This window comes from Cupressus sempervirens, chromosome 3 (assembly GCF_028749045.1).
Source record: "Cupressus sempervirens isolate cs-2001-9-10 chromosome 3, ASM2874904v1, whole genome shotgun sequence".
Classification (NCBI taxonomy): Eukaryota; Viridiplantae; Streptophyta; class Pinopsida; order Cupressales; family Cupressaceae; genus Cupressus; species Cupressus sempervirens.
Window position 1 is genome coordinate 618,779,380 of NC_143120.1, and position 131,630 is coordinate 618,911,009.

General features: G+C 35.4%; 1 protein-coding gene across 4 annotated transcripts; it reads left to right on the plus strand.

Annotated features, from left to right (window-relative positions):
- The first annotated feature begins 28,174 nt into the window (after positions 1 to 28,174).
- On the plus strand, positions 28,175 to 121,093 carry LOC149568190 (mitotic checkpoint protein BUB3.1-like). Of its 4 annotated transcripts, XR_016362519.1 has the most exons (10): positions 28,231 to 28,569; positions 28,655 to 28,785; positions 62,463 to 62,545; positions 62,852 to 63,109; positions 89,555 to 89,630; positions 105,635 to 105,715; positions 105,822 to 105,900; positions 106,724 to 106,824; positions 119,351 to 119,479; positions 120,962 to 121,093. XR_016362519.1 is itself a non-coding variant. In XM_089821194.1 (9 exons), the coding sequence occupies exons 1-9, from the start codon at positions 28,363 to 28,365 to the stop codon at positions 119,412 to 119,414; spliced, it is 1,080 nt and encodes a 359-aa protein (XP_089677320.1). In that variant the 5' UTR covers positions 28,175 to 28,362; the 3' UTR covers positions 119,415 to 119,823. The 4 variants fall into 4 exon arrangements, 2 of the variants coding, with proteins under 2 accessions (XP_089677320.1, XP_089677321.1); XM_089821194.1 differs by lacking the exon at positions 120,962 to 121,093 and having other exon boundaries at positions 28,175 to 28,569; positions 119,351 to 119,823; XR_016362520.1 differs by lacking the exon at positions 89,555 to 89,630.
- Positions 121,094 to 131,630: the final 10,537 nt, after the last annotated feature.

The window sequence follows — 131,630 nt, forward strand, 5'->3', positions numbered from 1 at the left end:
CTTTGTTTCTGGATACCTTACCATCTTCAGTCAACTTGTTTCTAAATACCCACTTGGTTCCAATTACATTCTTATTTTTAGGCCTAGGTACAAGAGTCCATGTCTTGTTCTTCTTTATCTGTTCTATTTCCTCGTTCATTACCTCAATCCAACTATCATTTGCCAATGCATCTTTAATGCTTCTAGGTTCAAAATCAGCAAGTAAACAAGTATTTTTCAGCTTGCTTCTTGTCAAGGTTCCTTCAGATTTGTCTCCAATGATCTGATCTGATGCATGATGTCTTCTGACATGTTTAGCTAATATAGGTTCTTTGCCTCTTGAATGAGTTTCATTGCTATCTCCTTGTGCTTCAATTTCATGTTCAGGTTGTTCTAGCTCGGTAAGAATTGGTTCGGGCGCTTCAAACTCGATAGACACTTGCTCGGTAATGTCTGAATGTTGCTGTGGCTCGGTTTGAACTTTTTGCAACTCGGTTACTGATGATTCGAGAGTTGAGGATTCTTGAGTGAACAGTATGCTTGGTATAGTATCTGTTTCAATGTAAACAAATCTTCTGTAATCTTCAGGTACCTTTTTGCTTTCTTCTTCAGATTTGTCTACAAACTCATCAACTTTCACATGTGCACTTTCTATGACTTTGTGAGTGGATAGATTTAAACATCTATATGCTTTGCTTTTGCAAGAATATCCTAAAAATATTCCTTCATCACCTTTTACATCAAATTTTTCTTTTCTAGATTGTTTCAAAATATAACTTTGCTTCCAAATACTTTCAGATAACTTACATTGGGTTTGTAGCCATACCATAATTCATAGGGAGTTTTGAATGAGTCCTTCTTCAACTGTACTCGGTTTAAGGTATGAACTGCAGTGCTGATGGCTTCCTTCCAATATTTGATAGCAATGTTCTTTTCTATCATCAGGGTTCTTGCATAATCCATGATGGATATGTTTCTTCTTTCAGCTATTCCATTTTGTTTAGGAGTTCCTAGTGCTGAGACCTGTCTTTTAATACCTTTTTCAATGCAGAAGTTGTTGAATTCATGTGAGATGAATTCACCACCTCTATCTGACCTTAAGCATTTTAGTCTTTTTCCTTTTTTTTTTTTCTACTCTTGCCAAATACAATTTGAATTTCTCAAATGCTTCTGATTTATTCCTTAGATACATGACAGTCATCATTCTTGAGTAGTCATCATCAAAAAGAATGAAAAACTTTTCTCTAGTATAGCTTTCTATTCCAATGGGTCCACATAAATCAGTATGCACAATTTCTAATATATCTTCTGACTGATAGTTTTTACTTTTAAAACTAGTCTTTCCCATTTTACCAATCTGACAATTCTTGCATAGACCAACCTCAGATTTCTTGATGTTAGGAATGCCTCTTACTTTCTTGAATTTTCTTATTTGTACCAGGTTATCAAAATCGACATGACACAACCTTTTATGCCATAACCAACTTTCTTCAATTTGAGCAATAAAACATGAGCATTCACCAAGTTCTAGATAAAACAAGTTACCTTTAGTTTGGGTGCTAGATCCTATTAGCTTTCCTTGCTCATTCAACAGTCTTGCCTTTCCATGCATGAATTCCACCTTGAATTTAGTATTGAGTAATTGTGCCACACTTAGCAAATTATGTTTAAGACCTTCAACCCAATAGGCATTATTACATACAATTTCTTTAGTTAGACAGATTCTTCCTCTTCCTTTTATGAAACGAGGTTCATTATTACCAAACCTTACACTGCCACAATCATAGTCTTCAAACTGATCAAACTTAGTTTTATCACCAGTCATATGATGTGAGCAACCACTGTCTATAATCCATGTATCATTCTTACTTATATGAGAAACAAGTCTTATTTTATCTTCCTCATCACTGTCAGAATCATCTTTAACGACAATATAAACAATTTCATCCTCACTATTATCAGAATCTTTAGAATTTTCAGCCATGAAGCATGATTTCTTACCTTTGTTCTTGGATGATTTAAAGTCTTTCTTGCCATTCCATTTGTAATCTTTCTTTTCATCATTGTTTTGCTTGTTTGGACATCTTGCTGCAATATGACCAATTTCTTCACAAGAAAAACATATTAGAGAAACTTTACCTTTGTATTTTCCTCTGCCTCTAGAATATTTCTTTGCTAGTAGAGCTTCAATCACTTCGAGGTCACTATCTGAACTTTCGCTTGATTCATCTTCACTTTCTGACTGAGATTCCTTCTCCTTTTTTTTTTCCTCCTTGAGTGAGAGCTTGGCTTGAAATGCTGATTCAATGTTCTTGGAGGCTGGAACATAGTTGTCAAAGTTATCTAGTTCCAATGCAGTTAGTCTTCCAACCATGGCTTCAAGATTTATCTGATGATTTGCTTCACACTTTCTTTCCTAAATTGCAGAAACTCGGATTGCATAAATGGGAAGCAAGGTTCTGAGAACTTTGCTTATAACTGTTTCTCCTTTGATATCACCTCCAGATGCTCTGATTGCACTCACACATGCTTTAACTCTTTCAACATACTTTGTAATATTTTCATCCTCTCTCATCCTCATTTGATCAAATTGTCCTCTTAGACTTTTTGCTTTTTCTCTTCTCACATTATCATCTCCTCCATAGATTTCTTTTAGCTTGTTCCACATCTCAAAGGCAGTTTTGCAGTCCTTAATGTCATCGAATTCTTCATAACTGAGAGCGGATGCTATGTCTATCATCATATTGTTGTGAGTCTTCTTTTCAGCAATGTCATTGACAAACAATGTGCCAGGAGGTTCTTCATATTTTTCTTCAAGGTATTTTAGTCCAGTATCACCAACAGTAGCCAGATGAAGTCTCATCAATCCTTGCCATGAGGAGAAGTTATCTCTGTTGAGTTTTGGAATTTCTCTTTTGTAAGACATCTTGATCTTTGGCTTAGATCCTTGAAATCTCTTCTTGCAAGCACCAAAAGCTCTGATACCAATTGTTGGAAATGAGAATAAAGTAACTGAGAGGGGGAGGGGGTGAATCAGTTACTACAAAACTTTCCACAGTCCCTAAGATGTCTGAATATACCCTTGATCTGATTAATATAAAATGTTGAAACTTGATAAAGCAGTAAATGATAAATATTAAGAACTGATATGTTATCATGCACAAAGTAATTCAGCAATTAAGAACACAAGAGACACCAGTTTTAATGTGGAAACCCAATATGGGAAAAACCACCAATGTAACTAGATACTATTTTTTGCTCTTCTGAATTGAGCCCTGTTAGGAGCCAACCCTGTTAAAGGTTACAAAAACACACTGTTAGGTGTGACCCTGTTAAAAGATTTAATCACCCTATTAGGAGTGGCCTTGCTAGAGGTCTTTAGAACAATTCAACCGAACTATCACCTTGTTAAAGGATTTATTCAATGACTGTTAAACCAACTCTGTTAAGAGATTTTGTGTTCACTGTTACAGTGGTTAGAAAGAAACAATGAAGTGACCTGATATAAAGTACAACTTATCTTTGTTGATTACAGATCTCTGTTATGCTTGGTTGGATCCTCACTGATCAAATGCAACTTTACAGCTCCTTCAACACATCTGATCCTTCATCAGACTTTTCTCAACATTTGCCTTATCATTTCATACTATAATTCGCATTCATAACTTCTTTTTCACAATCTCACACTTTTAATTCATAACTGGAATGACCATATATACCTTTCAGATTATCTAAGTCGGCTCGAATCACTGACTAAACAAACAATTACAACAGTCGGCTAGAAGTAATTAATTTGCAAATCCCTATAATGGTCGACCCTGCACGGTAAACTTTGTTCATAAAATAATTTCTGTGTTAACCGACTGAGCTCGGTTAATACAGCGAACTTCGTGACAATCTTTCAATCACCAAGAGAACTCGGTAAGTACTGAGTTTCTTGAGATAACCGAGTGAGCTCGATGAAAACTATCATTTGGAGACCAAGTGCAGCTCGATTAATACTGACTTCTTCATGATTTCTTTGATGAACGAGTGAGCTCGGTGGAAACTGCCCTTTGGAGACCGAGTGAAGCTCGGTTAACACTGACTTCCAATTTTTTTTCGTTGATCAAGTGAGCTTGGTGAACACTGTCTTTCACCTTTCCTTTGTTGATCGAGTTAGCTCGGTTAACACTATCTTCCAAATTTCCTTCGATGACCGAGTGAGATCGGTGAACTTGAGACTAAAGACTGATATGACATTTGTGTGACATCAAGGACAACATTATCCAACAAAGGCATTAAATTCCCTCCAACATCAAAGGTCATTTACATTTAGACCTAAAGTCATCATTCCATCAGCCACCGCATTTCCCTCTCAAAAAATATGATGGAATTCAAATATTTTTAAAATAATTAATAAGTTTCTAATGTCTTCTACAATATGTTTAATTGCCCACCCTTCTTTCATGATGCCTTTTATAGTCTCAATAATAATTTTTGAGTCACCTTCAATCTCCACATTTTCCCATCTAACACTGATCCCCATTTTCAAACCCCAAAATAGAGCCATAGCTTCTGCAATATTGTTGGACACTTTCCCCAGATGTCTAGTATAGGCCAAAAGCATCTTGTCCTCACTGTCTCTAACTATACCTCCACCAACCAATCCCTCCTTTCTAGCCGCACCATCAAAATTAAGCTTAACCCAGTGCTCTCTCAGGGGTTCCCATCGTGTCCTTTTCCATGCCATCAAATTGGAATTATCAGTCTCCATAATCCCCTCTTCCAAACTCCAACACTTGGCAATCCTAATTTTCAGTTGATTAGGGGGGATCACTATTTCCTCTACCTGCAACACTTCATATTTTTTACTAGAAGTTTACAGATCTTGTCCACAACAACTTCTTCACTTCTCTCTTCATTCCTAAATGCCCAGTTATTTCTCTCCTTCCAGATACCCCAACAGACATTGCAGGGTGGGGGAATACCTTCCACATATAGACAAGGAGGGGTGGGTAGAAGGGCCTTTCCAACTCTCAACAAATTTCTTAATTCCCCTATTAAACACCCAAAACAAGTCCAGTTTCTATAATAGCCTCTCCCACACATTAGAAGCATAACTACAATCAAAGAATGTAATGCCCTACCAAGGGATCCAAAGAATTTTACCAAGTTTGCCAAACAATTTTTTTTTTTTTAAACATGAAAGATAAAATCATTCATAACATTTTCGGAAGCAATAGTAACAATTCAAATGAAAATAAACATAACATATATACATAACAGGCTACATTTTTTAAAGATCCCTTAACGTTGTATCACATCTAAATTAACTATTCATCTAACATCCCATTCTTATGAAATAACAATGAAACATTCAATGTACTTAAACAATATACAAGTGTCCTTTTGTAATTATATTTTAGTTTAGCTCAATCATCCACTGTACATATCACAGGGTATGAAAAGCTTAAAAGAATAAACATCCAAGTAAATAAAGTACATCATCATCATCTAATATTAATCCATGATGAAATAACATAAATGAAACCACATATCATACATGATACATCATCACAAAAGATATAAACATCCATCACAAAAGATAATCATATATCACAAACATAAATAACTAAGTGCACGGTTCTTCCAAACCGTAAATAGTATCATTAGACCATCGTGGATCCTAGTCATCCCTTCGTGCGTAACATTCCAAAGCACCGAAGAGATCATCAGTATTAACATAGTAGGAATGTCACTCCTAAAACATCCTACTAACATGCAAAGTAAAGCATAATAAATCATCAACTAACATATGCAAAGTAAAGAAAATCATCAATATAAGGAACATACTAGTAAATACATCCATCATAAGGTATATTATCTATCATAATGGTCCAAGAACATAATGAATAATAAATACCAACCAAGGATACTCCAGCCACGGTGTCTCGGACGGATCTCAATGATAAGAGTGAAAATACACTACCACCCTACCGCGTGGAACCTAAGTGGTCCACTCCCACCGTGCTGAGGAGATAATCTCAAGTCCCAAACAAGATATCAATTTACGAAGCACAAATCTCTATAAGTCCAGGAATCCTAAAAGTATACTAACTCAAAGGTTCCATCACACAAAACCGACATCTAATTCCCAGAGGCACACAAAGACATGTAAGAAACTTACTATGCAAGTGGGAAAGTGTCATCGCATTTATCACATACAAGTTACCCTAGCAGTTAGCTAAACTCCACGGGTTCATACTGATCTCATGCAGCCACTAGTATCCTCTCATATTGATAAGGCATACTACGGAATGCACGGTCGCAACCATGCGTTCTCACTACTCCCATCCTAGCCTGTACAAGCACTCAAGGCATGGGCGAGAACATCAAAACAATTATCTTTTTAAGTTCATTTAATCTCCATTTAGCGTGTAAATGTTATCACTTATTAACCAAACTTACAATGAGTTACCCTGGCAGCCACTTAGTGCCCCGACCCCCATTGCAAGCCGCTTCTCGACACTACAAGTAGATTACCTACCCTAAGCTCATGGAATCATAAATCTCAAAATTATAAAAGATAATCCATAATAAAATCATCAAATATGCATAAAAGCATCAAATATCCATAATAAGAATCATCAAATCTCCAAGATAAGAATCATCAAATCTTCATGAGCATCTGAAAAAGCATCCATAGAAAATCATGACCACAACAGTTCTCTATTGGCAACTCAAGGCATCACTGATAATCATAAGTATCAATTGGTTCTCAATAACCAAAATATATCTCAAGATAAATGGTTCTCAACAAGCAACCAAGAATATCTCAAAATCATAATGACCGAAGACTCCAAAATGGTAGAGTCAAACATGTCACAACATGACATCATCAAAAAATAAATCCACATTTCAGTCCCATCATGGTGAATAGAAAGTAATCCAAGGATAACTGATCGATGACTCAAAAATGATTAGCTCAAGCATCTCAAATATATATACATCTCAGCTTCACACATGAAGGCTGAAGAACAAATACAAACATTTCATAGAGCATACGATCACATTACCATGGTTGGGCTTATAAAGATCAAGACCAAATAAGATCAACATGTCATCACATCTCATAACCCCTGAGCCTCTGGTAACAACCTAAGACTGGTCAACACTAGTCAACCCAAAACTCAAAACAAAAAGCATATAGAATAGATGATGCAAACACATGTTTTGGTTTACTAAATTCACATAGTTGAATAATGTGTAGAGGTTTCCAGTTTTCTATTTGCAAGTATACTTCAAGTGTATAAAGTTATCATTTGACCTACAAGTCAACCCATTTGTTCCCTGATAGCATTACCCTTCCATTGTTAAGAATTACATTCTAAGAATAACTTAAAGATAAATATTCACTAAATTGATCATCATTGACCTTAATTAAATTGTCTTTTATATTTAACCATGATCCATATTTTAATTGATTAACCTTTCAACTTTATTAGGATCATTATTTGTTATATTATAAGAGAACTAATTATCATTTTTCGAATAAGTGATTATAACTTAATTAAAATGATCAATTTAATTTACCAATTAACATAGGTACATGATTCCATGACTTTTGTCATTTAATAATTTTCAATTCAATATTACTACGTCTCACCTTTAAAACATTTAAAGTTATTATTCAAGTCATGAGAATAAGGCCTATCAACTTTGATATCAATATTTTACAACCTCGTTAAAAGAATTATATCAATTAAATCTTTATTACATAACATAATTATTGATTAAATCTAATTAACTTTAGTTAATTGATTTAATTAGTAATTTCACAACCAAACCATCAACCCAATGAATATTTAGTTGACTAATAGCTAAAAGTCAACCATACACAAATGTTCATATTCATAGTTCAATAATAATAACTTGCTAATATTTAATGACAAACTATATTAAAAATCTTATTAATAAATCTATAATGACCACATTCGTCATGTTCCTATTTTTATTTTAATAATAACAAGTTATAATAAATCTCCAATACCAAGTATTATTATCTCAAATAAATTTCCCTTATGTACGATAATTCAATTAATTAATACTCCAAATTATTAACCAATTCAATTTGATTAATATCTTTTACAGTACTTCAATCATTAACTAATCTCTTCTAAATTAACTCTGATCGTATTAATTGATAACTATTTACACTATTATTTATTAATAGTTTGTTAGTCCCAACAAACATTAATAAATAATAAACTCATCAAAACTATTATTAATCGATTTAGAGAACTTTACATAAGCTTCATTAGTTAACTCTTAATACCATTAAGGTATATCAATAATTTAGTTAATAATATATAACGTATTAATAATACCATAGTAATTCAAATTATAACAATGTTATAATAGTGACTTCATGTCAATTAAATCTTAATCCATTATCATTAAAGTCTCTTCATTTAAAAACGTAATATAAAATTACCATCTCTAAATTATTTAATATATATTAAATAGTATTTAATATACATTACAAAAAGTCCACTATATAAACTATATTAAAAATCTCTTTTCTTTTAATTTTCTCTCATTTAAAAATTCATTTACTTAGATTGACTAATAATTAATTACACTTCTTTTACTATTAATTAATCTTAATTAAATTTGATTTAATTAGATTAAATAATAAACCATATAAAACTAAAACATATTAATAAGATTCTAATAAGGGAAGATTTCAATAATATCTTTAATTCATTCCATACTTTGATATATTATTTTTGTGAAGTTTAAGGATAAATAACTCTTGGTTATGGGAAATGGAAAAATATCTGTCTTTGAATAAAACAGTCCCAGTACGACGGCCATATCTTCCTAATAAACCGTTGGATCGGGCTGAAATTTAAATATGTTAGAGAGGGCCAAGTTGCTCCATTTCTGACCGGAGCGATCAAATAAATTCAATCTCGATAAAAAGTTATGAATGATTGAGTTCAGGTCTATCCAAGGGGCAGCGACAGGTCAATTTGTGATGAATTAAGAATTTCCTCTTAAAATGTAATTGTTCTCTAAATTTAACCATAAAAGGGTTTGTTCATATGCATCTAAAAATATAATTGATAGAAAGATTACATCTAATCATTCGAATTTTCACCATAAAATTTTTATTTTTATTTCAAATCTTGTCTTTCTAATTTAATATAAATTCGAACCCAAACCCGATTAAAATCTAATTTTTTTTTCATTTGAAACTAGGGTTTTTCTATTGTTTTCTTCTCATCCAAATAAAATATCTAGATTTCAATTTCAAATACAGAGAGTATTCAGACACATAAAACAGATATGATGAAGACAGGAAGAGAAAGAGTGTAAAGGGAATATGAGAATATCACAAGTGCACTTAGACACTGATTCTAATTTTCCATGCCTCAGAAGTTCATAGAAATTCCCTTCATTTTTCATCATTCACAATTCTTCCAAGAATCCAAGCCAATCGAATCCTTCGAGTGATTAGAAGAGCTAGAAGGAGCATAGAAGCAAGTACAAAATATACGAGCATATGAATCTTCTCCCATGCATGTAAGCTTTGAAGTTTCTTTCTTTTTTAACTTGTAGCTCGAGGCTTCCATTAAACTTTTCATTTAAGCTTCTATGAATGCCTAAATATCAAGAGCTCTCAAGAAACCTTTGAAATGCTTCTTGAAACCGCTGAAAGGTGTCACCAACTAAGCATGGGTCTTTTCCAATTTTTTTTTGATGAGTCATAGAATTGTAGACACCTTGTGCTTAATTGATGCACTAACTCCTGTGTTGTTGACATATGTTAATTCCCATGCAAGCTTATAACTCCAATTTACTTTTTAAACAATCTCTATTTAAATTTTATAACTTTCATTTTAATTTTTATAACTTTTATTATTATTATTTTATAATTATTATTAATTTTAATTTCTAGTTTTCTTTTATTTAATTCTTTTTTCCCAATAATTCACATTTAATTAATTACAATCAAAATATCAAAGATCATGATATTTTATTAATTTTCTCAAATAAATAATTTATTAATTAAATCTATTTATTAAGACTTAATTAATGAAAAATTTACCATAGACCTCCAAGATAAAATATGAAAACCCATCATAAAACAAATCATACAAAATAAATCTAAAGGGTTGAAAATCACGAAATATGTCATCCGACACATTCGGTGGATATTCAACTCAAATACTTGTCCTAATTGAAAGGGTTGGGATTTGGACTTGAGAATTTATCTCCCCTCTCTTATCATTGAGATAATGTGATAGGGTACACTCATCCTGGCAATTCAGAGAAGTCGATACCCGGTACCTGTAACCTACATAAAAACCATGCATGTACAAACACAATATATACTAAACTAAACAGACAATGGTAAGAAGTGGTGCATCGTGTAGATCTCGACTAGCAGGTGACTACGACTCCCTTCCTTAACCACATCAGACACGCCATACAAAAGCACATATGATAATAAATCATCTTACTAATCATCATTAATAATTGAAAGCAGTGTAATAATCATCATCAATAATTGTGAACACTAAAAATAATCATCATACATACATGAAATGTAGAGTCTAAGTAATCTCATCACATAATAAACTGAATCCATAGCACAATATCTGATAATCTCAAAAGAATGTTGCTAACCAACAACATAAAACTAGTTTAAAAAGAGTTCAACAACGATAACAAAATGTGAACCAGGGGCAGACACTACATAGAACATATGGGTAATATTCTCCTCGGCTTTCTTACACATATAACATCTGTTGGATAATTGGAATCCCCTTTTCATGAGATTATCAATAGTGAAGTTTTTCCCATGAATGGTGGTCCACCAAAAAATATTAATCTTTGGGATTAAATGATTAAACCAAATATTCCTCCAGTAATTAGGCTCTAAGGGCTCATCAAAAATTAATTTGTAAGCAAATTTGATAGAGAACTCCCCTGTTGAGGTAGCCTTCCAAATAAAAATATCATTTTGGGTCACTCCCAGGATTCTATACCCTTTAAGTAGGCCATTTAGCTCTTCAATCAGCTCCCCTTATTGAAGGTATTCTATTGCAATTCAACCTTTTTCCACTTCCTCTCTGGGTCAATAAAATTGACAACCTTATTCCCCCTGCTCTTGTAGGTGCTCCCAAAGGGACCCATACTTCATTCTAGTAAGAGGTTTTTCAACAAGCCACATATCCTCCCAACAATTAATCTGATTGTCATCACCCACAAACCACCTCACAGCTTCTTTCAAAAGACTTATGTTTCTTAGTATGTTACCCCAAACCTTAGATCCCATAGGAAGATCATTTCTCCAAATACAGTGAGAGAAATTCAAATTCCCCATATACTTGGCTTTCAAAAATTTACACCATCAAATTCCACCCCACCTTCGTGAGGAGTGTATTATTCAAATTAGATATCTTTCTAACTCCCGAGCCTCCTCTACTCTTAGGTTTACAAACTGTGTCCTAGTTAACCAAGCTCAACCTATTGTTCTCACTTCCTCCCAACCAAAGGAAATTTTGTTGGATTTTCTCCAATTTATTTGCCATACTATGAATAATTTTGAATAGTGATAGAAAATACATAGGAAGGCCATGAAGGGATGAAATCAAAGCTGAAGCTTACTCGCACTACTCAAGGTTTTACCTTTCCACCCGATCAACTTCTTTTCCATTTTTTCCAGGATGGTATTTCCAAAAGTTATTACTTACATCTTTCACAGTCAAAGGAAGGCCCAAATACGTATCAAGAAGTGAGGCAGTATTACACCCCAAAATGTTTAAGATTCTAAATATCAGGAAGAGTATTGAAGAAGAACACCTTACTTTTATCCAAATTAATTTTTTGTCCTACATAAACCTCTAGGACAAATTTTCAGGCCCTAGCTTCACCCATAGAGGATTCCCTGCTTAGGAAAGTGTCATCCACAAACTGTTGTATCACCTCTGGAGGGAGCATGGAAGCAGGCTTAATACCTTTGATCTCCCCCCTTCCATCTTCCTTAGGAAAGCCCTTCCCATTACTTCTGCCACCATAATAAACAAGGAGAGATGGGGTCATCCTGTCCTAGCCCCTCTCCCCTCCAAAGTTCCCCCAAGATGAACCATTCACCAAAACTAAATAATTAATAGTCTCTATCATTGATTTAACCATCGTCAAGACCTTTTGACTAAAATCAATTTTAACCATAACTTCATACAAGAAGGTCCAATTGATCCTATCATAAACTTTAGAGATATCAAATTTCAAAGCCATACCTAGATTACCATTGTTCTCCATAGAGTGAAGCACCTCATGAGTGGTTATGGCCACATCAAGGATTAGACACTTTGGAACAAACCCATTATGGGTTTTTCCAATAAATTTATGTAGCAGTGGTTTTAACCTGTTCACCATAATTTTAGAAAAGATCTTATAAGTGGTGTTACAAAGGCTAATTGGTCTAAAATCAGAGAGGGCCCTAGGGTCTTTGACCTTAGGAATCAGGGCAATAAACATTTTGTTGAGTTGCTTGAGAAGCTTCCAAGTTCTAAAAAAGCCATGGGTAGCCTAGAGAAGATCTAGTTTAACCATTTCTCAGAAGTGTTCGAAGAAAGTTGAGGGGAAAGTATCAGGGCCTGAGGATTTATAGGCTTTCATAGAGAAGATAGCTCTATGAACTTCCTCCTCAGTGACCAACTGTGTTAATTCCTCATTCTCCTCCACTAAGATCACTATGGGAATGGAATTAATCAGCCATCATCTATCCTCCTCCTTGATATTTTTATGCTCCTCTTTATAAGAGTTCTTGAATTAAGTAGTAGCCTAGCTACCTATCTCTTCAGTGTTAGTGAGCTTCACATTATTATCATCTTTCACAGCATCAATAGTGTTTCTTCTACTATGGATGGATGTCAACCTATGAAAAAAAGCAATATTCCTATCCCCCGGCTTGAGCCATAAAACCCTTGATCTTTGCTTCCAGAAGGTCTCCTCTCTAATCATCATATCTTTCCAAACCTTCCTATAGCTATCCTCTTCCAGAATAATATCTTTAGAGGCTAAGCCCCCCCACATGGCTTTTTGGAGCTTCTCTAACTTCCTTTCCACCTCCGCCTTAGTCTTAAAGATATCCCCAATGAATCTTTTCTACCAAGGTTAAACATTCCTTCTAATATTGTCCAACTTAGCAGAGAGTTTGCACATTGCATTCCCTTCCACATTAACCCCCTACCACTTTGCCACCCAGGCACTAAATTTAGGATGATATTGCCACACTATTTTATATTTAAAAGGTCTTGGGTCCCCCTGAGACACCTCTTTCCAATTAAAAAGGTTGGAGCATGATCCAAGACCATCTTGGGTAATCCCGTAAGAGAGGAGGAAGTCAGACCCTCCTAGCTAGTTGAGACCAAAAGTCTATCAAGTTTGACTTGGATAAGGTCAACTCCCTTCCTATTGTTTGACCAAGTGAACTTTACTCCACACATCTCCATATCTAATAAATCATTTCTATTCATGAATTCAACCAACTCCTTCATACTTTCATTAAAATCCACCATTCCTCAAACCTTCTCCAAGGGGTAAAGGGGGGAGTTAAAATCTCCCATACAAAAGGTATTTTTATTATGAGAGAGGAAAATAGATAGCTCCTCCCAGTGACAACTTCTTCCTTGTCTTAAAGTTTGGGACATACACATTAATAATGTTCCAAATCATGTCATCTTTCCTATGTTCAGCAATAAGATAGTTTTTAGAACAATGTATGAAACTTCCTTTACCTACACGCGGGTTCCAGAAGTTTACCTACACATGGGTTCCAGAAAGTGGCCACACCTCCTAAAGCTCCCTTCACTTCACTATAACAAAAATTGGCACTTGGCGAATTATAGTTAGCAATACATTCAAGGTTAAACTTAGTCATTTTAACTTCCTAGATTAGAAGGATATCAAATTTCATGTTAGATAATTGTTGCTTGAGGGAAAAGTATTTTTGAGGTCTATTCAACCCCCTCATATTCCATGATAGAATGATCATTTTATACCTTTTTTCAAAGACTCCAAAGTAGGCTGCCTGCCACTAGCCACCTCCCTTGTTATCTGCTTCATTCTTCTGCTATGTTTCCCAGATTTCCTCACATCCATCTTCAGCTCTATCTCCACCTCATTTTTTTTGATACTCTTGTCTACCTTCTCTAGGTTTTCCATTTCCTTTCAACATCCTCAAGTGTGGCCAATGGTTCCACCCTCTTAGAATATGGGAAAAGATTTTCACTCCAACAAAGTACTCTAACTACCTTCACACCTTTTGAGTCTTTCCCTTTTCCTTTCTTCAAAACTTTACTTGTATCCTTCATAGCCCCAAATACCTCCTCAATCTCCATGTTTCTTGAAGGGGTACTAAGGAGGTCCTCTATGATTTGTAGAAAGGGGAAATTATCCTCTCCATTAAACTCTTGTATCTCACCTTCCTCTAGCCCCCCAGAAGGCCCCCCTAATTCACAAGACTTCTCAGAAGCCTCTATCATATTAATCTCCACCACTCCTTGGTGAGTAGTAACCTCTTGTTCTAGCCCCTTCCTGAGTAAAGGGACTATCTTCACCACCCCCTCCAACTCTCCTTCTCCTTTATCCAAAGATACAACTTCCTCCTCTCCAAGTTCTGAAGGAACAAGGACAACTTCCTTCTCCCTTGCTGACATCTCCTTCTCAGCCACCTTATTGTTCTTATTGCAATCAATAAACAACTGTCCAAATGATGAGCATTTATGGTAGAAAAGCCCCACATTTTCATAGATAATGGGTTGCACCTTATTACCCCACTTTGAGCTCAGAATAATAGACTCAAGTAGAGAAGTACCAACCACAACATTCACACTAAATCTTACAAACACTAGCCTAGACTTCTATAGGGTAATCGTGTCTATCACAACATAATGTCCGAAGGAGTTCCCAATAGATTTTAGGATCCTCTCATCCGAAAACTCCAGGGGGAGTCCTAGGAGCCTAACCTTGATCAGAGCCATCCTATTCAACTCTTTCATTGGGTCCAACATAGGGTTCCATTTGGCCATCGTGAGATTGTGCTACCCATAGGACCAAGACCCCATCAACACCATTGTCATGTCTTCAGCTACCATGAATTTAAAGCAAAAAACACCACCCAACATCACTAAAACATTCACACTCCCCTTTAACTTTCATCTCTGACTTACCCATTTCCTAACCATCTCAATCGATGGTCGAAAGGCCACAAAACTTCTAATCAGGCAAAGTTTCAGGTTGGTAGAAACACTATCAACCAAGTTGTCTAGGAAAATAATTTCCACTCCCTTATCACCACTGATCACCTTGGGTGCTTCGAGTGGGACATAAGTCTTCTTCTCGCCAAGGACCATGTCTTTCCATCCTCGAGCGACTGTAGGACTCGTTTTATCCTCTTGACACTCCACAAAAGCCATCGTTGACCCCACCAGAACCCCACAAGCAGGATGATCAGATTCTACACTCCCCTGGGCAACCCAAACGAGGTCATAATGAGTTCCAGGTCCAGGCAAGATTTTGGGACCTGGCCTAGCCCCTAGGGGCCATTCTCACTCATCAAAATTCAAAAACCAAAGGAGCGGAAAATGACAAAAAAGTTGTAGAGCAATTTCAAAAAAAATTACTAGAGCAATCTGTTATAGTTAAGGTAATTTTGAAGTATGGAACAATTTTATACAGTGTTTATTTTTAATATTAAACAATTACTAAGCTTACCTACTAGTTCACATTGTATACAATGATAGGAGAATAAATATGATAAACTGTAGGATCTCTTTTATCATGTTCATCTTATTGGTTGAATTGGAATACTTAAAAGCATATCATATACATTTATTTTTAATGACCAATGTCATATTATCCTATTCAACTTCCAGTGAATTTAATTTCTAGTTAAAAATATTCCCCAACTTTAATGCATTAATAATGATATGAGAGTCTCCTTCTAAATATAAATTTTTTATGCTAACTCTATTTCAATTTTTACTCCTTCAATCAAAGCACTTAATTTTGTCTCATTAATAGACATCTACATATTATAAATAATTGCCTTGCCATATACAAATCATAAACAATTGAATTTTCATTGTTAATGTGGAGGATGGTTGACGCAAAAAACACAAACGACCTTTGTATTTATTTTGGCCTATAATCCAAATGGCAGAATTCCTTTCCAATAATCCTTAGTATGACCCAAATTATCAAACTATGTCTATCCTACATCATTTTCTTAAACATTCTTTCCCTAATTTCCCCCAAAAATGCCATCTCACATTTCCCTACTTTCATTCTAATGAAAATATTTATTTTTGCAAATCCATTCAATAAATGGAGGCATAATCCATAGTATATGGTAAATGAAACATTCACTAATCATATGTTCGCAAATACAAAAATAAAAATCATTGTCGTCTATCTAATCTAAAAAGTGAGATACCTTCTTAGAGTAGGAGTTTCTTGTCCTACAAGCGAGGTCTAATTCAATTTATTTTTTCTTGTTTTAATGCAACTCATTTATCATATCAATGGTAGAACTCCATGATTGCCCTTCTTTCTACTTAAGTTGTGGAGAAAATGGAATGGATAAGCTTACGTAAATTGAAGTCAGATTGATTTTTTTACAAATGCATATAAAGACTGAATTTTAGAAGGAAAGTAGAATATCATTTTTCTTTTATATTTTTAATTAATGGTGGGGGATTTCATAAATATGATTTAAAACATAATTTAATTAAATTTAATATACAAATAGATCTTTTTAAAGGTGCTTATTACATCTTAGCACAATTGAAAAATTGATCTAGTTGCATACATATTCTAAAATCCAAATAATAAAACAATAAAACTCACTCAACCCATGCTAAGTGGCTTACCTCAAGATCCTACACAAAATTAATGCAGACTAGGAAAAATAATCATCGATAGCTTTCATTTTAGTATTCAAGTTTTCAAGATTGGTCAACACCCTCACTTGTGGACCTCTCATGTCAAGCACTTTCTATATTGTTTCAACACCATGTTCTTGCTTCTGAGCTAACAATTCTTCGGGTACAATTTCTTGTAAAACATTACTTTTGTTGAACAATTCACTGAGAGGCATATATGTTGTCACAAATATAGTGGCTATGATCTTCTCTGGGAATTTCTCCATTATTGTGCTCAAAGTCGTGCCTCCAACACTATGACCCACCAATCTTACCTGCACCCAACACATTAATGTTGAAGTTGATGAAAGATCAATCTCATAGCTCCCGAGAATCACTTGGATGCAAACACATGTTACAAAATAGAGAAGCAAAATGCTATGGAGACAAAAATTTCTAGATCCATAGATGAGACATTCTTGATGAGTAAAAAAGTAAATTGTTGTTATCAACAATGAATTAATCTCAATGAATGTTTACAATGAGATATCATCCTTATAAAGGGGATTAAAACCCTAAAAAGATCTAACCTAGGTTACATCATAATAATTATCAAAAGAATTAATTATTAAATGCCTAAAGTTTAGCTTAAGAAAACTAGAGTTAATTAGGAAATATCTAATTACTCTAACAAGTAAAACTAGATGGAAGTAAAATATATTATTTATTGAGAGGAAAAAGAAGAAGTGGTGTAGAGATCATAATTTTTGGTGGGGTGGAAGATAGTTGAACAACTCAATAAGTGGTTGATTTATGTCATACCATGTTTAAATCTGATGGGCATCCATTGGGTGAAATCTATAGGGGGCAAGATCTATTGCAGTGGCATCATGGCTTGCCTTTCTCAGGAGAGGTAAAAGTTTGTACCAACACCAACCTTCATGACATCCTCCATGAACCAACACGAAATGTGTATTTTCCCCTGTTATTGGCTTTGCCTCCATCATTGATTTTCGTTAATGAATTGACTCTATCACAAGAGTTGATCATAAGCAAAGGGAGAACAAATACAATAGATATATGACATCATGTCATGTCAATAGAAGAAAAAGATGAAACACATCCATTTCACAAGTAAGTCAAAGAAAGTAGAAAGTAAAGGTTATTTGCATCACAACTTGATTGAAAATAATGACCATTAATATGTGTCATCATTTTTGAAAAGAGAGACCATTAAAGGGAAAGGGAACAAATACAATGAATATATTACAACATTTTATATGAATTGAAGAAAAAGTCTTGAATGATGAGATATATCCATATCACATGATCAAGTAAATCAAGAAATCAAAGATCATTTTCATTAAAAATAATGACTACCAACATGACTTATTATGGATACATCACATCATCTCATATTTCTTCATATTGAACATGGAAATTACATTCAAAACTAACAACTTCAATGTTGTTTGAAATAACCATCTACTACCAACATGTGTCGTCAATAGTTGATTATAAGAAAAGATGAACACATATAATAGATATATCATATCATGTGACATGAATTAAAGGAAAAAAATTGAATGAAGAAACATATCTATATGACATGATCAAGTGAATCAAACAAGTCAAAGATTACTAGTGTTAAAATTTGATTCCAAAATCATTGTGCTAGCTATATCAATCAAATTGATAGGGAATCTTTAATTATAATTATCTATTTTCTTTTGAAGATCACAATTATATTGATAAGGAATTATTCTAATATGAATTTGATTAGTATTGCATAATGCTGAATTTTATATCACAAATAGTTAACACTTACATCATGTTGATGCTCATCACCAAGAGAAGCCTCAAAATAACCATAATAGGTGTGATTCCCACCAGTGGCATTCAATATCTCTTCCTGGACAACTTCTTTCATCCAAGATAACATCACCTCAGGAAAAGACCTTATTGGTAAGTTTTATGATTCTCCTTTGATAATTTTGGAGATGTTGGATTGGGATATTAAAGTATAGCCAGGAATCGAGGACATGTTATATATTGATTTACAATATAAATATTACATTACAATCTTTGATTCGAAAAGTAATTGGGACTGTGCATAAGAATAAAGGTTGGTTATGTAAAGGTTATGGTATGTTTACAATTCCTTGTATTTGAAACTTCAAATTTGGGTTAGCAACTTCTGCTTTCATATCTTTTTGCATCTCCTTCCCCTCACTTCCTTTAGAATACTAAGATTTGGGGCTTCTTGAAATATTTACAAACAAAATGGGAATTTTCCTAAGGCATGATCTATCTTCGATTAGATGTCCCACTTTAATGGTAAGAGTCTACTTGTTGTTGAACCTTTAAAATCTATTTCTCTATGAGATATCAATTAATTCCCAGTGGGGGTTATGGGAACATAAAATACAAGTACAAGATTCTTCATCTGTAGAGAAGCATGTTAATTATTTGGGTCACTATACTACCCAATTCCAAGGTCCTATTATTTCAAGCTCATCGATTTGTTAGGATCCTGCTACTTATCCTTTACAATGTGCTTTTGCAAACAACTCAGAGTTCAAGACATGTTATGAATCCTTCGATGAACCTGTCAATTTCTCAAATCACATAATCAAATACTTACTTTCAAGATTTCAATCAAGACTACCACAAAGTGACTCTTTTCTTGCAATCCATATTTCACTCTTTTATTTCTTTTAAATATCTTAAAGGGATTTATCCCCACGTTTTTTGTTGTATCTAAACATATTCTAGAGCCTTCTTGTTCTATCCCAACTAAGGATTTTATGCATAGTGGCCCTCCTTTGAATTTGGAGTATTTTCCTAATCATAAATATGATAATATAAGTTTTTCATGAACATAATCCCTCTTCAAAGATTATGTTATAAACCAATATGTTTAACATAAAAATGTCTTTTCAAGTTTGTTTAAAGAAATTTTGTCTTGTTACTTCACATGGAATTTGTTTATGATTGAATACTATTATGAGAGGGTGTGTTTCAAGATAACAATTTTCTTCTACTTTGCCTTCTTAGGCATTTATGATTCAGATTTACACAACAGAGCTTCTTCCCAATCCAAAGTTCAAATGTGGATCAAAGTGTTGATGCACTATCAACTCAAACTTCTACTCTTCCTTCTTCAAGATTCCTAATTCACTTCTTGATTCCTACTTCCCTCCAAGGCACTATGAGTCTCAATATGCTGAACCAAGACTTGAGGTATCCTGTACTGGTTTAAAAGAAGGATTTTACACTTGTTTCAATCACCCAACCTTCCATCTAAAGGCTGTCTGCCTACATATAAGATTTGTGGCCTTTAGCCTACTTGTAGACCAAGTCTCTCTTAGTGACTTCTCTTCAAACAAGGATGAGATTGTAGTTTCAAGGCCTCTTAGGATGGAATTGGAAAGTTTAGATACAATCCTTACTTTTCCCCAAACAACAATAATTAGTTTCACTCTAGCAATACAAGCAACTACAAACAACACTCTAACCTAAGTGATCAAATTAGGCCAGGGCTTGATAGAATTGCCTCCATAGGGTGCATAAAACTGATCTTTTGGTTTGATGACCTCCTACAGACCAAGAATGAACTATTCCATCCAGAAAATCTGACCTGCAATCTTCCCTTGCTGATTATTTGCTCAAATAATGCATTCTAAGGCTAAATACATAGTCATATTTAGCCTAGGGCATCATTTTGAAGTGGCTAATGGGATTTTCCTGTCTTGAGCCTTTGAAGTCTCAAAATGCATCCCACCTACTTGCATTTCAATGAAGGGAATCAATTTACAATGGTGAAATTGCAAGTTATGGCCATTTCTTGGCTTCAAACCCTTGAAATGAGTGTTTTAGATTTGCAGTAAGAAAATTTGCTATAACTACCTCCAAACCCAATCAAATTCAACCAAATAAATTGAAAATGAAAGGTAACATAGGAATCCAACTTCATATGTGCGTCATCTATCCGTAACAATCTGTATAGAGCCGTACAAAACAAATTTGCCCCATAAACCAAGTTTTTCCCTTCATAAAATGTTGATTCTTTTGTACAACGTGATGATCAGTCATGAAATGGACATATGAATCTTAAATACCTTCATCCAATTGGTTCAAACCAATTTTTGATGGTTATGAACATTAGGAGGCCAAAAAGACATTTTTGACAACTTTTCCAAAATAGCATTTTTTCATATTTGCAATTTCTTGTCAAATATGACTACTTCTTGCATTTTTGAGCGAGGTGACCAATTTTATTTTTCAAAACCATATGTGTAGATATAAACAATAAGTATGTAACATATCCAATATTTTTGTAGATATAAACATTAATTAGACCAAATTTTTCTTTCAAAACCATATCTACAGATATAAACATTAACCAGAACATGTCCAATATTTTTGCAAATATACACATTAATTACACCAATTTTTTCTTTTGAAACCATATGTGCAAATATAAACATTAAGTACAACATGTCCATTATTTTTGTTGATATATTTTCCTATGAAGAAAGACCGTGCTTGGAAATATGAACCTAGAACAAAATAACAAGACAATTGCTAGATAGTGGTCTTAGTTTTGAAGAGTTGATAAATGTAATTGTCCTTGCAAAAAGTGTAAGGGCTTAAAGAATCAAATAATTCTAATTGCAACAACCCATAGTCATTGTAGGCAACATGGTAACATTGAAGGAGCCATGATTTTTGTCAATTGGTGAATGTGGATCTCCAACTAGAGGAACATGGAGGTGTGAATATCCAAACTGAGGATAACACTCCCATGGAAGAAGATGATAATGTGCTAGAGGACATGATTGAAGAAGATGGTATTAGCATAGCTAATCAAGATGATTACGATGATGGTACTAGCACATTTGATAATGATGATGATGATGGTCTTGATATACCTATACTTGAGAAGGCACATGAGACCCTATACGAAGGCTCCCAAACAACTCTTCTCTCTACTACAGTGTTGTTGGTGAACTTGAAGGTTATGAATGGTTTATCCAATGTAGCAATGTCATGTGTACTAAAGTACTCCATTTTTTTCATCTTGAATGTTAGCATACCATTACTATTCATTATATTAACAATTCAAGGTATGGGGTTTTTGACTATTTCAATCTAATCCCTTGTTTGAGATCCCAGTCCTTATAGGGGACCCACTGATGAATATTTCGAAAGGGGAACCTTCTCTGGGTGTGTATAAGAATTCTGAAGGAGTACGTATTGAGGAGTAGAAGGAGGAGGACAATGAAGTAGGTCAAAGAAAATGGTCTTCTTTGTTTGGAAAAAGGCCAAGAGGCAAGTCTTCTATTCCTCCTTGTTACTTCTAAATCCCGTTGGGAAAAAAGTGAGTTTCAGATTTTCATCCCAGATTCAATAGTAGATTATTCTATCTCTACTATAGACTTAACCCTAGTTGGGAAATTCTTGGGAGCCTGACTAGATATTTAAACTTTAAGAAAAATGATTAAAAGTAAATGGGCTCTCTGTAGTGATGTGGATATTGATCTTATGATGAAAGGGTTTTTTTCCTTTTCATTTACTTGTAACGAAGATTTGAATATGGTCTAATGTGGTAGACCTTGGTTATTTGGGAATAGTACCTTAACAATAAAAATTTGGGAACCAAATATGGATCTATGAGATGCTTTTTTCCTAACTACTCCAGTGTGGGTAAGACTCATGGGTCTCCCTCTCGAGTTCTAGCATGAAGAAATTTTTAAGGGGATAACTGGATCTTTTGGAGAACTTATAGCTATTGATAATATTACTACCTCTAGATCTAAACTTCATTATGCTAGAATATATGTGAAACTTGTGCATTTGAAGGACCTTCCTCATAAGGTGGAAATTAACTCAAAATTAGGAAATTGAATCAAGAGGTCTCTTTTGAAGATCTTTCTAATGCTTTTTTTGTTTGTAAAAAAGAGGGCCATTGGGCAAAAAATTTTCCATTGAAACTTAAAAACAAACAAAAGATAATGAATGTGGAAAAGAAGGTATTGAAAAGGGTTTGGAAACCTAAAGTCGTACCTGAATCATAAGGCTAGGAAGGGGAAGATAGTATTAGATCCAAGGCTGATCAAAGGAAGGAGATGTTAAGGATGAAGATAAGAAGATCCAAAATAATGAGGATTATCAACTAGCCATTAAGGATGTTGAGAACTTTGAATCATTATTGAACTAGTTGGTTATCTATCAAGATAATGAAGAGGATGTGGAAGATGTCGAGGAGTTAGAGGATATTAAGGAAGGAGAAATCCTAGAGGAAAGGAGTGGACAACTAGATGAGATCGATATTTTAAAGGACTTACATAATGAAGAAATTCCTATTTTGTTGAAACCACTATGTCAAGAAATCCCTTTGAATGAAAGTGAATTAGATTCTAAGCATTTGGACTAGATATATGAGGAGGAAGAACCTAACGGAAATAGGTTAAAAGGAAAAATAAAATAAAAAATCTAATTCTTTGCCAATAGGAGTTGCGACTCAAAGAAGTAAATTAGAAAATCCTATTAAATTAAAATCAAATGTTGGAAATCTAGAAAAATCTAGAAGAAAAACTACCAAAAAAAGGAGAGGAGCTAAAAGTATGTAGAATATTGTTGATGGGAAGCAAGCAACTATTCTGGATTTCACCCCTAAAAAGTTATAATGAAAATCATTACATGGAATATAAGGGGGATGAATAGTATCCATAAGTTGGATGTTCAAAATTTTGTTAGAGAGCATAAACCTAATATAGTGGTGATCCATGAAATCAAAATGGACAAAGGTAAAGTTGAGAATTTGAAATCTTTCAAGAACTATTGTATTATGGCTAATAGTTCTAAAGGAGCATCAGGTGGTACTCTGATAACGTGGAAGAATTCTATATTTTTATGGTACACTGATGGATGCGAATAAGAACTTCATTGTGGTTAAGATTCATAATTTATCTTAGGATAAAAATTGGTATGTTGTTAATGTGTACGCTCCTAATAATAAAATTCTAGAAAAAAGTTCTAGGACTCTCTTTCTAAGCTTAAGAGCTTAGATTTTAATGGAAAATGATTATTTTTGGGGGATTTTAATGTTCATTTTTATGAACATGAAAAGAAAGGGGAAATTCTAGTTAATTGGAAGGAAAGTTGGATCTTATGGATTTTATTAGTAAAGAAGGTTTAATGGATTTGGACCTCCAAGGGAATGACTTTGGTAATAAAAGAATTGGAAATGAATGTATTCAAGCTTGTTTGGATAGAGTTCCTATTTCTTTGGAGTGAACCAAAAATTTTGTCTGTACACTTAATGCAATATAGAAGATTGTTTTTGACTACTTTCTGCTCTTTTTTAAGGCTAAAGCTATTCAAAAAAGGAAGAATGTCCTATTTAGATTTGAGAAAATATGGATGCAACACCCTAATTTTGAGGTTTTGTTGGCAGATTGGTGGATTATTAATTTTGAAGGAACAACTTAGTTTCAATTTGCAACCAAACTTAAGTATGTTAAAAGAAGAGTGAGATAATGGAATAAGAAATATTTTGGGAATATTTTTGAGAATAAGTCAAATCTAAAGGATGGTCTAAAAACTATCCAAGGTCGAATTCAACAAGAAGGTTATTCGAAGGATTTGGTTAAATAAGAGAATGAAAAGCTGGTTGAATGCCATGATATCATTTCTAAAGAGGAAACTTTTTGGAGGCAGAGGTCTAGATCAATTTGGCTAGAAGAAGGTGATAGAAACACACAAAAAAACCATATAACTATGAAACGTAGAGCCAAGAACTGAATTTCTAGCCTTTCAAACGGGAGAGATAAAATTACTAATAAAATTGAGATTTCTAATGAAATGTTATCCTACTTTTCTCCTCTTCTAAATTCTGACCGTAACATGGATGGTATCATGAAGTTTGAGCTTCTTGAAGCTATTCCTCATGCGGTTTCTAGTGGGAAGAACAAAATATTGATAGCCATTCCCAATGGAGAGGAAATGTATAAAGCAGTTTATTACTTTGAAGGAGATAAATCCCTAGGCCCAGATGGGTTTCCTAATTTCTTCTTTCAAAAAGAGTGGAAGCTAGTAGGTAAAGATGTCTATGATGCAGTTAAAGAATTATTTGGAGCTAAAAAATGTTGAAGGAGATTAATTATACTTTTCTTTGTCTCATAGCTAAGAAGCATGGAGTTGACTCCCCTGAACAATTTAGGCCTATTATTCTTTGTAACTCGACTTACAAAATCATTTCAAAAGTTATGATTTTAAGGTTACCAAGTATCCTTCCTAAACTTATCTCTAAGCAACATAATGGTTTTATTCCTGGAACCCAAATCTTGAACTCAATTATTTTAGTTCATGAAAATATCCATTCGTTATCTCTATCCAACAACCAAAGAGCTTATGATAGAGTTGAATGGAGTTTTCTTCAAAAGATCTTATGTTCTTTTGGTTTTAATGATTTTGTTATCAAGCTAATTTTTTAGCTTGTTTTTATCTCTTCCTTGGTTTTTTTAGTCAATAGGAATTCTAGTGATTTTTTTAATTCCTTCTAGGGGTCTAAGGTAGGGTGATCCTATTTCTTCCATCCTCTTCACTATTATGGCTGATAGTCTGGGTAGATATATTGGGAAGATGGTTTTGAGAGGGGAAATTCAAGATACAAGACCCACTTCTCATTCGCTTATTTTCTCTCATGAATAATTTGTGGATGATACTACTTTCTTAGGGAAAGCTTATGTTAGGAAGGCTAGAAGTCTTTAAAAAGCTCCAAATCTTTATTCTATTGTCTTTGGGCAATTGATAAATTGGGATAAGAGTTCTCTCTTTTTTGTCAACACTCCTGATCATAGATGAAGGAAAATTGCTAATATTCTTGGGTGTTCGATTGGTTCATTACCGAGTACTTACGTAGCCCTTCCTCTAGGGCTTAGTCCTTTTGATACCTTTTGGGAGGATCTAGTCAAGAAATCTAAATAAGAAATTATCTAGAAGGACATGAAATATGCTATGTCAAGTAGGTAAAGTTATTCTTCTAAAAGTTTGTCTTCAAAGCCTCCCAACTTATGCTCTGAATCTCTTTAGGATTCCAACTAAATTTGTGGATGCTATCGATAAAATTCAAAGAATTTTTTGTGGTCTCAAATTGAGGGAAAAAAGAGATTGGCCTTAATAGCCTAGGATAGGATTTGTAAACCTAAGATGGAAGGAGGATTGGGTATCAGAACTATCAGAAGTATGAATAATGATTTATTGGCCAAACAAGGGTGGAGAGTGTATCATGATGATAAGGAATGGAGATCTATTTGGAAACAAAAGTATCTTTATAATGCTCCCTCTATTTCTGATTTTTTATCCTACCCTATTATCCATAGTTCTTCTACGATCTGGGGTGTTGTCCTAGGTGCTAAACATATTTTGAATAAAGGTTGTAAGTGGAAAGTTGGTAATGGATGTAAAATCAAGTCTTGGGAAGATGAGTGGCTTTGGGATCACCCTCTAGGGAATGATTTTGTGGATATGAGTTCTATAGACAAATGTAAATAGGTTCTATGGAGAATATGTGGAAAATTATTGGTCTAATAATGGTTGGGTTAATATTGTTGGGATTAATCAAAGTTTTTCCAACATCCAAAGTTCTCTTAATACTTGTAGCCTTTATCCTAATCAGGAAGATTTAATTGTAGGGGATTTAACCTAGTGGATGCTTCAAGGTCTCTTCTATATTTAAAATTGAGGATAAGGTCAATTCCCCTATGTGGGCTAAAGCTTGGATCAAGGGTTTCATCCCTAAAATTAATATTTTCTTTTGGACTTTGTTTCAATTTTTTTTAAAAACATGGGTCAATGAGTTTGACTCAAAAATTACATAGTCAAATCCTGATAACAATATCACAATTTGACTTGTGGAAAATATCTCCTACTTATCAATTCCTAACTTCTCTTGATTGTTAAAAGCATCATATATGTTCTACTTTTGAGATATTGCTTCCTCTAAAGAAACTTCCTTTTCAACCCCTATTTCTATCACAATTCCATCACTTACTCTTTGGGCCAAATATGATTCAATGACATCATCTATATCCTTATTCGTGGAAATTTTCAACAAGAGTTGGCATTCTCGTTGTTAATTAATTCCTCGGGGGTATCCTCAGTTTGAACCATTTTAGTCATGGTCTCATTACCAAATTCCTCATAATTACTACCAATACCATCTTGAGGATCAATACCCATACAACTATATACAATCTCAACTTCCAACAAATTTGCATTATTTTTGACCTCTATTTTAGAAGGGAAAGTAAAAACATCTATCTGCCTCAAGACCTCACCATTCTTAACAACACCATTCACTTATGGAATCTTTTCTTTATCTAAAATTTCAAGATTATTATATCTGCAATATTGCCTTCCACATAAAAATGGAATATATTCAAGTATTAAATATCCCATCTAGTGACACTTTCTTCCAAATAAGAAATAAATATTTCTACATTTATATATTTATTTATAAAACTCCAATACATATATTTGGCTACATTCCTTCCAAATAAGAAATAATCATAGTACCAACAATATCATATCATAATTTTGAAATAAATTTAGATATTATAGTTACTGTGGTTTAGAAATCAACCAATCACCTTAAAGTTGCAAAAAAACAATGAACAAAAAAGTTGGAGTTTAAGAAATCCTATAACTGAAATAACAAGAAAAGTAAACGATATAATAATATAATCAAATAATTTATTTAAATTTAAAATAATTATAAAATAGCTCTTCATGTAAATAAATGTTATAGCTTCACAATTAAAAATCAAATAATAAAATAAAACCAACATAAATCATAATGAAAGTTTAAATTAAATCATTTTTTTATAAAAAAATACTATAAGACATTTTTCAAAATGATTAATTAACATACATATTAAATATATCAAATTAATACCATTTATGATAAAACATTTTAAAAAAATTAAAAATTTTCAATGGGTTGATTGGTTCAAAAAGAGCCCACCACGGATCAAGTCTCATTGAGTGCAAGACTTCCACATCAAGATTGTGACCATATTGATATACTCACACACAATCTCAATCTTACTAACAAGAAACATGAACATAATATATAATTATATTTCCACACATAATAAATCAAATAGCACTGAAAATCTTAATTGACATATTTAAGATGCTAGTTAAATAAATAAAATGGGGTTGTTGGTTTCTTTACAAGATTCTAAATTTTCCCGCTTTCAAGCAATCGAAATTGAAGTTGTATACTGACCCATTATTTTATGACTGATACCAACTAAAAGATCCAACTCACCGAATCCTAGTCGAAATCTACTAGCTGACTTGAATATGATATCTGTTATTTAAATTCAAAAAGAGTGAAAACAGTTTTTAGGCATCAGCGAATTTCGGGAACAAAGCGAGGCAGGCAGCGATGGAGGAGGTCGAGGAGGATAGAGGGGGAACTGGGCTACAAGGAAATGGAAATGGAAATGGACATGGTCGCATGCTCGAATCCCCTCCGAAAGGTGTTGTTTCCAGAGTTCGGTTCTCTCCTCACTCCAACACTCTCATTGTCTCTTCATGGGATCCTGGCTTATCTACTCACTCCAACATCCACCTCGTCTCTCCATTGGTTTCTGTAAGGAACACTTGTTCCTACACCCGCTTTAATTATTTTTTCCGTGCTCATGTATTTGAACTGGATTTAGGATTCTCCTTTGTAGACTGTCAGCTTATACAACGTCGATGAGAATGCATTAAGAACCAAATTTTATCACCGCGCGCAAGCTTTAGATTGCTGCTTCATTGACGATTCCTCTGCAATAAGTGCTGGCTCAGACGGCACTCTCACAAGGTATTTATCTGAAACTCCGGCCCAGCTCTTCATATGAGTCTTTAGTGTACATTTCTTTTTGCCTAACTCTCATCGTGTGATCTGAAATGTCGATGTTAGATCGTACAGTTTATCCACATATGTCTGATTATGAATGAATGAATGATTTTAATGATGTGCACGAGACCAAGTAGTCTTGAGGGAAAATGTCATTATCATAATGGGAAAATGTACACTCGACAGGAAACAAAACAAAATAATATATATATTCAGTTTCCTTTTTGCTTGAAGATTTCTGGGTGTGGTTTTGGGTTACATTTAACACAATGTGCATAATACTTGGCCCATATTCTAAGATTTGCAAACACGAGCGATGTTATTCTTGAATGAATACTGTGGTCAATTCATCATAACATTGCCACATTTTGCAGGGTTATTGTCACACTTCAATGAATGATCATCTCCATTGCCATCACAAGCACTTGGACAAGAATGGATGAATGAGTGAATGAAAGATTTTGATAACATCTATGAGGCTGAAACAACCTATGGGACCCAAGAATACCACACACCCGAGGGCATAGTGTAAAGCTATAAACAATTTGTAACCTTTTTTCAGATCTGCCCCTTGACAATGAATTTTGATAAATAGCTTTGCTGTTTTGTCCAGCTTTGTTTCCTTAAACAAACTGCCTAAATCCTCATAACTGGTATGAATGTCACTACACACTAGACACTCTAGACAAAATGTTGCTCTGTTGCTACCACACCCATGTTGTGGAATAGGTATATTCTCTTTTCCCATTCTTCTCTATGTATCGTCCATCTACCCATTTAACACCTCAGGTGATGTGAATTAGTTCTCAACTGGGCTATTAACATTTTTGCTCTCCATTGAATATTTTCTCCTATGTAATCTTTTTCTTCATGATCTCCTGTGGGATTGTTTTCTTTAATATAACAGACTTTTTTACACCCATTTTGTTATTGTTTTCTTTAATATAACAGACTTTTTTACACCCATTTTGTTATGACCATATGCTACTCTTGAATTTTGCTGTCACAAACGTTTTAATTTCTGCTTTGATATCTAGACATTCATGTGTATTGACGTTCCATTTCCTTATCCATTTGTCATTTTGTCTCATGCATGTGTTCTTCTTTCTATCTAGTTTTTCCTCTAAAACTATCTTAGACCAACTGTGTTTTTCCATATTTCAAGTTTTCTTTAGGTAACTTAACAAACAAGCCATCACCGACACTTCTAAAGGGAAGGTGCCGATTTCTGCCACTAAAATTTCCAATAAAATTTCATAGGGGATGACAGTTTTAATTTTGAGACTGATATGATTAGATGTTTTTGAATTTCTTCTACTTGCCTCTACTTCTGATTTGACAGGCTGCTGCCCCAGATTTCACTTGTAGAGGATCGCCAAAGTGACCATAAAAAAAAAAAGCCTTCTCTTGGTTTACCAATCCATAAACCTACATTCCTACATCTATTTTGTAGGGAATATAGTGCTTTCTGTCTTTGAATTCATTTTGCTGGACATGTTTCTCAATTGAGTTTGTTGTGAAAATCAATCCCAAGATATCTGTACTTATTTACCACCTCTAAAGGATTGCCTTAAAAAAGAAAGCTAGTTTGTGCCTTTTTATTTCTTTCCATAGAGGAGAGCATGTAAAGACCCTGTCTTATACCAAACTGTAAAAGCTGAGAAATAGATGGTTGTTTTCTTTTTTTCTGTTTTTGGATTTTTTTTAATACATAATTTTTTTTGTCTTTTCTGAAATGATAGATTGCAAAGATGAAATGCTGAAATTAAATATTTAAATGACATACAACTGTATTGCTAATTCCAATGTTTCTTTATTTTCAAAATGCAAATGCAAGGGAAATTTACAACAATAAATTGGAACCTGATTTAAATGAGTCAATTCTCCTGCTAGGTGGCTGATTGTGTTAGAAACAATAGTCCACCAAGATATCTAAGAAGTGGGGGGAGGGGGGGCGAACCAGTTATCCAACAATAAAAACATTTATCTTCTTTAAACAAACTTAACCATTCAACCAAAGTAAACAACAACCATAATAAGATGCACATAGACAATTATACCAGATATGTTAACCATGGAACCCTTGATCAGAGGGAAAACTCCGATGGGAATGATGCCCACAAGATGATGTACTAATATAAATATTATTTGTTAGAGGATGGACCTTGTTAGGAGTCTATTACAACATTTAGTACATATGAGTCCTTGTTAGGAGACTTTGAATCCCTGTTAGGAGATTCCAATTCTGTTAGGAGTTGTGGCAACCTTGTTAGGAGTTGTAGTACAATGTATGCAAGAAGAGTCCACTGCCCAAACATGCAATTTCAACTACAAAAAGACCTCACTGCTCAAACATGCAATTTACTGTTATGTTCTTCTTTCCTTTGTTCTGTCAACCGAACCAAACACTGTCAGACCTTGTAGACTAGGTCACGAACCTCGGATCCAAATACCAAACCTTAGATCACTCAACAAAACCTTGGCAATGAAGTTTCCTTCACTTCCGCTTGGCTCTGCTTAACTTCGCATTCCATTCTTGTGCTGCTTACAAATATCATCCGCATACCTTTTTATGATAAAGGAAAATGTCCTTCCTTTATACCGAGTCCATAAAATAATTCCTTGAGTCGGCTGTTAGGCCTTCTCAATTAATCATTATAGGACCACATTAAGAACATGTTACACTTAGTGATAACATTAATCTTTTGCCTTGCAACTTGAATATCTTTCCATACACGTAATATTATGACGAGCAAACTTCGCCACGTCATCACCAACATGTCTTCTTCATATCCTCAACCTTGATTCTCAGAATAACAATTCTGCTAAGAGATATAACAAGTTTACTAGAATATGCCTTTGTAAACTCTATCTCAAAATAGACATCACCAAAACTTACATAACTTCTTCCAGACTTATCATTTCTTCATCCGATGTTAACTGCATATACTAGATACTCAGAAGTATCTCCCATAACCTCGGATAGTGAGAATACTCAACTAATCATCCGTACCAACTTGATCTTTCAGCTGTTCTTCTCTCAGATACCGCAGAGAATTGCTATGTTGACATCAATGACGAACTCAGTCATGAATGTAACATATCATCATAGTAACATATCTACAATACTCCCCCATAGGAATATCATCAGCATTCATACTTCCAATAGATTGTACATTGAATTTTTGCATTGGAGCTGATCGCAAGACTTGGAGATGTTTGTAAGCTCTCCAAATTGATTTGTACCCACCAAATATGCAGATGCTGCTCACACAAATGAATTGCAGGCCTCTAAGAATTGGCCGTTGACCTGTAATGTGATTGTGTAGGCCCTAAACTCCAACACTGGGCTGGCATACATACCTGCGACCCCTAAAAACTGATCGGAACCCAGTCTCAACAAATCGCAAGGCCTTTATAGGTGATGCCCAACCTGCAAAATAAGATAGCCGCCTGTGGTTTGGGCAATGGTGCTTGTAGCATCAGATCGTTGCCTTCCATATAGTAATCAATAGGTACAATATCCAGATCTTGCCTCTTCAAATGTAGTTTTAGGTTGGCAAGAATTCTTCAGTAAATTCTCTTTACCAATCTACATAATTACCTCCAACAAACCAATCTCCTTGGACACAAAAAATACAGTAGAAGAGTAGAAAATTGTATACTTAACCGCAATTTGCAATTGCAATTTCTACAAGAAATCTCAGAACTTAGAAACCCTTAGACAATGCTCAAGAAATCTAATATAATGATCAAGGATGCCTTTCTCATCAAATGGGAGCCATATTTATAATGCCTTTGTGCAATCTTTCTTCTCCATTACACTTTTCACTTAGACATTATTTACTTTATGATATAAAGCACATTAATAATCATAAGTGCATTTAATATTTATAAAGTCCCAATATAAATGTAATAAATATGACTCTCCAAAGTAATCTCAACTTGAGCCCAAGATTGCAATAATAGGCAACCATCACTGCGAAACTACCTTGCCAAGAATAGAAATTGGCCGTAAGAGCCTTACTAAAAATAGTTAGTCTAAAAATAGCAAATTCGTAATAGAGACGCCCAAAATCAATCATCATCTCATGAGGGTCGCAATGATGAGTTGACAAACTCAAGCTCTAGGAACTTGCTAAATTGGGGACATTACAGTCCTCCCTTCCCAAGATTGCTTGTTCCCAAGCAATCACAATCAGGGGTGCTGAAGAATATCCTTAGGCTCCCAAGTAGCATCCTCATCTGGTAGGCCCTTCCACTTAACCAAAAACTCTCTGATAGTCCTCCTTTGCAACTATCTCTCTCTAGTATCAAGAATTGCCTTTGGAATCAACTCAAGTCTTCCTTCATCATCTAAGGGAGGTAACATAAGAGACGATACCACATGTCTTCCCAAAACCTTCATGAGGCGTGAAACATGAAATACGTTATGGACCTTGTTATCCTTGGGCAAATCTAACTCACAAGCCACCTCACCAACACGCCTTACCACACGAAAACAACCATAATAATGAGCCTTGAGTTTTTTTGCTCCCTTCTTCTTAATAGAAGACTATTGATATGGCTGTAACATCAAATAAACCATATCACCCACCTGGAAAGAGTGAGCTGTCCTTCGCTGATCAGCATATTGCTTTTGCTTATTCTGTGCCCTCTGTATGTTATCCCTCAGGGATCTCAGAATATTCTGGCTATCTTGTAACATATCACTTGCACTCGACACTCTGCTATCAGTGCACAACAAATCCATAAAACTAGGAGGATCATATTTATATAAAGCTCTGAAGAGAGACATATGGATGGTCATATGGTGAGTAGAGTTATAACAGTATTCTCATAAATAGATCCACTTCACCCAAGCTCTTTGTTGAGAAAAGACATAGTTCCGCAAATAACCCTCAACCCACTCATTCATAATTTCGGTTTGGCCATCCATCTGCGGGTAATAATTAGTGCTAGGAGTCAACTTTGTCCCACATAATCTGAAAATCGCCTACCAAAAGTGATTCATAAACTTGCCATCACGATTACTCACTATAGTCTTGGGTAAACCATGCAACCTGAATATCTCTCGGAAGAACAACCCAACTAGCTGCACAGCCAAATAGGTAGTAGTAATGGGGAAGAAATGAGCATACTTTGTGAGCCTATCCACTACCACATAAATGTACTCCCTACCTTGGGCTTTAGGTAAGTGCACAATAAAGTCCATGGAAATACTCTCCCACTTTTTCTTAAGAATAGGAGAATTATGGAATGCTTGAAGAATAATCTTGCGGACACCTGACCTTGGAATCAAATATATCCTACCCTTGTAGATGACCAACTCATCAGCAGGAGAATAACTACCATCTTGAATATTGCCATCAATAATGCCTGAAGCCCATTGATCCCGAGCATACTCAACAATAATCAAGTGCCTCCAATCTTTGACAATCTCAGTAACTACACATAAGTGAGGCCTCCTCGAAAGGGCATCTGCAACAACATTCTGTGTCCCTTTGATGTAGGAGATGTCAAAATCATATGATTGTAGCTTGCTAACCCACTTTTTGTTGCCTCTCGTTTAGGTCCCTCTGTTCAAGAAAATGTCTCAGGCTATTATGATCATTCTTAGTGCAAAATTTGTTGCCCACTAAATATTGCTTGAATTCGGCCATAGCATGCATGATGGCCAACATCTCCTTATCGTAGACACTGAACGATCCCTCTGGTCCTTGTGACTTCTTGCTCTCAAAGGCTATGGGATGCCAATCCTGGGATAGAATTGTGCAATCACCCTCTCTAGAAGCATCACAATGCAAATCAAAGGTCAAGAAATCTAGTAAAGCTAACACAGGGCACAAAGTCATGATAGACTTAAACTTTTCAAAGCAATCTTTTGCCTGAGCAATCCACTAGAAAGCACCCTTATGAGTCAAATCTGTAAGGGGAGCCGCATGTTGGGAGAAACTTGCCACAAATCTATGTATAAGGCATAAGATCGATGAACCCTCTCAGTTGTGTTAGGTTCTCAAGTGTAGGCCACTCCACAATAGCACAGATCTTATTAGGATCCTTTCAAACTCCACCAACACTAATGATATGTCCCAATTATAGTAACTTTGTCATGCCAAGAACACACTTGGACTCCTTGGCATACAGGGAAGTCCTATCCAGAATATCCAAAACTATATCCAAACGAGCAACTGGTCATCCCAAGTCTTGCTACAAATCAAGATGTCGTCAAAGAATACCAACACAAATCTTCGGAGCTAACTGTGAAACACCTTGTTTATAGTAGACTTAAAGTAGCAGGAGCATTCGTCAAGGCAAAAGGCATGACCAAAAACTCAAAATGTCCATAGTGACACTTGAATGCAGTCTTCTCTATATCCTGTTCTCTAACCTGAATCTGCTGATATCCCGATTGTAGATCAATCTTTGAGAAATACTTTGCCCCATGCAACTCATCAATGAGCTCATCAATCTGTGGGATTGGGTACCGGTTCATGATAGTCTTTTTATTCAACATCCAGTAGTCTATACACATCCGTAGAGTGCCATCCTTCTTCTTCACCAATACAATTGAAGAAGCAAATGGGGACTTATTGGGCCTAATGTGCCCCATGGCCCCATGTCAAGCAACTCCTGTATAGTCTTCTCAATCCCATCCATAAGTCACTTCGGATGCCGATTGAGTGTGATCTTGATGGGCTTAGTGTATAAACTCTATGTATGCTCTGATACCACTATAAAAACCCTTAATAGGCTATATCCTTAGCGAACATCAATTTGCTTTTGCTAATCAACAGTTTGGTATTTTGTCAAACATTTGGTAGGCAAATTATTATCACTCAATAAATAATGCTTTAAATTCACAATTGGCTGCTCACAATTCTAATAGATTAAGTTTTTATCAATTTGGACAAATAAACACCACTAAACAATTCAGAAGTAATTCTATAATTGATGGCAATGCTACTAATATCCAATTTAAACATTGACTTATAGAATGCAATAATGAACTTGGAAATTGACTTCTAATAGATGAACTATGGATTGCAGCTCTCAAGAAATAATCCAATTTATTCGTAGGTTTAGAAATACATGCTCCTTGCTTATAATTGCAAGTGTTCTAAAACCTAATTGTTGCCCTCTGATAATTGATTGCAGCCTTCCACAAAGTCTGAAATCGCTGCCAAATACAAGGATGACAGCCACGGTACATTCCTCTTTAACCACGCCAAATAGTAGACAATAATGGCGTTCCAAATCACAAATTCTCCAACCACAATTAAATTCCCAGGTACAGTACATAACAATCGGGAAATACTATAATTTAATTAAGACAATTCTCATAATTAATTCACAATACCTTAGCTGTGAATTATCTGGCACTTCTTAATTCCAAATCCTTATACTTTAGCAAGGGCAAAGAAATCAGCTTTTGCAAAAAAAAAAAAAAGGGCAAAGAAATCAGCAAACTCAGAAACTCTTCGCAGGCAACAAAAGAAAATAATCAATCGAATGCTTTACTCATCAAATGGGCTCATATTTATAATCTCCAAATGACACAAAGTTTCCCAAATAAACTTCACTTAAGAAGCTTCCCATGCACAACATTAAAACATAATAAAGTGCCATTATAAACTAATCTATTAATTGCCTTTGGCTCCGAAAATGACCTTTTCCACCATAACTTCAAATTCTTACATGTAAGGCCACTATTTCTTGTTCCCATGATTTAAAACTTTTCGTCCCGGTTCCAACGAGCTATGATACTGAGGTGACTAACCAACAACACTAACAAAAATAACAACCTTAGTGTATTTAGATGAATAATAATAATAATTCACCCATCTTGCAGAAACAACTGAAGAAGCACTAGAATCGAAATTTGTCAACACCAAAGTGATCCTGATGATGAAAGGCGATGAATAAACTTGACGGGGTGACTTACTATAAATAGATGCTCCCTACAAGATTCTTGGAACCCAAACCGTAAGCCCGAAATAAAAACTGAGAGCATCCTCCAACTTCTGACTCAATTAAGCTCATCAAAACCAACAGATTGACTTACTATAAATAGTAAGTCCCTCAAATGGAGCCAAAACACACCATAGGTTGTTGGAAAGCCTATAACCACACAACTAAGACCCTTAAATCCTATTGTTAGCTCACGAGGGTCGCGATGGTGAACTGACCTAGCCAAATGTAGCAATGGGGACATTAAAGTCCTCCCTCCCTAAGATTGCTTGTCCCCAATCAATCTTGGAGCAAAATAGACATCACAATCCACCTGGATCCCAAAGGTAGAACTGCTTACTATCCTTCTTGTAGCATCAACACCCAAATAATGAACATCAACATCAAAATAATTTGAAAATTGACTCGAGGTGCTGATGAAGGCAACAACCCATTGGAATTCAACGCAACTGAAATATCAACTCTATCCACACTTGAGTTCCCATCAAACTGATAATCACTCCAACCTCTGCCAAAATGTCCGGGGTGTGTAGACACCGCAAGCAACTGTCAATCCTATTTGCAAAAGATGGTGCTAACCCATCCCATAATGGATGGTATTAAACTGGAGCCAAATCGCACTGACACGAAACCAAGTCCTCTATCTCTCGGTCAAAAGAAAAATGATGAGCACTCCTCATAGTGTAATGCTGATAAAACCCCCAATTTTTGTCAAGGGCTCATCATCATCGAATTGAGAATTAGAAGATGGCTCCAATCTTTGATTCCAAACTATTGGTCAGGTAGGATTGTGGGCAACCCTCTCAACAAACCTAACCTCAAAATCCTTGTGGGAAAGCATAGTAGACAAAGTTTCTACAATCTTTCCCACGAACCTTTGAATAGCACGAGAAGGCTCCACCTTAAAGAGAAGGTTCCACCTTCTCATCTTTCTTTGAATCAAGTCGAGGTAAGGAAAAAATTGAGAGATTTTGTAAAAGGGTATTACCAATATTTTTTTCTCTTAACTTTCACGAAAGAATCCACTTACCTGTGGAGCGAGTAATGGGCAAGGCAAAATCTCTAACTACACTTCTATCTAAAGCTGAAAACGGTGATACCAATAAACCAACATTGACTCAAAATGATGTAGTACATCTTAGAAATCAAACAAACAATAGGATCCTTTTTGATCCTTTCATCATCAACTCAATAATTTCATTATATAGAGTCATCTTATGAGGTAAAATGCAACATGTTTTAACACAAAAACATCAACCTTTCTCCATTTGCATATTATGATTTCTATATTTGATTCCATTATTCATAACTTTCAATCCTGACATTTTCTTGCAAAACCCTTTGGAGGATTTGTTCCAAATTATCCCCTTTTAAACATATCCAAAGCTGAGACCAATCCAATAAGCAAATTACAAATTATGTGCTCTGAACCAAGACCCATATTTTCTGTCATAAATCAGGAGAAAACCCTGTAACCCTGCCTAGAGCATCAACTAACTTTCTCAAAATGAATCCAAATAACACCAAACCAATTTCCACCAACCTTATATGATTCTAGTTTTTGAATCTATCATCCATTAATTCTTACAATGCATAAATAATTCTACAAGCACCAATTGTGTCCTGTAACTTCAATGGAGATCAATAAAAACCAATCTTCTCTAAAATGAACATAACTTACACAAATCTGAATGAAAATGACTCAAACCAATTGAAAATAAAACCTAGTTCACATACATTTCCAATTAATATAAGTAGAGTTCCTGATTCATTCAAATGTGGCTTTACCAAACGTTTCAAATTGACTGGATTCAGGCATCCTCAAATCTGCAATTTACAACCTTTGTCAAAACTTGCATAACTTCTTCATTTCTACATGAAATAAATCCAAACCAAAGCCAAAAGAAAGTTTATTCACTAATCTATCCACATACACAAATTCTACATGGTTTCTAGTCTGTATATGGCTGTGCAATACTCGGAACCAACACTAAAACTGAAAAACCAATCAAAATAAAAACTTAGGATTTTACCAAATTTATTTCAAAATGTATCTCTTCCTTTCATTAATGTTTTGGTTCAACCATACATCCATTTTTATAGTTTTTTTGGTTGGTTATAACTTACAAATCACCTTTTAAACATCTCCTTACATTCTTTTAATCATTATGCAACTTTGACAACATTTATGCACTTTATGCATTTTCACATTACAAATTTTGTATAAACCCAACATAAACCAAAATTATGACTGAAATGAATTTAGATCTCGCACATTAAGATTTTTAACCTCCATTTTAGTTTTACTTTAGGTGCCTTTGCACCACAAAGGCTAGTTGAAAGTATATCGATTTGGCTCCAAGTCCAGTCGTATTTCTATATGAATAAGCTTTACTAATAGGACACAAAGACTTCTAAAAGTAAAGATATCTTAACTATTTTGTGAATCAAGAAAGAGATATGAGCTATAGACAATGCTTCTAACTATATATCTCTAGAATTGCTCCTATTCAAAGCTTCGGCTGCAATTTCTTCTTAATTCTTTTTACACTCAATTATCAAGAACACAAGATTACATGAATCAAAGATAACGTATACAAATCATTGACAAAGCTTCCAATACACATAAGTAACAATTGCACTCAATCAAAGTGCAATTTCAATTGCTCCTTTGTATTCACTTTTCTATCAAAATATTGCTACACAAACAAAGTTTTGCAGACACAATTTCTCCATAGCTCTTTTGCATACATTAAAAGATGAAGTTACAATAAGAGGACACTCCTTTTTATAAGCAAACGAGTTGAGAAAAAGATGGAGGAAAAAGTGGGAACAACTCAACCAACTTTGATCAAATCTAACAAGAAGAGAAATTATTGGGTTACATGCAACTGCACATGCAACTCATATTACATGTAATTACATCTTTTCATGCAATGCATCCTCTTTGATTTACAAACAATAATAAAAACAAAATAACAATCTTAAAGATTGTTCTTTAGTGCTTTGAATTTGAGGATAACATCATGCACTGTAGGAAGATCAGAATTCTCCATTGTCTTTGATATTGCTTCTATCCTTACTGCATCTTCATATGCTGATTGCACAACCTTGGAATTCCTCGCCAAAGAAATTTGCAAGTGTTTTGCCACAGATTAATGTGAAGCAAACTTGTTCATTGTGTGAGAGCCAAAATTTTCAGAATCTATATCAGCATTGATACTGATTGTATATTTTGAAATCATTCTTTCAACTGCAATTAGATTACCATGTTCATCAAGAATCAAACATCCCATTTTCTCTAAGTCACATGTGATCCCCGTTTCTATTGCTTGACAATCTTCAAGGGTTGACTATAACTTTGTTATCAGTTTTCTCAATGTTTCTTCTTTGTAACCCATAAGCCCTTGATATCTGAAGAACATTTCACATGATGAAAGAATGTCACATAAAGCCATTGCATCTAAATCAAATTCAACGATCCAATCCCAGTCATTGAGAATCTCTTTCAAATCATCCGCTTTTTTGAGTCAAAGAGGAAATCAAGCCTTGCTCCATTTCAATCATATCTTTTATATGTCTAAGGATTTTAACTATCTTTGGACTCCTTCAGAAACAACTTGTCCTATCCAAGGCTTGGCAACTTCAATTAACTTTCGTTCCTTGGATGTCTGAGACATAACAACAACATTTTGAGAAGATTGTTGCCAAATGACTTCATTTAAACAAGTAACCTCTTGTTTGAGCTGATTCTTCTTTTCCCACAATTCACGATTGCGTTTTGACACATTAGCTAATACATCTTGAGCATCTTGCAAGCAACTCAAATGTGATTGCTTTCCAATCTCTGCCTTGGTGAATTTGTAATTAGAGCAAGTGAGTTCTTCAACAGGTTTGTCCACTAGTGGCTCAACAACTTCTACAAACTTGGTTTTTTCCGAATCAACTAAGATCCTTGAAACAATCTTATCTTGTAAGGATTTGGACTAGTTTTCTTTATAGGAAGGTTATCTGGAGGTACGACCACTTTCCTTCTCTTCATTGTGATCTTGCTCAACCATGTAGGCAAACTGAAACTTTTATGTGTGGAAGTAGGTACAGTGGAGATCATTGTCATTGATCTTGATTGTATCTCCATTATAACTGATCAAGACTCAGTTTGGACAACTGAATTCATAGGTGCATGATGAGAGGATTCTGTGATGAATAGCTCAAAATTTGTCAAAGATGTATCAAGTTGAGAAACTTGACCCTTTGTGAGAGTTGGAAAATCTTCGAACACACTTCCCAAATGTTCATATTGTTCATTTGTTAAAATGGGAGGAGTTGCTAAAGATATAGGAAGAGCCAATGTGTTGACTTCTAAAGCCGGAATGGAAGGTGTGAAAATTGTGGAAAATGAATCCACATCATCATCATCTATCTCATCCAAAAAATGTGCTTCATGCATGGATGGTGCATGAGTCTATGCAGGTCTTGGGGGAGATGATCATAACTTCTCCTTCCTTGTCATCTTCTTCTTCTAATTCTTCCTTTGATTATTCCTCTGATTCCTCCTCTGAGGATCTGAGATGATTTAGATCCCTTTCCACACTTTGACTTGAATTTAAGAGACTTCTTCATATCAGAAGAAGAAGTTCCATCTTTTCCTGTAATTTCTAGTTGTGACTTCCTTCCAGGAGGACCAAAACTTTCACAATCCAAACTCAATTTCGGATTAACCCTTTTTAGGCGTTTAATTTTTAACTACTTATTGGTGTTTGCTAAAATGGATTGAAATCTATCAAGGATAGATGTCCCTTCCTTTTGCTGCCATTGAATGGGAAAAGGACACCTTTTATCAAAACTGGCTTGATGATATTTTAGGATCAAGAATATTGCCATTATCTTCAATTTGGAAATCTAATGGGATCTCAAGCATGTTAAGATCAATGATTTGCTGCAAAGGTAATCTGTAGTAATCCATCTTCATTATATTCAGTTCTGTCAGCATGTCAATCCAAACATCCGCAATGCGATGAACATGTGTGAAAGTCCTCTTGATTTGAGAATTCATTTCTCTGAAATCAAAGTCAAATTTGGCTTTGAATTTCTTCAAAGCGATTAGTTGCAATTCTGCTTCCATCTTTTTTGCTTTATGTACAGAATTGATCAAATAATTACCAATTACCAAGGGTTTGTCAGAAGAAATACCCAAACCGGGCCTATGCAAAGCATGCTAATCAGATTGAACTTCCATGAGTTGTCTGGCTAATTCCATCAGAATGATCCTATCAGTAGCATACCTAGGTAAGGTATACCCAACCCTCAAGTAAGTAAAGGTTGGGAACTAGATAAAAATACAACCATACCAATTTACCTTTTCCCAAGCTTTATCGAATACCCTTTTGATGAATAACTATCTATCAAACAGACACCAAAAATGCACAAAGAAAGCATCTTGAACTCTTTTGTAATGGAACTTACTATTAGCCAGAGTGATCCAATCATAGTAATCCCAAACTAGAATTTGAAGACGTTCTCCTTTGGTCAAGAGTTTAGAGAAAGATCCCATGGCAGCAGTAATATAAACAAGGTAAGAATTCTTGTAGAAAGGCACTGAAGTCCCTACATTGAGCCATTGTTGACAAAGTGCAGTGCTGATCAGTTCTCCCCAAAAGATATGTTCTTTATTTTCTATGATCTGGAAGATGAATTTATACATCCATAGTTCAAAATCGGTGAAATCTTTAAGACCACAAATCTTGCTAAGAAGAATAATAAGATGTTTGTACTGCTACTTGAAATTAGATCTATGAACAGTCTTTGGCCATCTTGAGGAGTTGTTTCTCTTGGTATCCAACCAATATTGATTCATATACTTTTGATAATCTCCCTTATTCTCATTTCATATTTCCAAAGATGATTCTTTGATCAGATCTACGCATTTTGCATTATATGGCACTTTGAAAATTTGTTTGATAACTTCCGGATCAAGACTAATAATAACTCTACCATCAGCATCCTTGATTGCCTTTGACTTTGGGCTGAAATGCTTTGCGCATCCAAGAACAAACTTAGGTTCCATGGGAGCCATGGGAAACGTAGACACCAAGTGAATATGACTTCTCTTGATACCTTTCATGTCATGACCAACAAGAGTTTCTATTCTTCATAGGAAATCAGCCATATCTACATGTCCGATCTTTGTGTCTAACACATTGTCAATAATGGATGTGACATGAGATGGAGTTGCATGAGTCAACTTTTTATCAAACTGGTATTTCATTTTGCCCTTAGATTTAGATGGTGATGGCATCTCTTGCGCGTGTGCTACAACACAAAAATCCCAAAATGTAAATACATCATTAGAGGAAATCACTATTAAAGGTTGATTTTTGATCAACAACAAAGGTTTGGGTATGGATTAGATACTTCAAGGACCCGATGAGATGATCTCAAAAAGAGACATCATATATATGCAGTGGATGAAAATGGAAGGTGGAGTGAAAAATAATGAAAGTGGAAATGGAAGGAGATGAATATGTATGAAGGTGGAACGAATGAGAATGTGTGCGAATGAAAATTGCCGACTTTCAAAAAGTGACTTGGGCGGAAAATGAGTTGCATGTATATGCAACATGTAATGAGGAATGAAAAGTGATATGAGATGCAAATGTCGATGGAGAATGAGCTTACATGTAAGAGTAGATGATAGATGAGATGAAATGCGTAATGACACGGGAAGTGGAATAACATGTATTTGCTCATGGAGGTGTAAGTGCATATGAAAAGATGGAAATACAATGTAACTTGAGGCAAAGTGAACTTTACAGAAGCCTCTGAGAAAAAGTAATGTCAAAGTACATGGGAAAACATGCACATGACATTTTTGACCTTTTAAAAAGTGACTTTTTAGTCAAAAATGGGTTTTAGAGATGCAATTACATGTAAGACTTTTCATGTAATCATGTCATGCGATTGGATGCGGAAAGTGAGATGAGTGGAATTGGAAATTGAAATGGAAAATGAGATTACATGTACGTGCAAATGATGGATGGGATGAAATACATGTAATCGCATTTGATGAATGAGATGCGAAGTGTTGTGGCATGGAAAGATGGAAATGGAATGTGATGATGCTTTTGCATGAAATGGAAGATGGAGTGAAATGAAACATGACCAAGTTCTTGGGAAATAACTTGCAACTTCTCCAAAATGGAGAAAACTAAAAAGCAAACATGCAAAACACAAAAACAAACTTCAAAAGAAAAATGTACCTTTGGTAAAAGACTCAAATATGTCAACAAGCAAGCCACTTCAACATGCAATTTCGATTTTGGAGTTTGGGAAAAAACCAAAAACATAAAAATGAACCATTTCATCGTTTTTAAAAGAAAAATACTCTTTCCATGGCAACAAAATCAACAAGTGTAAATCATCAAGCTAAAACATGCATAAAATCAGCAAGATAAGCACAAATTAATTAGCAAGAAGGAAAATGTCCACTTACATGATGATTGTGTGCCAAAAATGAAGGAGGATGAAGCTCCAATGTTGAAAAATTCTCAAACAAACTTAGATCTTTTCAAACTTTGCAAGAGGAAGCCATAATGGGCAACAAATGAGTCGTTTTCAATGCACAATGTAAAAACGTGCCCCAAAAATGCTCCCAACTTCAACGTTTTTAGCAAATGCAAGCTATTGGGACGTTTTTGGGAAAAAATGTGGATTTCCAAGTGCATTACATGTAATGTTTTTCACTTTAGAGTGCAAAAACGTGATCCTTAGTACATTGAAAATGGATAAATATGCTAAAATGCCTCTTCTCCAAGCAAAATTGTGATCCTCAATCACTCTAAAATGGATGTTTTTTCAAAAATGTGGGTCAATAAGAGCATGAGAAATAGCGTTTTCAGCAAGGAGATTCAATGTTTTTACCATGAGAACACTTAGATTTGCAAAAATGACCCTAGAGGAGAAGATTTGAAGATATTTCATGGAAGAATCTAAGCAAAATCATCAAAAACGTGTTCTTGAAGGCCAAATGCAGGAAGTTTTGTCTTCAAACTCCAAAAATGGTTTTTAGAGGGGCAAATATATGTGTTTGAATGCAAAACGCACCTTTTGGAGGTGTTTGCATGTATTCAAAATGCAACATAGAGCAAGGGCACCTTTTAGAGGCCATTAGATGTTTTAAAAACATGTAATGGGCTCTCTCAAGGTAAAAACACACCTTTTGGGTGCATATGCATGTTTTAAAAACATGCTTTTTGCCCAAAAACGGGTTTTAGAAGTGCATTTGCATTTCTTTTGTGCAAAACACACCTTTTAGATGCAAAGACATGTTTAAGTTATTTGCACATGCAACTCAAGGTAAAAACTCATCTTTTTGATGCATATGCATATAACACATGTAACTCAACTTTCTGATGTCATTACACATGTAAGTTGAGTTTACATGCAATTGCATCAAAAAGGTCCACTTTAAGAGGTAATTGCACATTTAAGTTATTCATTTAAGCACATGTCAATTTAATTTTCATAAAATATTACTTAAGTGGGACATAAATGATATTTACATTATCATATTAACAAAATAATGTGTAAATATCATTTAATAAGTAATATTTTCTAAAGCATTTGATTTAAATATCAAAAATTAAATTGAACTATACAGTGAATATAGTCGCTTAAGTGAAAAATCAAAAAGCAACTCAACTAAAAAATATAATATAAAGTGTGCTATAGTTACTTTAAGTGAAAATTTAAATGATAAAGTAACTTAAAAACATAATATAAAATGAATTTAAGTTATATTTTTCAAAAAGTGAATGTCAAATTAAAAATATAACATGATATTTTTAATTTGTGTAGTTGTATAAAAAAGGTCTACTTTTTGGGCACTAAATTGGTCATATCTTTTGACTGACAACTCTGATTAAGCCTTAAGTTAGATCAAATCAAAGGGAAAACCGAAAGCAATGATTTGGGCAAAACCAAAAGACTAAAAACCAAGAAACACACTCAAAAACAAAAGAAAGGATGATGACGGCCTAAAAAATCAAGCATAGGCTTGACAAAAAGAAAAAAGAAAAAGACTTGAGGAAAGCCTTTAGGAAAAGAATTTGCTATGTGAATTGGAGTTGATTGATTGATCAATGTTAAACAAATTCAACTTAGAGAAATGTGAAACTAGTTTGAAAAAGTTTCGTATTGTTACTTGCATTTTGTGGTGACAAAATGCAGGACAACAATTGGCTCTATTTGGGGAATGTTACTCATTTGTTCTTGGAAACAAAAAGTGACATAGAATCCATTTCTCTAAGTGCCTTTATCCACTCCGTTGGGTAACAGAGTCAGACAACAAAAGAAAACAAAAGCTAAATTACACCTCAAAAACAAAAACTGTGTACAAGGGGTACTTATCGGATAATTACTGAAAGTAATGTTTCAGATGTCATCCACTGTAGGGAAGTGGCATTGGTGTTCCATCACGATATGCAAGCCAGAAGTTGTTTTTCCCCCGCAATTTGATGAATTGTAAAAGGTCCTCGCCAATGAGAATCAAACTTGCTATGCATTCCTTTTTGTTCTCGCCTTTTGTCCCAAACTAGAACAAGATCACCAATTTGAAATTCTCGATACTTGGTCTTTTTTGTCAAAAAGAACTTTGACTTGTTGCTGATGAGCAACAAGTGTGTCAACCTCTTCTTTCCTTCGTTCCTCCAATTGTTGAAGAAACATAATCCTCTTATCCAGTGCATTTGAATAAGTTTCATCCTCGATGGTTGTACCAACTTGAGAGTTGGAAGCTCTAATGTTATTGGAATCTCAGGATTAATCCCATATAGCAACTGAAAAGGTGACATTCCAATTGCTCACTTTGGAGTAATCCGATCTGCCCACAAAGCATCAAACAGAGCCTTCTGCCAGGTTCTTTGATTTGAATCAACCAACTTCTTAATGATAGTTACTAATTCTTGTTACTTGATTTTACTTGATCGTTGCCTTGTGGATAGTAATTAGATGCATGCGCCAAAGTTATCTTGTGATCGAAATAGAATTCAATGACCTCCTTGGAAGACAAAGCAATTGTATTATTTGCAACAATCTTATTTGAAACACCAAAACATGGAATGATATTTTGCTTCAGAAAGTCACAAATTATTTCAGATGTAGAATCTTTCACCGGAATTGCTTTGACCCACTTGGTGAAGTAATCTGTTACTGCTAAAATATGAGTATGACCCTTGCTTGAAGATGGATTAATAATACTAATAAAATTAATTTCCCATTGTTGAAATGGCTTATCCATCGTAACTGATTTTAATGGAAGAGCAACAAGTTTCTGCTTACCAACAAACTGCTGACATTATTCACATTTCTTTACCCACTGATAAGCATCCTAAAAAATTGTGAGTCAATGATACTGTGCTCTCAAAATCTTATGTGCAGTGACAAGTGCTGAGAAGTGTCCACCACATACTTGATTATGAAAAGAATTCAAAAGTCGTATTTGTTGACTTTTATCAACACATCTAAGGAATGTTCCATCCATTTTTTGCTTGTAAAGACCATTTTCCCAAAGAACAAAACTCAAAGCTTTTAATTTGAGAGTCCTTCGTTCATTGTATGTCAAATGTAGAGGACATTCACCATAGCTCAAATAGTACGCCATATCGGAGAACCAATCATCCGTAGTGCTAACGAACAAGACTGTAGGAAGAGAAGAAGAATTCTTATCTTCTACTTGCAAAGGTTCATTTTCAGCCATAAGTTGACAAAGTTCTTTACCACAAACTAACTTGGTAGGTCGTATTTCCATATCATACTCCTAAATCTTGGCTATCCAGTTTCCTCTTTTAGTACCAAAATCTTGCTGAGTCAGAATAGTCTTGACAGTCGTATCTAAAACTAGAGCAATGGTATGAGAATTTAAAATATAGAACCTAAAATGCTTTACTGCTTTGACAACAACATACTCATGTTTCTCCATTTGACTATATTTTAATTCATGAGCCTTCAGAGGACAACTCATGAATGAAATAGGTGATTCAATACCTTCATCATTTCTCTGCATCAGAATAGCAGAAAGAGCATGTTCTAAAGCATAATTGTACATAATAAAGCTTTTTGTATAATTAGAACATACAAACACAAGAGCATGTGCTATAGCATCCTTGATTTCAGCAAATTCTTTTCTTTCTTCTTGGTTCTAATGGAAAGCATTCTTTCCTTTCATCATTTCAACAATATGATGAGTCTGTTTAGCAAAATCAGGTACAAACCTTCTCAGAAAATTTACCTTTCCAAAGAAAGAATGAATTGTTGTTTTACTTGATGGTAAAGATAAACTTTGTATTGCTTGTACCCTTTTTGGATCAATCTTAATACCTTCTTTTGACACAATGTGTCCTAAAAGTTTTCCCTCCATCGAACCAAAAATTGATATTTTGGTATTCAAAGACACGCCATGCTGTCTGCATCTTTCTAGAACCTGTCGAAGATGAAAGAGATGATCTTTGACGTTTTTGGGAATAAATAGTTAAATCATCCAAGTATACAACTATACTGTCATTGATCAGATCATCAAAAGCAAGATCCATTGCTCGTTGAAAAGTTGCTCTAGCATTGATAAGACCAAAAGGTATCTGCCTATATGCAAAAGTTCTCCATGGGGTAGTAAATGTTGTCTTATATAGATCATCTTCATGAACCTCAATTTGATTATAACTTGAAAAACCATCTAACATAGTTAACATTTCGGAACCAGTAACAGCTTGTAAAACTTGGTCCATGACTGGCAATGGATAATTATCCTTGAGAGATGCCTGATTGAGATTACGAAAATCCACACATGCAAATCTTTGCATTCTTCTTTCTAACAGGAATTGTATTAACTACTTAAGACGAATGATGAATAGGAAAAATAATACCCACTTCAAGCATCCTTTAAATTTCAGCTAGAATGGTACTTGAAATCTTAGGATTGTATTGCCTATGTTTTTGGCAGAAAGGAACTGTGTCGAACTTAAGAGGAATATCATGTTGTACTTCTTTTGGAGGGAAATACTTGAGATCTTCATAAGAATAAGCTAAAACATCTTTGTATTTACGAAGCAAGGTGATAAACTTTTCCTTCTCTTCCTTCGTGCACCAATTACCAATGTTAACCAGCTTTGGGTCTTTTTCAGTTCCAATATTGTATTTCTCATACTGTTCTAGAGACCTTGTCCTTGTCTTTTGTTGCTCCTTAACATATCTATCATGCTTGTCAAAAAGCTTTTCCAAGGAAACCAAACCCTTTGGAATCTTATTTCCTTTAAGCTGAATAACTTCATCACCAATTTCAGGATCTATCTTAGAAATTACTTCATTTGAGACATTTTGACTTTCTTCAAAGTACATCTCATCAAAACCCTCCTTTGTTTCAAGAAAATTGATGATCTGAGTATCATCGTTAAACACTTGCCAATGTTCACAATTATCTAGAATACTTGGTCGATAAACCAATTGTATTTCATATATATTGTCTTCAAAATCTTGGTGTAGAAGTAACAGAGTGGCTGAAACAGCCAATGAATCAGCCCTAGCATTCAATTCTCTAGGAATTACTGAAATATTGAAAGCATTGAACAATTTGATGTAATCCCAAGCTAAATCACGGTAATGTCTAAGTCAATCATTTCTTGCTTGATATTGAACCTTGACTTGACATACTACCAACTTAGCATCTCCTTTTATATGCGAATTTTGAATTCCTCTAGCATGCGCCATGTTTGACCCCAATATCAAGGCTTCATATTTAGCTGTGTTATTGGTGCTAGGAAATTGCAATTTGTAAGAAAAAGGAAAAAATTCACCATCAGGTGAACTAAAGACAACTCCAGTGCCAGATCCCATAGAAGCACAACTACCATCAAATTCCATAATCCAAACAGTAGTAGAACTACTCGAACTTGCTCTAGAATCATTTAGAATGATTTTCCCTTCAAGAGAATTAGTGGAATCGCTTTCGGAAAGAATTTCTTCATCTTTTAAACAATCCATAGGATCATCTTCGAGCATAACTCCTTCCTTAGAAATAACATCTTCTTCTATGATTTCAACATCATCAACAAATCTTTCAGTGTTTGATAGTAATGAAGAACTTTCGGAATTAGTCCAATCTTTGGCAAATTCGGATACTTCCTCAGCATGTAGGTAATAATCACCCATTCCGGATGACTCAAAAAGAATTTGAGCATGTGGATTATTGGACTTGACTACCACATACTTTGTTTCTCTTTTAGGGTACAACTTCTGGATAACACCTTTAACTGGTATTCTGGCATCAGTCATATCCATATTGAGTTTTCCTCCTACGTCTCTGCAAAAATTGCAACCAAGTAACATACCATAAGAGGCTGGTACATCAGCAACTAAGACGGTCATCCTAATCTTTTTGTCTGGAAAAGACGCAAAGGCAAATTGAGCATCTTTGATTTGTCCTTTCAAGGGCACTTGTTTGTTTTCCATAGAATAATAGCCTGCAAAAAAAGATAGGTACCTATGGTTTGGGCAATGTTGCTTGTAGCATCAGATCGCTGCCTTCTAGATAGTATTCAACAGCTATAATATCCAGATCATGCCTCTTCAAATATAGTTTCAGGTTTGCAAGAATTCTTCAGTAAATTCTCTTGACCAATCAACACAATTACCTCCAGCAAATCAATCTCCTGAGACACAAAAAATACCGTAGAAGAGTAGCAAATTGTATACTTCAGCACAATTTGCAATTGCAATTTCTAGAAGAAATCTCAGAACTCAGAAACCCTCAAACAATGCTCAAGAAATTTAATATAATGATCAAGGATGCCTTTCTCATCAAATGAGAGCCATATTTATAATGCCTTTGTGCAACCTATCTTCTCCAACACACTTTTCATTTAGACATTGCTTTATAATATAAAGCACATTAATAATTATAAGTGTTTAATAATTATAAAGTCTCGTTATAAATGCAATAAATATGACTCTTCAAAGTAATCTCAACTTGAGCCCAAGATTGCAATAATAGGCAACCATCACTGCCAACACTCCCCTGCCAAGAATAGAAATTGGCCGAAAGAGATTTACTGAAAATAGTAAGTCTAAACATAGCAAATCTGCAATAAAGACACCCAAAACCAATTGTCAATTCATCAAGGTCGCAATGATGAGTTGACAAACTTAGGCTTTAGGAACTTGCTAAATTAGGGGCATTACAGATCGTCACTTTGGTTTTGCTAACGTTCACTTGCATCCCAAAATCATGGCAAAAGGTTTCAAGCATCTTCAAGTGTTCCTTCAGACCATTAGTTGTTGTAATAATTAAAATGAGATCATCTGCATGAAGGAGTAACTTTATTACATTTTGAGCCAGCTGAACTGATGTAGACGAAGGACTTCAAAATAGACAAATATGCAAAGAATCACAATGGTCTCATCAATGCAATGTATATGTATCCTTGGTGCTTATTCCTATACGCCTTGTCACTAGGTCTATTAGGAGCCCACACTTGTTATCATTGCCCTAATTCCATTCAAATTTTGACTAACCAAACGTTTTCCTTGCATTTGACCACAATCTAGAACATCACTCGCAATTAAACAACCCATATCATGCATCAACACATCAAACGCTCAATTCCAAGGACTGCAAATTTGTCTTTACATAGGTATAACAACAGTACACTTTCAACTTGGTTCATTTCCATACAAAAACAAGCCTGCTCAAGCCTTCCACAATGTATTTAGAGTCTACACAGCCAATGTTTCCAATGATCCAATGGAAGCAAAACATTATAAAATCAAACTCTCCCTTAGGGTTTTCTTAGGTCTGCAACTCCGTGACCGTGATTAACAGTAATGTATGACTTCTGCAAACAAGCAAATAACAACTTCTCCTTTTGAGGAATTATGGACAACATGTATACATAGTCCAGACCCTTCCACTAGTTTTTGTGAGTTTCCAATAGTGGAAGATCGAGTCACCAATTAAACATGGCCACTGAAAACCCTAGGTAGGGTCTAGAGCAATCGGAACAAAAATGGTGACTACTTAACCAAATCTCAGTGAAATTAAATGAAACCACTTGTAGATGGAAGGTAAGACAGAGCACCATACAGAACAAGTTTCTGTCTGAAATGCAGAAAAAAACACAGGAAAACAGGTTATTCAAATTTCAAAGTAAGTTTCTTTCATTCTGGACTCCAAAATTTCCCTTGTGATAATCAGACCTTTTACATCAATTTCTAACTCCCACAACTGATTACAACTGACTCCATCAAAAGTTGCACTTTTCATGACAAGTTTGCTACTTTTTTTTGCATGACAACTTTGCAAATTTTTTGTGACTTTGACAGTTTGTTCAATTTGTGACACAACCTCAGGCCCACATGGCCTAGATGGTCCAAAAAGACCTTATTGACACTAATCAACCTGAAATTAAGGTTGGAGAACAAATTCCAAACCTTAGAACCCAAAAAGGTTCACTTAGGAAATTCAAACTAGTTTTGGTGGGCAACCATGAAATTCGAGCTTCTAATTTATTCACCTAACGTAACCTACTGATGCAGATCTCAATGACTGCGCTGACAATCACATGAATGAAACATGAATAAAGTTGCAGCAACCATGGATGCTCCTGCAGCATATTCCCCAGAGGAAAGTAAGAACTTAGGGTCCACCTGTGGAAAGGGATTCAACTGTGCTTCCATGCTTGAGGGTGTCTGCCTCTGTCATCCATGTTGCATCCTCTGGAGGTAAGTGTTTCTGTTTGATCAAATACTGAAAATATTGTTGGCCCCTAGGCTTGTTGCTTGCCTGCTTGTCAAAATTGCATTGTTGCTGTGGTGGAGTGTTGTGTGGGAGATCATGAGCCCAAGAAACATCCCAGGGCTTCTGTATATCTGCTTTTCCAACATTCATCGCATCTCCTCTGTAAAGATTTGGGTCAGCAACATTGAACATGGACGAGATGCCAACTTCACTTGGCAACTCAATCTCATAGGCATGGTGAGAAAACTTCTGCTCAAACCTACAAAGACCTATCTTCTTCTTTTTCAGTTTAGTATACTCATCTCTGGGAAACCTTTCTTTTCTGAAATGTGCCATAACAAGATCCCTAATCTGAAAGTTAACCTTCTCATTTTAAAATCTGCCCTTTGTTTATATCTCTTGTTACTAGTTTGCAGCTATTTCTTCAATTGTTCATGGATCTCTTTCTTAACAATGGCAAATTGCTCACCCTCTGCACTTAGATTATCCATATCACTGATGTTTCTCAACTTTGCATACCATAAACTGCTTAAAATGGGCTCTTACCAATGCTTCTCTTCACCAAATGATTGTAGGCAAACTCTGCCAGAGGTAACATAAGATCCCATGATTAGGATGAGCCTTGGAAAATAATCTGAGAAGGTTAGCTAAGCTCCTATCAACCACCTCAGTTTAGCCATCAGTTTGAGGGTGGTAGGCAGAGCTAAAACTGAGATTGGTACCAAGTTTCCTCTACAATGTCCTCCAAAAATGTCCTATGAACTTGCTGTCCTTATCTGAAACAATGCTCAATTGAAAACCATGAAGTTTCAAAATCTCCTTAAAGAACAAACCTTCTATGTAGGAGGCATCATTGGTACTCTTACAAGGAATGAAGTGCCATTTTGGACACAACAACATAAACTGAATCAAGGCTCCTTTGTGTCTTCGGAATTCCATAACAAAATCTACACTAATAGATTCCCAAACCTATTTAGAACGGGTAAAGGTTTATATAACCCTACATTACTACTGCTTCCTTTGCTCTCTGACATGTCGTACACCTCTCCACAAACTTGCTCACTTCTATTTGCTTTCATTGTCCAAGGTGATGTAAAGTCCAAAATGACCTGCTCAACTTGCACAATGCTTTTCTTTGATAAGGTTTTCTGTCATTATACATATAGGCACAAAAAGTTGGCTTCCCTTGAACAACAAACCATCTTGAAGGGTGTCATCAAGCCAATTGTCATTGGTACTGTTATTAGGTTGCCTGCAATGCTCATAAATGTTCTTGAAACTGCACCAACTTCATACACACCCTTCAGCACATCCACATCCACACCCACACTTTGAAACTGAATTTCTTGGACTATTAGTGCTCTCCTACTTATGGCATCAACCACTTTATTGAACTGTCCTTTCGTGTTTGATGGAGAAGGTGAAGTTGTGAAGGTACTCCACCCACTTGACATGCCTTTTACTGAGTTTATGTTGACTATTTATGAGTTGGAGGGCATGACTCAATACTGCTATAATAGCATACCCACTTGCATCACACTCTGTTTGAAAGACCTTATTAAAATTAGGTAAAGCCAATATAGGTTTCTCTGCTACCCTTTATTTCAGATATTGAAAACTTTTAGCAGCTTGTTCAGTCCTAACATTTCCTTCTTTTCCCCCCTTTTATGGTATCTATAAATGGTGCGCACACATGACTGAAGTTTTTGATGAATTTCCTATAAAAATGTGCAAGTCCATGGAAACTTCTTACCTCTGCAACTGATTTGGGTGTAGGCCAACTCAAGATTGCTTCTACCTTGCTTGGATCCATCTGCAATGTCCCCTTTGTGACCACAAAACCAAGGACAATGATTCAATCTTCATAAACTCACACTTTTTTCAAATTTATTAGTAAGTTTTCCTCTTGTAATCTTCTCAAAACCAAATTGAAATGAGCACCTCATTTATAAGCCTTGTGAACACACTATTTGCATTTGAAAGACCAAATGGCATAAAAAGCCACTCATAGAGCCCCTCATTTATTTTTAAAGTTGTCTTCCACTCATCCTCTTGTCTGATCTTGATTTGGTGGCACCTATGCTTGAGATCTATTTTGGAAAAGTATCTTGCTCCACGTAGGCAGTCCATTAAGTCCTCTATTCCTAGAAATGGGAACCTATATCTGTCAGTAATTTAGTTTATGGCCCTAGAATCAGTACACATCCTCCACTCACCTCCTTTCTTCTTAAGATATTCTAATGTTTGTTTAATGGTCATCTTAGTTAGTCTTTAGTTTATTAAGGCAGTCTCTATTGTTGTCTTTAGTTCGTGATCTTTTTAGAAATATTGTCTTTGTAAATCTTTTTAACGAGCTTTCATCTTCTCTATTTAACATTTCAATGCAACAACATTGATTTACAATAACATGGTATCAAAGTGGGTTGATGGGATTTCATAAAATTTGGTGAATTTTTGAAGAAAAATTCTATCTTCTGATTTGAAATTATATCTAGAAATTTGTTTTCTGATTTTTTGAAATAAAAATCGTTGGAGGTATTTTATGAAAATGTTGTGGTTTGTCTTTGAAGATTTTTTGCTGAAAGTCGCAAGCCTAGTTGAGGGTTTTGACTGTGCGATTTCTTGATTTGAGCAAAAGTCTTTAATTTTTGAGGGTCGAATGTACTTGCATGTGCTTTTTGTGAGTTTCATGTTTTACCATGTGTGTTTTACCTTCTGAACTCCTGTGTTTTGCCACATGAAGGTTTATTTTGTGGGTTTATAATTTTTTCATAAAAATTATATAGTAGGTTTATAAGTTTTTCCTCAAAAATTATTTGATTTGTTTTCATAGTTTTCCCCTTGAAAATGTTTTGACTGGGTTTTTAATTTTAGCCTTAAAAATTATCTGGTGGGTTTGTAATTTTTTCCTCAAAAGTTAATTGGTGGTTTTATAAATTTTTCCTCAAAAACTATTTGTTGGGTTTTACCGCTTTTCGTAAAAAATGAAGCTTTGTATTATTTGATCTATGTCTCGGATTCTGTTGTTTGGGTTTGATTGAAAATTTCACCTCAAAATTGTGTCTGATTTATCTCCTAAAAAAATGTGGCTTTTTGCAATCTATTTTGGGGCATCATGCTCATTTGCAAAGTTTGGAAGGTTTGCTTATTTTCCCTCCAAATCGGGCTAGTTGTTCTCAGTGTTTTTCTTTGTCTCAAGGGAATAGAGCTCCATTAACCAACATTAGGTTGGATAATTTGTGATGATTTTTGGTTTGATGCTTTGTGATGATTTTTGATTAGATGTTTTGTTGATTTTGGGAGGGTCAGTGGCAGAGATAATGGTAGGCTGTTGTCTCTTTTTGCAAAACTTTTTGAAGAAGGGGGAACCCTTTTCTGTTCTTTTTTGGATGGATTTGGCTTCTTGGTCATTAACATTTTGCAGATCTATGAAGGGTCTCAGTATTTGAAGAATTTGTGACCAATAGACAATAGTTAGATGATGACCATTAAGGGAGGGTATTAGACTATTGTAATGTTCGTTAATGGTCATCTTAGTTAGTCTTTAGTTTATTAATATAGTTTCTATTTTTGTCTTTAGTTTGTGATTGTTTCTTTTTTAAGATGCATTGTGTTTGTAAATATTTATAAGGAGCTTTCATCTCCTCTTTTCAATGCAACAACGACAACAATATCAGTTTACTATGACATTTTTTTAGGTGCCAAAATAGTTGAAACCACACAAAGTGCTAAGGCTTTCCTTGATTAACCCCTTTGCAAGTAACTCTTGCACTTGTTTTCTAATTTCTTCATTATGCTGTGGTGTCATTTTGTAGGCTGCTTTGTTAGGTAAGCTGACCTTTGGTAAGAAGTCAATGTGATGACTGATGTCTCTCATTGGTGGCAAGGTACTTGGAAGCTCATCTACAACTACATTCTCATATTCCTGTAGCAATTGTTTGATCTCCATGGGCAACTCTTCAATCTTTGTTGCTGTCATAACAGTCTGATATCTGATCTTGATTGCAAAGCCCATCTTTTACTCCTCCATGGTGTTAATGGACCCTTTCTTTTCTACCAACATCACACTTGATCCCATATTTTGGTCCTTTTCTTCCTCCTTCAATGGTGCTAAGGTATAGGAGACTCTGTCCTTTAGACATATACATTCTTCCTACCATCATGCATTGTCGTTCTATCACATTGCCATGGCCTACCAAGTAGCATACGGCACACATCCATAGTAACGGTGTTACAATATATGGCACTCTGCCCAGCATTGCTCATTGACTAACACCGTCTACGCTTTATTCAACCATGAGACTTTGTAAGGTGTAGCACGTGATAACCTTTTCAATTTCAACTTTTCTACCATCTCAATTGGAACTAAGTTATTATTGCTACCAAAATCAATGACAACTTGGCAACATTTACCTTGGCATTTACAAATAGTGTTGAATAGAGACTTTCTTTGTGATGGCTCCTTCATGGGAACCTTGATCAATGTTTTTGTAACAAAGACTCCCCACTTTTGGCTCCTCTTTTTGTGGTGAAGAGTTGACACTTTCAGCCTCTCCTCTTTGAGCAACTTGATTCCTTTTTTCATTTCTAAAAGAGGTAGTTGATTGTTCTTTCGGGCACTCCCAAGCTTGATGACCTGCAAAATTATTGCACTTGTAACACTTCCATGTAAAGCCATTGGATCCCCCTCTTTGTCCAAATATGCCTCTTGAACTAGACCTTCTTCCTTTAAAACCTCCTCTTGAACTTGAGGCTTGTTCTTGTGAGGTACTTTCTTCACCTTGGCTTCTTTGTTACTGCTCTCTTCCACTACACGATCCTCTTCCTCTAAAAGTCCTTCCCTTCCCTTACATTTGTTTTTGTTTTCTTGTCTTCTTATCAACTTATCTTCATCCTTCATGTTTAGTTGATGGCATTCTTTAAGTGTTCTAGGGCTTGTGAGACTCAACTCATCTTGTAGACTATACTTCAGCCCATTAAGGTATTGTGCAACCTTGTAAACATCGTCCTCCATATGACTTGATCTAATGCTCAATTTGTAGAACTCTTCGATGTAGTCCTTCACATCCATGTCCTTTTGTTTCAAGTTTTGTGTCTTCCAATACAATTGTGTGGTTTAGTCACTAGGCAAGAATTCACCTAATTTTGGCAACCATCCTGTACCAAGAAGTGATCTTGGCTTTGCCTTTCTTTTTTCTTTTGTCTTGTACAAAATCCCACCGTAAGGATGCATGAGCTTTCAACTTAGTTCTAGCCAACTTCACCTACTGCTCTTCAGGTAGCTCCTCAAGCCCACATTACTTGTCTACTCCCCCTATCGAATGAAGGAGTTCTTCGCCATTCAAACTACCTGCATGCATTGGAAGTTCCATCTTTACCTTGGGTCCTTCACTCTTGATAACCTTCAACAATATTTCCAACCATAGTTCTTCAACATCTCTTCTTGGAGTGGATTTGCATTAACCACCCCTGCTTCTTGGTCACTCATGTCTCCTGTGACCACTTCTCTTCTTTGGTTGGCTTCTACTACACGAGTCTTGCTTTCAGGCTAATCTTCATCTCTCTCATTTCCCTAGAAAGGGCATCTCCCAGTTGTGCAGCTACTCTTTCTACCACCCTTTCAATCGCACTGACTCTTGGAGGCATCTTCCCTTGCTTGATTGTTGATCCTGATTGTCTTTAGTGTCTTTATTGGCTCTAATACCAAAAATGATGTAGAGGAAGGACTAAAAACCAAACATATACACAAAGGATCACAATGGTTCTCATCAATGCAACTTAGATGCATCCGAGGCAATCAATGTGTTTGACTTATAAACTACACAGTTAAATCCTGATAGCAATATCACAATTTCTTGACACCTTGTCACTAAGTCTATCAGGAGCTTACACTTGTTATCGTTGCCTAATTCTATTCAAATCTTGATGTATACAACCTTTTCCTTGCATTTGACAAGCTTCCAGAATTAAACAACCCATATTATGCATTAACACATCAAACCCTCAATTCCTAGTACTGAAAATTTGTCTTTACATAGGCATAACAGTAGTACTTTTTTCAACTTGATATTTCTATACAAAAACAGACCTGTTCACGCCTTACACAATGTATTTAGAGTCTGCACAACCAATACTTCCACTTATCAAACCAAAGCAAAACCCTATAAAATCAAACTCTCCCTTAGTTTTTTCTTAGGTCTGCAAGTCTGTGACCATGATTAACAGTCATGCATAACTTCTACAAACAAGCAAATATCAGCTTCTCTCCTTTTTGGGAATTATGGACAAATGTATACAGACCCCCACAGGTTTTCATGAGTTTCCAATGCTGGAAGGTCAAGTTATCAATTAAAAATGGCTACTGGAAACCCTGGGTAGGGTTTAGAGCAGTCATAAGAAGAATGGCCATAACCAATATTCAATGCATTTAAATGAAACCATTTGCAAATGGAAGGTAGGACAGATCACTATCTCTCCCACATGAGTGTAGAGTTGTACTTAGCTCGTACAGACCATACAAATTGAGTTCAAGTCTGAAATGCAGAAAAAAAGCACACAGGAAAACAAGTTATTCAATTTTCAAAACAAGTTTCTTTCATTCATAACTTGTCCAAAATCCTCCTCCATGTAAAAATCTTCTATGCATTGCTCAATTGAGTGGAAGAATGTCTATGTTCATTTTTGATTTAAGCATTAGCAGGAATCAAAGTTATTCCATCACATTTAGGGGAGAAGGATCAGCATCACATATCTTATTGTATCAGATATTTGGATCAATTCAATCATAAGTATTACTATGCATTGAATTCTTTGAATCGTAGAGTTGCATTATTAGCTCATGCCGTATTGGTAGACATGCTCTGCATAGGAATGATATGTGAATTATCTATGGTAAATGAAACAGTAGTTTCATTGTGTATACTGTTTCATTGTGTTAACTGAAGTGAATTCAGTAGGCCTTTCATGACTCTGTAAATCAGTATGGGATTGCATATCATATAGTCTGCAATACTATAAATCTGCATGTATAAATGATTTGGAACGCTTTAATGAAGACTTATATCATCAATCTTGTGGTCTTTCAGATGTGAACTCTGACTTTGGAATATGAATCTGCATTTTTAAAAAATTGGTAATAGATAATTTTTATTTAACTTGAAATAAAATTACATCTTAAGAAAAGTTCTAAAGCCAGTGGCCATCTGATTCAGTTACCCCTATAAAACACCCCAATCGACCATTAACAGCTAACTGTAACAGTAGAAGTAAGACCATGAGAAGTAACCCTACAAAAAGAACATTTACAGTCATGCCTGGATTCGAAGAGTATGTCCACTTATCTGCTAATTATCTCGAGCAGACAAACCAGACTATTAGAAACAAAACGAAACTCACCCAATCTCCCTAAACTTCATTACAAACCTAGTGTGAATGTAGTGATTGGCATCCAGCCACACCAGCAGACTACGGGGGTGTTACACATTTTCAAACAAAAAACCACAACACAAAAACCATTTATGCACAAAATCGCAGCAGAAGGTATAAACACCAGAGAACATGCTCATAAATTGAGCAGAAAAAAATTAGCTGAGACAATGTGACACCATGCTTTGAATTTTTTTGCGCAGCAGAGCATTGATCCTAGCTTCAGAAATATCCTCCTCCTCACTTCCAGCCTCCGTGCGCAAGTGTCTCTTTTCTTGAAGCTGAGCCTCATCTTCTGCTGTCCAGCCTGACTGAGCCTTCATTGTTGCAATGTCCTCGTATAAAATTTGGATCACCACCACAATTTTAGAAGGTACCACCCTTTCCTAGCCATCCAAAACAGTTTGTTCCTGAATTATTCTTCAAACCACCACAGAAAGGGTGTGTACTTAGTGCCAGGGATCTTTTCTAACCCACTGTGTTTCTCATAAAGGTTTATCCAATGTCCAGGGATTGAGGAAGCCAAAATCCCCTCCATTCCTCCTTCTCGGGGCACCAATTTTTCTATCAGAAAGCAGACAATTCCTTGCCTTCACCCAATTGCAGAGCCCATGCCATTAACATGCAACAAATGTCCGTGTTTATCCTGTGATGGTTTTCAACTTGACAAAATATCTCACCCAGCAGAACATCCACACTTCCTGTTAATTTGAGATCTACAAAATTGAACAATTTGTCCATTCGGACTTTCTTGCTATGCCTATGGAAGGGATTTTGCTGTTTGGTGCAAGTTAGGTTAAAGCCGATTCCATTCCTTCACTTCCAGTCTTTTAAAACACAAATTGAGCTTGTCAATGTTAAGCACTCTAGTTTTAAGGTTGAGGGCACATACACTGAGCGGTTATTATAAGTGCCAATTTGATCATTCGTAAATACTAGTCAATTCTAGCACACCTCACACATGACTCCCATCACTTTAGCGCCATTGCCTGTATGTTGCATTTATGAGCAAAGAAGGTGGTGGCCAAATTAAGGACTGGAATGAATGTTTCATTCATTAATCCTTACATCTTGAAAATCTGAGTACAGTTTCATACAGTTTGAAGCTCAATGCCCAATTGGACATGGCTTATGGCTTCTTTATTACCTTCTCTTGACATGTATTAATATGAAATCCTCTAAAGTGACCAATTCTGCATTAATTTGATCTATGTAAGTCTGTAAATGCCAAGCCGTTATGTCCTTTTTGATGATTTCATTAATGATAACGTGTGTCCCCTTCTACATGCAGTCTCTTGACCCCTAGCTTCTTGGATGCTTGGATTGCCAATAGAGCAGCTTCAGCTTCCGCCACGTTGTTTGTGTCATCCACAAGATGTTTTCCTCTGCATGCTAGTGGTCTCCGTTTGAATCTCAAATCATAAATCTCGTCCCTGAAGGACCAGGGTTACCCTTTGAGGCACCATCGAAATTGCATTTCCATCATCCTTCGCTAGGATCTTCCCAAATAACATCAATCCTCGAGGGAAGGGATGGATTAAACACTGAACACCCATTCACGGATGTGAATCTGCATATAATTTATATCATCCATTTATCCCAGACTAATTTGCTACCAGATTGAAACAGTTTACAGTCAACAATACTCAGGGGAACTCAGTGGTCAGGCTGTCTCATTTGCTTAATAGTACTCGTTAATTACCAAATCATGTTTGATAAGTTAATAGTGAACAATACTGTAATAATCGGAAGTGCTAAATAATTCTTTTATTATGTAACCCTAAGTCATCTTTCAATTATGATAGAATGCCATTTATTGAAACATAGAAGCTCCTATTTGACTGTAATGGATCATACTTAATCAATTAAGTCTCAAAACAAGATATGAAAAGTAGTAGAAGTTGGGAAGTGTTCCATCTCTTATCCTGGGAAGGGAAAATAGAAGGGAATAAATAATGTCAATCATACTTAATGATTTATAACAGCTGAGAACTGTTTGGAAGGAACTCCCCTTAGTTTGGTCAAGAACAATTAAGAACCATATATGTTCTGCAAATGCCAGTGAATCACCACTCTTAAGGTCATAGGATCATTATTGCCTAATTGGACTGTAAGTCCGTCAAAGGTCAATGAGAAGAAAGAGTCGTAAGGATTCAATTATACGAGCAAGGTGGTGATAATGACAGCACAAAGAACAGTGCTTGCATTTGTAAACATTGGCCAAGGTGATGCTACACAATAGCATGTGATGACCAGTCTCATTAACCAGAGCTACATGTCTAGTCATGGGACGTCATTCTCATAGGTGAGAAAGTCTATAGGGTGTGACTGACTAAGATTGTATCTCTGGCATTGGCAATGCTCTATGGGACATACTTTACTATTCTTTTCTTTTAGTTCATCATAATTATGCCCAAAAGTCACTTAATGCTGGTATCTATACACTGTTCTGAATTATCAGGCATAATTTCATCACTGGAACAGAAGAAATTTTGGGCAAGCATGAAAATGTGGTCAGCTGTGTTGAATTTTCACAGTCTACAGGTATGCAAAATGTCTTAGTTTCTATTTGTTTATGATTTTGCTGGTTTATTAGAGATAGTGTAGTTAAATAAGCTATTAGTTTTCTATATTTAAACTCTATGGAGCCGATTCAGTTGAACTTAAGTGACACAAAGTAGATCTTACTGCCAAAAGTGTATTCTCACCGCAAGAAAGAAGTTGAATCCCTAACAACTTTCAGTTTGTTCTTTCTATTTATCTTTTGACCATATTCATATACAGGAATTACTATAAATATCTGTAATTATTTGGGATTTGAAATAAATTAAACTGTGCTTTCTGATCTAGGTCACATAATGACTGGAAGTTGGGATAAGACGTTAAAGTTTTGGGACGCTCGTGCAAATGGAAGAGTGTCATCTAACAAACATGTGCAACATGGTGCAGTGATATGTATGTCACTTTTTGGCAACCATCTGGTGGTGGCCAGTGACACGGTGGCAATAAATATTTATGACCTTCGAAATATGTCAGGGCCGATGCAAGAAAGAGAGTCACCTTTGAAATATAATACTAACTGTGTTTGTTGCTATCAGGATAAATCAGGTAACATTCTATGCTTGAATATGGATTTTTGCAATATCATTAATTGTCTTGGTTCAGTTCAAATGCTTATTTTTTGTTGTTTTCAATCTTTAGTTTAAGGAACTTGGGGAAGTGATTGGATTTTAAACTTTTAAGTTTAGTAGAGAATGAAATTCAGGTTTCAGACAGAAAACTAAATATGTGCACATATATGAAAGCACATGATAATTTAACCACAGGACATTTCTGTTCAGCATTTAGTTTGATAATACACGAGACAAAGAAACGTCATATAGTAATATGGGCTTATGCTCTTTTACAGAAGCGTACATAGAACACTCTTTGATCCTTCTTTTAGAAAAAAGAAAAGAAATGATGAAGTGATGGCTGGCAAATTTATAATAATGGCATAAGTGCAACATTAAAAATTAGGTTCTAAAAGTTATTGTAATAAACAAGTCATTAGTTCTTATAATTTATTTGGTCGTAGCCAATTCTCTAAAAGAACAATTGGATATGTGACAGAACAATATGATATATTTTTTTGACACTTCTTCCATTTAATAATCAGAAAGAGAACATGTGTATTCCATTTCGCATAGTTGTTGTGTTTATTTGAGTTTCAGGGATGGGTTTTTGAGGATGGGGCATGGCTATTAAAATAATAATAATATATTCAAGAATAATATCTGAGTTTTGAAATTGTAACAAATTCATGCATCTAATTCTTAGGGATTTGGGTCGGATTCTTTAGAGTTGCCCATTCTTTCTCAGGGTTGTTGATTGTGAAGGGTGTTGAAGGGATGCTGATTTTTAGTTTGATATCCTTGAGACAGCTATAGGGGAGATTGGGCCATAAAATGTGGTCCAAGTGGTGATTGATGCAACACCTGTATGTAAAGCTGCAAGGATGCTTATTGAATTGACATATAAACATATTCGATGGACTCCATGTTTTGTGCATACCATGAACAATGCATTCAAGGACATGGGGAAGATTGACTAGATTAAGGGAGTGACCAACGATGCTATAGATGTGCAAATGTATATCTACAACCACCACACTTCACATGCACTTTTCTGCAGCTTCGCTAAGGAGTTCTTGAAACTAGTTGAAACCAAATATGCATCTTGTTTCATTCTTTTTGAGAGAATGATTGAGTTGTTGGAGCCATTGCAACTCATGGTTATGATATAGCAGGGGAGGAGGGTGAAGGATATAGTGAAGAGTGATGTATTTTGGAGTGATGCAAAATACATAGTCTCTATCATCACTCTAGTTTTGGAGTTCATCAGATATGGGGATAGGGATGTGCCTAGCCTTGGAGTGGTGTACTCCAATTTAGCATTATACAATGAGCACATTCGGCCTATCATTCAGTGCAAATAGGACAGCCAAAACACTCCCCTACCCATGGCTGCTTATGCATTAAATCCAAAGTAGTACATGCATAGGCTTGGTAGAGTTACACCGATTCAAGATGAAGAGGTGATTCATATCATGCTACTTATTTTAATCATCTTTTTGTCTTTTACATCTTGATACCTGAATCTTTTCATAAATAACATCTTTTATTTGCCAATTATTTGAATTTTTAGGTGAAGGAGGGGTTCTTCAAGTGCATTGATAGGATGTATGGCTTTGAGATTGCTGGGAAGGTTTGTACTTTGTCATGTTCCCCCACCTGCTCTGACCAACTCAGCCACGCACAACCTATCTTGCATCCCGATAGGCTAAAAGTGCATATTAATGGGATGACGCGTGGGCCATGTCTAGTATGTAATTCTTGAAACTGATGTTGACGCTGTCCCTTTTTGCCAATTACGCCTTTGCCGGATGGTGACCCCGCAACCTTGTGTATTGGTTAGTAACGACTCATTGGTTTCCATAATTGATTCATAAAAGTCCTTGCAACAATGCCTTGAATGCTCTCCATAACGTCGTTTGCTACAACTAATATAGTCATGCTTGTGCGTAACGATAGAGGGAGTCGGTTGGGAATTTCTATAGAGAAGTTGAGAGAGGATTTTTTTTGAACAAAAGGAATTTGGGAGCAAGTTGTAATGTCCCCACTATTAGGGTTAGTTTGGGACAAGTAATTCCTGCAAAATAATGGTTATAATTTCAACAATAACAAAACTAACTATATTACTCTACCCTCTAATTTAACTCCAATCTTAAGGACATCTCCAAGTCGGGCTTCCTAGGTCATAGCTACCTTGCCATCTTCCCGGGAGCACACCCCTTAAGATTCTTCTTGGACAGGCATCCTCTATCCAAGGCTACTCACATATGCATATGTTGACAACATTAGAATATTTTGGCACAACGATTATTGGCTATGGTGGACAATGGAGATCTTAATATCTCCATGCTCCATGCTTCAATATCAATTCTTGGCCATGACAGACAACGGAGATTTTAATATCTCACATGCTCCATGCTTCGAGTTCACATTGATTCTCAGCCATGGCGGACAATGGAGATCTTAATATCTCACATGCTCCATTCTTCAAGTTCACATTGATTCTAGGCCATGGCGGACGATGGAGATCTTAATATCTCACATGCTCCATGCTTTGAGTCTCATTAATATCCATGGTGCTAACCCCATAGGTTAACACAATATTATCCACAAGTATGATCCATTGATATAAATAAAGTCATAAACATAATTAAATAAATATAATCCGTAAACATATCTTTCTTACCTTCTTCTTTTCTTAGTCCATGTGGCTCTATCCTTAGTTGACCCTTCAATGAATTACTCCTAAATTATCTCAACTTTATATTTACTTTCTTAAATTCTTCGTTTTCTAATTATAAGGAAAGGAAAAAATATGCTTTTTCATTTCTTCTTTTCCAAGAGTCACAACCTTTCATAATAAAAATCCTTTGAAAAGTTACAACCAAAGTAACAAGAATCGGAATCGGATCGAAATCGGCAAGGCCGAATCAAATCGTGAATCAGCCATGAATCGGAATCGAATCGGCCATGAATCGGAAAATTAAAAAAACCCTTGAAATTTAGTGAGTAACTTATTTCATAAACCCTTTATCGCTGATTCGATTCACCGATTCACAAAAAATCGTTTGGCTTGAATCGAATCGCCGAATTGTGTGAATCGCATGAATCGCCGTGATTCTTGGAACTATGGTTACAACACTTCATAGTTATGTAATCCTTTGGGAAAGTCCCAATACTTTATAATCAAAATATTTTTGAAGAGTCACAATTGTTCATAATTATAACGCTTTCAAAGGTTCGCATCCTTCCAATATCATTGATGCCTTTTCAGAAAGTCACTTTCTTATTTTCTTCATATTACTTTCCTCAATTTTCCCTTTTGAACTCCTCTCCTCTTCTCTTCCTTTTTTTCTACTCTATAAAATAAACTCTCCTCTCTTTTATATCTTAATTTTAAGGAGTCATGTCTATTTGTTAAACATCTCTTGACTTTTCATTAGATTTAGTTAATTTATATTATTCTATGTTATATCATTTATTTACTTACTTATCCGTGTTTATTTTATTTATTATTAAATTCTATTTAGAAAGTTAACATACTTTCTACAATATTGTCTCTTGTATTTAATTTTATTTCTTTCTTTACTCATTGAAATTTTACTATTTTTAAATAATTTAAAATATCATACTAAATATTATTGTATTAATAATATAGATTAAACAATTATTATTTCCTTGTTTTATATTTTACTATTAGTTTTAATATAACTTCATTATTTATTTAATAACATTGTATTATCTAATTATTATTAAAATTCTATCTTAAAATAGGGATACGACATAAGTAGATTGGACTTTTCACTCAAATAGGATGACAATCCATGTGAGCAGGAGGTTGGACGTAGCTCCATCCTGGAGTATCAAATATGATACATGTTATGTGAAAAGATTGAAGTGAGCACAAGAACGGTGGAATAGACTAGGCACGATCATGTAGAGGTTGAGATAGTGATGACTAGTGTGGTTGGCTTCAATCTGGGAATACACACGATATCTTACAACAGTGAGCAAGTCGAGTGTAGCTTCACTTGATAGTAGCAACCAGGGCGACATTGTGATAACAGAACAAGGGGAACAATCAGGTTTATCATCAACAGGCAGTTGAACAACTTGAATCAATGAGAATAGCACACAAATGGGAGTTTGAAGGATGCAACTCTCAACAATCATTGCATCTAGACTTCTGTTTGGTAGTAATCCAGATTACTTGAGGCATTGCATGTTGACATCGGGCTCATTGGAGTGCTAACATCCCCGTGAAAGCAAGTCACATACGCATAGTTCAATTTTATACATTTCCATAACTATGCCACGAAGTCACATACGCATAGTTCAATTGTATACATTTCCACAACTATACCACGAAGTCATACATGGGCATCATTCAATGAGATAACAATTTAGCAAGAGTCGGGCTCAACTCACGGGTGGCCATATAGAGGACCAAAATTACTATTATTTGGAAATTGTATAGAACCGGGTGTCAAATAGTCCCAGGTGCCATCGATAATTCCTTGTTCAATTATAATATGTAGTGTTGTGTGGAAGTCTATTAAGGGTTGTTAGGAAGTCTATGTTATTTGGTAAATTTCGAATTTTTATTAATATATTTGAATCATGTTTGGTGATCAATCTATTTGTAAGTTCGCTGTTCTTTTCTTGGCTCTGTAAATATATTGGTCTTTAAACACCTTAAAACCATCAACTATCAAGAACTTCCCAAAATTTACCTACAGTTTGATTGTGATGGAAATTAAGTTCTTCAGAGGGTAGGTTGAAAATAGACAACAGGGGATTTAATCCCAGGGGTAGCCCATTCTCTTTTCATTCTCAAACCCGAAGAATCATACAGGGGACATCACATTAGTAACAGAGCAGCAAACCTGTTGCCTTGTGGAATTTTTTTTTTCTTGAATGTGCTAGTACAATAGAGAAATGTGTGGAATTTGGAGACCTCCACAAATTCTTGAGGGAAAAACAACTTATGAGATCATTGGAGTACATTTAATGGCTGAAAGGGTTCCAAATGCCGTTGAGGAAACAAATAGAAAAGCAAGGGAAACTTTAAGGGCTCTAAGGGAAGAACAAAATCAGGTTACTAGCATTCAATAGCAACTCATGCAAGCTATTCATTAGATGAATAGTGGGCCTAGAAGACCCCAAAGCCATCACAATTAGGGTGGTAGTGTAGTTGGGTCGGCATGTGGTAGAGAAGCACCCACTCAAACTACAAATAGACCCTTAATGCCAGTTTTTGCTGAACATCATTATGAGGGTGTTAATGCTGGAGTTGTAGGAGACATAGCTGATGATGTCATGGCTATATATGATGAATGAGATTTGTTTCCAGACAATGTTAAGGTAGTTTTAGGCTTTGTTCAGTAGATGAACCAGTGAAGGGAAGTAATGAGAGTTAGCTAGGACAGGAGGCCAAGGACCCCAAACATGGATCTTAAACATGCTATGAACAAGCCCACCTTGCCCATATTTGATGGTAGCAAAAAAACTACAACCAAGGCTTGGATATAAAAATTGGATACCTTCATTACAATAAAACCCATGCCTGAAGCGATGCAATCAAGTTTGGTGCTATGCATTTGGATGGGCCAATAGATTTGATAGGAAGGACATAGAGGTTTACTAGAGGGAATTAGCTCAGCTCAAGCACAGTGGATCCTTGGATACTTACATTGATGAATTATAGAGGATTTTTATCATGGTCCCAGACATGACTGAAAATATAAAGGTAATGCTGTTCGTGCTAGGATTGAGTGAGAGGTTAAAGGGATTTATCAAAGTGCTGAAACCAAATACTTTACAGGATGCAATCAAAATGACACATGATTTGGATAGCTTATCTTTAGCGGTTCAACCTTCCAAAATTCCCTTTGAGGAGCCTAAAAGCAATTTGAAACCCTCATATCAGAATAAGGGTGACCCACACAAAACTGATTTTGAGTCGAGAAACAAGCTAAGGAAAAATTTATGTTTCACATGCAAGGAACCTTGGGCATTGGATCATAGATGCAGAGGGAAAGGCAAGGTCCATTATATCGAAGTAGTCTCATATGATGAAAATGATTTGGTACAGCGAGGAGGATAATGTTCATGAGCAGCCCCAGTTGGGAAAGGTAGATAAACAAGTTCCCGATCAACCACCTACAGTTGCTACTCTCTCAGGAGTTCCTTCAGGTAGCCTCATTCGTCTCAAGGGAGTGGTTAAGAGGCTGTAAATGGTGTGTTTGGTGGACATAGGGACCACACATAATTTCTTTAGTATGTCTGTAGCAACTAGAAGGAAGTTACAAGTAGATCCCATTCTGCACTTTGATGTTAAGGTCACTGGTGGAGATCTTAATTGTTCAAGGATAGTTTCTCAGCTGGACGTTCAGCTAGGTACTTACACCTCACAACAAATTTTTATGTGATTGAGTTAGGTGGGATAAATGCTATTTTAGGCATAGAGTGACTCTAGACTCTTGGTAGATATACTATTGACCATGGTTAGAAGCAAGTTGAATTCATAAAGGGAGAGCAACCGGTCTTAGGGCAATGATTGATAGAGGTCCTAGGATCGTTTTAGCTCACAGAATGGAATCCATCTTGAGACACAAGGATATAGAGTGGGCAACGCATTGTTTTATTTCCATTAAGTCTGACTTGGGACAATAGCATCACATTGATGTTCAGTCAGTAGTAGACAAGCATAAGATGGTTTTTGGTGATATTTCCCTGGGTTTGAGTATGTTTTGATAGAGCTGGAGGAAGGTGCCAAGCCTGTTATTAAGACAACTTTTTGTCATCCAAGAGACTATAAGGAGGAGATAGAGTGGATCATTGAGGAGTTACTTGATATGGGGCACATAAAGCTAAGCTCTAGTCCATTTGCTTCATCCGTGGTTTTGGTTAAGAAGGATGAGACTCTACATATGTGCATAGTTTATAGGGCATTGAATAAGAGGACCATTAAGAAGAAGTATCCTGTACCCCGTATTGATGAGATTTTAGATGAGTTACATGGAGCTATCTACTTCTCAAAGATTGACCTTCATTCTGGGTACCATCAGATTAAGATTTGTGAGGAGGATGTGTATAATACTGCATTCATATGCCACTATGACCACAATGAGTTCCTAGTGATGCCCTTTGAACTCATCAACGCACCTGCTACTTTCTAGTCATGGATGAACCATATATTTAATAAGCAGTTGCGTAAATTTGTTTTGGTGTTCTTTGATGACATTCTGATTTTCAGCAGGACATGGGAGGAACATTTGCAACATTTGGATGATGTTCTAGGGATCATTGAGTAACACTCGTTGTTTTCCAAAGAATCCAAATGTGATACATGTGATTAGAGCTAATGGGGTCAAAGTTCATCAAGAAAAGATTCAAGCTATCCTAGATTGACCATCTCCAAAGAATGTATTAGACTTGAGGGGATTCGTGGGCTTGTATTCTTACTACAGGAGGTTTGTGAAGGGATTTTCACAGTTGGTAGCATCGCTTATTGATCTTACAAAAGCAGGGGCTTTTAGGTTGTTCACAAATTTGGAGATGATATTTGATAAGGTCAAAAAAGTGATGAGTACGTGCTTGGTTCTAGACCTACCAGATTTCACTAGACCATTCATATTGGAGTGTGACGCATAAGGTGATGGGATTGGTGTCGTGCTTATGCAGGACAGACACTCTATTGCTTATGAGAGCAGAAAATTGAAAGATCATGATGAGGACCGATCATAACGACTTGCATTTTTTCTTGACTTAGAAAGAGTTGAATGAAAGACAACAAAAGTGGATCAGCAAGATACAAGCTTACGAATTTGATATTGAGTACATCAAGGGAAAAACCAACATGGTTGCATATGCTTTATCAAGGAGATCATCCAATGGTTCATGTTGTGCTATATCATAGATTTCAGCAAATTGGAGGTCTCAACTGTTAGTTGAGTATTCCAAAAACACCTTTGCCTTTGAGGTTATAGATCGGCAAATTTAGGATGACATGTATAAGGTTATAGATGATATTATTTACTACAAGAACTTATTTTATTTGGTTCTTGAATCTAGACGTAAGGAGCAGATTATGCATGCCATCCATGATAGCCCAACAACGGGCCACCTTGGGTACTTCAAGACCTACAGGTAGGTTAGAGAGCGATTTTCATGGAAAGGCTTGAAAAGTGATGTTCTTCAACATGTGATGACTTGTGTAACTTATCAATAGAACAAATTAGAACACGTACATCCTATAGGGTTTTTGGAGCGTTTGTAGGTACCTGGGCATAAATGAGCGAGTATTTCCATGGATTTTATCATAGGACTCCCAAAGGTATAGGGTAAGGACAACATATTCGTAGTACTGGATAGATTAACAAAATATGCACATCTCTTTGTCGTAGCAACTGATTGGTTGACTTCTCAGGTGACAACATTGTTCTTCCAAGAAGTTTTCAAGTTACACAGTCTTCCTAAGACCATTGTTAGTGACAGAGACAGTAAGTTCCTTAGCATTTTTTGTTAGGAGCTATTTAGAGTTGCAGGCACTCATTTAGGCCCTAGCACCAGCTACCATCCCCGGTCGGATGGACAAACAAAGATTATAAACAAGTGGGTGGAAGGATATCTCTGTAACTATGTTTTTGGGCAATGCGTGTAGGTTCAATGGTTACATTTGGGCGAGTATTGTTATAATTCAACCTACCATGTGTATTAGTATGTCCCCCTTTATAGCTTTATATGGTCATGAGCCCTTGACTTTGGCTGATAGTCGGACTCCATTGGCAAAGGAATAGTTACAGGTGTAGGAGGACATTCTTATAGCTCTAAAGCAAAATCTGCAATGTGCCCAAAATCAGCAAAAGATCTACGCTGATCATCACAGGACAGATAGAACCTTCGAGGTTGGGGATATAGTGTTTCTTTGTCTTTGGCTTTACAGACAGAACTCATTGAAGAAAATTGGCAGCGAGAAACTCAGACCCAAGTTTTATGGACCCTATAAGATCCTAAGGAGGTTTGGAGACGTAGGCTACGAATTGGAGCTGCCTGAACAGAATCAAATACACAATATTTTTCATGTTTCTTGCTTTAAGAAAGCTCTTGGACAACACGTGATCTGCCCACTTGAATTACCCCCTCTTAACGAGGAAGGGAAGTTAGAATTAGTACCAACTGAAGTGTTGGAAACAAGGGAGAAGCGGTTGAGGAACAATTTTTTCAAAGAGTATTTAGTCAAGTGGAGGGGTTTGCCCATCAAAGATGTGACGTGGGAAAGTGAATAGATCATTCGGCATCCTGGACTTCAATTCCTTGAGTGCAAGCAAATCCAGAAAGGGAGGACTGTCATGTTCCCCTACTCCCTTTGACCAGCTCAGCTGTGCATAGCCTATCTTGCATTCCGATATGCTAAAAGTGCAAGTTAAAGGGATGACGCATAGGCCATGTTGGGTATGTAATGCTTGAAATTGATATTGATGTGGTCCCTTTTTGCCAACTATACTGTTGGAAACCATGTTATTTGTTAGCAATGAATCGTTGGTTGCCTGAGTTGATTCGTAACTCCCTCTACGGTAGTGTTCAAAATGCCCTCCATAACGCCTTTTGATGCAGCCAATATGTGCATGCTTGTGCGTAACGGTAGAGGAGGTCAGTTGGGATGTTATGTAGAGAAGTTGGGAGTGAGGAGCTTTTTCAAGAGGAATTGGGAGCAAGTAGATTGAACATTTCACTCACACAAGACGACAATCGATGTGAGCAGGACGTTGGACGCAGCCTCAACTCGGAGTGCCAAATCCAATACATGTTATGTGAGAAGACTGAAGTGAGCATGAGAAGGATGGAATAGACTAGGCACGATCATCCAGAGGCTGAGACAGTGACGATTAGTGTGGTTGGATTCAATTTGGGAATACACACGATATCTTATAGCAGTGAGTAGGTTGGGTGTAGCTTCACTCAATAGTAGCAACATGTGCGACACTATGACCACAAGACAAGGGGAATAATCAGGTTTATCATCTACAGGTGGTTGAACAACTTGAATCAATGAGAAGAGCACAAAAATGGGAGTTTGAAGGATGCAACTCTCATAACAATCTGTGCAACTAGAGATCCATTTGGTAGTAATCAAGATTGAGGCATCACATGTTGAGGTCGGCCTCGTTGGAGTGCTAACATCCCTGTGGAAGCAAGTCACATACACACAATTCAGTTTTATAGATTTACAGAATTGTACCACAAAGTCACGCATGGGCATCATTCAGTGAGACTATGGTTTGGCAAGAGTCGGGCTCAACTCATGGGTGGCCATACAGGGGACCAAAATCATTGTTATCTGGAAATTGTACAAAACCAGAGGTTAAACAGTTCCAGGTGCCATCTATAATTCCTTGTTTAGTTGTAATATGTAATGTTGTGTGGAAGTCTATTAAGGGTTGTTAGTACGTCTATGTTATTTAGTAAATTTCGAATTCTAATTAATATAATTGAATCAAGTTTGCTGATCAATCTATTTGTAAGTTTGCTTTACTCTTCTTGGTTTTGGAAATATATTGGTCTTTAAACATCTTGAAACCATCAAGTATCAAGAATTTCCCAGAATTTACCTACAGTTTAACTATGAGTAAAATTAAGTTCTTCAGAGGGCAGGTTGGAAATAAACAATAGGGGATTTAATCCTAGGGGTAGCCCATTCTCTTTTCATTCTCAAACCTTAAGAATTAGACACGGGACATCACATACGGAGTGGACCAAATTTTCTACTTTTAGAGGTTAGAGGGTTGTTGCAAAGGTGAACCTAAAAACTATGGCACAAGAGGATCCAATTTTGTGTGGACTTGTCATGGATCGAAATCGACAACTATCGCACTAGCTATTCATTTATTGTCTCAGGTATCTAGTTCCTCAACTTTAAAACCTATTTATTATGTATAGAAGAAATGTATTAACTTTAAAGGGAACTTAAGAGTTTCACTTCCAACTTTTTTGACAGTAGTCATTTGATTGGTATGTTAGGTATCTAGTTCTTCAACTTGTGAAAGGAACTGGCCTACATATAGCTTTATCCACTCTCTTAAGAGAAACATGTTTACCTCTTACAGAGCAGAGAAGCTAGTGGCTCTACACAGTGTCTTGCATATCCCCGATGGTAGGACACATGTGTACAAGGAGAGCCCCACAACACGATTTGATGTAGAGCGAGAGGAGCCATCACAAATTGATGACAATGAGGATACTTCAAATGTGGGGCTGGTTGGTGTTCCTTTTGCGGCTCTTGACCTTGGAGAGTGTGATAGTTCCAATGATGAGGAGTTTGCTGACCTCCCGAGGGATGATTAGAGACCTACTTCACTGCATTTTTGGCCTTGGCATTTTGATAATGTAGTTTGTTTTTATTTTGATATATGGACATTGAAAATCATATTGATATTGTGTTGCTGAATGTAATCATCTTTATGATGATTGATGAGATACTCATACTCATCAAAATTTGACTTCTATAACTATTATTATATGCTGATTTGAGTATTTAAAATTATTGTTCAATGACAATGTTCCACTTTCATGTTCAACGTTTAATCACAATGTAATGTTCAAGTATTTAATTTTTTTGAAAATTAGTTTTTAAAACTTTACATCTATGTCTTATATTGTAATACATCTTTTCATAGCTAGCATTTTAAGTACCACTTGTATAGTATATAGTATATACACCTCCCATCTCTTGTCACTATCCCCATACCGTCCCCAAATTGAGGCTGCTTTGTCTCCCCTGCTTGGAAACTTGTCCCTTCATCTCCCAGGGTGGTGTAACTATGGACATTACTCATTACAAGATTTTTGAAATAATTAAAAAACAAGTTAAAAGACATTTCTTGGATTTTGAGATTTATAATCCAATTTGCAAGTGTTTGTATAAGTTTATATAAGTAAAAATGATTGTCCATGCATTTTTAGTTGCAAAACCCAAAATGCAAGTGTTTGTTCTTTTAACTTAAAATTACAAACTTGCAAAAATGTTTCCAAAACTGAATTTCACTTCAGCCAAAGGTAACTCACCTTCAAATCACAACAGAAACACAAAATATTAAGCCAAAATCAAGTGTTCAGAGGGACATTATAAGTGCAAGTAAGCTAGAGATTTGTTTTACTTGTAATGTTAATTACTTGCAATTGCAAGCCAGAGATCGAACATTGAAGACATACTTGCAATGCAGTCTCTGAAACTTGAAATTGAAGTTGAAGCCAACTTTTAGATATTGAAACTCGATGAAAATCGTGACGAAGGATTGGATTCATTAATGGATTCCTAGGAGATGAAGAAACACCTTGAAAAATGTTTCTAAAGCATAGTTCCCAAACTCGGACTTAACAAGGCCAACTTGACTCATGACTTGGCAAAATAAAAAACCCTTGATATTTAGAGATTTCTAAGAATTTAAAACTTGTTTCATGCATCCTTTATTGAATAAAACTTAATGACAGTATAACACCTTCAAATAGAAGCGAATTTGTTGTCACATACATAAACAAGGAACATAAATGATAAATCCATCACATATGTAAAATTTAAATTGTAGCAGAAGGAAATAGAAAACATAGAATCTTCTGACATAGAGGTAGAGAATTAGAAATCTTTTCAGCTGTATGTAAAATCCATGAAACCCATGACATCAAATGTTTCATGAAACACGCATGTGTAACTATAAATTGTAAACACTGTAAACAAAAACCATGTCTATCCGCTCAAGCCTCATCCTCGGCCTCAACCTCAAAATAGCTTGTTTGCCTTTTTCAAAGGCGTCTAAGGTAGTTGCTGGAAGACAGAGAAGCCATAGTCCTTGCCTGTGAGGTGTCATCATCAACATCAACAAGCAGGTGGTCAAGTCGAGTGGTGGTGATCGGGTATTAGAAACCCATCCAAAAACCTTGGCCATTGTCGTTAAAGGCATGCTTGCCTTCTATAGCTCACAAGATGTTGGTGGCGCCAGATAATCAGACATGTTTGTTTATTACTGAGCGGACATTCTAAACACTGGTATTGCTTAGATGACTTGACTAATAGTTCCCCAAGCCTAGCCTTGAGGTAGGGAGGGCCTTTCTTATCAATAGATTGTGTGGGGATTGATATTGTTTGCTGTTGGGAGGTTAAGCCTAAGCTAATGCTTTTCCTCTTATCCGAAAGTCAAGGCTTACACAACCAGTTCAGGAGTTAACTTTTGTATGTTCTTTCTCTATCCTTTGCTTTGCATTTACTTTCTCTTGTGAATATCGAATATCATAGCATGAATGGTAATGATTTAATTTACTTCTGTAAAGATGATAGAAAACAGTTATTCCAGTTGGTAGTTATTTAAGTTGAATGTTAATTCAGTTAATATCCCATGAAACGGAATTAAAGATGTTATATTTCGGTAGTTTAGTTGAAGTATTACTTTCATATCTACTTGAAATCAGATTTTAGCACTAATCTTTTTACTTAAAAAAATTCGTTTGTTACAACTTGGCACTACCATAGTAGTTAGTGAGGGGAAGCATAAGGATTACTACTAGCCCGATAAAACATACTGTCCTCACCCACACTAAGAGTACTATGACACAATTAGACAATATTTGTAAGGACATAAATAAAAACATTCTTGTGTATTATTATTGGTAGAATTATTATTATAAATGTATAAACTTATAAAGGGTGAATATGGAAATATGAGTCAAATTTTATAGATAATATAACAATAATTATTTACGGGATATTCCTTGTAATACAAGTACAAATAATTATTGAAAATAGAATGAAGTCTAATATATGCCAAGTATGAATCTTGGGAATTAGATATTGATTTGATCTATATCATATTAAATGATCTAATAATATTATATGAATTATTTTTGAAAATAGGATCACATTCCAATGTTATTATTTGGTTTATGATTAGAAGTAAACAATATTGCCAAGGAGGGGCTTGTATAAATCTAATCTAGTGGATCTTTTCCCAATAGAGGGTAGGGGTGAGCGTCCTGTAAATGGTTGTGAAATGGGCATGGACCTATAAACTTTGAGGGAATCTATAGATGATGTCTAGACAACTTGGATAACATGTGTACCCTTCGATCGTAAATCTAAATAATAACATCAGTTGATAATTGAAATGACTATTATGAATATTGAAATTGAATTAAATGAATCAATCAATATTAATAAAGATATTAATGGATCTTATTATAGTATTTAAATCATATTATTTAAATATGAAAAATTCCATCTCCCACTCCGTACTGGGGTATTTTTATACAGGGAGTTTGTGGAGGGTAAAGGTGGAGTAATTTCGGGTACATGACAGATTATCCCAATACCAGGGTTAGGCCTTGAGGGACGTTGCATGTAGTTTGTTTCACACAACCTTTGCATAGTAAATTTACCATCTAAAAATGACCTTAGTATTAGTGAAAGTGATAGAACTTTTGCATAACGAACAAAGTAATCAAATTCAATTCATTATACTTCAAATTTGATAACATGTTTAATGATTTCATTACAGAAATAGACTGCAACTGAAGATAGCAAGGCGACGCAAATGACTTGGTGAAGATGTCGGCAACCTGGGCATCAATGGAAATGTACTCCAAAGAGAGAACACCGTCCTGGATTAGATGATGAATGAAATGCATATGAAGCTCAATGTGTTTAGTGCGTTGCTGCTCCACCGGGTTGTGGGAAATATGAATAGCACTCTGCTTATCACACCACCGAACAGTGGGATGATCAGGAGGAAAAGCAAACTCAGTCATCGGCTGTCGAAGCCACAAAATCTCCTGACTAGCAAGCACCGCCGCTCGATACTCAGCCTCTGTAGATGAAAGTGCGAGAGCATGCTACTTCTTGCATGACCATGTGATAGGACCAGAGCCAAGACAAAAAAAAGCCAGAAGTAGACTTTCGATCATCAACATCACCGGCCCAATCTGAGTTAGTGTAGCCAACAATGTGAGGAGTTCCTGATGTGTAATGAATGCCATACATCAATGTGCCCTGAATGTATCTCAAAATACGCTTGGCAACTTGCCAATGACTCTTGTGAGGCTCATGTGAAAACTGAGAGACATGACCCACTGCAAAGGAGAGATTAGGACGAGTATGTGTCAGGTACAACAAGCTGCCAACCAACTGTCGGTATAATGTAGGATCCATCGAAGGTGAAGAGCAGGAGGTAGACAAGGTGACACCCGACTGAAAAGGTGTTGGAGCAAGCTTGCAATCAAGCATGTCAAAGCGGCAAAGCATGTCAAGAGCATACTTTTGTTGGATAAACAAAAATCCTAGTAGAGGACTAAACAATCTGGAGACCAGGAAAATAGTGTAACAGACCAAGATCAGTCATCTCAAACTGTTCCATCAATGCTCTTTGAACATCCGTAATCATAGAGGACGAGCTACTTGTGAGAAGAAGATCATCAACATATAGCACAAGGATCAAAACCTCAGCCTCAAGACACTGAATGTAGATTGTAGGATCGGAATGGCAATGTGTGAAGCTTGTAGAAAGCAACAAAGAGTCCATCTTCTCATACCAAGCCCTAGGGGCCTGTTTGAGACCATAAAATGAGCGTCGAAGTCTGCAAACCAAGGAGGAATCTTGCACAAATCCCTGACATTGCTCCATGTAAATCTCCTCCGTTAGATCACTGTGCAAGAATGTAGTCTTCACATCCATCTAAAAAATGGGCCATCCCTGAGAAGCTGCAAGGGATAATACAAGGCTAATAGAGTTCATTTTAGCAATAGGGGCAAATGTCTCACTATAATCAATACCCTCAACTTGTGAAAACCCCTTCGCAACAAGACGGGCCTTGTGCTTATTAATGGAACCATCAACAACAAACGTAGTACGATACAACCATTTGCATCGCACTTTCTTCCCTTAGGAAGAGAACAAAGATCCCAAGTATGATTCTTTATCAAAGAAGAATACTCCTCCTCCATTGCACTGTCCCACTAAGAATGTCTTGTCGCTGCTGCAAATGTTTGAGGATCATCACAAATAGCATGACTGAGAAGACTAGAACCCGTAGTATGAGAATGCGTGCGACAGGAAGTGGTAGGGTCATCAGCTAGAGATCCTGCAGCCTTAACTGTAGCTCGAGCCGATTTAGGCATCTGGGGAGGTCCTGTGGCGGAGATAAATGGATTGCACTAACTTTCTTCCCTTAGGAAGAGAACAAAGATCCCAAGTATGATTCTTCATCAAAGAAGAATACTCCTCCATTGCACTATCCCACTTAGAATGTCTTGTCGTTGTTGCAAATGTCTGAGGATCATCACAAATAGCATGAGTGAGAAGACTAGAACCCGTAGTATGAGAACAAGTGCGACGGGAAGTGGTAGGGTCACCAACTAGAGATCTGGCAGCCTCAACTGTAGCTCGAGCCCATTTAGGCATTTGGGGAGGATCCTGTGGTGGAGGTAAATGGGGATCACCGTGATCATCATCCTCATCACCGGAAAAGAGACTGGAAAGGATGAGGTAGTAGTGGTAAGTGAAGTAGACTCTGGAGACAGGGTATCTACTGCAGGAAGGCACTCGTCAAACTGGACATCCCGTCGAAATAGGATTTCTTTGGAATCAGGATCAAACAACCTGTAGGCCTTAACATCCTTGCAGTAGTCAACAAAAATGAGGTGTCGACTCTTCCGCTCCATTGCTCTCCTTTGAGCATGTGGTATAAACGCCCATGCTTCACTACCAAAAACTCAGAATGAAGATACATCAGGCTTGACATGAGACCAAGCCTCCTCAGGAGTCATATTTCGAACTGCCTTGTGAGGCATCCGATTCTGAATATAGTTGGCACAATTGACTGCCTTTGCCCAAAAACACGAATCCATGGACTTGGATTGAATCATACAATTAGCCATCTCCCGAAGGGTTTTGTTCTTTCTCTTGGCCACACCATTTTGCTGAGGGGTGTAGGGCACTGAAAATTGATGCTAAAGACCATGTTTAGAGCAAAGATCCCTGAAAGCTTGGTTCACATACTCCCCCCCATTATCTGTGCGTATCTGCCGGATAGAAAGACCAGACTGCTTCTCAACAAATGTCATAAAGACTCGAAATGAATCAAAGACATTAGACTTGTACTTCAAAAAGTACACCCATGTACGTCTAGAGAAGTTATCTATGAAAGTAAGCACATATCTGGCACTTGAAAAAGGAGTGGGAAATGACATGAGGTCACTATGAATCAACTCCAATGGTGCCAAAGCATGAGTGGCTTGTCCATGTGGAAAAGGATCCCTATGTTGTTTGCCAAGCGCACAACCTTGATAAACACCATTTGTGTAGGAAATTTGGGGAAGCCCAAGAACAAGTGCCTGTGTGCTCATCTGCTGAAGATATCTGTAATTGACATGGCCAAAACACTCATGCCAAAGTCTGCTTACTGAATCTGCATGTGCTACAAGACAAGAACATGTGTCATGAGAGGACTCAAATCCATCAAAGTTGTAGAGGTGAGATGTAGAGTCAACACTCCCAGTAGCCACAATCATCTCAGAATCAAGTAAGTCCTGAATAACCACATCATGTGGTGAGAATTCAACTGTCTTACCGGAGCCAGAGTGGAAAATTTGATAAATGGACAATAGGTTCATCGATATGTCAGGGACAAAAAGAACATCCTGAAGAGAACCCCCAACTAATGTAACAGAACCAGAACCCACGACTGAAAGATGTGATGAGTTCCCAACAACAATCTGTAAAGTAGCACAAGGAGCAAGTGAGGTGACCAACTGCTGAGTGTTTGTCATATGGTGAGAGGCACCAGAATCAAGAATCCAAGTAGGCCCAAAAGTCATAGCTCGTGCACTAAGAGCGTGACCTTTCCCTGCAGGGGGGATGTAGACTTAGGAGCTGAAATGTGATGCTCCTGCATGGTTTCCTCTAAAGCCTCCAAACGTTTCCAACATCTACAAATGGGATGTCCATCCTTTCCACAAAAATTGCAGGTCTCAGTTGATTTCTTCTTAGTCTTGGAGATAGACTCAGTAGACTTGGAAGCAGATTTACCCTTGGAAGGGTTAGCTAGAGGTTTGGCATCAGTTTTTGGTGTATCTTTCTTTGGTTTGGCTTTCTGTTTTGGTTTTCCCTGAGAAGTCTGAGCAATCAATGCTTGGCTGGAAGAGCCAGAGACATCCACCTGTTGGATCTTTGCTTGTTCTCGTGTCAACCGATCACAAAATGTCTCAAAAGAAGGCATCTGATGTCTGTTACCCAAGGCATCCATAGTGGAGTAGAAAGTGGAAGAAAAGATCTGAAACTATCCTCGCAACTTTGAGAGTATCAAAAAAATACACTCATCATTTGTTTTGTTTTTCCCACATCCTTGCAAAATTGTACGCAGAGATTTGAATTTCATCAAGAAGTCTTCAATGGTGGGGAAGCTGGTTGGTGATAAAGAAGTCAACTCTGCATCAAGCTGTAATGGTCGAAACTCATTCAGTGTACCAAACAAGTTGTAGAAGTTGGTCCAAATAGCCCGAGGAGTGGTCAAACCATCCAAGTGAAACAATAGACTATCTGAGATGTTCAGTGCAATCAATCCCATGGCCTCATCTATTTCTTTTTTTGTGCTGAAGAACCTCAAAGGGGTGCTGCAGAACAGGTTGGTTCTCATCCAGACATGACCATAAACTTCGTGACATGAGAAGCTTGGTTGTGTGGCGTGAGCCGGGTCATAGAAGGATCCAACATTGAGGGAAGAAGATGGAAGTAGAAGGGTCTTATTCTGAAGTAAATTACAGAAAAGAAAATGCCCCCCCACAATAGATAAAGATATCTCTCAAATACCAAAGAAAACAACTATAGAAAGCATAAAAATTGAGAAAAGAACCTAGATTTCGGATGCAGAGGAGGAAATAGAAGCCTCTACTTCAACACAAAAAATGGGAGCGCAAACGAACTTAGAATGAGATGAAACCAGCATCATTGTCTTCGTCTCTGAACTAGCTTTTCGACGCTTCTTTCGGATCAGAAAAATACCTCCATATGCTCAAGTTATGGCCAAAAAACCAACTGTTGCTCCAAAAGACAAGCTCACGGGAAAATTATAGACATGGCAAAAAATTTGATGGTTGTACGGCCATCAAGAGAATGTCGCCGGAAATTTGTTTTGGCTGTCGGATTACTGACATTAGCAGCTAGAAAATGATGTCACCCTGCCCAAAAATGACGTCAGCAGGGGATCTTGGGGTGATGATGTCAACCAGTCGGAAGATGGCGTCATGCTAGAAAATGCTGACGTGCTTGTCAGAAAAGCTAATGTCACACGCTGGATTTATGCGTTAGTTGGCTGGAGAATTGCGTTAGTAGGCTGGTGGCGGAGCAGCACCGGCGGCGGCGATTGTCGGGTGGCGTGCGCCAGCGGTGGTGGCCGAAGGGCGGCGCGCTGGTGGCGGTGGGGCGGAGGTTGTGCCGCGGGTGGTGCGTCGGTTGCGATTGAGCGCGGGCGGTGCTCCGGCGGCTGCGGGGTGGCCGGTGGGCGGTGCGGCCCTAAACAATTTTTTTTGATTTTTTTGAAAGATGTGTCCGTACGGCCTTCCGGGGGCCAATTTTTTTTTCCTAGAAGCTACGTTGACCAAAAAGCGAAAATTTTATATGATTTTTGATTGTATCGGGCCTTTTAAGCGCGATGGCAGTGCTTGTTTATGCCCAAAGTGCCCCGAAAAATCGCCCTTCTCCCTATTGAAGAAAAAAACCTCGAAAAAGCTAGGGTTTCTGTCTTTGAATCGCAGCTTCAAAAATCTTCAAACCAGGAAGTAGCAGGGATGCTCTGATACCATGTAGAAGTTGTGAAAACCAACTTCACAGATCGCCAAGAACACTTGCATGCAAATAACTTGTATTGAAGAGAAACCAGAAAAGGAAAAAGTAGAGCTTGGAAAATCTCAACGGTTTGAGAGCCAAATTGCATTCCAAGTTATGAAAACAAAAGTACAAAAGTCCAACCTTAAAGGTGAACGAAACCCTAAAGGGAAAGAAAAGTAAGTTTGCGCAATATAATTAATATAAAATATTAATTATATGCACCTAAGAGTAAGCTTAAGTAACTAGAGTAATAAACAGCATAATTAACTAAATCAAGACGATCTAATTAATAAGCGTAACAAAATAATTACTCTAACAAACATGTTTAATGATTTCATTACACAAATAGCCCTAATTGGCAATTATTATGATAATGGGTTAAGTATATAAAAAGGGATCATTACAAGAATGTAACTTAAGGTAGGGAGTTTGTAGAAGGGAGAGGCAGAGTAATTTCGGGCACATGATGGATTATCTCAATACTAGGGTTAGGCCTTGAGGGATGCCACTTGAAGTTTGTTTCATGCAACCTTTGTACAACAATTCTACCATCTTAAGAATAACCTTAGTAATGAGAAAATGATTGAATTTCATAAAATCTATATGACAAGATTTCCAAACAAGAGAGAAGAAATACAACATTCACAATGTTAAAGCATTTCCTTAACATTTTCTTACTCCAAAATGCGAAAAGGGAATTTAAAAAAGTTTTACTATTTATACTATGTGTCTACATTGTGTCTTCATGCATTCACGTGTCTACTTCATGTCTATATTGTGTCTTCATGCACTCATGTGTTTCTAATTTAGTATAAACTTAATGTTTCTTGGTACACTCCGTATCCTTTCGCATTTTTATACGCCTTGATTGTTGGCTTTCTGAGAAAAGTTATGTATAATTTATTTTTTGCTTGAGGACAAGAATATTCGGGAAGGGTGGACTGTAATGTAACCATAATTGAGATATTAAAATAGGTATACTTGTTTACTTATTATTAAATATGCCATATTACTAGTACATACACAAATATTATTATGATAAATTACTCAAAAATTCATTTAAGAACATGTACATTAATTATATATACAAACATGTAATCAATTATCCTAATAAACTATTAATATAAGAAACAACAATATAAATAAGATCTTACAACTAATTAATGAATGGTCATAATCAAGTATAGTAATATGACAATTAATAATAAAAAAGAAATATTCACATTATAAGTAATTTTTAAATCACTAAATAATACTAAGTAATATTTAAAAGGGGAATTATCCAAACTTTATGGGGCACAACCCATTTTCCCAACAACCACGATAAACACATATAAATATTAATAGGGGGCAAGTAATTAAAGGATCATATCATAGGACATCAATAGAATTGGAGATGAAAGCTCATTTGTAAAGGTTCAATTCAAAATGAATAAATAACGTCCCAATTAGGCACATTACATTGGCAAATATATTGGCCTTGTATATGTATGCATAAACATTTTTCAGATGTCTTTTAATTGTGCCAATCCAGTAAGGCAGAGAAATTGGCCGCGCATAGTAAATATGAATTCACTATTTCTTTAATAAGCCAAAGCCGGATTGGCAGATATCTTTTGATTGTAATTACCATTGAATCATTCAGGAAGACCAAAAGGGTCAAGATGAAGTGTTTGGAACAAAGAATACTCCTGCATGATAAAAGAATGAATTATTAGTAACTCAAACAAGAAAGTAATATTAATAAAAATAAACCAGGTTAGCTCATGATAGTCCAATGTTTAGATCTTGTTGCCTAGTCGAGCGGTGGGTTGATACTTTAATACTAGAATGCTTAGTGGCTGGACAAAGTGTCCCATGTCTTTTCTCGGGTAGGGAAGGCCTTTCTCGTTGGAGAATGTGTGGGGATACTAAGGGTTTGCAGTTGGAAGGTTAAGCCCATTGCAATGCTTCTCCTTTCTTCCAGATGCCAAGGCTTGTACAACTCAGTGACATCAACTAATTCCTTTTTGGTAATCGTTTATTTCATGCTCCATTTTAAATTCTTGTGAAAGATATGCTGATTACCATAGAATATTTCAGAATGTAAATTGAAATGAAATGGTAGTTAATAACCGAATGTCATGTGAATGGATAGTTAGATGTTTGTTTATTTTTTAAATATTGAAAATATAGAATATAGTTAGCTCGTATTTTTACTTTTCATGTGAAGAAGTTGAGTAACTGATTTAACTGTATCTCTTTCATGCGGTTAAGAATGGGATAGGACTTCTTTTTTTAAGAATCAATTAGTTTCTGAAATTTTATTATGTTACATCTTGCACCATTGTATATAGGCTAGTAAGAACCTTTTCATCCGCCTTGAAGTCAAGACGGAAATGAAGTGCCAGGTTGAGGTAGTAAGCTGCTGCATTGATGAGCTTGTGAAGCTGGTTTTGCCATCTCCTATCAATGATATCTTAAATGGGGCCATACTTATCCTCCACTACTACTTGCCTGGATCTAATGGTCTCCTTGGTCCTATCAATGCCCTCATATATGTAGCCCATAGAGGGTTTCTCCCCATAAACAAATTGCGGGAGAACTACGAGGGGCTCAATGTTTAGCATATAATGTAAAAAAAATAGTTAAGTCACAAATTATATAAAAAATAAGGAAAATTGCAAACCAAATAAAAATATGCATACAAACTAAAAGTAAAACTAAATCATTAAACAAGTAAATACTAAGCATTGAATTGTAATAAATTTACCTCCAACATTTCTTTAGAATGGGTCAAAAAACTTGCCTCATCAAAAATGCAATTTGCCACATCTATCCCTGCAGTGATCGTAGCATAGGATGAGGAAGTCCACTCTTTCTCAACAAACATGCACCTCAAAGCTCCCTTTGATGTCAACAACGATTTCAGTGTAAGGAAAGTTGAGGCAAACCTCGTGATACTAGGACGAGCCAACTTCTTTTAATCCTTGTATTTCCTCATTATGCTAAGGACCAATGCATGATTGTAAATAAACTTGTAAACATTCTTGGCCCTTTCAACACATGATCTGACCCATTTAAACTTACCAATATCCTCCAACATGAGGTCAAGGCAATGGGCCGTACATGAAGACCAATTTTTTTTGGTGTGCCTCTTCATCAAAAGTTTACCTGCAACAAATTTAATTTAGAAATCTTATGAAAGTTTTAAATAAATTTATAAATGTCTTTCCATCAAATTTTCAAAACTTGAAAAGCTAAAACTTGAAAGTTTACCTGCAACAACATGATTTGTTGTTGAATTTGTAGCATCTATCAGATATCTTCTATCTGATTATTGCTCAGAAGGAACTTGAGATACTTCTATACATAATACATATTTGCACATACATACATACATACATACATATATGTATGTATGTATATAAATACTTATATGTATATATACATAATTGTATACACATATGTATATCCATAGACAGTATCTAAATTGGCTATATATATATATATATATATATTAAACTGATTCAATCTGGATTCAACAGCTGTGAATATTCAGCAATCTCACTGTGATTATATCAGAGGCTATAAATCATGAACATGATTCTATTGTTCCTGTCATCGTGAGCCATTTAGTCATGTTATATTACTGACTGTGATCAGAGACTATAATCTGGTAAACACCGATCATGATTGGGTTCCATTGAGACATGGTAATGTATATTGCTAGACGCCGAATGTGAATCATAATCAATGATTAAGGGAAATAAATCATAACCAATGGTTAAGGGTTGTCTCATATAGAGACATGACCGTACGGGCCCAAAGGGCACGTAGAGTCATGTCTCTACATGAGACACAACCATCCAATCTCTATATATACAAGTGGCATTACCACTTGGAAACACATCAATCAATACATGCTATTACCAGCGATCTGCTCACATATATGCACCTGCAAGTAAAAGAAGAGAGCGTCAGCATCATACTTTGAATAGATTTGAAAGCAAGTAAGATATCAGGAATCATCTTGAAAATCTGAATATAACCCTGGTGTGATAAATATCAGATTTAGAGCTGTTGAACTTACCATCATCTGAATATAATTCATAGAATAAAATTCCACCTTTGGTCTTATTTTCCTTAACATTTGTTGTATTATCTGTCACCAACTGCACCACATTTTCTTCCTCCACCTCTTGTATGATTTCCTCCACAACCTCACATAAGTATGTGGCGTGTTTTAAAATGTGAGAAATCATCAATAGATTTTAAGAACATGGTGGAACCTACAAAATTTAAATAGAGTAAAATAGTTAACTATCATGCATCAATCGACAAACTAAAATTTGAATTATTTAATGCATGTAGGAAGTAGAATGATCAATCACCTTTGCAGGAAAAAAGAAAATTTAAGAGTTTTCTATTCCTCCTATCCGTCCAACCATCTGTCATGATAGCGTAACCCATTTGGTTCCATGATTGTCTATGGTTCTTTAGCTCAAGTTTCATATCCTCAACTATTTCTAATAAGAGGGGGCCACTCAATTCAGCATCAGTAGGGGCTTTACACCTGCACTACAAATAGTTACGACATCTATCATGCCTTGCCAATAAGGAGACTCATTACAAACACATTATGATCAAACAAAGTAGATTTTTCAACTTCAAATTCTCAAATTCAAACTATAAATTAAAAAATTTAATTTTAAACTTACAAATAAAAAAAAATCACCTGGCTGCAATAAATGGAATGTCGCAAAAGTACCAAAATTTGGAAATTTACTTTTTGGCAGCATCATGAATCTCTGTGTTCCAACCCATGCTCTCAAGCAAGGGTTGTGCACCAAGAGTAGTACGCCAAAATAACTATTTAATCTCGTCTTTTGCACTCTAGGAGGCAAATATAAATCCAACATGAAAAAGCAGAAGCAATTAAAAAATGTTTTTTTTTTTCAACTTCATAAGCCTGTTTACCACAACAGAGTTCACCACAGCAGAGTTCCAAGCTCGGGACTTGGCAAGTTTGCTCAAAATTGGTCAGACTAGTCCAAGTCTCGGGCCTCACAAACTTGACAAGGCCGCCTTGGCCCAGGACTCGTAGAGCCCTGCTAGGATTTGCCGGGTCCTGCAACTATGCATTTTATGCAACAAATAATAATAGGTTTGCAACAACAGCTCTAATGCAAAAAGCATTCAGTTACAAGGAATACATGTCTCATTGTTTCATAATGACAGCTAAATGCTTTTGGGTACAATATTTGCATCATACAAAACCATTATAACCGAACAAAAATGTAATATAGCTATACATGTTTCTTTTGACTACTAACAGCTACAGATTTTCACTGGAGCACTTTTGATACAACAAATGTAAAAGAATTCTAATTATAGCTCCAACGCATAGAGTTCAGTTGCAAGGAGATGACAAGAACATACCCCTCTTTTTCAATAATGACATTCACAATGCTTTTAGTTACAATATTTACATCATAAAAAATCATTGTAATGGAGAGTGAAAGTAATATGGCGCTCTTGACTCCATGCCTTGTGTGTCCTGTGCTATTGGCCAATATCTTGGCTTGGTTACTTTCATTCTTCATTAAGACCAACCATTTATCAGATGAACATTGGCCATGCATATAAATAATAGCCACTATTTCTGCCTGGAACGTCTGAGCAATAGAAACAAAGAAGAGTTAAATACACCCAGCTTCTGTAGTGCCATACAAGGTGCGACTGTTTGGATTTGTTACACCTCTCACCTAAAAGTACCACAGATCAAAATCTTCATTTTTGCTCCTGCTATGTTACCAATTGGTATCAATTCTGATTCACAAGAATTCGGCTTGTATTAATGACAATTTAATGTTAAGAAGGTGACTCCAGATCCCATGTGACATGTTCTTTCAAGCTAGCTCAGAAACACAGAGAACTACACATGATTATAATACTGCAACCTGCAGCACTTGAGATTTGGAATGTTTCCACACCCTCTGAGATTTTCATATATATCCTGAAAATCTCATAATTATTCTAGTAGTTTGTCAAGCACTTTTTAGCATTACTGATGATTTCTTTAGTTCTTCCATGGTATTTTTAGACTTGAGATATTCTTTTGATTACCTTTAGCCATCTTATTGGAAGTTGTTAAATTGTTGAAGTTTAGAAGAAGCTTTGTAGTCAAACATTGTTTCAGGTGCCTTGGACATAACACATGAAGCCAATATATAGGATTGCATTGCAGTTAGTTAAGGACGTGGATTTTCAATTTCATCTCGACAATCTCATTATTTGTTTAGCTTGTAGATCTAACTGATTATGATTCAACTAATTATATCTATGGTTTTACGGTTTTACTGTAGTTTAGATAGACTTCTGATGTTTTTTGATTACTTCTGTCTTCCTTACTCTTAGAGATCTAAAATTATTAACATTAGAAGACATTTTGTAGCTAATTGTCGTTCTGGGCACACTAGACATAATAGAATTATCTGATCTGTTGGAGTTCATCACACTATGTCGATATTATATGTTCTTTAGGGTTCTCTCTAAAGTCTGCAATTGAGAGGATGCTTTCTTTCTTATAGGATATGCAATTGGATCTGTAGAAGGTCGTATTGCGTTGGAGTTTATTGATTCCTCTGAAGCAGCTGAGGCAAATACGTAAGTATTTTGTAAATCAAGCTGTTCACAACATGATATTTATCTATGGGGAAAAGAGTGAGATTTTTTTAAATATATAAATGCAGATGGATTTTCTATTATATCTTTGTCCCATATTGAGTGCTCAATAAATTTTCACAGTTACCTTGAACTGATCTGGAATATATTCTGTAAATTATCTTTTGATTGTAATAAATCGTCTCAAAGTATGTATTTTGGAATCTCTGATGATCAGCATATTTTTGACAAGTTGAAACATTTAAATGATTTTGAATATTGATAAACATATTTTACAAATATTCAGGGGCCCAGCTTATCCAAGATAAAGAACTCAGACAGATTCCAAAGGGATTGTGTTGTGGTGAAATCTAATTTGTAAAGTGAGTTGGCGGGTCCGAGGGAAGAGAAAATGAACCATAAGTGAGAAATGGATAGGAAAAATCAATCCTAGTTGTGTTGACATAATGCAAAAATCCAAACAAACAAAGAGAAAAAATCAGCAGCACTGTAAATACCCAAGTCAACCCAGAGGAAGACCAAAAAAACTGTGCAGCAGGCAATGGAAGGAGAATCCATGTGCCAAGTATGAAACCCAAAACATTTATTCTACAAATCTGACGAGAGAAGCTCAGTGTGCTAAGAGGAGGGGAGACAGAGAAGAAACGCCAATAAGGAATAGAGAGGCTAGAGGGAAGTGAGATAAAGCACCACATTGGTAGATGGAAAGAACAATGGTGCCACAAAGTGGAAGCGCCAAATTACAAAAAAAACTAGAGTCAAACATAGAAGAAACACAATGAAAGGCAAGGAGTGCATAGAGCAAGAAGGGTTGTACAAAGGGAGAGCAAAAGGGAAGTAAATAAATAGGAAAATCACATGTACTTACCCACAAGATGTTTCTTTCCATTAAAAATAAAGAATTGAATGTTCTTTGAACAGGTTTGCATTGCAGGTATATTCTTGTTTCTATCAAACTGATAGAACCTATTTGTTGTGCTCATGTTTGCCAGTCTGTCAATCACATTTTGCTTTTCTCTCTTCATATTAATAAGATGACATTACTCAAATTGTCTAGTTAGGAACATTTCCTTTCATAGAAGATTCTAAATTTGCCAATAAATTACTATCACTCTCTTTTCTTTTCTAATAATCTTAGAATTGCCCCAGCAGTGGAATGAGAACAAAATTGATCATCTCATGCATGCTATCTACAAGGGGTTGATCAATAAGAGATCAATTTTCTCTAGATGGCCCAAGACAATCCACATATCTGATTTCTCCCAAGAAGTCAACGACTTTATCACCCTTTTGAGGAGAGTTTGTGGTCTCAAAGAATCCAATCACTTTGAGACATGGATGTACAAATTCGTCTATGAGATTCTTGAACGAAAGGAACCTATCTACTAAACAATATGTGAATTGTTGGTTCATGTGAAGAGCTCTCTCTTATTTTGCATGAATTCATATTCGGTTTACATTGCTGCAACTATGGGAACATTTTAGGACTCTACCAAACGAGACAGGGCCCTAGTTCCCATCTAGAGCTATTATGAACTGCTAAGCACTCTCACGCAGAGTAAGCACCATTACAGAAGGGTACATGATGCCTTCTATGGGAATTTCAGGTGTCGTTTTAATAAGGAGTTGGCAACAAAGAGAGTGTCAAATGAAGCTTGGGAAAAGGTGAGTCAATACAAAATGATATTCCTACAATTTCCAACTTTTACCTACATAAGAGTTGGTTATTTCGAAGGAGAGCCATACACCTTGCGGAGGTATCCTACTGATAGGAATATCCTCATGGAGTTAGCAAGACAACTCATGGCTGTGTAGTAAAATCAAACTAGTCAACAGAGGCCCGGGTTTGGAATTTCCTCCACAAATCCTCCTCATATAGGCAAGTATTCCTTAACTACAGTGTACAAAGCCAAGGCTATGGAATCTGAACTTCAACTAATCACATTGATGAAGTTCAAATCTAGAGTAGACTTTGATTTTAGAGGTATGTATTCCAAAATGACGAGGGCATTCACCCATGTTCATTGCATGGAGGATGTATCGATAGCTCTGCGCAGTGAGGTAGATGTGGCTAGAATGGATTATTGTTGGCTTAGTTTGTGACAGATTGTTGATCTTGACTTAGTCCCTATTCTAGAAAGGGTTGAGGATGATGACATGATTTTGGATAAAGAATTTCATGATAATCAATTGGAGAAGCTTCTTCCTATTCTCATCCAGTGGCAACAGAAAGAAACGATGTCAATCTTTGATAGATTTCAAGACATCTTGATGAACATCAATTCATGGTTGAAATGAAGCAATCTAAAGATAATCAAGTTGAAAGCGGGGGTAGATTGCAGTCATTTTGGGCCAATAGGTAGGAAATCCAGGTTGAAGTTAAGAAGAAAGACAGTTCATCCACTTCTGAACGGGAGAAAAGTTTCAAACTAAAACTCAAGGAAGGAAAGGTTATCATGCCTAAATCACATTCTTGACCAGCTCCTTGTAGAGCACATGAATCAAAAGATGAAGAAGTAGTGATCATTTTCCCCTCAAATCGGTGAAACAACCAAGAACCATCTATCCTAGATATATATTCTTGGCTGCAATAGATACTAATGTGGATTCTTTCTTTGAAGTATTCATACCTACCAATCCTATCTCCGAGGTGAATATTTCAGCAATATCTATCTCTTCTACGGTCCCTCTTGTTCTCACCTTGGAACAATACAAAAGCTTGGATAATGTTTTGGAAGCTTTCTCTTCTTTTTCGACTCTTCAAGAGGGGCACACTTCGTAACTTGGTACCTTGACTACAAGATTCAAGATGTTCATATCAGATTCATTGCATAGAACACCCATGGTTTCAGCTATACAAATAGAGTCGTGCACTATGACGACTGAGATACAGTTTGGATCAATGTCTTCCATAGCCACCATTCTAGTTTCAACAGAAGAAGATTTCAACTTGCCTTCATGGTTAGACAATATAACTGTGAAGAGAAGAAGGATCGAGCTGTCATCGGAGGATCTTCCTTCAAAGAAGAATAAACCTAAACTCCTTGTATGAAAGACAAAAGTTGTCTCCAGAATCCATGCTCGGAGTTGTGAGGCAACTCATCTTAGTATATTACAAATAGTGCATCGATCATGTGCATACCAGGACCAAATTACCCCATGTACATAGTTAGTCGATTCAACGTACCTTGTGTTGCTATCATGAATGAAAACATTTTCAATCCAACTAAGAATTTCACTCCAACTAAGGTCATAGAAATCTCTAATGTCAAATGATTCCGGGAATTCAAGATTTTGCCAGCCCTTATTTAGGGATGATACAAATCCCTCCAACTCCTCCAATCAATGGCTGCAATCAACTACAAGATAAACAACGATCATGCATACCTCATACCCTAAAACTAGAGCAGCTCCATATGCATTTTGAGGAAGTAATGCCAATAACTATTCCAATAGTGTCTTCATGCTCAAACAATTCTGAATCTGCAATGCCACCATTCATCTTGTTGGGCAGATATTTTACAATTGACTGTCTATACAAATTCTATTGCAAAAATAGGGTTAATAGGCATAGTGTGTGATATAGTCACTCCTACCTTAAGAGGAAGGCTCCCTCTTCTCACTGTTCCTTAGATCAACTCAAGGTAAGGAAACAGTTAAGAGATATTGTAAAGGGGTGTTACCAATATTCTTTTCTCTTATTTCAAGAAAGAATCCGCTTACTCGTGGATTGAGTAATGGGAAAGATTGATCTCTACAACTACACTTCTATCTTAAAGTTGGAAACAATGACATAGATAAACTAACACCAATTCATAGGCTGATTGAAAGCGTACCGGCTTAGATCTATGTCTAGTTTTATAAGAATAACTATGAAGCTCATAGACTCCTATGCAATTCTTTTAAAGATAGATCTCTACTATTGGAGTGCACAAACTTCCAGAAGTAGATGATTTCTAAGGTATAATTCTAATAAATTGCATGAATATAAGATTGTAATATTACCCATAGTCACAACTTCTAGTGTATATCATTGCAATTGCTTCCAGTCACATCTTTGAATTCAATTTCTTCTCATACTCACTTTGCTTTGATACACATACAAGAATAACATGAATTAAAGATAGTAAATGCAAATTGTAGTCACAGCTTCCAATTTGTTCCAACACAATTATATTCACCTTTCTTTCAAATTTGCTACACAATAACAATTATGCTGGCACAAGTTTGGCAGAGCTCTCTTGCATATAAAAAAAGATGATTATTTACAATGAAGGGCACTCCTTTATATAGGCCAAGGAGTGAGAAAAGAATGGAGAAAAAGGTGGGAGGAAGTCAACCGTCTCGACTAAGTCAAATAAGAAGATCTATTGGATTACATGACTGAAGGTTTGTGTAATTGGATTACATGCACATGGATTATAAGCGACCTACTTTCTGAATCTGTAAAGCTGAAAATACACTTGAAAAAATGTTGAAATTGTTGATTCAGAATGAATCAATCCTATAGGTTATTAGCAAAGGCCTTGTACTTGGTGATGTAATTGTGGATGATCATAGGTTGGGAGTTCCTGTATTTTGGGCCACTCCATTCACCTTGATAACCGTGGTGTTGCATCTTTTGATAGCCTTTGATTCTCTTCGATGAATCACAAGTTGTCATTTGAAAACTTGATGTAATCAAGCTTTTCTCATTGCATAGTTGTTGTGAATTCTCCTTTGTCAGATTTGCACATTCTGTAGTTTGCGGCACTTTAAAAACCTTCTCAATGATGCTTGGATGTAAACTCAGAACAACTTTCTCTTCAACATCTTTAACTGATTTTTATTTGAAACAGATTGCTTAGCGCATTCCAACATGAACTCAGGTTCTAGGGCGGCCATTCAGAAAGTGGAGATAAATGAATTATTATTTCTTTTGATTGGAAGCATACCTTCTTGACAAGATGTCTCTATTATCTGAAGAAATTTTGACATATGTTGACTTGAAGAGTTTGCCATGACATGAAAATTTTCAAAGGTTGGAAACATCATCTGATGGGGTTGGATTTATGAAAGCTTCAGGATTTGAGTTGCAATGCCCAATTTAGATACTTAATGATTGCTTTGTAAGGCTGGAAATGATTGGAACAGCTTGTATTTTGGGCAAAGATGGCCAAATTCAGGTTTTCCAAGGTGAACTGCATGTAGGAAAAATAGGGCTTTGTTTTTGAATGGCTAAAAATGCAAGTCTGAAGCATATAGATATGTGCGAGATGAGAGTTTATATGTTAAAAAATGTGTTTTTTTTTTTTTGCCAAAAATAGGGTTTTGGAGATGCAATTACATGTGGTAAAAAAACTCTATCATTTTTACTTGGTGTAAATATGTAATCGGGTTTTGGAAGTGTGATTACATATTTAGGAATATGGAATTCAGATGTATTTACTATTTGGAGATGGATTGAATATGGAAGATGAAAACATGGAAGATACTTGCATTCGTTTGGTGAAAATTCCAACTTTCCTTCTTCAACAAACAAAAACAAGCAACAACGTATATACAAAAAAAAAAAAAAAAAAAAAAACGAAAATGAAGAACATACCTCTTGCTTTGATTCGATTGGTTAAGCATCAACACTTCGACCTTGCATGCAAATTCATTTTTGATTTGAAGAACTTCGAGAGCAAAGAGTAACATTTGGAGGAAGAAGTTGGAATGAACTTGTTCTCTCCAAAATCGAGTTTCACAAGTGTGTTTGCATGTAAAGATCAAATGCTTTGAAAAATTCAAACCTTAGGTCCAAATCGTGGTTTGTAGATGCAAATACATGTGCCAAATGGTGCAAATGCTTTCTTAAGTGCAGATCACACTTCTTGGAGTGATTTTCTTTGTTGAAAGTGTCTTCTCAAGGTAAATCGTGGCTTACAACTTGCATTACATGTACATGAAATGATGCAAATGCTTGTATGCATGTCCTTCCCTTCCAACGCCTTGGCAAAACGTGGTTCTTGAATTGCTTTGCATATCAAAAAATGGTGAAGTTTTCTGCAAATCGTGGTTTGAATGCCTTATTACATGCTATGTTTTTGCATAAAATGACTGAATTGGGTTTCAAAAGGCCCTTTTCATACAACGTTTTAGCCTTTAAGACTCAAATCGGGGTTCGCAAGTTGAAATGCATAAAATCATGTATAAGCTGAAATTGGGGTTCTTGAGGTTCATTACATGGGATAATTTCCCTCAAAGCTAAAAATGCAGTTTGAAAAAGGTATTGCATGTAATGCAAATGCATGCTTTTGAATGCCTAGAGCAAAATTGGGGTTTGAAGGATACATTGCATGTTTTAAATGACTTGTATATGCATAACCAAGCTCCAACTAACTTGGGCACCCAAGTAGAAAACAATCCTTTGGTAAGTTATGGGTTGGAGAATCATTTACATATTTATAATGTATTTATTCCATGCAAATCGTGGTTTGAAAGACTCATTACATGTTTCAAAAATGCATGAAACTTGGAAAATCGAGGTTCGGAGAACCATTTCCATGTTTTAAAAACACATGTATTTCATCTCTTTGGTAAATCGTGGTTCTTAGATGCCATTACATGTTTGTATTTTGCATGTATTTGACCAAATTGTGATTTGGAGACTCATTTACACATTTTAAAATGCAAGTGAAACCACCCAACTAGTTGTTTTGGTGAGAAACTAGTGGTTTTGAAGCCAAAAATGTGTTTTAGAAAGGCAATTACATGTATTTCATTATCGAATAACATATAATTGACTTGTATCACTTAAAGTTTCTATTTATCACATGTCTATTTGATTCACTTAAGTGAATCTCGCTTTAAAGGGTCCATTACATATTTACACAAACATATTTTACATATTATGTGTAAATATGTTCAAAAAGTGAGATTTTACTTAAATGTTATAAGCTGAAATATTAAAGTAAATCTCAACATCAAAGTATAACATAAAGTGCACCATAATGACTTCAATCACTTAAGTTATAAATTTAAAGTCAAAAAGTAACTTAAAAACATAGCATAAAGTGATTTTAAGTTACATATTTCAAATATGCAACTCAACATTAAAATATAAGGTCCATATTTTAAATATGCAGTTGAGGTTCTAAACCCCACTTTTTGTGCACTTAAACCTTAATATCTTTTGATTAATAGCTTCGATCAAGCCCCAAGATTATCTGAAATCGAAGGTAAGACCAAAAGCAAGAGATTGAAGGAAATAGAGAGGTAAAAATAATCCAAACAAACATTCAAAATTGCAAGAAAGACTTTGAAGGACTCAAAAATTAAGTATAGGCTAACAAACTGAAAATATGAAAAAGACTTGATTAAAGCCTTCAGTAAAAGACTCAACATACCAATTGGGAATAATTGATTGATATATCTTTGCCAATCAAATAGTGAGTTACCTTAGAGAAATATGAAACTTAATTCAAAAAGTTTCGTAGTGTTGCCTTTGTTTTGTGATGACAAAATGAAGGACAACACATCTGTACTCCATCATAAGATGGTCTAAAAGATGAGGGTTCTGCTAGGTGACCTTCTATGAGAGATAAGTCGTCAAACTCATCCTATACAACCAAATGTTCAATCAATTTTACATTATGGTTGTCTTCATCTTCATTTAAGGACATGGCTTTAGTGGATGATCCACTAAGCATGTGCTCAGCTATCTCATTATCATCTTAAATTTGAGCTTCCAATGGGGTCTCTAAAAGATTTGTTTGCTGCCTGCCGTGATTCCTAGGACTTCTGTTACATCCCAAATTTTGACCTAGCTTGAAATATAGCCGTTGAGGTTCACATGAGGTCAGTTGGCAGTTAATTTCATATTTAGTCATTATGATTTCAAGTGAAGATGACATGTTAGTTGATCATTAATTGCAAATTCATGGAATTAAGATGAAAGGTAGATTTGATTATTTATAATTTATAATTTAATTACAGAGAAATTCCTTGCAGGGAGCATGTCGAAGGAGTGGAAACATTGTTAGAAAAGAATTAGGCAGGGCATCACCATCACTGGCAAATGGATAAAGGACCTAGCGATTTGAAACAGGATACACTCGTGGAATTGCATGAGTTATTTAAATAAATAATTTAAATAAAATAATTGGATTAAAATATAAAACGTATCTTAAAGGGTTTTAATTTATCTTTTGTCATAGTATTTTTAATAATTGTTTATAAATGTTCATTTAAATATAATCAAATGATTTGGCTCCATTATCATTTAATAATTTAATAGTTGTACATTATAATGATCGAATTATAATAATTGTATTATTATAATCTTCGAATTTTTAATCTTCCAACTTATGTTCTTGCTTTTAACGGATTAATGTTGGCATGTTTATTAGAATTTATTTATTTATTTTTAAACTCATAAAAACTTCTTGGGAATTCGAATAGATCTTGTAACTGCAGGTAGCCGAATAGCCAAGCCGACCTTTAGAGAAGAGTTTCGATGATTGTTTTGGGGATAACCTTTTCCTCTCTGTATTTTCGTGACCCTTCTAATCTCCTGTTATTGCTTTCAATCAATGTCACGAGTTGAAAAGAGGGCGTGGGCGAGATGAAATAACATCAGGGAATAGTGATATGGCATACGTTTTGCTCTCTTCATTATTCTTTCCGTTTATGGTTTTCATATGATGTGATGTTGTTTGAGTTTCGGCTGCTTGTGTGTTCGAGCTGTAGCAATACTTGAAGACAATTTGGCTCATCTCTTCTAAATGTACGGATGTTTATTTCTGTTATCCTTTGTGTCTTGGAAGCATTTTCTTGTGACTCAATTGCCGAGTCATCTTCAACTGATTGTTTTTTTTTAGCCATCAGTTCCTATATTAATCACACTGGTTCATGTTGCCAATTCATTTTGTGGTTACCTTCAACAATCTGAACAGTTCATAGGCAATGGTTTTGACTTGTAACGACTTCTAAATTATGATTGGTTTGATGAACAGACAACAAATATTTGAAAAGAAAGTTTTCTTTCTTCGGTAAGACTCCTTGTTTTTGTATTGTGTTCTAGAAAATACAAAGGAGAACTATTACTAGCAGTTTGTGACTTTCGTACTTTCGGTTCTGTGAATAATTCAATGAGGTTGTGTTAGGTATCAAGTATTGTTTTCTAGAGTACATATGTGAATGAAGATTATATTGAGATTGTGTTTTTTGTTGAAATCGATCAGCGTGTATGATTGTATTTTTGATATAAGCGTGCATAATGATTTGTATGGTTGTATTTTGATAAAAGGAAGAATAACCATTTGCGGATGAGATTGTAATTTGTTTTGAGTTATATTGCATGTGAGTCTAAGAGTCTATGATACTGATTCTCAGTATCGTATAATAAATGTATTGTTCTGTGCATATGCTGACTTGGCATTGTGCAAGAGCCGATGGTTGAACTGGCCGCTTATTCTGGAGTTTTGAAAGATGCTCGTAGTAGTTGTCAGTTCTCTTTTTCTTTTGGTTGCCTCATGGTTGAATAACGCTCTTATTTGCTCTTCTTGATTCATTCTATGTGTTATTTGAGGTGTGTATCTGGAAGTGTTACCAGATGGCTACAATGACTATGTCAAAGATTGAATTTATGCCTGCATTTAGTTTAGCAAGTTCTATGATCATCAGTTAAGAGCCAGAATAAGATGAAATAGGTACAAGGTATAACAATAAAGATATTTGATGGCACCAAGGATTCACTGGCTAGATGGCCTGATAATGGTGAGGAGATGTGAGTAAACCGTAAAGAAACCATGCAATAACGATGTTCAACAACAAACAAAAATATACATATATCCATAATAAATGAAATAGCTCATGCATATTCCGGTTAAGGTGATCTCCTGCTACCATGTCGTATGACATGCTATATATATCATGATGCCTAGTGGATGGAATGATGTTCCCTGTCAATTCTGGGTAGGGAGGGCCTTTCTCGTTAGAGATCGTGTTGGGATATATATTGAGGTCCGAGGTTGGGTGGTAAAGCCCCTGGCAATGTTTCACCTCTCTCAAGATGTCAGATATGCATCAAACAGAGATAAGCCATGAAATCAATTGTTTATCGGAAACAGGTATTATCATTTTTGTTTATGAGAAGGTAAGATTAAATTGAGTTATTTCATTGTTATCATCATTTTGCTTCATATAAATGAATATTGAATATAAGTAATTATCTAATCTTGAGAAATTGTCACAGATAAGCAATCGGAAGGAAAAGAAATCCAAAGCCCTAATTGAATCCGTGGTATCAAAAACCTTAGTTGAATCCGTGGTTGCGGAACCCCTAAATTGAATCCGTCGTCGTGGAAATCCTAGATAAAATTGTTGAATTTTAGGATCTCTGATAGATGAACAATTACAAATATGTGCAATTAATTTCTGAATGAAACAAGCAGAGTAACTTGACTTATCTTGCAGTGTTTGGAGCAGACTCTTGAATTCTTCCTTCCTTAGCGATGATTGCTTCCTGCGAATCACTGTAGGTATATGTTAACAATGAAATTGCAATATTGTAGAATATCGACTACTGCAGGTACTGGTATATTTGATTGTAATTTTTTTTATATCTTCACTGCAGGTCGATATACTCATATATGTATATTTTGAATAGACATGACCCCGAAGAGTCATGTCTCTACGTGGCCCATGGGCCACGTAGGGACATGCCTCTTCGGCGGCATGTTTAACAATATTGTTACCGCTAACAAAACTTTATATGCGGATAACAATACATAACCGATAACCTCATGTTATCGGCACCCGATAATGATATTGAACATATCATTCACAGCGCGGGTATTATCTCAGTCGAGGGTAATACTGAGCAGAGGCATATCGACACCATCTTAGTCGATAGTAATATGCAGTGACACATCGACACCATCTTAGTCGATGATTAATTCATATTAATAATGTGCAGTCCGACAATGATATCTGTCATGAGCAATATACAAACCAACAGCAAAGCAGTCGGATCAGACAATATAAAACATATGTATACTGTTTATAAATAACAACAAATATATAATAGAGGTGTATGTATACGTACACGCATGCATACATTAATATGAATACGTGTATGTATAGATATACCTCTGTTATATATTAAACAGTAACATATGTATAACTTCTTAGAATGAAGGACAGATATCAGGGTCGAACTATTTTACTTATTTCTCTGAAATAATAACATCATAGAAGATTCAGATATTCTTCTCCAGATGCTAAAACATCAACAAAAATCCATTGTCGCGGAAGCCCTAAATTGAATCTGTGGTCGCGAAAGCCTTAAGTGGTAAAGCAGTATCAGAAGCCCTAAATAAACCAATGGTAATTGATGCCCTAATTGGTAAGATGATATGTGATGCCCTAATTTAAGTTATATTGGTATTTAGTGGTATTCATCAAATGATTTTTGAGATAACAGTCGATTTGAGAAATTGTTATAGTGTATTGGTGGACTAACTCGGGTGGTTGCAGAAGCATACTTAGTTGATTTTTCAGTCTCAGTTTTCCGAGGTATGTGATTTCAATTTCTGAAGTTATTTCATTTAATGGTATTTCAAGTAATTAGATAAGAAATTTTGTTTAACTGATTTTAACGGTAAATCTTCTTCACATGAACATGAATGATGTAATTGCCTTCCTATGAAATCAAAGTTATAACTGAATTCTACGCTTATGTTAAATGTTAAATTAGACCTGGGAAAAATTGGTTGTTACAACTTCACTATTCCTTGATATGTTGTAGGTGTTGTTTGGCTTGTGCAGCCATCATCTTGGCTACTCTTATCCTTCTTAAGCATTCATCACACATTCTCTGAGTCCTCTCTATATTCTCAATTGTATGGTATAGAAAGTGACTTGAAACTGACTTATTCTCTCCAAGAGAATGGAATGCCTAACCATCCCTAGGACATCCCCATTGTTTTAGGCGTGTCTCGATGGTGGTAGTTCGATAAGGGGATGTCCTGTCCCAAAACAATTGGGATTTGGGATGGGGGTATCCTTGTGGAGCTTAAGCTTCTTGTTGGAGCAAACAAGTTAGAAACCCTGATGGAAATTGGTTTTAGTAGTGAGAGGTCTACCCTAGTTGATTGTAGGTAGAATCACATAGCTTTAATTCAGGAATTCCATGATTGAAGATTAATTTGTGAAGTCTTGCAGGCAAGAGAGATTAATTGAGTGAAGATTTGCTAGGAGAGAAATGTGGACATGATGGTTTGATAAATGATAGATATTGCTGGTTGATGGATTGTGGAATGATTTTGGAGTGTTTGTGAGCCTCATACAAGTTGGATTGGGCTTACTTATTTTTGGCTGAGTTTGGGTGACCAATAACCAAATTCCTCTTCGTGATTCCTAGTCAAGCTGGGCGTGATTGCTAGAGTAGTGCTCTATATTGTTAGACATGTAAATCATATTTTTGGGAAATTGAGTTTACCAAAGTTGTTGATGCTCGTTGGATGTAGAGAAGACTCCTTGTTGGATGTGATGGTGGGAGGCAAATTTGAGGCAGTTTATACCTTATATTTTGGTTGACTTTCTTGCTTGGCATTGACATGAGTAAACAGGAGCACAGGTATCAAAGAAGTGATGTTAGCGTTTGAAGACCCAGTACTTTGTGGGAGTAGAGTGGCAAGCATCAAATGTATGAGTTGGGATTCTTGGTGTTTCAAAAAGGTTAGATAATTTATAAAAGTGTTTTTTGCTTGTTTTTATTACAGAAGATATGTGTTTTCTTTTTTCAATATATATAATATGTAATACTCAACTACTCAATGGACATGACTGATTATAGCAATGGCTTTGTATTGCATAAATTTTGTTAATACTTATATTTCAAAAAATTACTTCGTTTACAATTTATTTGAGGAAAATACCTTACATCAACTTTGGTGAAAGTAGAACTTTGGGCATGGGAGCTTAGAATATTCTAGTGGCCTAGTGTTTTCATTTTGAGATGTCCATTGAAACAAAGTTTGGATGCACAAAAAATCCCCAAAAAGAAATATGATATTTGGTGTGCTCTCTATTGGTGTAGATTGCATTAAGAGCATGATTGTCAATTATATTGGCTATGCAGTTTGCTAGAGGAACAAACACAAATTAATAAGCAGCAGAACTTGATATGAAGAGATCAAGATGGAGCACAACATTGTGCAAAATTGGAATCATGTAGAGGAATTTGTTTTGGTAGGTGGTTGGTAATGTTAAAGCTAAGTTACCGTATTTGCTCACCTATAGGCAAAATCCGAAGTCGATTTGCCCTAAAGTCAAAAGTGGTTTGAATTTGGGTCAAATTTGTTGTTTGACTGGTCAAGTCGTTGTGCATTCGATGAAAGGGACCCTAGTCAAATTTAGTCTTATTTGTTACGAATTTTCTTTTAAGCGGTCGAACCCAAGAAGACTTTGGGAGATTTTGATTAATTTTATTGTCTTTAATGCTTGCACGACAAGTTTTTATTTTTTATTTTTTAAGGAAACCTAAAAGCCACTCGATTTTAATACTTCCGTTTTCTCATTTTTGTTTTCTCAACAACAACACCACACTTGTTTGAACAATTTTATGTATTAAATGAAACCAAAACATACAACGCCAAGTAATTCGAGCAATCTGAAAATGAAATTTACTTTCAGTTTTTCTGCCATCTCGCCTTGTTGGCTTCTTTTGTGTTTGGTTGCATGGATGCTATTGACATTATTTAGTAGAACAAAGAACTCCTACAATTAATGTGGACAAGTTTTGGAGGGATCTTTTTTGTGTTCTTCATTCGGGTGGAAGTGATTGTCGACTAATATTAATTATTAATTATTATTTTTTTACACTATGATATATTAACATTAATTTTATGAATACAATTAATATTTAATATTATTGTATACCTATATTAATATTTTTAATCACAATATATTATGATTATAATATATTATTTAATTATATCTTAATAGTATATCATATTACTGTCTAAATGATTATAATAATATAATCCTTTTTTTAAAATAAAAAGTTGTACAGATGAACCCAACACGAACCCAAACCCAATGCCAAATTTTTTTAAGCGAATGTCAAACTTGCATACAAACCAAAATTTGAACCGACAACTTAGAGTTAAAGCATACTTATGGCTTACTTAGGGTTTTGAATAATGACATGACCATTGGCAAAGCTTAAGATGGGCCTACATATCTAAAAGGGTATTTGTGCAATTCTCCAACATTGAAGAAAAAATATAAAATTTTAACCGTAGATGTTAGTTAGAAAATTTAACATAACTACTACTAATTGATTATTTGTGATCAAAGTGTTGGGACTTGATTCAACAATGCAAATATTACTCAAGTGCTAAAGTAATATGATGAAGTTCCAAATGGGTCTTTGATGGTCAAATTTGTCGAAGTGCTGTTCCCCTTCTTCCTTCACATTTTCAGCAGATGTTGAAAGTTGCTAGAATTGAAAAAAGTTTCTTACTTTGGGGCACTTTTTTTTTTATCATTTTCAAAGACTATATAGAATTTTGGGAATTGGGAGTTTCTTTCTTTTCCTTGCCTTTACTTTGAACCCCATCTATTTCCTTTTGCTTCTCAAGTTTTTTGAACATTCCAATCCAAACATTTTGGCACTCTCTTCCTCTAACCTTCACCCTTTGACATTTTATACTATTTTGATACGAAATCATGGTTTGATCATTTTCTTGTGTGCGAGTGTTGTGGCATGAACAGCTTGGTATCTCCAATTGCCAATGCCCCATCCCTGATTCTTTCAATACTTTGGGTATGTATTTTGTGGTGTCCTTCATCCTTGACACTTGATAATATCTTTTGGAAGGTGTTGATGTAGAGACATCCACATTTGTTTACTTTGTGCATGAGTTTTTGAGTACTTCCAATCCTTGATAGTGGTACTTCAATTCTTGCACATTTCAAAAGTTTTTAAACTTCTCAAGGTGTCGACAAGCAAGATTCAGATATCTTTAAGGTTCATGAACCTTTAAAATTGTCAACAAAGTTCAGTTCATTTCAAAAGTTCTGATTGAAGGCTACCAAGTTTTCAATTAGCCTATTTTGGCCTGAATGATTGGTTTGTAACAGAAATATTTAAATCTCCTTTTTAGATATAACTGATGGTGACCTTTTTCAGAATACTAGCTTCATAGTTTTCTTTTCTATTCAATGCTATCGTTTATGCCTTCATTGACTTGGTTTCCATACCTTAATAAATTTTATGATACTGTGACCTTAATAACACTTCTGTTGCAGAATAATTGGCATTGTTAAGAAGCCCTTATCTTTGCTGGCTGCACCTTATAGGTATATAGTTGAAGGTGGGTATCATGCTTCCTCCTACAATATCAAAAGAGGTCCTCGTAGCCCAGGCCATTGTCCTTTGGAGATCAGGTCATATACTGCATGAAACTTTTGGTTCTTTGGGTTCTATATTTGTACACAGACTAGAGACAGTACTAATCTTCATTGTTTCTTGTGCTTATTGAAAGATCTTCTGTTCATGGCCTATTTGTACCTGTATCATAAGGTTTTATCCTTCTACATTTTTCTAGGGTTTATGTGATTTTTTTAACCATTATTTTTATACTTTTAAAATTACTTTTTAACTTCAGCTTTCAGAGTTTTGTTTTTAACAATCCTGCATGATATATATTTTATTGTTCTTTTTAAGTCCCATCAACCTACTTGGGTTGTTCATGGGTGATAATGTAGTTTCTTTATTTCTTTGTAAGGTTTGGAGACAACGCTCTTTGTTCCTGCCATAGCAATGCTTTTGAATGTTATAGTTGTTTGTAATGCTTCAAAATTTGTCATTTAACAACTTTATACTTTGCCATCCTAAACAAGCTATTTTTTGTCACCTTTGAAAAATTAAACTTTTGGACTGGAGATTGAATTAGGACTCCAGGCAAAGAACTCTAAATAATTACAGGGTTCACAAATATGTGTATTGCCAGGTATGCTTTCAGATGCCATCCAAAGTCAAACAGAGCGAGATATTATTTTGTTGCAGTCAATACTATTGAATTCCATCCTACGTAAGTCCTTGCAGTTCTTTCACAACAGCATATTTCAAAACATAGTATTGGAGTACGCAAGTCACATCAAGTTCTGATAAGGTTTTCTTTTGCTCTTTGAATTCAGTGATGGTACATTTATTACTGGAAACAATGAAGGATATTGCATTTTGTGGGATCGTAATAGAAGGAAGAGGTTGTACGAGGTAATAAACAAGATCCATCTGTAATTACTAAATCGTTATCTATTACTTGTTTTTGCATTCAAATTTTCTCTTCCTTATAATTTTTATGTTTTCTTATGAATATAATAAACTTTCAAAAGCACCTTGTAAACCATTAAATTAGTTGTGCTTATTTTATCTGACTAAGTTGAAGAGGTGTTATTTTTATTAATCATATTAGCATTCCATTACTCAACATTGGCATGATGTTGCAAAAGTATAAGTTTTAATCAATTACGTGGGTTGAAAATGGGAAAACAATGGCAAAAACTTGGGAACTAAATAACAATATACTATTTGTAAAAACAAAGAAATAAATAACTTTGTTATTTGATGTTACATATAATTCGTATAAACAAAAATGTGGGTATCATGCCCCCTTCTTAAAAGAAAAAAGGTAGTATATGACATGGGCTTGATCACAGTATGTCCTAATGGTTACTTAAATATTATTACTGTTTAAAATTTTAAAAAAATGTTTATTCAAAATATAATTCAGAAGGATCTGAAAATTGCAATGTCATTCTTGTAAATCTGTGATTAGTGGGATCATGAAAATCTTAGTAACAGAAAGTAAAATTCTGCATTAAATACTAATACCATGCACCAATAGGGGGCCTGGTTGCCAATGAAAAATTGAGAGGATTACAACTAATAGAAACTATTGTGTATTTTGTGACCATCCATGATAATTACGTGAAGAATATGAGTGAAAGAGATGAAATTTTATATTTAGTGTGCAGAATAAAGTTTATTTTCTAGCTTATCATCTCTAATAGTTTCATTTGTTTGTACATTCGTACAGTTTGCCCAGTATCCTGCTAGTATCACATCTTTATCGTACAACCAAGATGGTCAGCTACTGGCTGTTGCAGCAAGCTATAGTAATCAAGAATATGATAAAGGGTAAGATAATTTTGGTCAAGTTTTTTCTGTTACAATGGAATCTCTTTTCATTGGTCAATATTTTAGAGTTTTGTAAACAACTTGGTTTGTTCTGTTAGTATTGTATTCTCTTCACATTGTTTTTCAGTTTAATTATTGAAATAAATTACAAATAGTTAAGGATAAAATAAGAGTTTATCGGCCTATAAAATTTATTGGTAGGAGATATAAATCCTGATTTGGTTTGCCTTTTTTGCATCCATAAATATTTGCATATTCAATGAATCTGGAAATAGTTGATTGTGGGTCTATTTCTGATTCCCCTCGACGAAACCAGGAATGTGCATGCCATTAAATATTATCTAATTGAAATGGGCAGGGAAGCATCAGATAATGTAATAAAAAAGTATTGGGTTGTGATCATCACATAACGATAATAATTGGTTGAGAAGGCAGGCTTAGGAGGTATTCTATATGTCTTGAATTTTACCAATTGAGAACTGGCTTTGGGTAGAAAATCCCAAGATTAATGCACCCAATGTGCCCACTTCAGTTAGAGGTGCTTGTATGCTTTGAACAAAAAATTTAAAACTTGCAAGTCATCAAAAGTTGGAAGACTTATTTTTTGTTTAAACTTAGCAAGATGTTGTAAAAACTTGGCAAATAAGAAAAAACATCAGCTCATTAACATGGCAAAAGTTGGCACAATCTTGGCAATACTCAGAAACACTCAGTCAGATTTGGCTTAGAGGAGTAAATGGGCAACTTACCTGGCTATGATATTTTCTTGTGTGGATCTGGTGAAGTTACATTCTATATGCTTTGTGGGTCATCATGTGTTATGATTCTTAGCATCATGCATGAGAAAGAGTTCATAAGGAAATGAGTTCTTATGAAAATTGGTCATTGTAGAGATGAGTTAAATATAAACATGTAAAAATCTCACAAATAATTAAGTGCAATGTTTCTCTTGTTTTTCATTCATCCTTTCATACTCTACCTTTATATTTGCTTTCAGAATACATGATTTTTTATCCTTTTTGTATCCTTCTTTCTTTTGTGTTGGTATTGATGCATATTAACTAATAATAAACTATATTTTTATATTAAATAAGTGCACAGGAAGTAAAGAAAATGAAACAATCTTTTTGTAACTTGAGATAACCAAGCAATATGATCCATAGACAAACCATGATGCAAATTTTCATGAAGATGACATAATTTGTCATGACAAATTTCAAAGCCAGTGTTACCTGTTTTGCATGCAGGGACAGTTGTATTGACAATTGAAAACGTGGCTTTTGTAAAATAGCTAATTCCAGAGTGAGAATGGTGGAAGACAATTAAGCTTTTCCAAGAAATTCCCCACAAACAAGATGGGGTATTCTACCCGAGAAATGGACCAAACACACAATGAAACAGAGTTACATAATAAGAGAACCGAGAGCATATATAGTGCTCAGTAATTTTTTTTTAAAGATCACTCATGGCCTCATCCATTGTTGTGTAAGCAGTGTTGTCCAAGTTGGCCCTGTAACTTGCTGCAACAGAATCTGTGGTGAACTTGAACAAACACTTGGAATGAAGAGGATGGGGTTTGCATCAATGGATTGGTTTCTAAGGCATGCTTCCTTGTACTCTCTTATTGTCTGGTTTCAATTCTCAAATATCAACCATCTTGCTCTTTGTGATTCATTGTATAAGTGTTGGAAAGGACAGTAAGTGAGCACATTCAAATATTTCTTTGGAGACTTTTGGATCTGGTGAAGGCACTTCGTTTGCTTGTGCAGAAAATTTATATAAGGTCAACAACATACCAGTGATTTTTCATGCATGGGATTGGGCTTCCAGGAATTTATTAAGTTCGAAATGGTAGAACTGGTAGTGGGGCAGGTTTGTATGATCTTATCCCCGTTTTCCAGATCTATTCAGGAGTGACATGGAGGGATTGAAATATTGATTGACACAAACATTGGGGGGCAAACTACTGGTGTGTGGAGAAATCAGATCTTTGGGATTAGATAAAAAATGGGGACCAACATCTGTCAGGACTGATTCGCACTTCATCATGACAAACAAGGGCCATGATTTCACAAAGGCAACAATATACACAAGACAACACAGTATATACAGGGAAAATAACACACAACCTGTGAAATGAAGGAACAATAAATATTGAAGATATTGCTCTGCCAAAAACTTACCCCTTTACTATGTAGGTCAGAACTTGCATGAATGCTCATGACACATGTACATAAATAAGGTTCCACCTCTGCTTTCCCCTGTCCTAAATGAACCTGAGAAGAAGCTAACGTTTCTCACATTGATGTTGCATTGATCACCCTTCATTGAAAGTAATTGGACATCTCTCCATTCACTACCCTGCAGACTTCTTAGTAACAATATGCTGGGAATCAAATTAATAGTAATCTAGAAAAGGTAGCCATAAATAATATGAGCCACACTTGGTTTCTTGCTTCTTAGGAACATTACGCCTGCTTAGATCTTTACAAAAATTTGCACGAAGAGAATGATTTTTGTGAGCATCAATTCGTAGTGTGCTTTGCTTTGATAAGACCTCAACCAGGGCTATGCTATATGATTGATTAAATTATCAGAATTTAAATGTACCGCAAACAATCAGGTACTTCTTGATTGAATAAAAATATTGATTCAAATCCAAATTTGCATCCTCAACACAACTTTGAAGTTTGAGACATTTTTCTGAAGATTCACAACCTTAAAATTGTGCCTTTGTTTCATATCCTTGACTGCAATCTGCTGTAAAAATGTTGCTGTGAAGAAAGCTATGAATGATTTGCTCTTCTTCCCCACCCTGAAAATCAACAATTTGATTTACTTGGGAACATGCATAGTCAAGGGTGGCAGAAGACCCACACAAACAGTACATATGACTGAAAATCACAGAGGCAGACTGAGATGAGGGTGGCAGCTTGCTACTTTGCATCGAAGGGGTAAAAAACATACAAGAAGAAGAACCTAGATCAGGATGACCCGCACGGATCGCTGAAAAAGGATATTTCCATTTTTAATGATCTTGGGGAAGTCCCGATTATTGGAGACTCCAATTCTAGAACAACAAATAATCAATCCCTCATTCTGAAAAGAAGTGACAAGGAAGGAAGTGACCCTCTATGGTTAGAAGAAGAACATGATCAGTTTTGGAAAAGAGCTTCATTGGACAGCGAAGGCAAAGTCAATCAATAGTATACTTCTCTTGGTTTAGGAAAATATATTCTTCTTTTTGTCTTACATCTAATCCCAAGAAGTAATGTAGAAGATCTAAGTTCTTCATCTCAAATTCAAATATAAGGTCTCGCATACATTTAGCAATTAGGTGGTCGTCACCTGTTATTAGAAGATTAATATAGAGAACTAGTATTAGCATATCTCCCTCTGATTTCTTGAAGTATATGTTAGGATTTGCTTCATTTCTTGAGTACCCTAGTTTGGCAAGGTAGCTAACTATTCTCTCATACCATGCCTTGGGGGCTTAATTAAGACTATATAGAGCTTTCTTCAATTTGCACATATGTGATTTATTGTCATGGATAACAAACCCTTTTGGCTGTTCTACGTAAATTTCTTCATTAATGACTTTGTTCAAGAATGCTGTCTTTACATCCATCTGATGTACCTTCCAACCTTTGGATGCAACTATTGCAATTAATGTTCTGACAGAGGTGTAACGAGCAACAAGAGCAAATGTTTCATCATAATCAATTCCTTCCTTCTTTGAAAATCCTTTGATCACAAACTTGACCTTGTATTTTTCAATGATGCTATTAGGTGCTTGTTTTATTTTGAATAACCATCTTGAGGAGACAACTGATTTATCTTTGGGTCTTGGTACAATACCCCATACATCATTTTTCAATATAGTTTGATATTCCTCAATCATGGCATCCTTCTAGGCTTGGGATTTTAGGGCTTCTTCAACATCAAAAAGTTTAGAGGTAGTGGACTCATTTGTGTGAGTAACACAACATGCATGATTTCTTGTCTTCTTGGTTTCTCTAAGGATTTCATCAGGGGCTACATTGTTTTCTTCAATCATTTTTCTTGCCCATAAAGGCCTTTATTGAGTGAGTTATCCTTAGGATTAGGTGTTGTGGGTCCATTATCTTATGTACAATTCTCCCTCTCAATCATAGTATTTTCATTATCCTCAGGAATGGGATCATCATTGGGTTCTTCTATATCTTTAGAAGTTATGTATGCAATGTCTTTGTCATACTTGACATCTCTACTGATTTCAATTGTCCTTGACCTTGGCACATATACTTTGTAGGCTTTGGAAGAATCACTATAGCCGAAAATTATGCCTTTCTTTCCTGAGGGCTCTAGTTTAGCTCTTTTCTCCTTAGGAATATGAATATATATGGGACAATCGAAGATCCGTAAATGACTTTGATTAGGTTTGTTCTCTAAGAAGACTTCTTCAGGTGTTATGTTTTCCAGTATTGCATGATGGCATCTATTTTGAATATATACAACAATATTGGATGCTTAGGCCTAGATTGTTGTATGCATATTTTGATCATGCATCATAGCCTTAGCTGCTCTAATAATGGTTCTATTCTTCCTTTCTGCTACTCCATTCTGTTGAGGATTATATGGTACAGTATACTCCCTCTTATCCCAATAGATTTACAAAATTCTTTAAAGTTCTCGGAGATATATTCTCCTCAGTTATCATATCTTAGAATTTTGATCTTCTTTCCAGTTTGATTTTCAACTAAGGCTCTGAATTCTTTGAATTTGGATAGAACCTCATTTGACTTTTTTAGTTCAAGGAAGTATATCCAGGTTTTTCTAGAAAAATCATCTACAAAGATGATGTAGTAAGAGTATCCTCCTAATGAAGGTATCGACATGGGTCCACATAGGTCAATATGAATGAGTTCAAGAATGCTCTTTGATTAATTTTCACTATGATAAAAAGGAGTTTTAGGGTTCTTTACTAATGCACACCCTTTACATATCCCTTCATGTTCAGGTTTAAGGTTAGGTGAGCCTTTTACAATTTTCTCTATAGAAGGTAAAGCTCAAAAATTTAGGTGCCCTAGTCTTCTATCTCAAATCTCATTTGTTTTCCCAATTTCATGGTTTAGGGCTAGATTTGAGGAATTACGCAATTTGTATAGACTCCCTTCTCAAAATCCAATGGAAATAGCATTTTTAATGTTTGAATTTTTCGACCAGTACAAGATTTTATTTTCTTGAAAGGCAATTCGACACCCTTCATCTGCTAGACCAGATATAGAGATAAGATTTCTTTTGATTCTAGAAACAAATAGGACATCTTTCAAGTACAAGTTAACTCTAGAATTCAGTTGTACTAAGCAAGTCTCAATTCCTTTTATAGGAGAAGTGAGGTTGTCTCCTATAGTTACTTCTTCAGTTAAATATCTTTTAAGTGTTTCAAATTGATCTCTAAATCCGGTGATATGCCTAGAGGCTCCACTGTCCACTATCCAAAAATATTAGTGTTTAACTCACTTGACAAGGCAAGGAAGAATTATGAGTTTTCTCCTTCTTTGACTTTGACCATGTTGATAGGATTTTTCTTTCTTTCGGGACAATACATGTATGTCTATATTTGTCACATTTGTAACATTGAATTTTGGATAGGTCTCTTTTCTTATAGTTTGTATTTATCTTTCCTCTCTTCCTTTTGAATTTACCCTTCTTGTTATTTGATTTTGCATGTAATGCGTGAATCTCTTCCTCCTTATTAGAGACAATACTTCTTGAGATTAATCGTCACTCTTCTGGAGTGCACTCATTTTTGAGTTGATCAAATTTGGGTAGAGGGAGGACTAATGCATTGGATAAAAGATTCCCATGATAATGTTAATTCCTTTAAGGGTTATTAGAGATAGTTCCACATTGTCTACATTATTTCTAGTGGTAGAGAGTTGGTCCCTTAACTCAGTTATTTTTGAGAAATATGATGAAATTGTATCTCCTTTATCCATTTTGAGGTTGATCAGTTTTTGTTTTAATGTAAGCAATCTGCCAGCATTGTTTATTTCAAATGTATCTTGAATAGTTTTTGAACACTTCATGAGTACTAGTTAATTTTACTATTGATGGAATAATATGGTCTTTAACTCCATCAATGATTATTTTCTTAGCCTTATTGTTACACCTTTTCCATGTTTTCTTTTCTCCTTCATCTTCAGGCATTTTCTTATTTTCTTCTATAAATGACTCCAATTTAAGTTCTTGAAGTATTGCTACGATTCAAATTTTCCATGAAACAAAATCAGAGGCACCTTCCAGTCTATCCTCAACTCTAATATTATTTACCATGATTGATTTGTTCAAAATATTTCAGTGATCTTGAAGCAATTATCATTGTCGGTTTTAAATGCATGTTCTACCAACTAGGCTCTGATACCATGTAAAGGAATATGAGATCAATGGTAGAATCTCATCCTTTAATTAATTTTCAGGTAATGATAGATCTGACTGTTTCATTTCTGGTATCAATCACATCAGGGATATAGATAGAATGCTTTATATGAATTCTAATGTCTTACTTGTGTTTGGATCTCCTAATGAACAATACTAATGCTTTCTTATCAATTGCAGGTGAATATATATATATATATGCAGATCTTAGTTAATAACATGTGTAGTTGATGTGTTTCCAAACGATCACACTACTCAATATATATAAGAAGTGGAATGGTCATGTTTCATGTAGAGACATGACTCTACGTGCCCTACATGAGACGACCCTTAAAAACCGTTAGTTAGAATTCATTAACTCAAATCACATTTGGTGATTATGTACTTCAAAAGCCCAATCATGATTGTCATTTGATATTTCATTAACACCCGATCTCAGTCAGCGAATAGAATAATGATAACATAACAAAATAACCCACGATAGTGGGAGAATGGTGAGTAACATAATAACGTCCATGATTCACACAGAGTGTGATGTTATCATGCTATGATTGCTGCATCATAACATGAATTGAAACATATTGAATCATCTATATATACATACACACATATGTATGTGAGTATATGTTGTTCCTTCTGAGCAATAATCAGATATTAGATATTTGATAGATGCTACAAGTTCAACAGAACTCACTGTCCAAATAGCTTTAAAACAATCTTCACTAGACAATCTTCCAGTTAAGTATATCCATGACCTTTGAACTGACTAAACAATAACTCCTTTTCCAATATAGTTCCTTTGAAGCTCACAACACATCCTCAACATCAATCTTTGCTTTGATCATAGCCAAATTCGTATTCAAGTTCGCATAAATAATAACCATCCATACTGGATACTAATCCACAAGTTCGCATAACAAAATGATCTCACTGATGATAACAACCAAGGAAACAATCTTTCCTTTATACCAAGTGCTAATTCAAGTGGTGAGTCGTCCGTTAGGCTTTCCCAATAAACAATAATAATATAGGACATCATTACATTACAATTACACTTTTTCTTCAAAGATGTTATCCATAGTCAACTCGCATGAAACATCTTCTAAATCATTCTTTGCCAAATGTCGCAAAATGAACATATGTTTTTGCTATCAAGAACATAGCATCTTGAATATGTGTCTAACCATCCTCTAAGCTCGCTTAACCAAATTCCATCTCTGTTGAAAGATATAATCAATTTACCAGTACTTGCTTTCCACAAACACTCTCTGAAAGCTATCTCCAGAAAACATCGCATAACTTTGTCATATTTGTTTTTGTGCTCATAATTGTAGCATGTGTATACATCATTGATTTTTATCCTTACCACACATTACCCAACTCGTTGACTGCGCCAAATGAATCTTCATTTGCAACTCTGATAATTTTTACAGAATAACACATATGTTGACATCAATGACAAACACTGTTATGAATGCAACACATAAGTACTAAATCATGTCTCCTGCAATGCTAACATACTCCCCCATAGGAATATCATCAACATTCATGCTAACAAACTTCTTACCTCAAAGATGTTCTTAGGAGTAGGCCATTCAACGATTGCCTTTATCTTGTCCTTGTCCATCTTTAGAACTTGTGAGATGAAAAATCCTAGGTAAACCAATTTTATCTTCAAGAAAGTATACTTTTTGAGATTGACTAGTAGCTTTTCCCAATGCAATTTATTTAAAACCATCCTTAAATTTTAAAAATGTTCTTCCTTTGAGCTACTATATACTCGAATGTCATCCAAGTATACTATGACAAACTTGTGAAATCTTTAAGCGCCTTATTCATAAGACACGTGGAATGTGCTTGGAGCATTAGTTAAACCAAATGGCATAACTAGACAATCGTAGAGACTATGGTTTGTCTTAAAAGCCATATTCCACTCATCACCTTCCCTTATTCTAATTTGATGGTAGCCATTTTTCAAGTCGATTTGAGAAATACTTAGCCCTACTTAATAATCCAATAAAGCATCAATCCTTGGTAAAAGGGAGCCTATACCTGATGGTGATTTTGTTGATTGCGTTGGAATCTATGCACATTCTCCAGCTCCTATCTTTCTTAGGGCTCAAAATAGTTGGAACCGCACAAGGGCTTGAACTTTCTCTCATCAATCCTTTGTCTAACAATTCTTGCACTTGTTTCTTAATTTCTTCATTTTCCCTTGGTGTCATCTTGTAGGAAGGTTTATTTGGAAGATTTGCTCCTAGGATCAAATCTATATGATGATTGATACTCCTTAATGGGGTTAAAGCATTAGGAAGATCATCCACTACTATGTCTATATACTCTTTCAACATATCTTGGATTTCTTGAGGAAAATCAATTTTCCTTGTGGTAGTAACTTCACTTTTAAGCTTTCCTAGCAAAGCTAAGTTTACCTCTTCCTTCTTAATTTAGTGTAAAAATTGCTTACCACCCATTAGCATCACTCAAGTGCTTGGTTCACCAACAACATATTCCTCCTTTAGGGGTGTAGGTATGTGCTTCTTCCCATCTTTATCAAAAGTATAGGTATTGTCTCGCCTATCACACATAGCCTTTTTGTCATATTGCCAAGGTCTTCCAAGAAAAATGTGGCATACACCAATGGGTATAACATCACACACTATTTGATCTTTGTGAGTTCCTATTTGTAGATCCACTTTACACTGCTAACTAACCAAGATTGGATGCCCTTTTTTGTAACCATGATACTTTGTAAGGAGTAGAATGTGTTACCTTTTTCAAGCCTAGTTTCTCCACTATCTCTGTTGAAACTAGATTTTCCGTGCTCCTGCTATCTATGATGGCTTTGCAACATTTTTCTCCATTCTTGCATGTTGTTCTTAACAATTTTTGTTTGTATGATCTTTGCATCTATGTTTTTGTCCCCTTTTCCAAACATTTCTAATTATTCACTCATTTAGCAGTATTGCCATTTGACCATTGTCATGGCGATTTTAAATGAGGATAAAAGTACACTAATTATAAATAGAAACTAGGTATAAACTATAAACACTAAATAAATTATAATGAGGTTAACTCAAAATATATTAGAAATTACTAGTTGGGTGAATTAATTCTTCTACTCTCTCCTTGTTGGGTTTGAGTAACACCCTTTTTACCAAGAGTGATTCACCCACTTCAGGTTCATCATTATTAGTGGTAGATTCCTATACATTTTCCTCCTCTTCACCTTTAACTTTGTGTGCACTCCTCTGACTTATGGTAGGATTTTCTGGACACTCATAAGATCCATGTCAATATTTGTTACATTTAAAACATTTTCCAAAAAATCTCTACCTCTATCTCTTGAATAAGACCTTCCTCTAAAATTATTACCTTGATATGTTTGTTGTTGTTGATGCGAGCTATTAGCTTCTTTTTGTGCTTGCCATTGTTCTCTACCTCCTTGTCATCCCCTTCCTCTGAAACTTTGACTTTTCACGTTTGAGCTTTGTATCTGTTTCCTGGATAATTTCTCTGTTGCTTTAAGACCATACTGATGTGCTTCTTCTATTGTTCTAAGACAAAAAAGATTAATTTCATCTTAAATATTATATTTCAGTCCATTGAGATATCTAGCCACTTTTTCAGCATCATCCTCAATGTGACCAGCCCTGATGGTCAACCCATAAAATTCTTCTGTGTAATCTTTAACTGTCATGTCCTTTTGTCTAAGATTTTGTAATTTCTTGGACAGATTAAGTTGATAATCATTGGGCAAGAATTTACCTTTTAGTTTTGCCAACATTTTGTCCCAACTGTTGATCTTGGTCTTCCTTTGTTGCATCCTTTCATCTTGTACTCCATCCCACCAAAGGGATGCATGACCCTTCAATCGGGGTTACCGCAAATTTCACTTTCTTGTCATTAGCAGCATTTTCATATTCAAAATACTTGTTTATTGTACTGATCCAATTGACCAACTCCTTGGCATCCAGGCTGTCTTCATACATAGGCACTTCCAACCTAGGCTTGGAACCGGCCCCCAAAATCGCTCTAACGATTGTTGTTTCAACTCCTTCAGCTTCCTCTTCTCTTTGGGGTTCCACCTCTTCATCCCTGACATCCCCTATGTTAGCTCCTCTCCTTTGTGCAAGTTCCATAGCTTCCAATCGTGCCTCCATGCGTCTCATTCCTTCCAAAACTTCTTCATTGGTAGCTTGCCTTCTTGGACCTCTTCCTCTTCATTGTCCTCGAACTCTGCTCTTGACAAAGGAGGTCTTGTCTCACACTGACACTTCTTCGCATTCAGATAACAATAATGGCAGAGGGCTGAAAAATAATCTTCTCATACAAATTTAATCGCTACAACACTTCATCTCTTTGAAAATATTCAAACTTGCAAATTTATAGGTTACAAACCCATGAATCATATTATGTCACACTTGTACAAGAGAAGGAACTACAAGAATCCTCTGGCATTCAAAATGACAGCCAATTTCCTTTATTTTTACCAGTGGAAAAACAAAAATGCAAGATCATATACAAAAGGTATGAAAATTTATGAACGATCATAGTATACACTATATTGCTACAATGTACGTGAACTTGGACTTTTGTGCTTCAGACTTCATTTCTACATTCCCCATTTGGCAGCAACAACATTCTTATTGATGAATCACCAGTGAATAGACTGCTTCACAATGCCTAAGTAGCAGATACAATCATTGGGGTACTTAACTTTTCAAGCAACATTTATTCTTGCATCCTCTTTCACCTGAGTCTGTTCAGAGACAGTGATTCATATTTTTCTTCCACAGTCAGGGGTAATCTCTAAATTTCCTTGCTCCAGTGACTGATTGTTGGGTTGCAATTCAAAATTTTCTTCACCAGAAAAACTACTTGGACAAAGACTTCTTTCAACAGTCTTCTGGCAGTGGGAAAATCACAGTAATAGCAGCAGTATTTGACAACAAATTTTATTTTGGCTTTGATACCACAAATGGTGCACAACCGAAGTATAAAATGTTTTGAGACTCAACGAAACGAAAATAATGTACAAAAAGAAAAATGAATAGAACTTTCTGAGACTCCACCCAAAAAAATACACAATTTATTTTCATTCAACTTACGCTCAATCTGTCCTCAGCTAGCAGAATTACTCTCTCTCTCTCTCTCTCTCTCTCTCTCTATATATATATATATATATATATATATATATGTATGTATATGTATATGTATAAAAAATTTCTAATATTAGTTTCTAATAATTTGACAATCTTATCACCTTCTAATAAGATAAAAACAGTTCAAAGGAATTAACTTCCAGAAAGATAATCTTGGATGACAAAAGCTAGTCTTGGATGACAGTTTTTTATTGCTTCTGCATCAGTATGCCTTGGGTACGATATGAGTAGGTTGTTGCTCACCTACACTGCACCCAATGTGCCTAAGGGGTACTGGGTCCAGATGCACCAGTCTAGTCAATACCTTGCAGCTAGGATTTTAGTTAATGAGTAATATTCTCAAATTTTATATGGTCTTTGTGCAAATTGTTTAACTAGGAGGGGTTCTATGGAGTCATAGGAATCACTTTTGTGAAATAGGGATCATATAAAAGAAGAAAATTCCTTTAAAAATTTAAGGTGTCTTCAAATCACAGTTAAAGCTTTTCTCATTTACTTTCTAAAATTTTGTCATTATATATTATTTATCTTATTTCTTGTCAATAATTTTTTAGAATGAAGTATCCAAATGTAAAGCTAACAGACTTTATTGCTAAAAAATAATTATAATAACAATCAATTTATCTCAACTTTTGATTTATACTTATATATTATTCAAAATAGGTAAAGCTTCAAAACTCCTAAAAGTTTTCTACAATGCTCACTAATTACACGAAACTACTGGATAAAATTGCAACCGTAGATTTTGACCATGACCCTCTACGCTAACATTGCAAGATGATAATTTCTTTCATATTAGAAGTGACATTTTTTTAAAGGTTGATTGCTTGAGATGCCGAAAATATACAATTGATTTCATGAAATGGTCTTTTCTGTATTATTCAGAATGTCTTTTCTGTAATATTGATGCAAACCTTATAAACTTGATTGGAATTATGCAGGAATGAGACAACCCAAATCTATATAGAGAATGTTCCGGAGACAAAAGAGTCTCCTGACTCCTGAAAGACAACCAATTCTCTCGCATGTGATCAACTCTTTCAATCAATTTTTTTGGCAGTCCTGCGAAGGTGAAGGATTGATGAAAATGGAGTTGTTTTAATGGGATTTAAACATGATATGAGTCACAAGTTTGAATTCTAATTTTGAATTTGGCTGTAGTTCATTTTTCATTTTTCTCTAGGATTAGACATTTTTCTGAGCTCATAAACGAAACAACTAGTGTTTCTCACTCTAAATATCTAGTCCCGTTCTGTTGTCTGTGACATTTTCAGTGGGTACAATTCTGTACATAGTTCATCCTTCACTTTTGCTTTTTCTTAGAACGATCGCTTGTCTCACGGGTCATTGTATTTATATACTATGATTTGTGACAGCCTGCAGGCTTCTAATATGTTGTAGTCTTATTTGTACTTGTGTACAGGCTACTAATTTTGAACTTTTTGTTTTAACTAGTGGTTAAAATAAGTTGTACCAGTTAATTGTAATTTATCATATATTTAATCTTTTTGTTATAGTAAGCATGTAATATTCTTAAGATTATAAATTATATATATTTTTAAACATATAATTAGTTGAATGGATGTGAGTGTTGAAGACCAAAATTTAGGAATTCATCTAGATTTTTTGTATTTTTATCAAATTTGCTTGTTATTATTATGTCTTTTAGCCAGGGTTCTTGTTTTTCTTTTTTCTTTTTCTTATAAAAGATCAAAGATCTATTATTTTATTGATATAATAGGAAAATACAAGCAAATAAATATTTGTCACACATAACTCATAAGTAAAAACGCTGTACCAAATCAAACACAGTTTGTTTTTCTTGATTATTACATACACCCAATAGAAAGGATGGAGATAGATAGGATTTACAACCTTTTATTCGTGTCTTCTAAGCAATTATCTAATACTAAAACTATTAAGATGTATTTCTAGACGGTTTGGAAGAAGCTGGTTGCCCCGTGTTTGACTCTGAATGTGTTGTAGCCTTGTTTGAAAATTTGGCATTGTCTAGAATTTGTCCCATCTCTTGTTGTGAAATTTCATTAACTTGTTTTGCATGAACTCACTCTTCATGTCTTTTGCTAATTCAATTAACTTGTATGATGCCTTTTTTGTCACCACTTTTAAAAACTAGCATTTACACCAAAATGAGGTGCAATAGTTTCGCCGATAGAGATATACAAATGACATTATTTTGTACCATGCTGAAATGCTATAACAATATAAATAAGGTGGTTATTTATTTATTTTTCTTGGTGTTAAATGCATATTAGTAGGTCCATAGAAGGGATGACTTCTGTCATGTCCCCTTTTCAAATAATTAAAAATAATAATTTTTGCTAAGGCAGGCAGACCCAAAAAGGTGAAGTTTCAGCAAAGGGGGATAATTTTTGGAAGCGAATGGACTAATAAATGAAAATTATTATTAAAATATGTTTCATTAACCCTTCTTGGACGTGAGTTAGGATTATGCCCTCTTTTAAGGGGATTGGAGGCATTTTGGGCTCATTCCAGAACTTGATTTTTGCTCATTCTTTGTTATTCTTCAGAGGTTGCCAAACCTGTGGAGAAGGAGACCCAAGAACGAGAGTTTGCAGGTTTTCAGGGAGACCCAAGAACGGGAGTTTGCAGGTTTCCAGGAAGGCTAAGGATGGGAGTTTGAAGCCATTCCATGTGCATGCTCATACAAAGTTTGCCTTTGTGTTGAACAGTGCAGATTTGTGGGTTTCGGGTGTGTTTTTTGTATTAGTTTGGTGTTTTCAGTTGAGTATTTCATATCAGTTTGGGTTGCTACTGTATTTCAGACTTCAAGGTGTTAAAATAGAGCTGAATATATGTATTGGGACGTGATTAAATTTCTGAGATAGTTTATTAATGTTTTTGTGGTGTTTTCGGGCATTTTTGTGTTAATTTCGGGAGCTCGATGAGCATAGTTTTTGTCCTACATTTGTAAGCTGTTGTGTAAAGGCTATACAGATTTGGAAATGACATTTTGTAAGTCGTTATGCTACTGAAATTTCTGTAAAAATGTTCATTTTCAAATTTATTAATAAGTTGTGAAGTTGGGAAGTTTTTGGCACTATTTCAGACATACCCGATTTGGGTTTATTTGAGAAATTGGTGGATCTTTGCAATATTGGTTGTTTGGTTTTAAACATCTAATTTGAGGCTTGAAATATCATGTAAAATCTGAGAAAGGGACATTGTAGTGCAGATTTGTGAGTTTTCAGGTGTATTTTTTGTAAGAGTTTTGGTGTTTCCGGTTGAGTATTTCATATCAGTTTGGGTTGCTGCTGTATATTAGACTTTTAAATATTAAAATAGAGCTGAATATATGTATTGGGACATGGTTAAACTTCTAAGATAGTTTATTAGTGTTTTTGTGATGTTTTCGGGCATTTTTGTGTTATTTTCGAAAGCTCGATGAGCATAGTTTTTGTCCTACGTTAGTGAGCTGTTGTGTAGATGCTATACAGATTTGGAAATGTCATTTTGTAAATTGTTATGCTGCTGAAATTTTTGTAAAAATGTTCATTTTTAGATTTATTAAGAATATGTGAAGTGAAGTTTTTGGAACTATTTTCGGCATACCCAATTTGGGGTTTATTGAGAAATTGGTGGATCTTTGTGATATTGGTTGTTTGGTTTTAAAAATCTGATTTGAGGCTTGAAATATCATGCAAAATTAGTAAAGGGACATTTCAGTGGTATTAGAGCCATGATCTTGCCAACTTGAGGGTTTGTAGAAGTTTGCATGTCAGTTTTGACAATTACCCAGATCTTGCATGTCAGTTTTGACAACTACTCAGATCTTGCATGTCAGTTTTGACAATTACCCAGATCTTGCATGTCATAATTTATGGTTGCATGTTGCTTCTAATCAGTTGCATGTCAAAATCTATGGTTGCATGCTACTTCTAATCATTTGCATGTCAGTTCTTGGTGAATTTGGTGGTTGCATGTTGCTTCTAATCAGCTGCATGTCGAAATCTATGGTTGCATGCTACTTCTAATTAATTGCATGTTAGTTCTTGGTGTTTGAAGAAGTTATAACTTATTGGGGTTACACTCTACTTTATCCAGAATGGACAGGTATAGTATAGAGCCTCAGAGGACACGATCTTGGACAATTGATATCCAGAGTCAGAACAGTAGAAAGGATGGTTATTTAGACATTCGAGATAAACTTAAGAAAATAAGCCATGACATGTCTGAACAGTTGGTTGAGCACCACCGTATAATGAATGACATGTTGTCCGACCCAGCTAAGGTGGATAAGTTGATTGGATTTCTATTTGGCAGATTTTCTCACAGGGAAGATGACACAATTACCAAGAACTTGCATGAGGATTTTGAGAAACTAGCTTATAGCCAGGAAAAGGTTTCAGATTCTACTCTGCCACAGGAGGTAGTGAGTTTAGATGATGATTATGAGGATGTTGTTGTGCATGATGGTGAGATACCTGGTAGAGATGAGCAGACATTGAGCATTCATGACTTTGCTGAGAAAGAGTACCAGGCATAGTTAGATGCTTCATCACATGAGGTTGAGGCAGGTAGTACTCCACATGATTTGTCCAGCCAGCTGAAGGTGAACAAAGATAGTATTGTGACTTCATTATCTCATCATGATAGTATGCGGTATATGATAGAGGATCACATTCAGATGATTTAGTTACAGGCTAGACATAAGGGAGTTCAGGCAAAGTCTCCTTGTGTTGACTTACAAGCGATTAGGGAAGGAATGCGAACGATGAAGTTGAGTTATTTACATCTTATATCAGATCGTGACCATCTTCTTAGCCTTGTCGGAGACTATTCAGATGCCTTGAGGAGGAAGGAGGAGGAAGTTGACAGGCTTTCTTAGGAGCTTGAGGACACTCGAGCTTCTTTGGTGAATACTCCATTGGCATTACAAGACTGGGAGAGACATGGGGATAAGCATGGCATGGAATTGAGTTTAGTTTCATCTTGCACTCCTAATACTCAGCTTTCTACGAATGGTAGATCATATGTGGACATTGATAATGTTGCGAGTTCATCTTGCATTCACATCCAGGATATAGGGATAATGTCAGACAGGTATGTGGAATTAGTTGGTATTGGTCATATTACTCAGGTGAAGATTTTTCTTGAGTTACCAGCTGATTATAGTTTACGGATATGGACTCGAGATTTTTATATTGGCATTTGGGATTCAGTTGACTGGAAATCTTTAACACTTTTTGGTAGCAGTGATTGTTTGGGTGCTATCATGGATTTGATTAGCAGATTGCACGGTGTTGTCTTTTCTTGTGCCAGGAGCTTATCCGATGTTGGTATTAGTTTTTATACACTGGTGTTGGGCTTTGTTCATATATCTAGTCGACCATACTTGCTGGAATGTGTTGATGATATTTCATATTTAGCAGTGTGTACAGATGAGTCCCAGGATCATATTGGCATTGATGACATCTAGGAGGATGCAGTGGGCAGTTTTGAAGACTTAGTTTCCTTGGGTACAGAGGAGTTGGACAACAGTGCTCATGTTTTTGGTACTTCGTATGTTGATATGAGCTTTAGATTTGATTCACAGGATATGGATTGTAATAATCTAGAGACTAGTGACTTTGAGGATACTCCTTTAGACAGTGAATCAGAGGAGGTTTGTAGGAGACAATCAAGCCAGTGCCATCATGTGTCTAATCAGTTGAGAGTTAGTGACCGAGACATTGCTATCACTTGCCAGCATTTTGATACTACTCGTCAGTTGTTAGCAGTTTATGGATGGGGTTCTCCTACTAGTGATGAGCAGGAAGGCAATTATCTTTCCTTGACAGAGATCCACTCTTTATGGGAGGCTATTCGAATTTTGAGACAGAATTATATGCAGTTGGTAGTCGACAGAGATTATCTTATGGAGTGGGGCAGTACAACATATGATGCATTGTTGGCCAAGGAAGATGAGGTGAGTGAGCTTACTAAGCAGCTTGAGGTGACTTTTGAGATTCTTGAGAGTACACAGTTGGCTTTCAAAGAGTCACAGTTTCATTTGGCTAAGGTGACCATGGAGTTAGAGCGACTACAGTCTTTACCTGATTCTATACAGTCACAAGCTGTGGTGTTTGGTGATTCGAGGATGTCCATGGCCGAGATTGTCAGAGACAGTGGAGATGGGGATGCATCCATCCTTGATACTAACATTGGCATATCAGGTTCATTCCCACTAGAGTCAGGTTCAGTTGAGTTGGGTGTTGTAGCAGATTGTTGTATGCCTGACAGGGTGGTGGCCTCTAGTACTGATGGCACGGAGACTAGAGATGTATCAAAGATCATGTGTGATGTTGGTGAGTCGGCAGTTGACATGGTTCCTGCTAGTAATACTACTCCCTTGGTGATATCTTCAGAGGTAGTAGTTAGTTCCAACATGGTTAATGATCAATTGCAGTTAGTTTCATCTGGATTACAGTCTGAGCCACTGACTGAGATTGGCGCATTCTATCGGCATTACACTATGTGGTACGCTCATCAATTTACCTTTGATGACCATGTTGACGAGATGATGATACAAAGATGTACTTTGGTTCCTAGTGCTTGTCATCAGTTATGGGACAGTTTGGCGCCTCGGGATGAGAGTTGTGATGGGCATGACATGGTGATAGGTTCTGCAGTTGACAGCTTGATAATACATGACTTAGAGCAAGAGTTTGGGAGTGATGCTTCAACAGTTGTTGTTACTGATTCTACTCCTTTGGCTATGACATCTCTTAGCTTAGCTAGTAGTCAGTCACAGTGGGCTATATCACTTGTTCATGGCAAATTTGGTTTGGGGTCCATTTCTTACTCTTTATCTTGTAATGTCTTTTCACCATCAATAGTGCATGGGAGATATGGTTATGAGATAGTGGCCGATGATTTGTAGAGTTGTGTTGATTGCAGGAGTTGTACAGTGTGTGGATTCTCCATACTTGGTACAATTTCATTCGAGAGCGTTCACCATTGTTGCAGAGTTGGATTGTACATTCCGTATAGGCCAGTGGGATGCGTTGATGGTATTTACTGTGTTGGTAGTTTGATTTGTCCACTTTACTTAGGTTTTGATGTTCTAAGAGCTTGTGTCTCATGGGTTTTTGATTGTGGTAGTGGTGATTTTGGAGTTTGGTTGAGCTGTAATTGTCAGTTTGATTATGGATTCCTCTGGGTCATATTGTAGAGGATATTGCAGGAGCCTATGTTAATTGGTAGTAGTATAGTTCATGACTACATTTGGGATCCAGGTGGATTGATTGGTTTATTGTTCGGCCATTGCTTGAGGACAAGCAATATTTGGGAGGGGAGGACTTGTCATGTCCCCTTTTCAAATAATTAAAAATAATAATCTTTGCTAAGGCAAGCAGACCCAAAAAGGTGAAGTTTCAGCAAAGGGGGATAATCTTTGGAAGCGAATGGACTAATAAATGAAAATTATTATTAAAATATGTTTCATTAACCCCTCTTGGATGTGAGTTAGGGTTATGCCCTCTTTTAAGGGGTTTGGAGGCATTTTGGGCTCATTCCAGAACTTGATTTTTGTTCATTTTTTTGTTATTCTTCAGAGGCTGCCAAACTTGTGGAGAAGGAGACCCAAGAATAGGAGTTTGCAGGTTTCCAGGGAGACCCAAGAACGGGAGTTTGCAGGTTTCCAGGAAGGCTAAGGACGGGAGTTTGAAGCCATTCCATGTGCATGCTCATGTAGAGTTTGCCTTTGTGCTGAACAGTGCAGATTTGTGAGTTTTCGAGTGTATTTTTTGTAAGAGTTTGGTGTTTCCGGTTGAGTATTTCATATCAGTTTGGGTTGCTGCTATATATCAAACTTTTAAATATTAAAATAGAGCTGAATATATGTATTGGGACGTGGTTAAACTTCTGAGATAGTTTATTAGTGTTTTTGTGATGTTTTCGAGCATTTTTGTGTTGTTTTCGGAAGCCCGATGAGCATAGTTTTTGTCCTACGTTAGTGAGCTGTTGTGTAGATGCTATACAGATCTAGAAATGTCATTTTGTAGGTCGTTATGCTGCTGAAATTTCTGTAAAAATGTTCATTTTTAGATTTATTAAGAATATGTGAAGTTGTGAAGTTTTTGGCACTATTTTCGGCATACCCAATTTGGGGTTTATTGAGAAATTGGTGGATCTTTGTGATATTGGTTGTTTGGTTTTAAAAATATGATTTGAGGCTTGAAATATCATGCAAAACCAGTAAAGGGACATTTCAACTTCTTCTAATGCATTCATGAATGTCTTTAACCATCATTTTTTTTGAAGAATTCTACTTTCTATCTTTATCCACATCATTTGTACTTGTGATCATCTGATCATTAATGGAGATGAGAACATAAAATTGGTATCCTTGTTTTGTAATTAACATAATTCTAGAGTCCTCCAAAAGGATGGAAAATATTGAATTTTGTAATGTGACATGGGAGTGCTCCAAAAAATTAAACAATAGTCCTCAACTTTAATAATTGGATGTTATATTTGTAGCTTTTCAATTCTTTCTCTAGTAGTGATATTTTCTAACTTTTTGTGTCACCAAACATGTCCTTTGACACCATCAAGATCACATACTCTTCTACCCATAATGGAGATGAGATGATCATTTTCATATTCACATGTTTCTACTATTCTTGATAAGATCTAAGAGCCAAAATCTCTATTATGGAATTTCCCCTTGTTTTGTAATATAATATGACAACAAACACCAAGAAAGCTTTTTTGCACAACATCATTAGTTTATAGTAGTAATTGGTTGATGAAGTTATGTGCTTCATTTAAATACCCAACGTGGTAATGCAATTGAAAGCAACTATAATGCTTCATTGAGGGATACTTATATATTAATATATTCTTTCCTTTGATCGAACCTCACTTGATCAACATAGCAATATGTTGGCTAATGAAAAACTAATGCACCCACATCTCCTTTATTAGAAATTCAAAAATTACTAAGTAAATTTATTGACAAACTATTGGCCCTCCTATACTCTTGAGGAGAAGTGGCACTTCTCATATTGTTTTGATAGTAATGGTCAATATTGAAAACTTAATCCAACACCTTGCATCATACTCCTTAAAACAAATGGAAGGTCTTGGTTTAAAGTCTTTTTAACAAATCTATTGAATGCCCATCTTCAACAATTCTTTCTTCTCACAACACAACTCCAATATTTCATGCAAGCCAATAGGACCAACTAACAAGACTTTATAGTTTTCTTACCTTTGAGTTTTGTAGGATTTAGGTGGGTATACCTTGGAATTTATTATTACTTTCCTTTATGACAATTTTCACGATAAATTCCTTTATATCAAACATTCTCCTTTGATTATTCTAATTTAGATACTAGATAAAGGATGTAGAATAACAAATTCCCCATACCCTACAACTTTCTAACTCAAGTACAGGCTAACTTTCTAGATCTACAAAAAAGACAAAAGATACTAAAGATTTAATTATTGAATTTGGAATTATGTAACCTTGTAAAATCTCTAGCATCAATTTATGATTAGTGCTTTATCCATTTGGGCCAATTACTCACAAAATATGACACACTACAACGAATCTATTTTCTCACTTTGTGAAAATGAAATCAATGCGCAATTCAAAATCATATACATATAAAACCTTCCTATGATACCTTCAGTTCTCTTAAGTCATATCAATCATTTACATAATCATTTTGATTAACAAAAAAATATGAGGAAAGAGATAATTCAAAATGAATTACAAATAAAACTCAAAGTGCTTGTCATTGAATTTCATTAAATTGAAAGTTAACACAAAAAGAGACAAGACCTGAATTGGGCAACCTAGTTTTTCTTCATTTGTATTAATTTGCTTGAAACAATACAACCGAAGTGTCAAATTCGGTGAAAATAAGTAGAATCAAGATAGTAAGAACACACAACAACTTTTTAACTTTCATTGAAAATGAACCAGACTGGTTGTACTTTAATGCTACATAATACTAGAGTGGCCTAAAAAATATGAACAGAACATGCATTTCTTTTCAAAGATTTGGACCCTTTTCTAGCCTTTATGCTTCGATGGATACTTGCATTCTATTTTGAAGTTACCATATTTTTTCACACGCATAATTACACAACTGTTACCTTTGGAACACCAGTAGAAGGAAGTGTGTTCCACGGGAACATGATCGATTGGAGACTTCAAACACCAGAATAGAGTAAGGAAGTAACGAAAAAACTACTCCCCACCCTTGGCAAACTTCACCACATCAATTACTGATATGTGGCAGTCATAGAGGCATCCATAACCAAGGGAGAAGAACCAAAGTTTACTGTTGGAGCCGCCATTAACCAATGTCTATCCATTCTTCCGCTACAACACTCATATAACCACAAACAAAGTAAGAATCAGTTTTCCACATCTCCGAAGAATCAAAGAACTACCCATAGAGTCAGAATATTCTACCAACAAACAGACCCAGGTCTGAGATATATTGAGCTAGGAATCGTATTCACAAAGACATAGGAAGATCAAAATAACTTTGAATTCAAAATAAGAATTAAGGCAAAGGCAAATATCATCTGAAGGTTTGTATACTGGAAAATATAGGCATATGCATATGAAAGGATGGATATATCTATTAAGGTTATCCATAAGGCCTAGACTAAGAGATCTTCTAGGAAGGATGGATACATCGGGAACGATTATCCATAGGCCTTGAAGAGAGGAAGTATAGTGAGAAGATGATGCTTAGTGGAGAGTTGTCTTAAAACAACTAAAGCTACAGGAAATCCTCCCTCAAGAATTGAGTATCTGATCATAGTCTCTCCTTAAGAAGGGAAGTAATTGAGAATAAGGATCTTACATTGTTCTCTAATAATTAAATAATGCTCTATTTTGATTCGTAACTCCATTAGAGTACTAACATCTTTGTAGGTGCAGAAGGCAGAAGCAGGAAATTTAAGCCGATAGTCAGGGGAAATTCAATATATAAACAATAACTAACTAAACATATTAAAAAAAAAAGCATAATATTTGAAAATTTATGACAAATCAAAAGACAACTATTCAAATTAAAAACTTTAAATAAGATTCTATTAATATCCTTTGCCAAAGGTACTCAAAGATTTAATAGATCAATAAAAAAAATCACCTATCCATTCTTTTAAAACTCTATACCCTATAAGTGACCACCATTTAATTTGAATGAACATATGCACAAAGGATGGAATGCTTAGAGTTCACAAGATCAAACAAAATGAACAAATTAATTCATAGAATGAAGTTGTGTATAGCATTCCAAAGATATGATGATTAAAAGATATGTTGTTGAATAGAAACCCACAAAGGAATTATAGTTGGAAGATTCAAGATCATTTTTTTCGTGGGAAATTGATCATAAGAATCGAGATAAACATAATTTAGTAAAGAAGAGAAAGCACAGTGGTTAAACTTAATAAAAATCATGTTTCCTTCATAAAAAATATGCTTTTTACCCACTTTAAATCCATAGACTTTTCATGTTTCGTAGGTTTTTCTATATGATCTCTCACCATTATCTAATAATTTTCAATTTAGTTTTTGTTTATTCTAGTTAGTACTAAAAAGTGATACACAATTCCCTGAAAATAAGAAACATATCAGAAAGAATTCAATAGTATATTGTTTACATTTTTTCTAAACATATTATAGAAATAGAGGAAAATTAGAAACTTTTCAAGGATTGATAATACTAAAAGAAAGCTTAACTTTCTAAAAATGAATTTTATCATCGGAAAACTTAAAATAGATAGTCTTACAATATTTTGTTTCAAAAAGGCAAGAGCCTACAACACAATGGTAAATTGTGTGCCTCTTATCGAAGAGGTCTTGGGTTCAAATCTATTCATACTTAATAAATAATAATGAATCACAACACATAATAATTAATCTTGGCTTCGGCCTCTTACTGATATAAAAAAAATTTCCTTTTGAAAAATGAATTCCTTAATTAAAAAATTCAACATATAATATAAATTAAATAATGACTTCAGCATCTATATCAAGTTCAATGAATAAATATTTAAATATTTGAAGATATGAAATATAATAGTAACCTCACTGTACAATATTTTTTATCAACAGTTTCAAAAATATATATTTAAACAAAATAATATAATAGTTCTAAAGGTTCAATTTAATTAGGAACCTTAAAAAATTAGATCCAACACAAATTTAAACCTAAAAATGTAACAAACTCAAAACTATCCTTAAAATATATTATACAACTTCAAAACTTCTTGGTCCTCTTAAAGTATATAGTCATTCTATGTGAAGACAATTAGATACCTAAACAAAATAGTCCATAAATAATGTAATGGAAAAACAAGAAAGACAACAAATAATCAAAATGCTTTTTTGTTTTCCATTAGAACTATTAGAAATAATGAAACATACTTTAATCAGCTAGAAGAGGGTGTCTTTATCATTATCTACCGACTCTCTAACCAATTTCTTCAAATCCAAAGGGGTTTGCTCCCATTAGTCATTTGGGATTCAATATAGTATTTGTTGTATTAGACAATAAGTGCATAAAATTTACCAAAAATCCTCAACACAACCTTTATCCCTTGTATGCAAAGATTCCTTATTAATTACGAAATATTAGGCTTTGATTTCTGCATGATTATTTTAATTGATTTAGTAAACAAATTACAACGTTAAAGGAAAGTATGGAAAGAATAATATTTCAATTTTAGAAATTCACTAAAGTAATTTGTTTTAAGCATATCATTAGAAAGTTTAAAAACACATTTCCATCAAAAATACAAATTTTGGAAGCAAAGCTCCCACAATAAGCCTATTAGCTTAAAAATGATAGAATATTTTCAATATTTTATTTCTTCCAACATATCTAATGATGGAGTATGTTTTCTATGTGATTCCTCTTTCAGTCTTACTCTTACTATCAAGTTCAGGGATATACAAACTTGCATATGAAGTTGGGTTTTATAAAATCCCAATTGCAATGTTAAAACATGTCGAGGAGGCCATTTGTGTGGTTAGATTTATTTTAAAGATATACAAACATGTCTTTGGGAAACAACTTAGCATTTGTTTCTACACTATGATAGGTAGTTCAAACTATGCAATCTATTAGGAATAAAAAAACTGCTTTATTATAAGGAAATAGAAAACAAAACGAAAAACAAAATGTAAGAATAGAACATAACCAAATGAAACAACAAATAATT

Bases quoted from the DNA above. Each gene is read 5' to 3' on its own strand.
- LOC149568190 (XM_089821194.1), top strand. From the start codon at position 28,363: ATGGAGGAGGTCGAGGAGGATAGAGGGGGAACTGGGCTACAAGGAAAT. The intron at 62,546-62,851 runs GTATGCAAAATG...TTTCTGATCTAG, and splicing joins TGAATTTTCACAGTCTACAG to GTCACATAATGACTGGAAGT. The intron at 89,631-105,634 runs GTAAGTATTTTG...GTGTATTGCCAG, and splicing joins GAAGCAGCTGAGGCAAATAC to GTATGCTTTCAGATGCCATC.